Consider the following 144,179-nt stretch of genomic DNA (forward strand, 5'->3'; position numbering starts at 1 on the left):
CACATACCAGGATCCTGTCCCCACCCCTCCTCCCTCAGCTCTAACTCTCTGTAACCACTGCTCTGCTCTCCACTTCTGTGAGATCAACAGCTGCAGACTCTGTCCCCGTCAGACCATGCAGTGCTGACTCATTGAACTTAGTGCTCTCCAGCAATAGGGCTTGCCTTTTCATGGCCGAATACTATTCCACTGTGTATATGTGCCAATTCATTTATTGGCTGATGAGCATTTTGGTTGAGTTTCTCTCTCTCTCTCTCTCTCTCTCTCTCTCTCTCTCTCTCTCTCTCTCTCTCTCTCTCTCTCTCTCTCTCTCCCTTCCTCCAGTATCTTGCTATGTATGTACTCCTGGCCTTAAACTTTGTGGCAATTCTCCTGCCTTTGCCTCCCAAGGTCTGGAATTACAGGCAGGCACTGTCACACCCAGCTTTGTCTTGGCAATTATGAGTAGTATTACAGTGTCATGGAAGGGCAGATGCCTTGTCACCTGAGTCACCGTCACCGTCACCGTTGGAGAAACCTTAGGGAAGCAGCTGCATTCTTTTCATGATGGCCAAACCAGCTCCCGCTCCCCACACAGAGGATGCCTCCACATCCTCACCAGCACATCATACCTTTTCCTTTCTATTCTCCTAAACAGAGCAGGCGGCATCTCCTTGTGTCCTTTTATCTTGTGAGTTTTATTATTTTAATCTTCGTAACTGTGAACAGTCTCAAGTGTGAATGTAGGTGTGCAAGCATGATACGGCATGCACATGGCGGTGAGTGTCCTGGTCAGAGAGCGACTGTCCCCTTTGGTTGAGACAGAACCTCAGTTACTTTCTGTGTGTGCCAGGCTAGCTGGCCTACAAGTGTCTGAGCACTCTCCTGTCTCACCCTGGGTCCGTGTAGGAGTTCTGGGCTCACAGCCCCAGCTGCTGAGCATCCCCCAACACATTTTATTTATTTTTTCTTTTTTTTTCAGAGCTGGGGACTTTATTTATTTTTTAAACAATTTTTTTATATGAGTACACTGTCACTTTCTTCAGACACACCAGATCCCATTACAGATGGTTGTGAGCCACCATGTGGTTGCTGGGAATTGAACTCAGGACCTCTGGAAGAGCAGTCAGTGCTCTTAACCACTGAGCCATCTCTCCAGCCCACATTTTTATTTATTTATTTTTTTTCCGGGGGGACCGAACCCAGGGCCTTGCGCTTCCTAGGCAAGCGCTCTACCACTGAGCCAAATCCCCAGCCCCACATTTTTATTTTTTAAGATAAGGTCTTCCTAGTTTACTGGAACGTTCTCTATATAGCAGGTTGTTTTCCCATTTGGAGTGATCCCCTGCCTCTGTGCTATGTGGTTGGTTGAGCTGTTTTTGTTTTGTTCTTGTTTGTTTTTGTGAGACAAGAGTCTTTCTATGTCTTTCTAGGGTGGTCACAAACACCCAGGAGTCCTCCTGCCTCAGCTCCTGGGTGCTGGGATTACAGGAATGCATCTCTGCAGTTTCTGATGTGGCTTGCACTTCCTTGATTAATGTTGAACTTTTTCATATATGACTTCTTTTGACAAATACACTTGGATACAGACAGTCCACATAGAACAAAAGGATATACTGCCTTTTTCCTCTTGGAACTGGAATCGAACTCCGGGACTTATAAGCACTAACGCTACCACTGAGCTATGACCAGACATATTGATTATTGTTTTTAATGGTTTAATTTTACTTTATTTATTTGTGTGTGTGTGTGTGTGTGTGTGTGTGTGTGTGTGTGTGCGCGCGCGCATATGTAGATGCCTGCAAAGGCAAGAAGGGGACATTACATCCCTGGAGTTACAGACTCGTGGCAGATGCCAGACTCTGGCCCACCCCTTAGGTACTACTCTTTTTTTTTTTTTTTTTCTTTTCTTTTCTTTTTTTCCCCCCGGAGCTGGGGACCGAACCCAGGGCCTTGCGCTTGCTAGGCAAGCGCTCTACCACTGAGTTAAATCCCCAACCCCTTAGGTACTACTCTTTTTTTGTTGTTGTTGTTGTTTAAAATTAATTTTTTTTTTGTTTTGCCTCTAAATATATCTGTGTACTACATACATGTTGGGTACTGAGAAGTCAGGAGAGGGCGTCAGCGTCTCTGGAACTGGAGCTACAGTTGTGAGCCTCGTGGGTGCAGTGTAGACACATGTAGACATGTAGTCTAGAACACGTCCGAGGAGGACCTGGTGAATCTCCACGGCTGCAAAGGGAACCGCTACTGAGCAGGCTCCACCTGATGTGCATACAACAGACACCAGCTTTTCCAGGACGTGCGGAACGTGTAGCCAGTGGCTGTCACTGGGGTGCCTGTGTGTTTTGTGGCACTGCATGATAGGAGGTGGCACATGTGGCCATGTAGGTGCTTGGTTTTATGGTTTATTGCTTGAGATTGAGTCTCTTGCATGCGGAGCACCACCCCCCACCCATGAGCTGCACCCCAGCCCCAAGGTTTTTATTGTTTTTAAAAGTGCAAATAAAAAATTTTTCTTTTAAAGACATGGTCTTTCTGTGTAGCCTTGGCTGTCTAGGAATTTGATCTGTAGACCAGGCTGGTCTTGAACTCAGAGATCAGCCTGGCTCCGCCTGCCAAGTGCTGGGATTAAAGGTATGCGCCACCACTACCCAGCTGCAAATGAAAACATAATTAAACAATCCAGTAAAACAAAACAAAATTAAGTATGGGACACAGGGAGCAGCTCAGTGGTGGACGAGTGTCTAGCACACTCAGAGTCCTGGGTTACATCCCAGAACACCAACTTCCAACTAACACCACTCCCACTGAGGATCATGGTTACTGGAGAAGTGTATGCCGACCCATGGAAAGGACAGAGAAGCTCTTCACTGAATCTAACAATAATTATTAATTATTAATAAACATATAGTCATCATCACTAAACCGGTTTAGACCAGATTAGCCTTAAACTTGTAATTCCTCTGCTTCTGGCCTGTGCTACCTTATGGGGCTGGAACTGTTACTCTTGGGTAATGGAATGACAAATGTCTCTCTCTCTTTTTTTAATCTAAAAATAAAGCAAGAAGCTGGCCCTACCTCTTTGTCTGCTGCCGCCACCACCGCCATCGCGTTCTTCTGAGCTGTCCGTGATGTGATGCCTGCCACCTTGTGCTGGCAGATGCTGCATCTGCCTCTGGTGAGCTGTCATTGCCTCACCATCCTGCTGGAGAGAGCGAAGAATAAGACTTGAGTGTAATGTGTGTAGGTTGGGCAAAAATTAGACCAACAAACCCCACACAAAAAGGCCATTCCAGTCACTACTGCAGAGGGCTCCGGATAGGAACTCTCGATAACTTCTCATTTCAAAGTCAACATCAGCTTCCAAATGTAAAGTATTAGTTTTATTAAAATGCAAATCTATCAACTAATCCATCTTTCTAGAAGCAGCGGAACTGCAGGATCCATGTCAATTAAAATAGTTTCCAATTTATTCCTGGCTGGAGGGAGGGTGGTCTTCTGCATTTTAAAATGCACATCCCCCTTTAGTGAGAATCCTCGTCCCCTCCTTTTCATCTCTCCTGTCTGTAACTCATTTTAGTTGAACTTGCTGGGCTCCAGATACTGAGTTACCTGTCCATGTCTTCCTCCTCGGGTCACCCGTCTTTCTGGGTTCCATTGGCCTCCTCAATGCTCCCCACGCTCATCGCCACACTGTTCTATGAGCGTCAGCTCTGACCCTGGGATGGGACTGTCTGGGATGTTTCATATTTTCAAGTGATCATTTGGGAAGACCCACTGGCTTCTGTTGACTTGTCCTTTGAATGACTAGGGACAGTGTAAATTGAGTCATTTCTGTAACAGGCAGGCCTAGCTTGGGATCGGTGTGTGTGGGCACAATGAGTAAGAAGACTTGGAGAGCGCTGCTTGCTCTCCAGGAAATTCCACTGTGGTACCCACTGCCCCCAACACACACAGGATTCCCAGGCAAGAAACATCATTTCTGAGTTTTAACAGAACACTATCAAGATCTGACTTTAAAAATGTCTGGTTTTGAGTTAAAGCTGCACCTAGCTGTCTGCGGCCTTTATCTCTGCTCTCACTCCATTGCTCTGCATGAAAAACTGGAGCAAAAAACCACCGTGCGCTGCCCCGAGATGCCGACACTTCGTATGTAGGACCATCTGATGCATACTGACCACAGCAAGCTAATGCATCCCCCTTATGGGGATTTAATTTCTAGCGTTTGACCTTTGGATGAAAAACAAGTGTACCACCTCCTCCTGCTGGATTACACCAGCTGAGGAGGGCCTGGACAATCTTTCTTTTGAGACAGGGCCTTTCTAAAAAGCCCTGGCTGTCCTGGAACTCACTTTGTAGATGAGACTATAGATGAAAGTCAAAGATCCACCCGTCTCTGTTGGGAGAAATCAGGGTTAGCTCATCCTAGCCCATCTGTGGGCTCTGGTCTTGCTAAGTTAGTCCTCATCTACCCAAAGCAGTTCAGGCATTTCTTTCATGGATTTAACAGTTAGCCTTTGGCTTTCAGTGCTAGAGATGGAACTGGAGGCCTCTGCATGCTGGGCAAGTGTCTACCAATGACCTACACCTTCTGCTCCAAACCATTAGTTTTTATTGAAAATCCTAACTGTATATATTCATGGTCTAAAGAGCGACATTCTAGATGTGCATGGCATGAAGTGGCTGAACTGAGCCTTTGAACAGGTGCAGTACCACGCAGACCATTTTTTTTTATGGTGAGACATCTGGAATTTATTCCCTATATCATTCTGGTCCTCAAAGCTCCCTCCTCCAGCCAGGACAACTCTCTACACCCCATGGCCAGCAACTCCCCATCCTCATCCATTCCCGCCCAGCCGCTGGCAGCCACATCCTCCTCCTCACTGGGGAGCTGACTGCTTCCCACTTTGTTTACAAATGAGAGTCTTGTCTTTGTGCTCCTGGCTTATTTCACTTAGCAGTGTCCTCTGGGCTTATCCATGCTGTCACAAAGGACAGAATCCTTTCCTGGCTTAAGGCCGAATGGAATTCCTCTGTGCACACATTACCAAACTTCTCCATCCATCCATTTTTAGAACAAACATCCATATTGAAAAGATTTCTCAAAATAAGACATACAAACAGCCAAGAAGTTTACTAGAGAACGGGGACACTACTGATATAGAGAAGTGCAAATTAAAACCACACACCACACACACACACACACACACACACACACACACACACACACACACACACACACACACACACGGGAGGAAGGGACTGGAGATCAGCAGGCGAAGGTCAGCTGACCCCACAGTTAACTCCCTCCCAACTCCAGAGGTGGAAACAACCCGAATGTGCTTTCAGGGATGAATGGACAAGAAACGAAGTCTTACAGTGTACGAGGAGACGATAACTAGAAAACACAAATCCTTTCAGCAGGTTAACTCTAAACACCTCCTCTAGCTCAAGAACTCACAATGACGACAGTGACAACAGATTTTTTTTTTTAAAAAAAGATTTATTGTAGTTTCGACCATTTTAATGGAAGCAGCAGGTGGGTCCTGTGAGAGGTTAGCGTGAGAGGATGCTAATGTCACTGCCCATGGTCTGCGTCCAGACGGTTGAGCTGGCCGAAAAGAGATCGATACAACTCGGTCCTAGGAAATAAAGCAAACTGGTTAACACTGCTTAACTTTTCAAGGTTAAAAATGAACCAAGAAGCTGGGAAATACCTTCATCTGTTTCTTCAATTGAAAACACAGCCATGTAATTAAGAACCACATCTCGGAGCACTTCTTCACAAATACAAGGGAAGGAAGAAACCCAGAAGCAGCCAATCACATAGTGAAATATGTAAATAGTCCAGGGTGGCTGGATACCCTGTCTCCAGGGAATGAGTTTTCTATAAGTTTGCCCTTTACAGACAGGCTCTTCAAGTAAGAAAACAAGATTGAATATTTTAATAGGATATATGAGACTGGCAAGCAACGAGAGGATTCAATCAGACATGGGATGTAGGGGATATAATTTAGTTTTCATACATTTTCTGGGACTTGGCAGTACTTGAAAAACAATGGAAATGACCCAGCAACAAGATCCCAATTACGATCATGTGTGAGGGGCTTCAGAGGAGAACGGGGCTCCTCCCCTCCCCCACACCCTTGCTCTCATCTCAGTCTAAGAAATAGTTTAATTGACTAATTTATTTTTAAAGTTGGATTTTAAAAATTAACATTACTGGGCTGAGGAGATGGTTTTCTGAGTAAAATGCTGTCTATACAAGCCTGCATTCAGACAGCAGTGCCCAGGTGAAAAGCCAAGTATACCCATGCATTCAATGACCTCAGTGTGGGGGGCTAGCATGGAGACGGGAGGGCCACTGGGGCTTGCTGGAAAACCGTGCACTCTTGGTTCAGCAAGAGGAAGAAGCCTGGCATCCTCCTGAGACCCTGTATGTCCTCCTGAGACCTCTGTATGTCCTCCTGAGACCTCTGTATGTCCTCCTGAGACCTCTGTATGTATGAACCTGGATACCTAAGTGTGCATAAGTCATGATTCATACACCACACAGCAATGGAATAAAATGAGTTGAGTGGGGATGGGGTGGGAGCTTTCTTTAGGAGCTGTCCATTTTGTGTCAGGGCTTCTCTCTGGCTATGGCTAGCTGACCAACACTCTAGGGATCCTCCTGGCTCCCCCTCTCCAGTACTGGGTTATAAGTATGTACCCTTACCCAGCTTTTTATGTGGGTGCGAAGGTCAAACACAGGCCCTTCTTTGTACAGCCAGTGCTGTATCAGCTGGGTTCCCCTTCCCCATCTTACTGTGTTTTTAAGGTCTCCCTATTTTTGACATTGGCTTCATATGCTGGGTCCTACTGCCTCTGCCCTTCGAGTGCTGGTATTACAGGTATGCACCACTATGCCCAACTCTACAGCATTGGACTTTAAAAATACAATGATGAACTGGAGAGATGGCTTGGGGGTTAAGAGCACTTGCTACTCTTCAAAAAAACAAACAAAAAAACAAAACAAAACAAAGCAAAAACAAAAAAAGCAGCGTTTGTTCTCCTGCAGCTACGACAGGCAGCTCACAACCACTGTGATTCTAGAGGCAGGGATCTGAGGCCCTCCTCAGGCATAAACTCACACACACATAAGAATTAAATGTCTTAGAAATATAGAAAATCATTACCACAACTTACACTGCTGTCACATCTGTGACCCATTGCTCAGCCTAGGAAATGGCAAAGGGCGTGAGCCAACGGAAGCTGCCCATCAGTCAGGAGGACCAGGCTCTAGAACACTCTTCCCTGGACGGGAAGCAGAGCGGCCCTGCAGTAGGAGGAGGCTCACAGTACCAACAGGCCAGACCCACAAGGTAAGAGTCCCTGAGATCCAGGAGACAGGCCTGAGGCCACACCTGAGGCAAGGGTCCACATGTGCTCTGTCCACATCTCAGAGGAACGCCATAGACTGACACCTTCAGATCTAGCCCTTAGCCTGCTATCGTGTTAAGGAAGTGGGTTTCTGAAGGTGTTCTTGCTGTCTGAGAACTCCTAGCAGCCACCCTGATGTGACAGAAGCCATCTTTGCAACTGTTCTTGACTTGTCTTGCTCTAATAGGTTCTCTTTGGCTTTGACTTACAGCCTCCCTGCCTTTGCCATCAGTGCTGGGCTTACAGGCCTGTGCCATGATGGTGGCTCAGCTTTTCAGCACTCATCCTCATGGGAACCCCAGCTCTTGGTATGTGTCACAGCAACAACAGGCAGGGAGGGGAAGCTAAATGGCAGAAGCTAGCACTGTCACATGGGGACCAATGCACAGGCAGAGAAACTGTGGACAGAAAACAGAGTATTTATTACAGGCATTTTATAGTCACAACAATTTGCTGGAAGTGACCCTAAACTGCCAACCAGCCCTAACCCCACACATTCCCATTGTCCCTAGCTCCAAGCATCTGCCCAGCCCTACAAAGGTGGAAGGCCTCACCCCAGATGCAAATGGACCCCACACACTGCCCTCCCTCAGGATCCCCCAGCAGCCCCGCCCACCCTCACTCCTGAACTGTAACCTATTTCCCGACACAGCCTCTCGGGCCATTTCAACTAACAAAATTAAACAAGGAGAGAGCCGCCATGACAAAAAAGGACAGTGTGAGCTCAAGGAGATGCTGGCCGGGGAGAGATGCAGGGTACGGCACAATTTAATCTTCCTAGCCTCGCCCTGCTGTCCTGTACCAAGAGCCATCATTGCCCCTGTGCCCCACAATGGCAGCACAGTGCATGGGCCAAAGGCAGCAGTTACTGTCCACTGAGGGTTTCCATGTCAGAAGTAGAGTGAAATGCTGAACCTGTATTTTAAAAGAACATCACTTCACACTCAGTGCGCAAAACTGACAAACATATGCAGCTGCTTGTAGCAAAGTAACCTGGGAGATTGAGTCACCTCTGTCCTTAAAATACAATAGAGAGCTGCTGTGGCAGCTGGAATGACCTCTTCCAGGAACATGGGTGACTCCTCCCTCCCTTCCTTCCCATGCCTTCCACTCCAGCTCTAGAGACACCCAGAGAACCCTTCCTGGAGATCCCCCCCAGAGCACCACTCCTTGCCTACAGCAGTTACCTCCCCCTCCCCAATACCCAGAGTCCCAGTCATCTGGACCCTGAACACAGTCAATGACCGAGGCAAAGCCAGAGCCCAACCCTGCAAGAAGAGCAACACAAGCCCGGCGCTCACCACATATTTAAGTGCCATGCAATGTATGCCGGGGTGGCATTTTTTTATTTGTTTTATTATTATGTGTTCATGCCTGGTCACATGTGGAGGACAAAGGACAACTTGTGGGAGTTGTAAAGAAAGGACACCAGAAGTGAGACAGTGGAGTCGGCCACCTTGTCCCCTCTAGTCCTCCAGTGGTGTCCCGGTAAGGCTCTGCACAGTGAACCCAGGGAGATATTGTTTCAAACACAGACTCGTGCTCCTGACCCATCTGAGTGAAGATGAGGGTCTGTGGTCTGAATCACCTCTCTGCCTTATCTCCACACCCTTGCTCTCAATGGCCAGTGGCAATGCCCACTGTATAACACGGATGAATGTTGAAATGACAAAGAATGGGCTGCAGAGTAATTACTGGGACTTGGACCCGGGGTGGAGGGTCGATGGCAGGAGCTCTTCCTTGAATTAAAATTTAACTCACCCTTTATTACAACGTACAAAAGCAAGTAATGAGCATGAACATTTTTATTTCTTTTAAACTGTCATTTAGGCTGCAGAGGGGATAATTACCTATCTCTAGTGTAGTAAGGTTTTATAACCCTTAGTGAGGCATTTTCTAATTTAATATTTTTACTATATTATCATAAACCCTGTTTCTGGAAAAAAATGGTCATGCGGTAGCGGCCATTTTCCATAAAGACAGAGTGCACATGCACATGTGCAAGTGTGAGCAAGGGTGTGTCTCACTGTGTGTGTTCTAAAGGAAGACGACGCTCAGCGTGCTGAGACATTGCAAAAGGCACTGGTGGCTGAGGATTTACATGGCTTTAGTGCATGGTGTGCGCTCCTCACAGGACTGCAGCACACATCATTGTCTTTCATGCTATTTGGGCAAATAGTAGAACGCAGCTTATTAAACCTGCAAATGGCCTGTGCGGGGCTTTCAATTTGCTAGGTCAGTAGCTTGCGGCATCTGGCTCTGAATTCTCCTATCTGCTTTCTGGAAGACCATGCTCCTCCTACTCTGTCCTGGAAACCCCAAGCCAAAGCGCCCCAACCCCCCAACCCCCCTGCCATACCTGGCTGCTCTTGTGGGCAGCACAAAGAAAGCAGCTGACCCACAGTTCCCCAGAAAAACCTGTCCACCATGTGAAACTACATCAAAGTCTCTATAAGTGAGAGCCTCATGTCTTCCGAATGTACCTCCCACAGAATAGTCTGAGCGAGGGCATAATGTGAGCCAGGCACAGTGCACATCCTGTGATCTCAGCACTTGGGAGGCTGGGGCAAGTGGGCTGTAGGCCAGCCTGGGCTATAGAGCAAGAGCCTGTCTAAAATAGAGAGGGAGGGAGGGAGGGAGGTGGGGAGGAAGGAAGGGAGGGAGGGAAAGACAGTTCCAAATCTATGAGCACAATTGCCTTAGATTAATCTGAAAGTGGTTCATTTGTTGCTTCTCCAGGGCCTGACAACCCTAAATACCATGACACATTTAGAGCGCACCCTGACCACCGTTCCTGTCTGCTCTCTGCCTCCTCTGCACAGAGCAGACCTACACTGCACACTACTGTGTGGTGGCCTGTGACCCTCCACACACATTCAAGAAGCAGGGACACTGAGGGCACACAGGCAGAAGACTAGCAATTTTAACCCCACCAGTGTCATGCTGAGCAAAGTCCAGATCAAGTTCAACACCTTGCAAGAAGGCTCCAAGTAGACAAAGTGGGGACTGCTTGTGCAGACAGGCGCACTGGTTGCTTATGTAGACAAGCAAGCGTACTGTGCCTGCTACCCTGACCAAACTCAGCGTCACTGACCACACCTTCATTTTTGTGTTCTGAAGACAGTTTACTTAGTACTTATGTAAGCTTATAAACACACACAGACATGGGTAATCCTGGCCTCGAATACAGCACACAGTATGATAGATTAGTTAAGTTTTGAATGCCAGCCTGAGCTTCACTAGCTACTGTTGAGCATCACAAAGACACAACAGGAGGCTGGAGGCACGGGCTGGCTCTTCAGAGTGCATAGGCTCTCGCAGACAATCCAACCTTAGTTTCTAGCACGCACTCTGGGTGGCTCACAACTGCCTATAAATCCTGCTTCAGCGACCTTCCACTCTTTTCTGGCCTTGGTGGGCACCTGCACTCACACGTGCAGGTTCATGTTTTTATTTCATACACATTTTTAAATCCTAAAAAATAAAAGCAATTAAACAACAACAACAACAACAACACCAGGGAATACCAGAAGTCAGATTAGAAAGGCAACCAAGTTCAGTCACCTGTCCAGACAACTATTCGGCCTAAGAGACTGAGACCCATAGGGATTGAACTCTGCCATTCTATGACTAACCCACTGGCCTCGTCCCCAGAGCCAGGACAGAAGCAAGGTGGACGCCTGTGCCTCATGGCAGGCTGACCAGCTTCAGACCCTCAGCTCTCTCCACTGCCTCTGCAAATCTTCCTGGAAATCTGCGAAGCCCAAGACTTCTAAGGAAGGCCCTCAGACCTTCTGTGCCAATATAGCATTGCTGGTGTAGTCCAGACAGGTCAGTGGGTACGGAGGACTGCATTGCACACTTGGGTGTGTATCCCAGGAGCACATCCAGGTCCTTTTGTATCTCAGGCAAGCGCTGTAACACTGAGCCACATTTGGACTAGCCTCCTACATTCTGAACACAGACATCCCCTACCTTCAGAGTTCCAATCTCTTCTGTTCTATCTATCCACAGGCTCTGATGTTGGAAATACCTACTGGAAGGTGCTTTCCAATTAGCACCTGGCATGTGCCAATAGAACGAAATAAAGGATTCCCTTCCAGTAAATCTGCATTCTATCAGAAAGCAGAGTAAGCCAGGGGCAACAGATATGCACGACGTCTTCTTTCTAGAGATACATAAGATCAAAAGACAACAACGTGCTGTCTTAAATACCCACACAGGAAAAGTAAGCACAGCAGGAGCAGCTGTAATGGTGAATAAAGGGTGCAACCTGGTGTCAGAGCTCGTTCCCATCTTGGCCTGAGAAAATGGCAGCTTCCTCAGCAGTCAGACTACTGCATCCTCCATAAATGCTATCTCTAGAGCACAGAGCAGTGTCTCCTTCACACAGGTATGACGAGCAACTGGCTGTCTTGACACCTCACAGTTGGCTCTCAACAACACAACTAACTCACGGGGCAGAAAGCTCATGTATGACTCCTGTGCACAGCTAAGGAAGTCAATACAGACTTCCCCTTTCTCCTACTAATGAAAGTGGCCCAAACACTTCCTTTCTGATCTCTCCAGGTTTTGTAGCAAGCCAAACCCAAACCAGAAATGAAGGCATACAGACACAGACGCAGAGTACCACATACCATAAAACAAAGGGAATAGCAAAAAGAATGAGGCAGCCTCCCACAGAAGACCAACTTCTGCATGTCTTTTTTTCCCTTAAAAAATTCCTAAGAACTATCTGATGGGACCAGGCTGACAAAGTCCTAAATGATCCAGAGAATCTCTCTAGTATCACTAATCATCAGGGTTTGGATACAAAATGATCCCAGACAGCAAACTGCAAATATGCCAATTCACCACAAGGTGGCAGTATACGACTCATTTCAAAGGAGACCAGGAGCCCATAAATTACCCAGGCTGTCTGCTCTCATCACCATCCTCCCAGAGCTTGAAGGAGACTTGAGGAGGGCTGTTCCAATGTGCTCCTTCAGTCAGGTCAGAACTGGGTCCTTCAAACCCCTGCAAATGCCTTTGTCCCCACAACTCTAAATTACAGCTGGTGACGCGGCCTCTGGCCTGTCACCTAAAGATCAGACAGACTCAGGATTTATAAATGTTTAAAGAAGCAGGTTCAGGCCCCAAACAAAGGACCTGAAAATCTGGGGAAAGGAGAGGAGGGAAGAGGGATGAGGTGGAAATTTGTAAAGGCTTTCTCCTTACATGCCAGTTATAAATTCACTCAACATTAACAAAGACAAAAAAAAAAAAAAAATACCCAGAACTTCTACTATTCCTCCTACTAGACTGGTCTTTCATATCCTTTTAAAGAAAATAATTTACCTTATTAGATTTGCTGGGGTGGGGTATCTTCAGACAAAAGGAGACCTGCTCCTTGCTGCTCCTGTGTGCTCATATTCCACATTCCTGGGATGACTTCTACTTTCACAATTTGACTGTTTTATAACAGATTTGATGTGAGAGAGACAAATGGCCTCACAGAGGACAGACAACAAATCCCCTCACTGTTTTTATCAAGGTTTCCTCTTATTTTTATTTATTTTTATTCTGGAGCCGGGCACAGGGCACTCTGCCTTGCTGGGGATGTTTAATATTAACGTCAGGCCACCATGGCCCTGGCAATAGAGCTGGCCACTGTTCTGTTTATAGTCTCATGACTGCTGGCTTCAGGAAGATGAAGCTCCTGTTCAAACAGCTAGCCCTTCGATGGCTCCTACGGTAAGCCAGGGATGCTTCACCGCTTAGATGCAACTCACTTCCTGGGTGTCAGGGAAGGAGAGGCTGGTGCCCGGGCACACTGGCATTCACACCAGGGTGATCACACCAGCACTGGGGCCCAAGGCACAGGGTACAGGTCTCACTCCACTGAACCTCAACTTCCAAGGGGTGGGACATGCAGAAACTGGCTAACCATGTCTCTTCTGTGTGAAGGATCCTCAGTCTCCAGAGCCACTGACCTGGACAGATCAACTGCATTCCTCCTCCATGCCAAGCCCTTCTGTTAACTGAACCTATGGAAACTTCCACCACGCGCATGCTGTGCTAAACTGTTTAGTGGCTGCAACTGACACCGAACTGCAGATACCAATCACATCTTTCAAAATCATAGTAAAAGGACTAACTTGAGAAAGGATCACCACTGTGTGGTCCAAACTGTCTTGGAACTTCTTATGTAGCTCAGGCTGGCCTTACTATCAAGTCACTGAACTTACAGTGATTCTAGCTGCAGCCTCCAGAGCACTACTGACACTGACACTATGGCATCAACGACCATGCCCCGAGCTACAGCTGTCTGCACGATACAGATACAGCTGGAGACGATACAAATCACTGCCTTCATCTTATTTCCTAACGTATCCCTCAAAGAACTTCTTCTTCATAAACCAGACTCTGAAGAGAGTCTATGCCAGGAACACATCCTATCAGAGCACATCCAAAGAACCCTCTACCCTACAGCATGCTGTCTTCCCACTCCAGCCGGACCAACCTGCAGTCAGCCAAGTGCTGGCCTCAGTCGGTTATATGACTAGCTTTAGGGAGCTTGAGTGCTAAGTGTAGAATGAGGAATTTTCATGTCTTCCCTTGGAAGCTGCTGTGTCCTGCTGGCTTGCATAGCTGTATCTCCTGCTGCCGGATCGAGCTGCGGGAGAAGCAAACGGCTGCCGTGTGTGTATGAGAAAATGTGTATTGATTTCTCCTTTCTTATAAAAGAGCACAAAGCATCGAAGAACAATTGCTCGTCTTTGCAGCACTTCACTCCACACAAAGGCCCAGCCCCCACCGCCCTAAGAAGCAGAAAGGAGAACTGTCCAGGACAACACCATGGCCCCATCTAGCCAGCGTCTGCTCAAGCCATTTCCCTCCCTGGCTGGTGCTCCTCATCTGTATTGGAGAAGAAAGAACCTTCAGCTTTATTTACCTTTTAAGTGGCAGAGCCCAGAGGCTAAAGTGAGTTAATGTTTATTAAGTGCTCTCTTCCCAGAGGGTGCCATGGATAGAACACAAGGTGTGGCTTGGCTCACTCAGGGCCGCATCCCAGGAATGCATACTGACACCTTCCTGGACATGGACGACCCTTTTCTTGTGCTTCCTTTCATGCCAACATAAAAACAACAGGAGCTGACCAGGTTTATTTTGCCTTCAGTGATATAAACAAATGCATTCTACCTGTGTTCTTCTTACATGAGACAATTCTAAAAGCAACCACAGTGTTTACTGGTCATCAGCGCCTGCTTCTACAATAACCAGCAGTCTGTGGAAGGTCACCAGAACCCAACCTGGTATAAAAACCACAGTCAAGATGGCCAAGAGAAAAACCAAAAGAATATAAAATTTAAGAAGTAGGAGAAAAATTAGTGGTTTTGGATCTTTCCCCTAGGTTCATTCAACTAAAAGTGACTCAAACACCCCCTAAACAAAGGCTGGGTATCAGAGACCCCCAGTATCTAACCTCCTCATCTCCAAACATTTTTTTCCACCGTGGCTGTAAGCTATGAATAATGTGGCCAGGAGGTGGCCAGCAGTGCAATGGTCTAGAATGGGGACATGTTTAGAAAGTGACATGGCAGTGAACCAATCTGAGATACAAAGTGTAGGACGCTGTGGGAGAAGACAACAGTGTGCTAAAGGAGTTTCCATGGAGTCCATCTTATAGGGCTGTTCTCAAGAGCAGACATCATAGGCACTATGGAAAGGAGGCTATACTACCTTTAAGTAGGCATGAAGAGCGGACTGGGCAAACCTAGGCAAAGCAACAAGGGCATACACAAATGTGTGACAACACAAACTCCATTTATTTAAATAATATCTAATACAGTCCTCCCTAGAAACAAACATGGAAAGGAGCACTCCATTTCATTCTAAAAACAGAAATAAAGCAGGCTGGAGAGATGGCTCTCCTGAGTTCAATTCCCATTAACCACATGGCTCACAACCATCTGTAATGGGATCCGATGCCCTCTTCTGGTGTGTCTGAAGACAGCTACAGTGTACTCACATACATTAAATCAATCAATCAATCAATCAATCTTAAAAACAATCTAAACAAGGCAAAGGTGAACAAGAAGAACTGACTATTCTCACTTTATAAAGAAACTCTAAGGTACATAGAGAGCACCTCAGATCCACACCACAGGTGAGCAGGAGTCCCGAGCCAAGTCCACTGGCTTTGAAAGTGCTGACAGCGACTTGGAAGGCCTTAAATAAACTATCTTGCAAATGATATCTGTGTTACAAAAGTGCTTTTAAAACAGGCAGACTACAACCAAAACTAAAACCCACTGTTCTGGGGCCAACACCTTGACTACAGCATGAGTACAGCCACTCTGACACTGAGAAGTTAACGTTCTTAGCAAGAAAGAGCCTCTGATTATGGCAATAGATACCATAAGAGAAGAGCCGACATGACAAGAGGGTTCAGAGAGAAAGAGCCACCACTTAGAAGGGGTGAGGAAATTCAAAAAGCTGTATCTCAGGACATGCCCACAGGGAAGAACAGTGCAGAGCGTGGGAGTATGCTCTGGGAGGCAGTCCCACACTGGATGACACCATGCTGCTCCAATAGATGCCAAGGATAGGAATGCAAGCAGGCAGTTTATTCTATAGGGAAAGAAGACAGGTTGCTTTCAGGGAATCAAGGAAGGGAAGTATGGAGCTGTGCAGCCTCTGGGACAGTCATGTGGGAAGGTCACACGAGGGAGAAGGGACAGCACTGAACAACATGCTGTATTAAACAAAGCTCTGAGTACATGAACAGAAGTCTGAGGGAACTGCAGGATGTGGGGACAGCTCCTGTGATGGAGGGAGGGAAGGCTGCCAAACACAAACACAGTATGGATGCGAACAGCTATGCAAAAGCAGTGGAAATGTCCCACAATAAAAAGGCTTTGTAATGAATTTTGTTACTGCATGTTCACCACCACCACCACCACCACCACCACCAACAACAACAACAACAAAATACCAAGGGCACCAAAATGTTTACAATACAAAGTTAGAAAAAGATCCAGATATGTGTGTACTTGTCTGCATAAAATACACAGAAAACAATGCTTTGTAAAAGACAAAAGCAGAGCTGTTAAGATGGCTCAGCTGGTAAAGGCACCTGGCTTCAGACCTGATGAACTGAGTTTGGTCCCACATGCTGCAAGGAGAGAACCAACCATAAATTGTCCTCTGACCTCCATATATACCAGGGTGTGTGTGCATGAATACACACAAAACAAAATGAATGGAGAGAGAGAGACAGAGACAGAGACACACAGAGACAGAGACACACAGAGAGTGAGACAGAGACAGAGAGAGACAGAAAGAGCGAGCACACGTGCAGGGTACTTGATGAACGTTTCTGTCCTCCTTGCAGTTTCCCAATCTTCTTCCAAACACAGGTATTATTTTTACTACAGAGGAAACAGCACTCTAAGGAAGGGGACAAAGTGACAGGTCTGGAATGTGTAAGCAGGACTGTGGGACCAAATGGGCAGAGTGTGAGGGACTGGAAGTTGAAGCTTATTCTGTGGTCTGGACCCTCTGCACCAGCACTAGGCAGAAGAACCACAGGGCAGGTTTGGGAAATCCAGAGATTTGTACCAAAATGTAAACAGGCAGCAAGCAAAGCTTTCCTCTACAGAAAATGTCCCCTTAGAGAAGAGAAAAGATTTACTCTAGGCAAGCTAAAATTTTCTCTTTGGTCGAGATACTGCATTATTCCCGCAAACACTGCAGTAGCAGCAGCAGGGGTTAGCAGCTGCACTCTGGGACACTCTAGTTCACAACTTTTAACTTGAGCAAGCTATTTAATTACTCTACGACGTAGTATTTTAGTCACAAACTGTAGATAATGTCAACCATTCCACTGCCTTCTGATAAGGGAGGGCTGGTGCAGGTCTGATGTGAGTTCAGTGAGCGCAAGGACACTGCCTCTCTGCCATTCACTGTTGATCACACCGGGGTGGAGATGATGTCCCTCACTGCCATCTCCCTGCTAATCAGAACTAGGTGGGAAAAACAGAGAAATAAGGGACGTCGAGGAGAAACACAAGCGATCTATACATCCTAGCAATCTGATGTCAGTGGGGATCAGCATGGGAAACATTAATGATATGTGTGGATGACCAGTCAAGAGAAAGGTGAAAGCTTAGCTACACACTTGCAAGCCACTTTAGCTGTGATTAAAGCAGTGTCGGTAAGATGCTATATTTAGAACCTCCTAATAATTTTAAAACAAATCCTTAAGGAAAAAAAAAAACTAGAACCCCTTTAGCAAACATGTAATACTACTATCCTTTGGAGGAGAGAGAATCTTAAATTATGAGGAGATACTGAGAACCTGGCTGCAGAAATGAAAAACCAGACTCTAAAGGATTTCTCTGCTCCATGTTCTCAGTCCTGTTAAGAAGATGCACCTCTATCACTCTCTCCTGCTTGGAATCAAACTTCAATTTGACAGTTCAAATTCTCCAGTGTGAGAGGCCAACAGCACCAAACAGGAAAAACAAAGGCACAACAGTAATGCTTTATTTTCAACCCAGGTTTGAGTCTGGACTAAGTCTTAGGCTTGAACTTGAGAGTGTTCCTTTGTCCTCTCTGCTGTGGATCTCCTGTCTGTGCTGGGCGCCATCTTTAATGATGATCTATGGGGGCCCTTTCCCCTCAGCACTGCTAAGGGAGGTCAGGCGTGTGGCAACACTCTCCAGAGTATCAACAAGTGAATTATAAACTATGTCAATCCGAGTTAATGCAAAGCTGTAATCCTCTTTAACAGAGATCAAATCACTGCCGTGAGTTATGTTTGCACTGCAATCTGATAAGGAAGAGAAGGAGCGGCTAATAAAAGAGTAATGGGAGCCCTTAATGACGCTGGTAAAAGGTAGCACCAGTTAGAGCAGGGCTCTTGTTCTGTTGATTAGATCAGTGTTGCATATCTGCCCAGACTTGTCTCACCTGTCAGAAGAACCTGTGTCTTCTTAGGAGATAAGAAGCCTCAGAGAAAACATCTGTAGTTTAACCATTCTTGCCTAAAGTTCTTACCCAACAGCAGAAAATGCTGTAAGGACAGTGTTTCCTGGGGTCGAGAGCAGATGAGCTCTCAATGCTGTGCAACCTACAGCACAGCATCCATCAAGACCAGTGCCCGAGTCTATTGAATAAAGCAGCACAATAGACAGGAGAGCTCTAAGAATTGGCGTGGGGTGAGGGTGGGGTGGGGGTTAGCTATGGGCTGGGGACAGGACTGCTATCAGGAGAGTGGGGAACATGCCTGCACATAGAATGTAGACTGCATGCCCATACACAAAAACGGCAAGCCGAAGACAAATTGGCTGTAGAAATCCTATTATACCAAGGCACCTCAGGAGCAACATGGCTGCGATGTTGACAAAGCACTTTACAAGACTTACATTTACAAGGCTTACATTCGTACATTTCTTAAACTCCAGATGTAAGACAATAATACGTTCAGTACACAGAACTCATCACCGAGGGCCCCTCCTTGTTCTGTTTAATGCCAGCTGCTTTACACATGTAGAAAGGTTTTATTCCTGGGGAGAGGATGAGGCCGCTGTTCCTACTAAGAATTTGTTGGGAGTTTTTTTGTTTGTTTTTGCAATGGAACCACATAATTCTAAATGCTAATGTTGCCATCATGTTTGTAAATAAATAAAGGAAGTTACACAGAAAAATGCAATAACCTGCACTTAAAAGGGCCAGTGCCGGAGTTAACCTGGAAGGAGGATCCTCCTAGAAGCAAACATGGCCATGCCACTTTTCTCAGACCTGTTGAGATCCTTTGTCCTTGCCAAGAGCAGAAACCAGAGTTAGTGAAGTTCAGCCATGGGCCCCTTCTCAGCATGTCTCAGAGATTTGCAATGCTCTCCCTGAGGGCACATGACAGACTTCTACCTGCAACACACATACACACACACACACACACACACACACACACACACACACACACACACACGACTTCATACCTTTAAAGTCTGCCTCCAAAGGCCTAGCATAGACAGCAAAAGGCAGCAGATCTCCCCACCTCTCAGTGCCTTGTCGTCTGCCGCAGAGGAAGGTTATGGAGGTTTACTGACCATGTAAACTCTCTGTGGTCAGTACTCACATCACGTGAGGGAAACTCTGGTACTCAAAGTCCATACCAGCTTAGAAAGACCTCTGCCTGTAAGTCAGAGAGCAGCCCATGCCTGCTCTCCTCAGCCCACTCACTCCTGGCTGCTCTGTGCAGTGTGGTGAAATAGGACTAGCTTTCAGGCTCATGGTAAGTCTTGTGCAAAGGCACAAAGATTCTTTTTCTTTTCTTTTTTTTTTTTTTGTTTGTTTTTTCTTTTTTTTCGGAGCTGGGGACCGAACTCAGGGCCTTGCACATGCTAGGCAAGCGCTCTACCACTGAGCTAAATCCCCAACCCCCACAAAGATTCTTTTAATTCAGGAAAATATACACCAGACACGCGTCTCCCTCAGAGTTGGAGTCACACTTACATAGGATATGTCAAGGTCACACAAGACTTTCACTAACAAAAGTGCCCTGAAAGCACTTAAACTAGAATCCAAAGTGAACCTCTCCCAAGGGGAAGGAAGTATGGCTACCTGAGAACTCAGCTGGGCTACTTTGCATTTAAAAAGGTTTTTTAAATAGATCACTTCAAGATAAAAATTCCTAGTGTGAGAAAAGAATTTGTATCAGCAAAATTTAACTAACTAAAGAACACTCCACAGGGGACAAGACAGGGATGCCCCGCTGCCCTTCCACACACCACATTTTGTGTGTTAACACCCGGTGTGAAAGAGCTCTGCTCTTTCTTTTAATGAGAACATTCCCATTTCTGTCCGCTTCAACCAATCCAAATCTACTGACTTCAAACTGGACAGGGACAAGGGAGTGGAGGGTGAGCACTCAGAGGCCCAAACACCTAGGTAGAATCTAATTTAGGCCTCTTTGCAAACAATAAGCTGGAGCCGTTGAGCACCTGCAGAGAGATGGGGCAACCACAGACCTGGGTCAACTCAACTGTGGGCGAGCTGCCTCTGGGGACAGAACTTCAAGAGCACCGGGAGTTAGTTCTGTGTGGCCTACTATGTGGTAACACAGTTAGGGAGGAGAGCTGGGCTAGTGCCACGAAGTCAGTTTAGGGAAGAAACCACTGGGGAGAGACCATCTTTTACTTTACATACGTCAACAGAGGAATATCAGAACTTTCCCTATGCCACCATAGTTCACAAACAATTTCAAAAATGAAAGTAGCTTTTTTGTTGTTGATATAAAGCAATACAAGCGTACTGGAGAAAACCCAAGTACTACAGACACAAATCAGTAAAAGTGTCTTTTACTTCCCTCCACTCCCCGTAATAAATCAAAGGCTTCTTATCTCCTAGTAAGGGACAGATGAGTTCTCTCATAGAATACATTAGCTCAGAGGCAGGCAAGAAAACTACAACACTACCGGCCTCTTCACTCCATGTCGCCCCACCCCTTCTCCACTGGTAATCACTGAGCAGACACTCTCCCACGTGCACACACTGCAGTGTAGATGCACAAGGCCACCGTACGCCTGTTTAATGTTTGTAAATTTTAAATTTTTATTTATTCATTCCATTTTATGGGTGTTTTGCCTACATGTATGTATGTATGTAAACTATATGAATGCTCACACTACATGCCTGGTACCTGTGGAGTTCAGAAGAGGGCACTGGATTTCCTGGAAATAGAGTTACAAATGGCTGCAACCAGAATGGCGCTGGGAGCTGAACCTGGGTCTGTCCTGTACAAGAGCAACGAGTGTTCTTAACTGCTGAGGCTATCTCTCCAGGCCCCGGTTTCATATTTTAAATTACAATGAGGGATACCGGCAAACTTTCTCTCCTCAGTTAACAGACTGTCCTGGAGATCTCTGCATGATAGTACAACTATTTCGGGTTTTCCCTACCTTCTACATATCAGGCAGCATCAATATGGAAATCTGAAATCTGCACTTCGTTCTGTTGTCACAGTGCTGGGAACTGACCTTCAAGGATACAGGGAAAGGCTGTACCATTCCGATGCAACTCAGCCCCTGAAAGCTGAAAATTTTTGAGTCCTAACACACTGCTCAAATAGTTGGCCATGTGGCACCTTTTTGATTTTAGATTTTCTCATTCTGGAGGAAACTAACAAAGTCTATGCAAATATTGCCAAACCTGGAAAACTCCTGAATCTTCTGGTTCTGAACATTTTGAATAATGGAGACTCAACTTGTTTATTTTATCAAGTCAGAAACGGCATTACAGTACTGTGTTTAGTAGGCTCTTTTCCACTGATGTCATATTACACAACTCTGCTTCCTTCCCAACGGTTGCTACTAATCTCATCAACACAGTGTTATCTAACCAGTTCCCTATGGTTGGGGACTAGAGCTATTTGGACTATTCGTTTTTCAAAATTATAAACAATATTGCAATAAAGATCCTAGAACAAAAGCTCCTTACAAACACACACACACACACACACACACACACACACACACACACACACACACACACACACACCAATGACTCTCCAAAAGGATTCACTAGTCACACATTCAAGACAACACATGAGAGTTCACCCCTCACACCGCCATCACTACAGGTTACTAGCAAAAGGGAAAAAAACTCATCTTAATTTGCATTTCTTGAAATTTTTACTCTATAGGATTCAAGTCCTAATGTTGAAACATGTTCCCCATGATTCCTGGGATCTGAGGAAGTTGTAGATACACTATTCACAGCAGAGCACCATCAGACTTGGTCTAGTTTGTCGGTTACAAATGGACCTGGTTTCTGATGTCTTTCTCAGAGGAACATATGTGTTCCTCTGAATATATTATTATATTAATAATTCTCCTTAGGGTTTCTTGTCCCTTTATCATGCTTATAAAGTTCTTCTCTAACTCAAAATCAGAAATGAAACAAAAAAATTGTTTAAATCCCGGTATCCTCACATATGTGGCAAAAATGACTTATCTGTAAGTTAGCAAAACCTGAGCTGTTCACTTGAGGGAGGCAGCGCAGGAGTCAGTGACATTCAAACAACCATGGACATCTCCCATCATGGCATAAAAATGACACAAAGCCGAATGCTACCAAATGAAGGTCACACACACAGTGGCCCCTCAGTACATATGGCAGAATGGCTCCAGGACCCCCGGCCCTTCCTCTAAGATACCAGAATCTACCACCTCAATGACACTGTCTCCCTACTCATCCATGGGGAGTGCAGCAGTGCCAACATCTGCAGAGGCTTCAGTCCTGTTTATAAAACAGTACAGCATTTGCATAAACTTCTGGCAGCCACTAGGTTAGCATCTCTACTCACCATTGATTCAGTGTGAGCTATGTAATTACCACATATTATAATGTTTAGAGCCAATACCTCAGAAAAGCATGTTAAATACATACATAACTGTCCTCCCTTCCATCCCTTTTTAGGGTTCTGGGACCATACCTACAGTCTCAGGCATGCTGGGTAAGTGCTGTACATCTCTAAACTACATCTCCAAACCCCTGCACAATTTTTCTTTCCTTAAATATTTACTTATATGGGTACACATGTGTGTATGTGTGAGCACAAACTCATGTCTGTGAGTGCAGGCACACGTATGCCACAGAACCCATGTGGAGGTGAGAGGCAACCCTCGGTGTCAGCCAGTGCCTTCCACCTTGCTTTATTTTAATTTTTCATACTTATTTATTGTATGTATATGTGGGTATGTTTGGGTGGGGATGGGGGTCAGAGGATGACTTTTGGAACTTAATTCTCTCCTACTATGTGGGCTCCAGGGATCAAACTCAGATCACCAGTCTTGGGAGCAAGAAGCTTTACCCACTGAACCATGTTGCTAGCCCTGTCCACCTTGGATTAGACGGGTTGTCTTGCTCACTGCTGTGTACTTCAGGCTAGCGGGCCCATTGAGCTTGTAGGGACTCTCTGCCTCCACCTTACATCCCATGGTAAGTGAACTGGATTACACATGCACATTACTGCACCAGACTTTTCTTGGGGATTCCAACTGAGGTCCTCATGCCTCTGTACGATCTCCCCAGGACCCTCTTCCTAAACTTTCTAATGGAAGGTTGGCTGAATCTATATACAAAGCCTATGGTTTACAGAAGACTGGCTATCTTGCATTACTTCCACTTGACTTTTCCCACTGAAGAGAAACAAAGTAAGAAGGTACATACACCTGCAACCCAGCACTCAGGAGGCTGATGTAGGAAGATTGTGAGTTCAAGGCCAGCCTGGGAAACAGCAAGACACTGTCTTGAAAGAACAAAACAAAACTCACAAAAAAGGTCATGCTACTCTCTCTCCTCACTTAAGATGAAGTACCAATACTTTACTTCCAGCCCTGGAAGTTTTGATGCTACAAGCAGAAAGAGCTGATACCCAGTTATAGTATTCAAAGTTCATCTGGCCCATTCAGAGGACCAAGCCTGAGCAGAAAGACAGATGAACCCTCACCTTAGAAGACACAAATGTAAAAGAATGTCCTATGAGAAAACACATTCTCAGTTTCAGGCATAGTGGTGTACATCTTTGATAAAAGCAGAAGCAGGCAGATCTGAGTTCAAGACCAGCCTGGTCTACATAGCAAGTTCCAGGACAGCCTTTCCAGGTCAGGTTGGGCTACATTCAGAGTCTGTCTCAAAAATGACAAAACAACAACAAAACACAAACTCTCAGTTCTTGAGCTGTAAGACTACTGTCAAGTTCCTTATCTGAAGCTAATCCACTGGAGAAGGATGTTGGTTACTGTGGGACAGTGAATGGCAACCCTGGTTCTTGGTTAAGGAGGCTTGAACCCTGGAAACCCTGAAGGCACGGTTAAAAAAACTTCTAGAACAAAAAGAAGCAAATACACCCAAGAGGAGTAGATGGCAGAATCAAACTCAGGGCTGAAATCCACCAAGTAGAACGAAAAGGACCACACAAAGAACAACAGAACCAGGAGCTGGTTCTTTGAGAAAATCAACAAGATAGATAAACCCTTAGCCAGACTAACCAGAGGGCACACAGAGAGTATCCAAATTAACAATATCAGAAATGAAAAGGGAGACATAACACAGAAACTGAGGAAATTCAAAAACATCATCATATCGTACTACAAAAGCCTATACTCAATAAAACTGAAAAATCTGGATGAAATGGACAATTTTCTAGACAGATACCAGGTACCAAGTTAAATCAAGACCAGATAAACCATTTAAACAGTCCCATAACTCTTAAAGAAATAGATGCAGTCACTAACAATCTTCCAACCAAAAAATTGCCCAAGATCAGATGGGTTTAGTGCAGAATTCTATCGGACTTTCATAGAAGATCTCATACCAATACTGTCCTAACTATTCCACAAAATTGAAACAGAAGGAACACTGCCCAATTCATTCTATGAAGCCACGAATGTGCTTATACCTAAACCACACAAAGACCTAACAAAGAAAGAAAACTTCAGACCAATTTCCCTTATTAATATCAATGCAAAAATACTTAATAAAGTGCTTGTAAGCACATCAAAATGATGAAACATCATGATCAAGTAGGCTTCATCCCAGGGATGCAGGGATGGTTCAATATACAGAAATTCATCAATATAATCCACTATATAAACAAACTCAAATAAAAAAAAAAACACACGATCATCTCATTAGATGTTGAGAAAGCATTTGACAAAATTCAACACCCCTTCATGTTAAAAGTCTTGGAAGGATCAGGAATTCAAGGCCCATACCTAAACATAGTAAAAGTAATATACAGCAAACCAGTAGCCAACATCAAACTAAATGGAGAAAAACTTGAAGCAATCACACTAAAATCAGGGACTGGACCAGGCTGCCCACTCTTTCCCTACCTATTCAATATAGTACTCAAAGACCTAGCCAAAGCAATCAGACAACAAAAGAAGGTCAAAGGAATACAAATTGGAAAGGAAGAAATCAAATTATCACTATTTGCAGATGATATGATAGTATATTTGAGTGACCCCAAAAATTCCACCAGAGAATTCCTAAACCTGATAAACAACTTCAGCAAAGTGGCTGGGTATAAAATTACCTCAAGCTGGGCTGGGGATTTAGCTCAGTGGTAGAGCGCTTACCTAGGAAGCGCAAAGCCCTGGGTTCGGTCCCCAGCTCAAAAAAAAAAAAAAAATTACCTCAAGCAAATCAGTAGCCTTCCTCTACTCAAAGGATAAACAGGCTGAGAAAGAAATTAGGGAGATGACGGCCTTCACAATACACACAAATAATATAAAATACCTCGATGTGACTCTAACCAAGGAAGTAAAAGATCTGTATGATAAGAACTTCAAGTCTCTGTAGAAAGAAATTGAAGAAGATCTCAGAAGATGGAAAGATCTCCCATGCTCATGGATTGGCAGGATTAATATAGTAAAAATGGCCATTTTGCCAAAAGCAATCTACAGAATCAATGCAATTCCCATCAAAATTCCAACTCAATTCTTCATAGAGTTAGAAAGAGCAATTTGCAAATTCATTTGGAATAATAAAAAATCCAGGATAGCTAAAACTATCCTCAACAATAAAAGAACTTCCGGGGGAATCACTATCCCTGACCTCAAGCAGTATTACAGAGCAATAATAATAAAAACTGTATGGTATTGGTACAGAGACACACAGGTAGATCATTGGAATAGAATTGAAGACCCAGAAATGAACCCAAACACCTATGGTCACTTGATCTTTGACAAAGGAGCTAAAACCATCCAGTAGAAAAAAGATAGCATTTTCAGCAAATGGTGCTGGTTCAACTGGAGGTCAGCATGTAGAAGAAGGCAGATCGATCCATGCTTATCACCCTGTACAAAGCTCAAGTCCAAATGGACCAAGGACCTCCACATCAAACCAGATACACTCAAACTAATAGAAGAAAAAGTGGGGAAGAGCCTTGAACACATGGGCACTGCAGAAAATTTCCTGAACAGAATATCAGTGGATTATGCTCTAAGATCAAGAACTGACAAATGGGACTTCATAAAATTGCAAAGCTTCTGTAAGGCAAAGGACACTGTTATTAGGATAAAACAGCAACCAACAGATTGGGAAAAGATCCTTACCAATCCTACATCCGATAGAGGGCTAATATCCAATATATACACCAGTCAGAATGGCTAAGATAAAAGGCTCAGGTGACAACAGATGAATGCGAGGATGTGGAGAAAGATGAACACTTCTCCACTGCTGGTGGGATTGCAAGCTGGTACAACCACTCTGGAAATCAGTCTGGAGGTTCCTCAGAAAATTGGACTTAGTACACTACCTGTGGACCCAGCTATACCACTCCTGAGCATATACCCAAAAGATGCTCCAACATACAATAAGGACACATGCTCCACTATGTTCATAGCAGCCTTATTTATAATAGCCAGAGGCTGGAAAGAACCCAGATGACCTTCAACAGAGGAATAGCTACAGAAAATGTAGTACGTTTACACAATGGAGTACTGCTCAGCTATTAAAAACAATGTCTTCATGAAATTCATAGGCAAATGGATGGACTGAAGGAGCTGAAGGGGTTTGCAACCCTATAAGAACAATAATACCAACCAACCAGAGCTCCCAGGGACTAAACCACCATCCAAAGAGTACACATGGACAGACCCATGGCTCCAAGTGCATATGTAGCAGAGGATGGCCTTGTTGGGCACCAATGGGAGGAGAAGCCCTTGGTTCTGCCAAGGCTGGACCTCCCCAGTGCAGGGGAATATCAGGGCTGGGAGGCGGGAAGGGTGTGTGAATGGGTGGGGGAACACCCTCATAGAAGAAGGGGGAGGGGGATAAGGTAGGGGGGTTATGGATAGGAAAGCAGAAAGGGGATAACATTTGAAATGTAAATAAATAAAAACGACCCAATAAAAAAATAAAAGAAATTCAGATTCATCCTCCATCATATAGCAAGTTTGAGGCCAGTGTGTGTTGCAGAAAAGGAAGAAAGAAATGGAGGATGAGAAGGGAAGAAGGAAGGGGAGGAGGGATGCAGAAAGGGAGAAAAGAGAGCTTCTTCAACTAAGAAGTGCAAACCTGGATTCTAAGTGGCTCTACAGTAATGTATTCAAAAGATTCCATTACTATTCATTTACTGCCTGAGCTGAAAGTATACCCTCAAGCTGGTACAGTGGCACATCCAGGTAATCCCAGCAGTCAAGAGGCAGAGGCAGGATAACTGTAGTTCAAGGCTAGCCTAAGCTACTCAGGAAACTTTATTTCAAAAATAAATAAATAACACCTAACTTTCTTATTAATACATTTCCCCACATTATTCAGGAAGGACAACAAAGGTGCACTTAATTTGCTTTTTAACTTTGAGGCATGTAACTTTGTCTCATGTAACTCAGGCGGCCTTCACCTCACTTTGCAATTGAGGATTTGTTGTTTTACCTTTTAAGCACCCCCTCCTCTGTGTGCGTATGTGTGTGAGTGGACATATGAACACATGCACCTGGAGGCGTCCAGAAGCTGGAGCTGGAGTTAGAGTTACAGGTGGATGTGAGCCACCTGGTGTGGGTGCTGGTCACTGCACTTGGGTTCTCTGCAAGGGTAGTCAGTGTGTGCTCCTAACTGCTGAGCCACCTCTTCAACTTCTCTCTCCCTCTCTCTCCTTTTTAAATTTACTTCATTTTTATGTGTGCATGTGCACTCACTAACACACACAGGTGTCCATGAAAGCCAAAAGACACTGACTCCCCAAAAGTGGGATTTAGTCAGTTGGTGAGCAACCTTGGTGTAGGAACCAAACTGAGGCTCCTTGCAAGAACAACTACTCTTAACCACTGAGCCATCTCTCTAGTCCCTCAGCATGAATGTTCTTAAAGAATTTTTATTTTATGTGGACAAGTGTTTTGTCTGTGCTTATAGAGGACACAAGAGGGTGTCAGATCCTCTGGAAATGGAGTAATTAATGGACAGTTATAAGCCAGTATGTACCTACTGAGAATCTAACTGCAGTCCTTTAAGCCACTGAGCCATCATCCCTCTACTCCCCAAGTTCTATTTTAAAATACTTTAAAAGTGATATGCATACGTGTGTGCCTTGTGTGCATGAGTGCAAATTCCTGCAGAGGCTGGAAAAGTGGGATTCCCCCTTGAGCTGGAACTGCAGGCATCTGACATGGTTGCTGGGAACTGAGCTCAGACCTTCAGGAGAAGCACATCTCCCAATGACTAAGCCATCTCTGTACTGGTCCCCATGCATTCCTGAATTCTTGATCCTCCCAGCACTACTCTCAAATGCTGGGATTATAGGTGTGCACAATGCTCAGTTACTTTGGAACTTTCAAATGACCAGATCCAAAAGCCAATGAAAAGGCAGCCATACCTAGCAGTCATTAACAAAGCTCTTGAGAAAAATGTGGTTACAAAACAGATCCATATGTATGTAGGAATATCAACAAGCAGTTTGTGTCCACACAAACCAAAGGAAAGACACCCAACAGTGTGTTGCCTTTACCCATAGATCTACTATTTTCAAGCAAGAGACAAAGTGATTGGATGAGGTCTGGAAGCAAGTCAAAAGGCTACATGTGACTTAAGAGACACCTGGCAAAGCCAACACCAGCCTACAGTCAACAAGTGACTTCATTTGGCAAATGATACACTAAGAAGATTACCACAGCATTATTTGTGATAAAATAATGTGTCTACTAGTCAGTGAATAGCTAAATGATATAAAATATTATAGTCATTTCAATTTTAAAATTTGCTTTAATGACAGAAAAATGTTCATAGGATAAAAAATATTTATAGTAGAATGTAACTTTAATTCTAGAAGAAAAGCAAGAACAAGCTGAAACAAACACACAAACAAACCCAAGACCAACAAACCCTGAATGGGAACATTTTGAGTGTATATACGTGTACCCACATGTTCCCTGTGCTACATGTCCCTTGATATAAGAACAGTCAGAAATAACAAACACTATTTTACACCCAAATCTAAACATCACTAATAGGATGGACTCTTCAAGAAGAAACAACTTCAGAGCAAGCACAAGGACAGTAGAGGATAAACTTTGGTCCAACTGACATGGTAGAGACCAGCCTGTTCCAGACCAAGCAGGGATACGTAGTGAGACCCTATTTAAAAATGAACCAGCAAAGTATCATGTGCAAAGAATATGGATATAAGGAATGCTGGGGTCATACCAAAATGATACAACCAGGCTTAAAGGGACTTCCACCAATCTGTACAATTTTAGTATCAAAATAGATGATTCATTGAGTAAGATAGGAAAACAGGAATTCATGTTGCTATAAACAAATCACTCCATGGCAAATGAATACAAGGAAGGGGATCTCTTCATTAGAATAGAGTAAAAATGAATAATAGAGAAGAAATATTCTTCCTCCACCTTCTTCAGCTCACTACACAACCCTAGATGGTCTAGAACTTGCTATGGAGTCCAGGGTAGCCTTGAACTCACAGAGATCCTCTTGCCTCTGCCTTCCAAATGCTGGGAGTGAAAATGTGTATCTCCATACACAGTAAAAGAAATTATTGATGGTGGTGGTGGTGGTGGTGGTGGTGGTGGTGGTGGTGGTGGTGGTGGTGGTGGTGGTTTCGTGAGACATGACTTCTCTGTATATCTTGGATGGCCTGGAACGCAGAGATCCACCTGCCTCCACCTCCAGAATGCTGGGATTAAAGCTATGTGCATGCCTAGCAAATTATTCTTTAAAGAACAAGCTGTGTGTAATGGCAAATACCTCTAACCCCTTCACTTAGGAGAATAAGGCAGGACGACTGTCCTCAGTTTCAAGTCAGTCCAGACTACCCAAGGAGTTTCAGTTCACCCTGAGCTAAGAGTCTCAAGAAACCAAAACAAATTAAAAACTAAAACAATGATAAAATAAAGCCTGGCATTCCGGCACATCTCTTTAATTCCTAGCTCTTGGGAGACAGAGAAAGGCAGAACTCTATGAATTCTATGCTAGCCTGGGCTACACAGTGAGACCCTGCCCTAAAATAAATAAATAAACAGTGAACATCCACACATCCCCTCTACACATTCTATCATTTCAGCTTTATGAACGCCCAACAGCAGCTTCGACAAACACAACCAAAGCGACAGCTGCCCGCACTGAGGGCTGCAGAGAGAGCGAATGCCCACAGCACACACAGCACACACAGCACACACAGCACACACAGCACACTGCCTCTGCCATGGAGAAGAGCTCATGACCTAGGCAGGTGGATTAATGCTGAGAAAAACAAACCACCAGAGACAGTGTTGAGATTTGTGGAAATGTGGATTGGACTTCATGGTAACCATGGCAGTAAACACGTGTGACAGAACCTTGCTGGGATGCCAACGAGTGGCTGTAACTTCGCTATCAGGCTCTCCCAAGGCCACTTGAGACATACAAGTAATGTGCTCACCTGGCCTCATCATTCATTGCAGTGTGGTCAATAGGCGCCATGAAACTCAGGAGCTTGCTAAGCACATGGAACCTAGACAAACAAGAAAACAAACAGCAGTATGAGTAACCATTAACTCAGCAAGAGAGACGTCTGACCAGCTAAATCCCATGGCTGACCACCATGAACTCTGGTTCCAGAGCGGAGTGGAGAAAGGTCACAGGCACTTGCAACTCTATTCTCTTTTCCTGGCATTTTCTGACTAACAAGGACCTACAAGGCCCTACAGCTGGCACTTAGGTTGCAACTATCTGGAAGGCTAAAATAACACCACGCTTGACCACAAAGGGTGTGTAGTCCAAGCTGGCCTCAAGCTTTGATCCTCTGGCTTTAGCTTCCGAAGTACTGAGCTTATGGGTTATAGTATTGCTGGCCTCTCTCAATTCTTTGGAAGAATATACTTATTTCCAAGAGAAATTCCATTAGGTAAGAATAAGAGAATGCTTACTTTTGTACCAGACATCTACACAGCATTTGAACCTGTGTCTCCCAACAGTTCCTTCTGAAGAGACCCTAGTAAGTTATCTAGTCTTATACACGGCCTCAGAGAGCAACCTGAGCCTAACAGTAATGAATGAAGCTGCCATTTACACATACTGTGAGTAACATCCTTTAATCCCTGTGAGAAGAAGGGACGACAGGTTCAGAAAAGGGAATGGAACTGGACAAGGGAAGGAACACTAGGGTGGCCAACTGACCCAGCCTTGGAAACATGACAGGACAGTAACAGCAGTGGCAGCCAACACTGCGGCAGTGCGTGGTGGGGACCAGCACTTCTGAGAGCTCCACATACCATCTTCACTGACTCTTACCACAGACTGGTTCTGAGTCATTATCATCCCCATTTACAAATGAGGAAACCAGCAAAAAGAGTTCAAGTCTGGGGCTGGAGACATGGGGGTTAAGAACACTGACTGTTCATCCAGAGGTTGTGAGTTCAATCCCCAGCAACCACATGGTGGCTCACAACCATCTGTCATGGGATCTGATGCCCTTTTCTGGTGTCTGAGGACAGCTACAGTGTACTCACATACATAAAATAAATAAATGAATCTTTTTAAAAAAAAGTTCAAGGTCTCCCCTAAAGTAAGCATTAGTCCCCATCAGAGCTGGAATCCAAACTCAGGCAGTGTGGCTAGAGTCACCCTCTTAATTTCAACAGTAACAATGTCCAGAGAAGCACCAGAGCTGTACATCTCAACCTTGAAGTGGAAAAAGCCTAACAGTTCAGGCTGAATTGTAAGAGAAGTAACAGCTCCTGTGCACTTGCTTCTGCAAAGCTGAGCCAGCATTTCCTGCTAAGTTTTTTCTTTTTCTTTTTTTCGGAGCTGGGGATCGAACCCAGGGCCTTGAGCTTGCTAGGCAAGCGCTCTACCGCTGAGCTAAATCCCCAACCCCTCCTGCTAAGTTTTAACAAACCCCAAAGAAGGCCAAGCAACTATGAAGTCTGCTTGTGTGAAGTTGGTTCTCTCCCTTGTCTCAACGGGGTTTTGCTAGTTCCCCAGGCTAGCTTCCAAATTACAATACTCCTGACTGTACCTGCTACTGCTAAAGTTACAGGCATGCATCAACTAAAGACATTTAAAAGTGTTCCATATTTGTCTAAAGGAAAACAATAGAAGAGAGGCAATTTAACTTTTTAATGATGCAGGACACACACACACACACACACACACACACAATTTATATACAGTCATATATCTAATACAACAAGGTAAAGATGTTTTTGGCTGAACTATCAACTATGGCAGACCCTTTGACACTGAGGTTTTATCAGATAACACTGCCTTACTCTGGCCCCAGGATGTAAATCTAAAAGTCTAGCAATGTCAGTTGCTATTCTCTTGCTCTGTCTTTTGTCTGTGTGTTTCTTTGTAGAATACTTTTATTATTAATTATGTATACACATGTAGATCTCTGTGTGTGCCTAGCTCCAGGGGATATGAGTTGTGAGCTGCCTGATATGGATGCTGGGAATCAAACTCATGTCCTGTGCAAGAGCAGTCAGTATCTGCTGCTTCTCCAGACTCATTATTAGTTTAGCGGAGCGTTTTCATAGCATCAAAAATGCTTCTATTTGCCCACAAAAGTTATATTCCTCATCATTTAAATACACTATTAATATTTTTAAAGTCCTCCACTTTTGTCTTTTTAAAGCTAAAATAATCATTCTGATTTTGTTTTCTAATTATTTCTTTGAGGGAAATACTAACAGTATTTTATACATCCACTGACAACAATAGAATAAACATTCAATAAACTGCACTTTCCCTTTTAGAGTAAGAAAACAAGGTCATAAAAATATTTGCACATCATTTTGTTACTTTTATCATCTATAAAAACAGAATTATGAGCAGTGGGTGTGGCAGCAGATACCAGAATATTGTCACCCCCTCAGAAGGGTTTTTTTTAGTTCAAGGTCAGCCTGTCTCAAAGACCAAAATCAAAACTAGATTCATCAGGAGAAAAATGGAACAAAGAAAACTAAGCAGAAACAACATGGCCTCTTGTTCATTTGCTTCCCACAAACTTACCGAAGTTTTCTTCCTTTGCTGGCTTTTCTATCTACCTTCTTGCGGATTTTGCTTCGTAGTTTCTGGATTGCAAGCCACTGCCTGGGAAAATCACAAGCCATGTTATGCATCACTACCCACAGAAACAATTATGAATATTGACAAATTGGAATTTTTCTCTCTAACAACCCTGCAGAAAGAAATCATCAACCTACATCAAATTCCTCAAATAGTCTTGGGCCAAAGTGACTGATCAATCGGAGAGGATTTGTGCGATGGTAAAAGACAAACGGCAGCTGGGAAATTCTACAGCAAATCTGGTTTAACATTGTTCCTCGTACAGAGCTGCAGTGACAAGCACTCAGTCTGCCACTGAGAGTAAGCTGCTGGCTCCCTGTTCCAGCTTATACACATGGTCTCTTGCTACTGCAAGTGCTAGTTGGTCTGAAAGCATCAACTGATTCTCATTTATGTCCTCACCACCCCCTCTTGGCTTTTGACACAGAGTCTCTCTATGTAGCCCTGGCTGTCCTTGAACCCGCCTCTACCTCTCAAGTGCTAAGGTTGAAGACATGCACCACTATGCCTGGCTCAGTTTTCTACCCTCGGTGCTTTTGCTTCTCTTAATTAAAAAGTTTACACTTATTTCCTTATCTGTGTGTGCCCTCACTTGTGCATGCCTGACCATATTACAGCACATGTATTAAGGTCAACTCATGAGGGCCTCCTTCCACTATGTGAATTCTGGGAACCAAACACAGGGCGTCTGCAAGTGCAGCAACTCAGATCATCAGCCTTGGTGGCAAGTGCCTTTACCTACAGTCCCTTACCGGTTCTCCTTTCTAACTGCTTCTAAAGATTTATTTTATTTAATGTGTATTAGTTTTTCGCTTGCATGCATTTATGTAAACTAACTGTGTGACCCTTGCCTATGGAGGTTAGAGAGGGCATCAGATCCCCTGGAACTGCAGTTACAGATAGATGTGAGCCACTGTGTGAATGCTGGGAGCCAAAGCTTCAAGTGCCAGTAACCACTAAGCCATCTCACCTGCCCCTCCCCTCTAACTTAATAATTATCCACTAGGCTTACAGTTGTTTAATTTGTATTCTCTACATAGTAATATATACATCCTATCTGTAATATTTCCATATGTGTTAATAAAAGATAAAGACTCTCCTTCCCCTCCGTCAATATTATCTCTTTATTTTTTTAGACAGTTCTCACTATGTAACCTTGGCTATCCTAGAATTCCCTGTGTAGCTAGGCTGGCCTTGAACTCACAAAGATCCATCTGCCTCTTCCTCCCAGGTAATGGGATTAAAGGTGTGTGCCACCACCTGGCCTCAATGTGATTTTAATACCATTATCACACCTTTAAAAAAAGGCAAGAAAACTGACACAATAAATAATATTTATTCTCAATTATTTATCAGTCTCCAAACACCTTAGATTATCTTTTTTTCATAATGGCTTAGTGGGTCAGGGTCCATATAGGATTCATATGTTTGTGGTCATCTTAAGAGTCCTTCAGAAACTTAATTTTTCTTGTAAGAGTTGAAAACAAACTAGAAGAATCCCCTCAAACTGTTCCTGTGAACAAATGGAAAGGGAACTGCAGTAGCAGCTCGTCATCTTACCTGACTTGCACAAGGAAAACCCAGCATGGGGCGGGGGGAGTCTAGGGAAATCCAATTACTGTAATCTTAATATAATCTTAATTACTATAATCTATTTTATTGTAAAGACAGATAAATGTATAATATAATCATCACTTAAATACAATTTGCTCTATCACATTAACTATACAGTGAACATCCCTACAACATTCCAAAGGCATGGGAAATATCAACAGTGCTCTACCCTAAAATTCAACTCAAAATTACTTCATCAAAGCTAATTTTTCATTGCCTACTCAAAATGCTGCTCTGCCCAGAATCTCATTCTGATGTCTACAGCTTTTGTTTGTTTCTTATGCTTTTTCAAATTATGGCTTGTGGTTATTTAAATGCACACCTCTCATTAGGTAGCACTCTAAATGCCCTTCTTATTTTGAAAGCACAGGAGAAGCACACAAACAAGAGCCTTCCTTCACTATTTTGCATTCTACACTGACCTCTGGGTAATCCTCTATTTCCAGTTGAGCTGGAGCTTCTCTGGGGGGGTGGAGGTCTACACTAGGGCAGATTAAGAAAGCAGATTCATCTGAGCCAGGAACCTGTTGTACACAGCACAACAAGGAACCTGCTCTGATAGCTGAGAGCACAGGTTTAGGCAGAAGCCTTTATACACTGGCTAGCAGGTTGCTATGGATATAAACACAACCCAAACAAAGGGTAAAGATCAGAAGACTGATAATTATGGGACCAGCCATTGCCTTGGATGCAAAATTAAAGGATTCAATGGGAGAAACTACACAAGCAGTTTGAATGAACAGAAAACCATATCTAAGTTACCTTCCCATGGCCACCTGATCATTTGGATCCAAAGAGCTGGTCTTCCGCTCTATGAGTTCTCGAAGGAGCTAAGGAAAAAGGAAAGCAACTGAGTTATTATCATTTCCAGTGGCAACTGGCTTAAAAGGGTATAGAAAGAATTCTGAATGGCATAGTGATCACTTGAAAATTACAATCAGTAAGAATATCCATTAGTTCTTTTAGATTTATATAGTTTTCAATTTGGATGACTTATGGTGCTAGAGTTTCTTTCAAATGCATCAGAGTGTGTAACACTCTCTTCACTGTTTTATGACCACTTTTCCTTGTCTGATCAACAATGGATAATCTTTAAAAGGTCAGGTAGGAAGGGCTGTGAGCAAAAGGGGAAATGTATCAGCTTCCAACCAATGAGATAATGGTGCAAAGTTAACTTCAGAACTATAACCCCAGCGATCAGAAGGTCTTCCCTGAGTGAAAGCCCTGACTGCCAACAATGAAGAGTGCAGACTTCATCTCTTACCTTCTTCTACAGCTGTGCTCTGCTGTGCTGGTGCTAACAACTGACTTCACTAGACACGACACAAACACGTGAGCACAGCCAACAACATTCTGAGGAACCAAAAGGAGGTCATTTGTGCTCTTCTTGTCTAATGGAGTGGGTCTCCATCTTCTAGGGTTAATTCCATGGGGCTCACTCTAACATTATTCTCCCATTCTCCTCTTAATCCTGGCACTCCACTGCATCCAGTAAAAACCTCAATCTATACCTTTTATACACTTAGGAATTTGCATAGGACTTTAGAGTCCTCAGTATAAAGGTTTCATGAAATTTAAACAGGAAAGGAGAAGAGAACTTTAACTTGCAATAATAAAATTAGGTGTAACCTCTCCTATATAAGTTCTTCATGCAGAGAAATGACAACAGAAATTAAGTTTCCAGACAGCTGAGAGAAATCTAGAATAAACTAGTCCCTGCTAACCATCCATCAATAATACACGTTTGGCTTTAAAAATTGTTTCTTCACAAAAACAAGCAATTATTTTGTAGGTAAAGCATAGCGGATACATAGTTATTTCACTAAATTAAATAGCTGAAGCCTGTGGGGGGATGGAGAAAAATAAAAGTATGAAAGTAGTTTACTTTCTAATTTTCATTTGTGTGTGTAAGTAGGCACTGAAGAAGTAAAATTTACAAAAACATCCACTTCCATAAGACGCAGCTTTACTGCACACAGGAAAGGATATCTCAATCGCAATTAAAAACCCTACTGTGAAGTTTTCTCATTTGCTTATTTTGGGCATTATTACCACAGCAATTACGGTTAAAAATGCAGGGACCAGAGGCCACTGGTTTATTATCACTAGAAAACAGCAAGCAATTTCTCTACCCCGTTTATCTGATTGATTCCTAACGTCTTTCTGGCAGCCAATCTATCAGTTTATCTCTCCTACTTCATCACAGTCACTTCTGGCAGCTAAATACAAGATCCAAATCCAGTGCTCCACAGACACACGACACGGTAAACCTGTGTCACACAGCTGCTGAGCAAACAGCTGCTCGAGGGCTGAGCTCAAATGGGCTCTGCTTCCCAGTCAGTGTTCTGTGAGAACCAGCGTGAGAGAAAGGGTGAGGGAGAGAAAAGAATGAAATGACTGGGTTTTACTGCTCTACCTTGTTCCAGCCATACGAGAGATTATAGTCACCATTCCTGGTTTTCTTAATCACCCCTGATCCCTTGAGCCTGAACCATTATAGCCACTGGGGAGCAAGTGCTCATGGAAGGTTCCTGCAGCACAACAGGCATGGCTTCATCTGGAAGAGTGCGCCTGCCACAAGCCCTGACAGAGACTGGAAATCAGAGCCGCACAACTGCAGAGGACCTATGACACTGCAGCCACCACCCCTCAAATACCAAGGTGATGATGCTGTGTCTGCTTTCAAGCATCCTGTGTATTTTACACACCCAGATCTGCATCCTTCTCCTAGTCACTCACAGTAAAGAAGATGCTACCAACCTGCTGCCTGTCTAACTTACTGGGATCCAAGATTTCCTAAGAAATACGTCAGCATATTATCCACGGATATTATTTAGTAAAGTAATGCAACACACCTTAAGAAGCCATATCTTACGGTGGTCTGAATCTGCATGTCCCTGATAACAAGCCAGGCAGGGCCTCTTCCTGTATTTACTGGGCATCCATGTTCTTCATGGAGAAAGGTCTATTCAGATCCTTCACCCATTTTAAAGTTGACCCGGGAGTCCTGTAGAGGTGGTTCTGTGATGGAGAGCACTGGATGCTCTTGAAGAGGTCCCAGGTCTTGTCTCCAGCATGAACTGGTGGCTCATAACTGTGTGTAATTCTAGTCTCAGAGGGATCCAATGCCCTTTTTTGGCCTTCAAGGGCATTGTACACAGATAGTGCACAGACATAACTGCAGGTAGAGCGCACGCGCGCACACACGCACACACACACATATTTTAAAATAATATAAAATAAAATAATAAAGTTGGGTTGTGTTGCTATCAAGATGTAGCTGTTTGTGTACTTTGTGCACTGGCCCCTTACAAGGGAGTGCCCTTCCACTCTCGTGATGGTATCATTTGTAGCAGGTAAGTAGTTAATTTTAATATCATTTTTCTCTCTGTTTGTGCTTTTAATGTTGTATATAGGAAAACACTGTGTAGCCCAAGGTCATGGAGATTTACTCCTATAAGTTAATCTTAGAGTTTTCCAATTCATGTGGTGCACTTCAGTTACCTTTGTACATGGTATAAGGTGGAAAGTAGACGTCCAGCTTTATTCTTACACATGATACCCTATTGTTTCATTTGTTGAAAAGTCTATTCTTTTCTCCAGTTAACTGTCTTAGCACTTGGTCAAAAGGCCAAGCCAGTTTAAAAGAACTTGGTTTTTGGTCACATAATCCCTGGCTTTCTAAATTTGTGATCTAGAGTTACTGAATCCTGCTTCTCAGGCTTTTACAGTTCAAAGACACAGAACCTGAGAGGGAAAGTGCTGGGACAACACTGTCCATAACGCAGCTGGCCTACCTGAAGGCAGAGTTTCTAACTCCTCCTTGGTAAACAGAGATGGCCCAGCTCCTGTGTGTGTGTTCAGACTCTCCCACACACGGTATAAAAGCAGAGCCTGTAACCCCAACATTTAGGTGCAAACATGAGAATAAAGAGTTTAGGCTATCCTCCTGTACACAACCTGGGTTATACAGACTCTGTCTCAAAAAAAAAAAAAAAAAGGTTCTTTTACCCTTCTGTTCACTCCCAAAGGAATTTTTCCCTGTTCTGTCTCCTACTTTATCACCCATGGTCTGTTTTTAGTTCCCTAGTCTTTCAAATTAACCATAAAGCTAGTGTGGTAACAGTGTACACCTTTAATTCCAGTACTCAGGAGATAGAGGCAGGTGGATCTATGAGTTTGGGGTCAGCCTGGTCTACAGAGCAGGGCTGCAGGACAACTAAAGCTACAAAGTGAGACCCCGCCTCAACGACAGATGATGGATGGACGGACGGACAGATGGATTGACAGACAGACAGACAGATAGAATAAGCCAAATTAACCCTAAAAGAAGATTTGTGCGATTTTCTCATTTTTTTTTCCAACAGAATATCCTTATTATTTGGGAATTTCATAAAATGTACCCCCCCATAACACTCACTTCCCATTCCTCCCAGATCTACCCTACCACTCTTGTGCCCTCTTCTAAAGAAACAAAAACAAAAAAACCCAACCAAACATACAAACAAAAAGCCCCCCACCACGTCCAATTTGTGCTGCCCATATACTCAGTAGAGCATGGCCAAACTCCCAGTGGTCAGCTCCTTATAGATAACTGACTTCAGCAACCATCACCACCACCTCCTTCACCACCACCTTCACCACCACCACCGCCGCCGCCGCCGCCGCCGCCGCCGCCGCCGCCGCCGCCGCCGCCGCCGCCGCCGCCACCACCACAATCTCTACCACCACCACCGCCGCCGCCGCCACCGCCGCCGCCGCCGCCGCCGCCACCACCACCACCACCACCACCACCACCACCACCACCACCACCACCACCACCACCACCACCACCAGAAGCCATCAACAGTGAAGAGCTATACTTCAGCATCCCTGTCAAAATTTTTAAGGACTCTTCAACGGCTTCCTGTCTAGACTGTTACTTTGGGGTTGGGGGAGGCTGTCACAGAATCTTCCAATGTCTCTCATTCTCAACTACAAGTCTGCAATCATTGACAACCACTGCAAAAGAAGCTTCACTGCCCAACAGCCAGCAGCAAGAAAACAGACACCAACATGGCCTTCAGCTGCAAAGCGAACCATGGAAGTCTTACATGGAGGCTCAATCCAGAAAATGAACCGTTATCCATCTCCTTTGGTACTCATAGCTAGCAGCAGGTTAGGGGGCAGTGCCTGTGGGAGCTCCAGGCTGCCCTGTGGCCCTATTCTGCAATGACATACTCCCACTTCCATGGCAACCTCCACGTGCTCCCACATCTGCTGCCACTGCTCCTGCCTCTCCACTGCTCTAATCCACCATCTTTTTTACCTCTCCACCCTGTATTTATTCATTGAAGTAGCACTGCAAACTACACACACACACACACACACACACACACACACACACACACACACACACACACACACACACAGCTTTTCAAGCAAATACTCATGGCAACAAGTTATTGGTCTGGTTCAAGTTTCTGGTTTCTGAAGCACCATAAATACTAGACTTTCACTCAAACTCACCTGGGATTTCCTGATGTTGCCCAGAGTCAGGGTGATCTTGGAGTGGGCAGGGAACCCAGGAGCAGGATTCCCAAGAACTCCAGGTTATTGCACACCTCTCTGCCCTCAGTGCTGGCTGTCCTGCTGGCTCACCATTATGATCATGGCACTTGTAGCCCATGGGAAGCACCATGGCCACAAGTTCTCCTCCCCACTACAGCCAAGAGCTGCAGCAATGGCAGGACCAGCCGTACTCAACTACAACAGTGTTTGAGTGTCCACAGTGGTCATGATCCCATACCCACCTCCACCACGTGTCTCTGTTCTGTCATCTTTCCTTCCAATATCATGAGACCACTTTTTAAAAGCATCTTCCCTTAAGACCCTCCTTTTTTACAGTTGTTCCAGAGATACTGTGAGCTCTGTAAACTCCTCAGCCACCACATCTTCCCTTAGAGCCTCTCAAATCCTGTCACGTGATTTTTACTTGCTTGAGGCTTATAGAAACAGATTTGCATATATCATAATTTCAAATTATTGGGAAGGAATTGCTGCATGCACCCACAGTTTAACTTCAACATAAGATGACCCCCTTCCCACAGGACTTGTTTCTCTCACTTCTTTCCACAGGGTCCACTTGTTCCTCAACTAATTCTACCGCTTGACAGTCCTTTTGCCACTATCCTACTAAACAAATGCCAGTTTGTTCCTAGAGCCTTCTTCAATCTCCCCAAACCATCAGTAAACCTCTACTCTTCAGTAAGCATTTCCGTAGCTCATCTCATCTTTACCTCGCCATCAGCTTCTTGAGGGCAGGTAATAAGTTACTCAAATTCTTACATAATACCCCTGCAGGAATGATGCCACCCACACAATTATTACTTAATATATTCTTTGAATCAAAGTAAGCAGCCATCTTAGAAACAAGTACAAATAGTATTCAGCTTTTATAGGGGAAAAGTATAGTATTATGAGAAAATTAATGAAGAGTAGTATGGAAAGAAACTAGAATGAGTAGATAGATAAATTCCAAGAAACATCTTACTTCTGAACTTACAAACAATTCGCCTTTGGTTGCTATGGCAGAGAATGTACAACTAGAAGTGGTGGGTAAGCCCACCTAAGCTCCTCCTGGTCTGGGTCTTTAGAAACTCAGTTACTTTTCTAGCTTTCACTCAGCTGTGTTGTGCCTGGACTGTGATTTGGAAGGATGATAAGCTTAAATACCTAAGGAAGTGGCAATGTTTTCAAAAGCCATAATATTTCACTAAGCTTGGTCAGTTAGCATACAACTTATTAGTCAAAAGAGTAAATTTTCTCATCAGAACCCATACATTTCTTTAGACATAATATACAGTATCTCAATGTCTAATTATTTACTAGAAGTGTAAGAAAATCACTATCAGCATCAGGCCCTGATGTATGAGCGCAGAGATCTGAATGCTAGGGAACTTGTTGCCAATTTGCTTTTTCCTTTCTTCTTATGACAAATAAAAACAATTTTTTTCTTTTCTATTTTTCGGAGCTGGGGACCGAACCCAGGGCCTTGCGCTTGCTAGGCAAGCGCTCTACCACTGAGCTAAAACCCCAACCCCATAAAAACAATTTAATAAGAACTAAGTATAGCATTAAGCCACTCTTTCGAATCTTCACTAAGAGTAACAAGAAGACAAGGGTGCTGCTGGTTAGATTTTACAAGTCCCCACTGGCCTTTTGGTCCCTAGACATATGGTCTGGTATGTATTTTTTTTTCTTTCTGTCCTAAATGTGAGGAGGGGGTCCCTATGGGCCAGAGCTCGAGTGCTGACTATTTCTGGGCACTTTGGAAATATTTCTTTTAATAGTATCATATAATCTATCATTTGTGTTGAACAAATAAAGAAGTCCCACCAAGCTGGAGGACTTATAGGTAAGAAACTGGAAGGTGAGAACTAATCTGTATTCTGTAATTATGTTTCATAAGGACTAAGAGCCTGGCAGAAACAAACTCTTCTCACACTCCGTATTCAGATGCCAATAATTCTTCAGCCCCACTAGGATCAATACTCTATTGACTCTGCCACCTTTTCAGCCCCTCTCCTCCAGTGCTTACCCTCTTTATCAGGTAGATAATGATCCCATGGCTCCTCAGGATGATTGCTCCTGGAGTATCTCCTCTACTCTCCTACAGGCTGTGTCTTTGTTATACAGATCCACAACCTCTTACTAGGGATAGGAATCTTGGAGTTCAGTGATTTAAAAATTTTAGCAAGGAAAGAAAACAAAGTGAATATGCCATAAATGCCTCGGCAGTCTGGACAGCACCCCAACATCAAATATGTGTGCATTCCTGGGTCTGTGTGGCCTGACTGCATCTGATCTTTCCTCATCCATTGACCTCAAATCTTCATGATTTCATTTCTCTTTAGAGCTGAATAGTATTCCACAGTGTACATGCAGCACGTCTCCCTTTTCCATTCATCAGTGAAAGGACATTTATATTGTGTCTGTGCCCTGGCTACTGTGAGGAGAGCAGCAATGACCATGGCTGCACAGCTGATTATCTGTGGAGCAGAATGCCAAGGAGTCTGGTATTTAGGGGTCACATGGTAGGTTTATTTTTAATTTTTTGAGGATTCTCCACACTGATTTCCAGGGTGGCTGAACCAATTTACAATCCTACCACTGGTGAATGAGGGAATGGGATAAAGGACTAGAGATTCAGAACCACTCTGATAAGATCCCGCATCATAGCAAGCTTACCACATAAACAAACATGCAACCATTGTGAGCATGTTCATTCCAGGATTACAGAGAAGAAGATCCTATGTCTCTTTCCTTTGGAAGACACTAACCATATTAAATCCTAGTGTCTGAACTCAATCAACTTCACATGGCCATGAGAGAAACTCGAGCCCCTGTGCCCTGGGCTTATTTACCCCTATTCCCTGAGCCCTATCTCTAGGGTCTTCTGAGACTCACGTTAGTTTTCCTAGTCCCTTAGAGATAAGACAGAATACTTAAATGAGAACTTACATGTATTCTGAATTTTTTTAAATCAAGAAAAGATGTTAAATAATGTTTATTGTTTTTAATATTCTCTATTGGCAGAATATATCATATTAATTTACTTAATTTTTTATTAAATGAGGCTTGAATAGATAGGCTAAATACCACATGGTCATAGAATAAAATCTTTCCAACATGTTTATGGATTGAGTTTTTGGACTTTTGATTTTACAGTATAAAGAGTCAAATCCAGGTGCACATGGTAGGCAGGCTCTTTATTGCTGAACCACACAATCATACCAAAGTTTGCTGGCTTTATATAACTATGCATAAGAAATGCTGGTCTGTTTTCTTCCTTTGAAATGCTCTATCTGCTAATGGTGTTAAGATGACACTGGACTTCTCCCTCCTAACGACTAATGACTCTTCTGTAACGTAACCTGCATCAGCATTGGCTCTTTTAACTTGAAAAGAAATTACATTTAATCTATTGTGGGTGGGTCTGCATGTGTGTGTGGGAGGGGAGAGGCCTGCAGGTCAGAGAACAACATGGGAACTGGTTCTCTCCTCCTACCATGTGGTTCCAGGGACTGAATCCAGGTTTTCAGACCTGGCGACAAGCCCCTTCGCTTGCTGAGACATCTTACTGGCCCTAAATGTGTACACATGTCCACTCGTGCACACACGTGCCATGGCACACTAGTGGAGGCAATTCCCTGCTTCCGCCTTTATGTGGTATTCTAGTTTCGTTCTGCTGTTGTGATTAACACTGTGATCAAAATCAAGTTAGAGAAGAAAGGGTTTGTGGGTCTTACACTGCCAGCTGACAGCTCAGTCAGGGCAGGAACTCAGGCAGGAGCCGGATGCAGGAGCCACGGAGGAACACTGCTTGCTGGCTCCCTCTAGCTCCTGCTTAGCTAGCTTTTTAATACAGCCCAGGACCACCTGCCCAGGGAGGGCCCCACCCAAGTGAGGTGGGCATTCTTTATCAGTTAGTGCAAGCTGGAGCTGCAGAGTGAGCTGGAGACTAGCCAGAGCTCCACAGCAAAAGCTTGTCTCAAAAGGCAGAACAAGGAGCTAGAAAGACTGCTTGGTGGTTAGGAGAGCCTACTATTCTTGCAGAGGACTACAGTTTCCATGCTGTGTGACTTACAGCTGCCTGGAACTCTAGCTCCAGGGATCTATAACCTCTTCTGGCCTCCATGGGCAACTGCACTTGTATGTACAGACCTGCATGCAAATGCACACGAATAATTAAAAATAACTAAAATCCCTTAACATACACACAAAACCAAACCAAACAAACAACCAAACAGCCAAACAAAACAACTAAATAAATGTGAGCACAGGAAGAAGAGACAGGAAGGAGTGGACTTCATATAACCAAAATAAGTTCTGGTTTCTTCTCCAAACTAGTACAACTATTTTTTCCCATCTCAACAAATAGCACATCATCCTTTCAATTGTAAAGGCGGAAATCTCAGTCGTCTTTCATCAGTCTTTTCATATTCCACATGAAATCAGTCCATGAGCAAATCCTCAGTTCTTTAACTTATCTCCACAACCCAAACACTTTCCCTCCACAGTCACCCTAGTCAAGGCCCCACCATCTCCTGCATGTACCATCTCAAGTGTCCCGCAGTCTCTACATCTGCTCCCTTGTCACTTAAGTTCTTATATCTGTTTTCAGCACGACCACCAGAGTAACCCTGTATCAATCACGAGACCTGTCTCACATTCCTCTTTTGCCGTGTAAAGTCTAAGGTGGCCTGACGTGATGGTGCCTGAAGAACTAGTTCCAGTGTATCCTGTCTACTATGTCCCTTGATGCTCCTAGGTTGTGGTAGCTCCTTCGTACCTCAGAGCCTCTGCTCTTGCCACCCACTCCTGCAACACTCACCATGTAGACACTTGTATGGCAGTTGGTGACTTTCTCGGTGTCTGCTCAGGTATCATCTTATTGCCGGGAAGACACAACGCCCTTCCCCTCCTTGCTGTGCTTGTCAGTGTTTCCCTGCCTCGTCCTGTCTAACCTACAGTGAGCACTCAAAATAACAGGGGCTTTGTCTTCCTCCAGCCTTTAATAGAGCCCTGAGAAACACAGTGTAGAAATGGTCCATATTTGTAGAGCCTGACACAGGCTCTACTAAACCCTTGAAATGTAGCTGATGTGACTAAGTGGATTTTCAATTTTTATTCTATTTTAATAATCAAAACAAATTTGTTGAGCATGGTGGCATGTGTCTATAATCCTAGCACTGGGAGGTTCAGGCAGAAAGATCATGAATTCAAGAACAGTCCAGGTAACATAGTAAGTTCTAGGGTAGCCTAGGCAACATCGTGAGGCTGCCCCTAAACAGTAACAAAACCCTTGAGTTCAGTTAGATATGACTGCTGCACTGAACTACAGACTAGAAGAGCAAAAAGAACAATTTCTCAAAAACACACAATAGTAAACGCGAATGCTTGCTGATGACTGACTGACTGAATGAATGAATGAATGAGAAAATAAATGGCATTGTTTTTGGTTTGTTTTGTTGTTGTTGTTGTGGTTGTTGTTAAAGACGTGTTTGCTGTGCAGCCCACATTGGCCTCAAACTTACAACCTTCCCACTACAGGCTGTCACTACAAAACTTGAAGGGCTTTCTTCTCCAAAAGGTAAGACGATAGCTAACGACCCGGGTCCTCTTCCATCTGAAGGCTCTTCTTATAATCTGGCTTCTGTTGTGTCAACAATGACCGAATTCTTGGAAATAAAGAATTAAAGACAGATTCTCACTATGTAGCTCTAGAACTTTGTCACATTGACCAGGCCAGCCTTGAACTCAGAGATTTGACTGACTCTGCCTCCTGAGTAGTGGGATTGAAGGTGTGTCTGCTCCTCCAGTCACGCTGTTTTGAGACGGGGTCTTACTGTGCGTCCTACGCAGTCCTCTAACTTCTAGAGACCCACCTGCCTCTCTCTACCCTTCATGTGCAGGGATTGAAGGTATGACCACCTTGCCTGGCACATGCCATATTTTTAAAGAAAAGCTAGCTGTGCAACTACACAAGATTAGAACCTCCTTCTTGTTAGGAAGATTAATTCCTTGGGAAGGGAATTTCAGCAGATTAGCCTCTATAAATCCATCACCTGGCACAATAAATGTTAATGGAATGGTCATAATTGCATAAAAGTCATACATGTGAACTGTCAGAGTGTCCTCAAGTGAATTTTCAAATTTGTCCAATCAAAAGGTAAATGTACTACGAAGAAAATCAAGCAGAATCAAGGGCACTTTCATTTCCATGTTCTGGCCTGTGTGAGGGCTCATCTCCCCTAGTCACTCCTTGAGGTCAAGTAGGTTCAATTTTAGATCCACAATCATACATATTTCGGAGGCTTTTAGTAACTTATCTTCTTTTTTGTTAGAGCATTTCCCTGCAAGTTACTTTTGAAGAAAGAATACACTAAACAGAACTTAGTACCAAGTCAATATGCCTATCTGAGTGAAGAAAGTGTTTTTATTCCTCGAGAAGTACCAAGTTCTTCACTTGCAGCTACAACATTACTGCTGTATCCTATGTTTATACTCAGCCAGTATATATTGTACTTATTATTACAAAAAAAGGCAATTATGACCACATACTTGCCAAGTAAACCTTCATGATACCATTGATGCTTTAAAAGGCCTCTTCAACAGTTTTAACACAACCCTACTTCTTTCCTAACAGGCCCAATAAACTGTACTGCTTAAAGCTTTGTTCTACAGTTTTACCTTCAATGAGTGGAGCCTCCAAGGTATTTAAGTCAGGCTCTGGTATACTTTTAAAAATAGCAAAGCAGAGAAAATGGAGGTGCTAGGTATGTTGACATACTCCTTTAATTCCAAGGCTTGGGAGGCTGAAACAGGAGGATCTCTGTGAGTTCAAGGCCAGTTTGATCTACATAGAGAATTCCAGGCCAGCCAAGGCAACATAGTGAAACTCTGTCAAAGGCCTAGTCATGTTACCTTCCCTTGATGCTGTGGTTTGATGAAACTTCTGGACCTAACATTTTAAAATGTGCCCTTGCTGGGTGTAGTGTTCAGGCCTATAAACCTTGTATATGGAAGGATCCTTGTACAGAACTAGATCAAGGGTTCAAAGCCAGCCTGGGCTACATAAGACTCTTTCTCAATGAAATAAAACTGAAGTCAGGAAAAAGTACCTTTTATCCTTCTGTTCTGCAGCAGCTTCCATGATAATGACTCAAGCTAGTGACCAAATGCTGGTGCTGACACCATTCTCAATGCTAACAATAATGGCAATGTCTACAGAGACAGTATACAAGCAACCATGTATCTCAAATAAAATTCTTACACATGGGACACAAATTAGAATTTACTTGGACATTGTTAATTAGTTTTTAAAATATTATCATGTCCCCTAAACCCAAAATGGTTAGCTCTCTGCTCTGTCTTCAGTCATAATGTCAATTTTCAAATTCATTTACATGTATGTTTTCTCTATAAAATCACCACTACTACCTATGCACAATAAATTTCATTAGACTTTTAAGAAACACTATCCAGATCCCAAATACAAACACTTAAAAAAATAAAATTAAATACATAAGACAGCTCTTATAAAAGGTATCTATTTCCCAGTATTGGTGGGAGCAAGAAGAAATATCAGACTTTCTAACTTGCTAATAACCATTAACTGGGCCACTGGGAAGTTACATGGCAACAGAAAGAACACAGCACTGCCATTAACTTCAGTGATGGCTTCAGACACTGCTTATTCTCACGTCCATTTAAATGCATACAATTAAAGCCACTACATCAACTGTCCATTTTAATCACTCACCGAGTTAATTAAAGAAAACCATCTTGTCAGACAGCCTGCTGCTTCTCTACTTCTTTCTCAACATGATCAACTTTTAATAGTCCACCAAATTAGTAATTACTTGTTTATGGCATTATCAACTATCTTGGATACAGAGGTCTAGCATGTAGCAAGGTCAGTACTAGACATATCCTGAACGGAAATAAAAGGAGAAATTTAACCCATCAACGTGGTCAGAAAAACAGAAGAGTCTGCTATGCCTTTCTCTAGGTACTCCTGGCAAGATTCAAAGTGGCAAGACAAACCGGATCAAAACTAAACAAAACTGGAAGCAAAGTCCTAATGAACCCATATGAACGCAGACATTGACCTGTCAACATCTAAGTTCAATTCAGGCTTGCTTAACAAAATAACTGCTGAGGTGACAAGAAACTAGTCAGAGGTCTGGGCTATGAAAAGCCCAGTCACTTTACACTGCTCACTGTTAAGGGCAATCGTATTACACCAGATCTTAATGAGGATTAAATAGAGGTGTCTGGTATAACCAATACTCAGAAAATATTTGCTCCTAAACCATTAAGAATTCAGGTTTACCAAGAAAAATCTACCTGGGCTTTTTAAAAGGCAAACAAAAGAAAACCCTAAGTAGCAGTAATTCCGGTAACACCCCCCCCCCCTTTTTTTAAATGTCACAAAGTAGTATATAGAATCATGAAAATGAAAAATAGGTACTTAAGACATTTCTGAATGACCATGATTCATGCTCACTTGGTGTTTTGTGAAACTGTCTTTAGGGATGAGCTTTGAAAGTAGACAGACGGAATGCAAACCAATTCCATTCAAAAGTGAGAATTGCACCGCTTTTCTGCAGACCACAGGCCATTCCTAAAGTCCCCACTGTCAGCTACATCACGCCTTCGGTAATCCAGCTTCCCCACAAACCAGCATCAAAACTACGAAGCTAATTTTTTCATTAGAATTGTTAAGTAACAGGAGTTCAATAAATCATTTGCCTTCTAAAGAAAAAAAATTACTTTCTAACAACATAATATTTCTTCCAATCCTAAAAAAAAAAAATGAAGCTTATTTATTTACAAACTGAAAACCATAAAGCTATAATTTCTTTATGGCTAAGAATGAAATAGTTAAGAAATAAGGGTACACAGAAAGAACAAAATTTGGTCTAGGCAGCCTAGAGAGGAGGCTAATGTTGCCATTTGCTGTGTCATTTTTTTTTAGGATGTTACTTAAGTTTTCAAACTTTTTAAGTCTTTCAGCTCTAAAACTGCTAAGCCTGGGAGATGGCAAGATGGATGGTCGAGTGGATGATGGCACTTGCCACCAAGCCTAAAAACCTGAGTTCCCATGCACAAACATGTACTCACCCACCTAAGTATGTGCATACTCACACACACAAATACATAAATGAATAAATGTAATAAATGAATTTTTTTAAATGAAAGGATTAGGCTGGCAAGATGGCCCAGGAAGTAAAGGTGTACCAAGGCAGGCCTAATGACCAAAATTTCATCCCAGGGGGGATGAGGGAAGAGAGAACTGACTCCTGTCCTCTGACCTCCACATGTGCACCATGCATATAAACTCACACCACAGCTGCACACAGATACAAACACATAAACACAATAGAAATTTAAATTATAATCGAAACACTGGAGAGGCTGAGGAAGGAAGCTAAGAGGTCCAGGCCAGCCTGGGCTGTTTGGGAGGGTTAGGCGGTGTCCTTTTGCCTAAGGAAGTATGTCACTGGGGGAGGCCTTTGAAAATACATAGCTTTGCAGTATTTCCAATTTGCTCTGGTCCATGCTTGCAATTGAGGATGCGACCTCTCAGGTTCCTGCTGTCTGCCTGCTGGTATGTATGCCTTTGGTATAATGGACAATTCTTCTAGAAACAGAAACTTAAATAAACTCTTTCTTCTATCAGTTGCTTTCAGTCAGAGTATTCTATCACAGCAAAACCGAAAAATAATTAATACAAATACGATAATTTGAAAAAGTCATTTAGAAAAATAAATAAAAATTAAGCCAGAATGGTGGAACACACCTTTAATCCTACACTCTGGGGCTGGAGAGATGGCTTATCTGTTAAGAACACTGGCTAAGGGGCTGGGGATTTAGCTCAGTGGTAGAGCGCTTGCCTAGGAAGCGCAAGGCCCTGGGTTCAGTCCCCAGCTCCGGAAAAAAAAGAACCAAAAAAAACAAAAAAACAAAAAAAAAAAAACAAAGAACACTGGCTGCTCTTCCAAATGTTCTAAGTTTAATTCCCAGCAACCACATGGTGGCTCACAACCATCTGTAACGGGATCTGATGCCCTCTTCTGGTGTGTCTGAAGAGCTTGACAGTGTACTCACATACATAAATAAATCTTAAAAAAACAAACAAACAAACAAACAAACAAACAAAAACAACCCAGAACTCTGAAGGAAGAGAAAGGAGAATCTTTGTAAGTTCTAGGCCAACCTGGTCTACATAGCGAGTTCAGGACAGGCAGGACAAACTACATAGAGAAACCCTGACTCAAATAAATGGATGAATGCATGGATAGATGGACGGAGGAGATCTATAATTTTACCCCTTAGTTCCATCATTTTTGTATGTATAAATACACATGCTTGTGTGTGTGTGTGTGTGTGTGTGTGTGTGTGTATGTATGTGTGTGTGTGTGTGCACCTGTACTATTACGAAATAAAGTAGGCATGCTTTTAAAGTTCAAGGACCATTAAAAGACAAAGAATGAGAGTAAAACTGAAAGTGTGTGAGCAGGTGGGAGGCCTCTGACCCTATACATCATTCTTAGCAGTTAGGCCATTTACACAGCCTCATAATACCTGAATTAACCACATAAGCCTTTAAACCCTCACAATGGAACATTAAAATTCAATGTGGCTATAATCTCTTCCTTACAAAACATGGACCCAAAGAGTTTAGCCTCAAGTATGTTAAAAAGGTGTGTGTGTGTGTGTGTGTGTGTGTGTGTGTGTGTGTGTGTGTGTGTAATGTATTATATTCACCATCTACCTCATCCACATGACCATATTTTAAAAAGACAAAAGAGAAAAAAAAATAAAAGAAACTCACAGGCCTATTGTAACACATTGTACCCCTTCTGAATGCAATACTTAGCTCAGGCTCACTACCCTGACAAATAAGGAAAGCACTTTATGAAGCCAATTTAATTGGGAGGTGACAGAAAACATACAGCCATTTTCTTTAGCCTTATCATTGAATTGGCTTCAGTTCCAATCTCTGGCAAATCCCACTCAACAGAAGAAATTAACCAGGTCAGCAGAACAGGTGCTACGCTGTGTCTGTCAAGGGCCTGGCATCACCACAATTACTTGCACACAATGAAGCAGTAATCTTTACAGATCATCTCTTCCAAGCAGCATATTGGGGAGGGGGAAGAAAGCTGAAGGGAGGAGATGGGGGAGGAAAGGGGCAGTGAGCAGAAGAGGGCTAAGAAGCAATGGGAAAAGGCAAGAAAAGAAAATGAATGTGCAGCTGCCTTGCAGCTCAGCAGATGTCAGGACGTGATGTACGAGGCTAGGATAAGCTGTCGCAGCCTGCTGCCAAGGAGTGGTAAGTGATTAAAGCTTGCACAGTTCTAAGCACCATATTTAGAATCTGTGGGGTTTCAAGACTTGCACCCGTACCTCGCTGTGCCGCCAGATGTTGGCAACTGGTCCAGTTCCTACTGAGTGTGCAAGGATGGCAGCAGTTGGTACAGAAGCAAAGCAATCTGGAATGCTTCCGGAGACGCTGTACATTAACAAGTGTCACCCATCATTCACCTTTACAGAAGGCTGAAACAACTCCAATTTGCTGCCACTTCCCTCTTGGGAAACAGCCAAGATAAAGTTGTGCCTGGCAGTCCCATTTGTTTCACTCAGGTGTTTCAGCTGCCTTACTGACCTCTATTTAGTTTAAGTTTTAATTTAGATTAACCTCGGCACCCCAATTAACCAGCAAGGGGAAAAGCTAAGATGTGACTAGTCATAACTCTGAAATCAGAATTTATTGAAGTTAAAATTATTAATTGGAATAAAGGACCAATCAAGTAATGATATTTCTTAAACAGGCCTTTAGAATCAAAATAAATAAAAAATAAAAAGAGAAGACAAAGAAATAAGGAAGGAAAAGTGTTCAAGGCTCCAGGTTCTCGCCAGTGAAACCGGCTTCTCTGCAGCAGTTTTAGCTTTACCTTCTTCAGTCTGTTTAACTCACAATGCACTTTTATTCCCGCAGTGAACACTTCAATTAATGAGGACTACAACATTTTTGATTGTCTACCATGATCTCACACAATTAGATAGCATTAATATCCTGTGTCAAGTACATCCTTAGACTCTCCCGAACGTTCCCCATCCTTCAGACAAATGGGTTTAAGAAGAGGCTAAAAGGAAAAGAATCAAGACCCCTGACTGGAGCAGCCGAGGCCAATGCTCTCTCCTCTACCCTTAATATACTTGTCACATTTATTTATGGCAATAATTGTATCAAATATTAAAAAAAGAGGGGTCTGGAGAGATGTCTCAGCAGGGTAAAATCATTTGCTGCTTTTTCAGCTGACTGGGGTTGGATTCCCAGCAACCACATCAGGCAGCTCACAATCACCTGTAACTCCAGTTCCACAGGATTCAGCACCCTCTTCTGAACATGGGTACTGCATACACACTCTGAGTGCACACACATACGCACACAAATAACATTCTAAATAAAAATATTAAAGTGAGTCTCTCTTTTCCACAGCAAATCAGAGGCATTCCCAACACAGATAATTTTCCTAAGAGGCTTCTTCAGTCCATTTAAAACTTTCCTGACTAAATCTTCAACAAGCTGTTGCAAATTCTCTGGCAAAAACTAACTAAAAATTCAAAAGTAATGTCTTATCTTGATAAGCAATGGCTCAACAAAAAACAGTGCAACATCTGTGAGCAGCATCCTCAACTCTCCATTGGGTAAAAAAGCACATTTCATTAATATAACGTATCAAGAGATTCAGGAATAGACAGTTACTGTAGCCCTTTAGAATATCTCAAATGTTTAGTCCATCTAAGCAAGTACTAGGATTGCTGAAAAGAGAGTGACATGCCAGCAAATAAAGTCAGGAAAAGACCTGAGAGAACTCTCCTAAGAGACAGAACTACTAGGCTGAGGACAGGCAGCACACCCCAGGTTCTCAGCACACGGGAAACAGAAGAGAAGAATTGCAAGTTCAAGACTAATCTAGGTAACACAGTGAGATGCTATCCCAGAAACGCCAAAACAAATACACAATTATGACAGTAAGAAAATAAAAACCTGAGGACTGGATCATATGTCAATTTTTACTTATGATCTCTTTAAACTATTAGACAGAAAGATGATAAACCTAACAGTACCTTATATTTTTAACACACAACTAAACTGACTTAAATACACACCAAAATATTACATTAAAGGTGCTAGATGGGCTGGAGAGATGGCTCAGTGGTTAGCACCATTTACTGCTCTTACAAAGAACCAGGGATAAGTTCACAACCATCCATAACTCCAGTTCCAAGGGACCTAATAGTCTCCTCTGGCCTCTTTGGGTACAAAGCACATTCATGGTACACAAACATACAAATCAGAAAATAAAAATAAAGTAACCATTTTTTTTTAAACAAATTACATTAGAAAGACTGAGTAAGGTTATAGAACCAGAAACACAACTCGAGAACACTAGGATCCCAACTGTTGCCCAGCATGTACAAGGCTCTGGCTCTGATGACTAGTGCCTGGACTGGGACAAGATAGGCAAGGCTGAGTAGCCAGTGTGGGAGTGCACACCCGTTGTCCCAGCACTGGAGACTAAAGCAATGCTGCCAGTCTAGAGCTGCCTTGAACTAGTGCACAGTGAAATGCTTTCTCAAAACTGAAAACAAAAATAAGTAACACCCAGCAGCAGCAGAGTACATACCTGACTAAAAGAGCTTAAACTCTTTTACAGGTAATTTAGACCAAAATAGCATTCAGAAAATAGCTGAGCTGTTTTTTACCTCAAATGAAAATACAAAGCCAAAGAAACCCATCAAGAATTGACACCATTTAAGTCTTAACTCGGAGAATGAGATCAGGGGTTTAAAAAACCTGGCTTGTTGTGACAAAAGAAGGATGTGTGAAATTCATACCTGGTGGTAGAAGTCATCATCATCAAATATCTCCTCGTCCAAGTCCTTCAGGTGAGCATTGGCAGGGACCTGAGGAAGGCTCTCCTATGTTGACAGGAAGGAAAGGGGTGAAGGTGTGACTCCAGGAAGACTGTCCAATCAATAGTACTTAGCTACTCTAAGTACTGTGCCTAAAGGTCAAAGCACTTTTTCCTTAAGATATAAAGAACTCTTAAAATTTACTTATTTACTCATTTACTTGTTTCTTTGTTCGTTTGTTTCAAAACAGAGTTTCTCTGTATATCCCTGGCCATCCTGGAATTCCTTCTATAGACCAGGCTGGCCTCGAACTCAGAGAATGCTGTGATTTAAAGGTGTGAGCAAAAAAGCCCAGCTAAGAACTCTTAAAATTAATTAAAATTAATTAATGTAATTAAATAAGTAAAAATTTCAAGAACTTGAATGTTATAGTGAGACCAAGTCTCAAAAAAAAATGGTGAGAAAGGAGAGGAAAATATTAACAGGTGGTTGACAGAATAAAGGGACATAATCCACTTTTACCAAAATCTACACAAAAAATATCTCACCTCTCAGACTGGTAATACCCAGGACTGAGAAAAAAGCAAGAGGAACTGGAAATTAATGTGAGATTTTTGGGAGGTAATTTGGCAATATCAATCAGTATTTAATGTAATTTTTTAACATTTTCAATTTAAAAAATCCATCCATATATTCACACAAACAAATAGAAATATTTAGAAATGTTTCCTATAATTTTTTTATAACTGGAGACAACAGAAACATCAAGTTTGACTAAATTATAGCTTTCAGTCATTCAATGGATTTTTTTTTTTTTTAGTTTGTTGTTTTCCAGACAGGATCTCTCTGTGTAGCCGTGGCTGTCCTATAACTCACTCTATAGATAAGCGAGGCTGGCCTGCAACTCAAGAGATCTGTCTATGACTGCCTCCTACCACAACAGCCCAGCATACCATGGAATTTTTTATAGACAGAAAAATAAGGTAGATTTTCATGGCTAAAGTATGTAGAATATAGGAATTTAAATATTTTAAAACATATTTTAATTTAAATATTTTACATATTTATATAGATGCATATATCTATTTGATTAATTTTACAAAATGACCCCCGTGGTACTATAAGTAGTTACTGGCTGCTGGGGGCACAAAAGCCATGTTCTTCAGTGCTAAATTAGCCTTGCTCAAGCAAATAATCCTCTAAGCATGCTTATGGAGGAAATCGTAATTAATAGTGGGCCACAAACAAACAGAAAAGACATGAAGGCAGAGGAGACTAGGAGGAAAACAGAATTTGGTGGAGTGGTAAGGGGATAAGGGAGGATAATGGGAGAGGGTATTATTGGAGTACAAACCACGTGTGGGGTGAGTGTGTGTGTGTGTGTGTGTGTGTGTGTGTGTGTGTGTGTGTGTGTGATGAAACGGTGAAAACAGTTGTTTAAAGATTTGAAAAGGGGCTGGAGTCTCTCGGGGATTGGTGGTTAAGAGCACGTATTGTTCTTCTAGAGGACTGGTGTTCAATTCCCAGCACACACATCAGGTTGTTCACAACCTACCCAGAACTTCAGCTCCAGAGGACCCAGTATCTCTGACCTACATTCACATGCACATACCCACATGTGCGTGTATATACATACATTATTAAAAATAAATATTTAAAATAATTTTAAAAGGAAAAATCACATTTATCTATGATAGATATATATCATATGCATAAAGCTTGTAGTAATAATATAAGGATTAGAATTTTCAGAGTAGAAAAAATTAATGCTTCATTTTAAAATCTTATAAAATTATTCAATATGAGGTAGACAGCCCTGAAACCACACACACACAAACAACAAAAAAGACTCAGCAGGTTGTATTTAGAGATTTGTGTATATATGCACAGTTATGTAAGTACTTAATAATAATAAACCAAAGAAAAAGAGGCTATCAATTTGAGAGTTGGAGGGCATGGAAGTGCTAGGGGGAAGAAAGGGAAAAAAGGAAGTGATATAATTCTAATTTTTTTAAAAAAAAAAGATCTATAAACATAAAAAAATATAAACTATAAAATCAAAATAGGGGGGGCTACTAAGAGTCGGCTTAGCAGTTAAGAGCACTTGCTGCTCTTACAGAGGACCCAGGTTCAGTTCCCAGCATCCATATGACAGCTAACAGGAATCTGTTAACCCCAGTTCCAGAGGATCCAACAGCATCTTCTGGCATCCACAAGCACTGGATGCTCAATGTGTGCACAACCATACATGGAGATAAAACCCTCATAAATACACATATAATAAGCAAAAAATAGCCAGGGGTTGTGGCACGTGCCTTTAATCCCATTGGATTAAAGCACTTGGAAATCAGGTGCAAATGAGTCTCTGTGAGTCTGAAGCCAGCCTGGCCTTCATAGTGAGTTCCAGGACAACCGGGGCTATACAGAGAAACCTTGTCTCAGAAATATCCTCCTCCCGAAAAACCCAAATTAAAAATATTTTATTTTAAACAAAATAATTTTAATATTCTACTTTAAGATCCTCTCTAGAGTACCCAAAGGTAAACATTAAGTAAATGTCTATGCTACCATTTCTACACAGTAGGTTTGAAACTATATCTTAAGGTCTGGGATGCAGGACAGTAGTTTGCACAGCATGTGAGGCCCTGGGTCAGATCTCCGGATCACAGAAGCGACCCCAAACATCCAAATCCCCTAAATCTTAAAACTGGACTTTCAACATTTCCCCTGTCAAACTGCTATATAAACACAAAATGGAGAGATGTGACATGAGTTTAACAAAGTCTCGTGCTGATAACCAGCAGTGCAGTGCTGCTCTCTTCAGCTCACCCACTTCTCACAGAAGGAGCTCATCCTGTAGGCTGTTCATTTACCAGCCTCCCAGAGCCTGCTCCTATAAGAACGTGTCCCCGATTCTTACCGGTTCTCCTGGCAAAGTCTCTGCAACAGGCTCAGGGACTGGCTCAGGTTTGCCAAGAACTCGGTAGGCAGAGCGCTTGGTCTGCGTCCTTCGAAGTAATCTTTCTTTGTCCATCAGAATATGATCAATCTGAGTCAAGATGGAGCGTTCAAAGGCACCGAAACCCTGCAACAACATTAAACAATGTCAGATAACGCAGGTCAGTGCTGAAGGCAGCTACGCTGCTTCTCTCTGTCAGCAGAGAGAATTGTCTTTTCAGGGGGTTCTGTTAAAAGCTGAGTATAGCTACAACGGCTCTCAGAAAAATGTTAGTCTTAAGCAGTCATCACTTTCTTCTGCTCCTTTAATAATGTTTTCAAATCTGCTTATTTAAAAGTATTTCATACTTTGAGCACAGAACAAGGCATCCTTTCCAGAATAAAACATTATAATAAAGTTAACATCGAATGGTAGAAGCCAGTAGATACACACATGCACATGCACACACCTTGCCCAGTTTTCCAGAAGCAAGCTTGGTTTTATCATGCCATTTTTGTAGTGTGCGGTTCCTGTAGACGGTAAAGTCAGCAGAGCGCTTTGCCATGAAGCTGGGATAGTCCTCCATCTCTAGCTTCCTCTTTGGTGGGGCCTTTCTTTGTTTCTTCTTCTCTCCCACTAGCTCATCATCTTCACTGGAAATCTCCTCACTAGAAAACCAGTAAGAACATTAAGTCCAATATAAGTATTCCTTGAATAACAGATTAGGTTCGCATCAAGTATATTTATCCATTATAACTATATTATATCAGAAATATGAGGATGGCTTTTTGTTTGGCTGAAAAGAGTCTCATGAGCTAGACTGTTCAGTGGTTAAGAGCATTGATTGCCCTTCCATAGGACTTGAGTTGATCCTCAGCACCCACATGATGGCTCACAAATGTCTGTAATTCCAGTTCCAGAGGGAGCTGATGGCAATGCTTATACATGGTGCACAAACATACATGCAGGCAAAACACCTATACACATAAAATAAAAATAAAGATTAAAAAATGTTTTAAAGTTCATAAGGAGAATCAAAGATTCATAGGGATTTTCGAGTAAATATCCAAAGCACCTAGGTTTAACTTTTTTAAATTGTAAGCACACCATAAAAAGAAATGAGATTGTAAAATTATCACTTGAAATGTGTATGAAGCAGGCACATACTATTACAGGAGAAGCTTTAAAACTTTAAAAATTAAACACATACTCACATTTCTGTGACCTTAAGTCCCAAAATCAATAAGAGAAACATATTTCCATAACCAACTGTTAAGTGGTGAATAATATTAATTGAACCAAATGAAAAGAAGCTTAATGTGAAGAAAACTGCATGGGGCTAGAGAGATGGCTCAGCAATTAAGGGCACTGACTGCTCTTCCAGAGGTCCTGAGTTCAAATCCCAGCAACCACATGGTGGCTCACAACCATCTGTAATGGGATCTGATGCCCTCTTCTGGTGTGTCTGAAGGCAGCTACAGTGTACTTATATAGAATAAACAAATAAATCTTAAAAGAAAAAGAAAGAAAGAAAACTGCATGGGATAGACACTCACATTAGCACTAATCCGAAATGCAGTGCAAATTCAAAACAGTTCACCGCCACTCCAAACATGGGCATTTCTCCCTAGCAACTATCTACTTAGCATTGTGTTGGTATTATAAGAAATTCAGGAATGACATAAAGTTCATAGAAGGATGTGTATAGGACTCTGTGGGAATCCATAAAAGGCTCCAGAGCCATTCCCCCTTGGATACAGAGGGAGGACTGTAGACATGATGAAAACCACTATGAGAATGAATATATTACAACCTCCAACTACTTAGGCAAAGGCACTCACTATACTACAGGTCCAAATATGTAGAAAGTGCTCAAGGAGATGGTTGTGACTGAGTCCATGGTATGGGCACAAAGTATTTCAAAAACATTAATATGCAAAACATGATTGTAACCTACTAATTATTATAGAACAAAAGAGAAGGCAAATATTTTGCCTTAGGCTACAAAGATAAGTAGTTTAAAAAAAAGCTAGAACAAGCACTCTAATCCCCACTGTCCTGTTCTGACCACCAGTTAAATATAAAAGCAGCTCCAGGGGCTGGAGAGATGGCTCAGTGGTTAAGAGCACTGACTGCTCTTCCAGAGGTTCTGAGTTCAATTCCCAGCAACCACATGGTGGCTCACAACCATCTGTAATAAGATCTGATGCCTTCTTCTGGTGTGCATGAAGGCAGAGTACTTATACACATTATGTAAATAAATAAATAAATAAATAAATAAATAGGATTTTTTTAAAGTGGCTTCATTTTACCTTTATTAAATCCCGTATCTATCTATCTATCTATCTATCTATCTATCTATCTATCTATCTATCTATCTGAGGACATGCCTTCCTTTTTCATACAGAATAGGAATCTGTCCAAATGAGAAGAAAATAGGCAAGTCTATGGTTTTGCTTCCTCCTTACCTCTCTGCATTGGGTTTCGTCCCTTTTACTAAATATCTTGTATCTGGGTACTGGAAAAGCAACTCTTCCTGAAGATCCACCAATGATCTTAACAATGCTTTAAGTGCTTTGTGACCTGGAATAGAAATTAATCACAAAAAAGGGATAATTAGTCATTTACAACTTTCTACAGTTGCTGTCACTCCCTGTCTCCTGAGCAGTTCTGATTGGGAACACTTCTGGAGGGAGAAAGTCAGTATTCTCTGAGATCAACTCCATGGAAACCATTCCAGTGTTGGTCTCATGTGGTGCTAAGGAATAAGCAAGATAACACATGGAAGGTGTTTAGAAATGTGTCTGCAGAAAGAAAGACTTCCATGGCCAGTTCTTAAAAGTCATTAAGTTTGGCAACTCCTTGCCTGTTATCATAACTAATAAAATCTGCCCCTGATACTAAGTTCCTTGGGTATATCCTACAGCTACTCTCAGACTCCTGGTGATGAGTCTGATAAGGAATTCCTCCTGAAAGGCCCTCCCCTCTTCTGAAGAGTGCAGCTCAGTTCTCTTTCCTGCCAAATCTCATCTGCCTCTGATCTTAGCTGCAAATTAGTCTCACAACCTCTAAACATATCCAACAGAAAGTCTCTGTCCATGTACAAAGCCTAAGTTAGGAGCTGGGGACAAGGCTCAGTGGGGAAAGCATTTGCTATATAAGCAAAGGACCAGAGTTCAGATTCCCAGACTTAGGAAAGCTGAGATGGGATACCCAGAACAAGCTGGCAAACTAGACCAAAACAGCACATTCCAGGCTTAAGTAAGAGACCATGCTTCTTGTAAATAAAGTGAGGAACCACCAAAGAAGATATCCCCATGATGTTGGTCTGTAGTCTCCACAGGCACAAGTGTGTATGTGCACTCATACACACAAGAACATATACACCTCTCTTGCTCTTGTCTTCTTGCTCCCACTCTCCCTATTCCCTTCCCTTCTCTCTCGCCACATCTTCTTTTCTCTTCTCTTCTCCACTCCTCTCCTTCCTCCCTCCATCCCTCCCCACCCCTCTCTCTCTTTGCCTTTCTCTGTCTCTATTACTCTCATAACTCCTCTCCCCATTCCCTGAATAAACTCTATTCTACACTTAAAAAATGTATACACACACAAATGCATACCACACACAGGGGAAAAACCAGAGCCAAACCAGACAAAAAACTTCATAGTTTCCAAGTTATAGTACTGAACTGTATATTAATTTGTACATGGATAGAACTTGAGAGTCTCAGGAACCAGGTCATTTGGGGCTACATAGATCCTACCAGGGGAATGGGTTTACTCATAGGACAGTATTCTCACTTAGTTCTTATAGTCAACAGAGTTCATCTGTAATACGGGTCAAGATTAAGTAGACAATCCATGGCCACAAACTTTCAAAAATGACAAGAAAAATCTGGGGCTGTAACTCAATCAGCAGACTGCTTGCTTAGCATTCATAAAGGCCCTCAGATTGACACTCAACGACCACCATACACTGGGCATGGCAGCACATCTATAATCCTAGAACTTAGTAGGTGGAAGTAGGAAGATCAGAAGTCATCCTCTCTGTACTACAAAAGGGATTTAAAGTGAGCCTAGGCTAGATAGAGACCTTGTCTCAAGAAACCAAAACATTAAAAACTGGACTTTTGCTGGGTGTTGTGTCAGACATCTTTAATCTCAGTATTTGGGAGGCAGAGGCAGGTGAATCTCTGAGTTCAAGGCCAGCCTGGTCTACAAAGTGAGTTTCAGGATAGCCAGTCTCAAACAAAAAACCCCAGACCTCTGAACTCTTGATTTCTGTATTAGAACACCCCTATTAAAGAGTTCACTAAATATTGATAATCAATACCTATTTGTTGAGAACACTCAGATTCTGCTCTAATAATCAAATCCCACATCCTCAGTTACTGCCAAACAATCACTGCCTCAATACCCTGCCATCTCAAAACAGAACTTTCTTCCACCTGATATTTCCCTCTTCACTATATTTTTCTTCTGCACCATTTTCACAAACCACTGACATTTGTACTTGCTAACTCTATACATGTAACTGGCTATGAACTCCCATATTTTCCATTTGTATGATCATTGATAATCTTTAGGAGGAACAGTGGCTGTTACCTCTACATAAACACCTAGAGCCACGGAGCAGCAGAAGCAACTCCTGTAGGAGGACCTAAGTGAGGACTGTCTGAGACCAATAACAATAATAGTTTCTTTTTGGCCATGGTTCAATCAGTTCTTGCCCTTTTTTCAAGCTATAATCTCATCGTCAGCCCTATTTTCAGTCAACAATCTCTACATTCATTCCTTACTGACTTTAGCACATATACACTTTGGCTAAACAATTTTTTTTTTGAATCTTACTCTTACTCTGTTTCTTTCTGCTCTCCTTGCCTAGCACAGGCAGCCTTTTTTTTTTTAAATCATTTTCTACCCTAGCCAATCCATTAATGGGGCACCACCAACACCAGTTACCAATAGCTCCCTCCATGTCATTCTATTTTAGCATAAGGCTAAGAGGCTAAGCTACCTGGAAAGCCTTCCTGACTAGCCTGGAGGAACTTTATACACATTTACATGATCTGTATATAAAGCTATAGAACACAATTTCCTTATTTAAATGAGATCCCTAATCATAACTTTTATAAATTTGATAATCCTTTCATAACCAGTATACATTCATGCAATTTTAAAGGATTTACAATATATTTCCTAAAAATCCCAAATACCTTGTGTGTCAGACCAAGATTATCAACTAATTACTGTCTCTAAAAACAAAATAAAACAAAAATGTAAGTTTTCCACCATAGAGATGAAGAGCAAATATAAATCAGAGCCAGAAATGGTACCTCATATACTCAGATCATGCAGGGTTGAGGCAGGGGGATCGTAAGTCAAGACTGACCTGAATGCACAGCAAAGCATTTCATAAAAAGCCATTTCTCTGTAAATCAGCTTTCAGGAAATGGATAAATATAGATAAAATGAGTAGAATAAAAACAAATTCTACTATCAAATGAACAGTAGAATAAAAAGGGTTAAGGAGTGGGGCATGGTGGTGGATGTCTTTGATCCTAGTGCTTGGGGCGCAGAGGCAGGTAGATCTCTGAGTTTGAGGCCAGCCTGGTCTACAAAGCGAGGCCCAGGACAGCCTGGGCTGTTACACAGAGAAACTCTGTTTTGCCAAAAAAGGTAAGACTAAAGGGCTGAGGATATAATAATTCAAAGGCAAAACTGCCTTCCTAAGAAAGCACTGAGAAAAGGCCCATGACAACAGAGGTGGGAGATGGGCGTCTACACTGTTCTCTGGCAGCCGCAGACTTGGTTTTGCTGTCTCTGTAGGATGACGCACTGTGAGCACTCACAAGTCATGGGAGTGTGCTTAGTTTTGCTTTTCCTGTGCTAAAGATTGAGTCTAGGGCATCACATGCTGCAGGTCGAGTGCAGTAACTTTATGAGAGATAAATACCATTTCCCAAAGTGAAACCACAACTCCATTGTTTCTGAAAAACTGATTCAATCAGAACCACAGAGCTAGAAAAGATCACACATATTCTCTTTCATCAGAGGGTCTTGTCTCCCACTCTTTAGATGGGAGACACATCCTGGAGTGACAGCGAAAGTCAGGAAAATAAAAAGGGGACACTGCCAGGGTAGGGAGCAGAAAAACTAAAGAGGAAACCAGGGTATAACTGATCTGATCAGAGAAAACAGAACAAAGTGGGACCTCTCATTAGAAAGGTGGGAGGGAGATAAACACAGAAGAAAGAAGGAGGCGAGCAAAATAATAGTAAGGGTATCTGATAAAATCATAAGGAATCATACTATTAATTATTTACTTAAAAATTTTAATACATGCTAGTCCAAATATATATATATATATATATATATATATATATATATATATATATATATATATATATATATATTCAGTTTGAATGAAATTTTCTCATCTGGGTTCACAATCTCCCCATCAAGAACCAAAGAAGCTCTGACAAAAACCAGGCATGAGAAGCCTTCCCTTGAGTTATTGGGCAGGACTGTCTAAGAGACACCCAAAACATACAGACTATTGCAATTGCCCTTGTCTGCCCCCAAAGGTGGAATGTTAAGTCCCTATTGCTGAAGACATCATGTACTTCATGCCCAGGGCCCAGAAGCCCTAGAGATGGAACTGACCTGAGTGCTTCTCCCTGGGGACTAGCTTCCACGTACCATGTACCAGGTGCCATGCAAACTTCCAGAGGAGAAAAGCAGCCAACCACCCAGCTGTGATGCCTATGAACCACACCAACCAGCATGTGCACTAACCATAAAGGTACAGTAGGGCACACATGCCTTAGCAGGAACCATAGCTTCTCAATGCACTTACGATTCATTCAACAAAAAGAAAACCTTGCCTGGTATTGCAAACTAGCAAACTACCCAGGCCCAGTGAAGTCATGGACATTGGAGGAGAATTTACAAACCACAAACCCTAACTACACTCTAAATATTTTCCTTACACCCGCAGATAAGTGTCGTCCTCACCCCTCATCAAGTAAACGTCTTTTTACAACAGAAGAAGGTGATTACATAAAATCTCAGCCAATCAAAATACAGAGCTGTGGAAACTAGTCCCAAAGGATGCATCTACAAAACACCTCTGGAACCTAAGACTCAGGGAGCAAACAGTAAGAGAGGAACAAGGAGTTTGCTGTGAGACTGTGTCCTAGTAATATCTGAAGCTACACCCATAAAGTCTCGCCAACATGACTGCCCAACCACGAGATGAACAAGTTCAACAATAGACATGTCAAAGTAGGCAAGGGAAAGCCCATGAGGCCTCATTCCTAGACAAAGAACTACAGGCAGGTTTGGAATGCAGACAGCAGGAGAAATAGTCTTCTCCAGGGAAGAGCACACCTATTAATTACTCAGTACCAAATGGTTAGCCTTGAATACACACACACACACACACACACACACACACACACACACACACGCACACACACGCACGTACTCGTAACATACAGAGAAACAAATATTTAACTACATATATACACACATTCATATATACATGCATACGAGCACGTAATAACAATTAATGAAAATAGAGGCCACAAATTTGAAATAGAGGAAGGGGGCTAGATATGTGAGTGGGTTTGGAGGGAGAAAGGGAAAGGAGAAATGATGTAATTACATTCTCAAAGGGGAAAAAAATCCTTGGACCAAGTCAGCACTGAGAAAATACAAATGAAAAATATGCCAGGTGCCTATAAAAGAAGCACTTGTGAAGTTGAAGCAGGAGGATCACAATTTAAGAACAGCCTGGGCTACATAACAAAACCTGTTCTCATAAAGACAGATGTGCTGATCACCAGACTAAACCTTAGGTTAAGAATATGTCAGCTATCTCTGACTCTCTTCTCTCTGACTCCTTTCTACCTCTCTCTCCTCCCGTCTCCTCCTCCCTCAACATCTTCACAGCCAGCCTCTTCCCTTTTCTTTTCTTTCTCTGCCTCTATCCTATCTCTTTCTCTGCTTCTACTCCATTCTCAACCCCCCCTTCCATGTCCCCAAATAAATTCTATTCTATACTTAAAAAAAAAAGAATATGCCAGTTGCATAAAAATAGCATGACACCACTATCACAATGGAACTAAAATACTGAAATCCACAGATGAGAGGAAATGGAGAATTATTAATAGTACAATTTGGGGTATGTACATGTTCTGGAGACAGACAGTATTAATGATTGGTATGATATAAATTGTACTTAATGACACTAAGTTGTACATTTAAAATGGTTTAATAAAGGCTAGGTTTATGTCGGGGTTGGGGATTTAGCTCAGTGGTAGAGCTCTTGCCTAGCAAGTGCAAGGCCCTGGGTTCGGTCCCCAGCTCTGAAAAAAAAAAAAAAAAAAAAAAGAAAAAGGAAAAAAAAGGTTAGGTATATGTCAAAATAGTTCACCACAATAAAGCAACGACAAAACTAATATAGTTCAGTATTTGAGCAGTTATATTGTTTTATTGTGGTGAACTATTTTGACATAAAAGGGCCTTGGATTCAAACTAGCACCATCCAAAATCAACCAAACAAAAACCTAAAAATCAATGACTTAAAGCCCAAGCCCACAGTACAGTAAATAATTCTAATAAATCTTTATGGGGGAAAATACCTATAATATTTCAAACTGAGTTTATTCAAAAAAATCAGAAAAATGGAATATTATTTAGACTTTAAAAGGAAGCACAATATGGCCTATGACCCCTGACAACCTTAAGTGAATCAACCAATCAGAAACAAACAAAACTATTAATAATTCCAGTTCCAGGAGATTTAATGCCCTCTTCTGACCTCAACAGGCACCAGGCACATATGTGGTGCACATACATATATGCAGGCAAAATACTCATACACATAAAAAAGTTGGTTAAAAATATTTTTAAGGGGCTGGGGATTTAGCTCAGTGGTAGAGCGCTTACCTAGGAAGCGCAAGGCCCTGGGTTCGGTCCCCAGCTCCGAAAAAAAAGAACCAAAAAAAAAATATATTTTTAAAAGAAAGAAGCTACAAAACAATGTGCCATGGCTGCTTGGCAACTGGCAAGTTACAGTCCAACTCCAACATGTAGCATAGCCAAGAATGTAAAGGGATCTAGTGAAACACAACTTTTCCTTCCCTTTTTTTTTTCTTAAGATATGGTTTTTCTGTGTATCCCTGGCTGTCCTGGAACTCTCTGTAGACCAGGCTGGCCTCAAACTCAGTGATCTGCCTCCCTGTGACTTCTTCCTGAGTGCTGGGATTAAAGGGGTGCACCACCACTGCCCAGAGAAAGACTGCAACTTTTTATTTTGCCCCAGTTGTTATTTGTTTTTTAATGTACTGCGGATCCATTCAACATTATCAATCCAACAAGAAAAGTAGAGAGCCAGCATCAGTAAATCAAAGTGCTTTACTGTTGACACTCGTGCTCTCATTCCCTACATCCCTTCCCCACTCAGAAAGTAGCCCTTAAGTGTGAGCTCCATCCACATGCCAGGAGACTGGCCAGAGAAGAACTCTCTAACTATGGCTTTAGCCTCCTTAACCTCAAGCACACAGAGTTAATCAAATCAACTATCACAGTGACCACTATATGGGTAGTTTCCCATAAACAGAGTTAGAAAACAGGACTCAATTTTCACTTCTTAACAAATATGAAGCCCACACTTGTAGCTAGCATGCAAAAGCTGAGTTGGTAAGATGCCTCACCCAGTAAAGGTGCTTACTATTGAGCCTAACGACCCAAGTTTAATCCCTGGAACCCACATGGTGGACAGACAGAATTGACTCCTATAAGAGGTCCCCTGGGGGCTGGGGATTTAGCTCAGTGGTAGAGCGCTTACCTAGGAAGCGCAAGGCCCTGGGTTCGGTCCCCAGCTCCGAAAAAAGAACCAAAAAAAAAAAAAAAAAAAAGAGGTCCCCTGACCTCCACACATGAGCAAGGTATCCACACCAATAAGCCCCCACCTCCCACTTATAAAGAGAGGCTGTGTAAAACCCACAGACACAATGGAGCGATCCTTTGCTGAAGGTAAAGTCCTCCACAGAGCCACAGATGAAGAGTGAAGACTGAACACGCAAATCCAACAGTGAGTTCTTCAAATTCTTCCCAGACAAAATAAATAAATATCCTCCTTATTATTCATACAGGACTGGATTCTATTTGTCCATCACTATGAATAATAAATAAACTGAAATCAACAGTTTCTAATTCACCTCCAATTTTTCTGCTAACAATTACAGAGTTAAAAAGTTAAGAGATGCAATGAAGACTCAATGTCCAAGCCCTCTTGGCATATGGCCACAAAACAAATGGAGACTGTCAAGGATATTTGTGTTTAGTTTGCCCTGCATAGTCCATTTCCAGAAGCCTTTCTCCTAAGAGGCGATTAAGAAAGACATATGCTTTCCCACGCTAGCAAGACTCAATATAAGCAGCTACCAGTGTTAGGAATAATTCTGAGTACAGAATAAGGGAAAGAACACCTTATTCAGAGTCCAGAGCCCAAAGGGATCAATTTAATCTCTTTGAGGTTCAATTTTCTCACCTATATAATGTAGGCAATTCTTTCCCTGTTGATCTTATAAAAAAATGAGGTAAAAAATGATAGCTGTATTATTGTTTGTTGACATATTTTGGATAATTTCCTAAAAGCTTCAGAAAGAGAAGGTCTGTTGCTATAAAACCATCATCTCCTACATGATCAAAATATTTTAATTTTTTTTTTGTTAATTTTTATTTATATGCGTACACTGTAGTTGTACTTCAGACACCAGAAGAGGGCATCAGATCTCATTACAGATGGCTGTGAGCCACCATGTGGTTGCTGGGAATTGAACTCAGGACCTCTGGAAGAGCAGTCAGTGCTCTTAACCACTGAGCCATCTCTCCAACTCAGTCAAAATCTTTTAAGAGCTGCATGATCTGAGCTGCAGCACTAAGGCTAGACTGGACTGGACTGGCATTCACTGATCTCGAAGTTCATTTACATACTACTCGTTTGTAAGCATTTCTATAAATGTCATCAGTCTAAAAATCATCTTCATCTAACGAGTTTATTTTTCCTGATCCAACTAGATTGCCCAATACTAGCAAAAGGGTAGGCACAGAATCACTTTGGATGTGTGCTAACTAGATTATAAACTAGCAAGTAAATTTCTGGTAGTGAAAGGAAGGGAAATGAGAAGTGTATGAATGGGTAAAGTAAAATGAAGCTTGCCTTTCCACTTTTTAAATGTCTATATAGTTGTAAATAAATATGCAAACACACAATTATTTACATCCAAGTACACACAAGCTCTCCCTCATCACCCCAGATGGACATACTGAGCTGGAATTTGCAGATTATAAGAGTGTCTCTTTTTTTCTCGATCAAAAGTAACTCCAAAACTAGAGCTAAAGTACAGGTCAAAATGACACAAGAAAGACTGGCCGAGAACAATACTCTTCATTCAAATCCACACAAGCCTGCCACTTGCACTAGTCATCCCCAGCAATTAATCCCCCAAGAAAGACGTTTGATTAAATCTTTTCAAGCAAATCCTTTGCTTTGCTTTTGTTAGTTCACTTCTTGTCAACATCTATTAAAATATGCCTTTAATTCTCCCACAATCTTAAAAAACACCGATTCCACTGTCTTCAACTTTAATCAACTGTATGGCCGGCATTTTTCATTTCATAATAATGTGCTGCTTGGAATTCAAGAGGCAGGCTCAGCATCAATCATCTGGTAAGAATTTTTCCACTGCAATAAATATGCAAATGAGGAGAGCCAGTCAGTCGTATTTCAGGCCCGACTTGCTAGTGTTTTAAAAAAGACACAAATTTATTAATTGCCGGTGGCCAGAGGAATCCTATTACTTTGGGCATTGATTACAAAGCTGTGTGAGTGATTATTGTGCAACTCGCGGGCTACCCAGGCATGAGGAAAAATTATTAAAGCAAGGCAGAGATTATCAACTCAGAATAACAATAAGCCTTAACATTTAGGCCCTAACTTCTTCAACAAAGAATTACGTGAAGGCTTCACTGTATCATAATTCCGAATTCTGTCAGTATTACTGTTTGGGCTTGTTCTATATTCCCCAAGCAGAATGGCGTTACCAGCAAGAAAGTGGACTGCAGGTTACAATTCCTCAACCACCACCATTTGGATGAATGGCTACCATTTCCAGTGTACAGCCAGCTAGGACTTGTGTATTTCCATGTCAGGATGCAGATATTTAGGTGTGTGCATTCTACATGCACAGATTTAGACAAATGGGCAACTGTGGCAGGGACTGTGACTGACTGGACAGTGGCGGGAGACCAGCAACCCTGTGATAGCTATGTCTGTGGACCAAAAGTACAATTTTCTTAATGGTATAAAAATAACAAGAATGAAACTTTTCAAGCGGAGTGTGGGGACTTATATTCTAAAATCATGAATGCTAAGCCATTCGCAGACTTGGTTCTCAAACCTCAGAGGGCATGGCTTCAGAAGACGTGCAGCCTGTGGAAGAGTCTATGGAGAAAACAGCCTGATGGGCTAATTCAGAATGCAAAGTGTTTTTGGAAGAAACAGTCAACTCAAAATATATTAAATAAAGTAAGAAAGAGGACTCAATGGACAAAGCTTATTTTTTTTTCTTTTAAGAGAATGATGTGGGGAATTGGGGAAGTGAGTAGAAGTTGAAATGAGGGAGAGATGAAGAGACATATGGTAAATTATATGCTGAGTGAGCCACTGTGCAGAAAGAAACAAAAAAGAAAAAATCCTCAACATTTTACATTACTGCCACACTAAGTAACATGATAAATAGAGTACATTTGAGTTCTGTGGAGGGACATCCCACTCAAGCTGTAATTTCTGACCAGGCATGAATTTATAAGAGAAAGGAACTGCAGAATTTCTTAGGTTTCCCTGAATACTCTCTCAAACACCTTGATGAAGTGTCAATAAATCCTTAAAAAGCCCTATAGGACACAACAATCTAACTGATCAATGTACTTCCAGAAATCCTCGACAGTTACCTTCCTGCACAGGTCCTAGACAGCCTCCACTGCTTGCGAATACGTTCCTAAAAAAGGAAAATTCATTTCCCCCCTTTAAATAAAAAGAGTAAATATTCAGAATACAAGGTACTTAAAATCCAAGTTTATTTACAAGTGATTATTTAAACTGCCAAGCAGTAGTTACCGAGGAAGAGTGGGGATACTTTCATTTGTATTTGATATACTTTTGAACTGTTTGAATATTTTATAAGCATACATTACTTTCATAATTTAAAATTTTATTAAAATTTAAAGTAAACTGTGAAGTAAGGAAAGTTATTAAAAATAGAATTAGAACCAAAACCTAAGCAACCCTCTCTTAATTCATGTAAAATAGTCTGAGACGCCCCACCAGCCTAATGGATATTAGGACTTTTATTTCTAAAAAACACATGATTCTTTCCTATTATAAAACCGAGCCTGACCAAATTCTCAAAATCCTATTGGCATATAAATAAATCCAATGAAGCGACATACAAGTAAATCCAATGAAAAAGGGGTTTAGAAAGTGTATTTTTGAAACAGGATTTCATGTAGAATTAGTCACTTTTATCTAAGGGTCACTTGTATCACTTGCAAAATCGCCACATTCTACTATGACTCTGATTATTTTTTCTTTTCTCCTCCCCACTCCCTTTTGTTCTGTTTGTTTGTTTTAAGATTTATTATTTATTTTTTATGTTATGAGTACACTGTCACTCTCTTCACACACAAGAAGGCAGCATCAGATCTCATTACAGATGGTTGTGAGTGACCATTGCTTGCTGGGAATTGAACTCAGGACCTCTGGAAGAGCAGTCAATGCTCTCAACTGCTGAGCCACCTCTCCAACCCCTTCCCCACTCCCCACCCCCACCTCTGCACCTTGGGTTTTTTTTTGTTTTTGTTTTTGTTTTTTGAGACAGGGTCTCTCTGTGTATCTGGCTAACTTGGAACTCACTCTGTAGGTCAGTCTGGCCTTGAACCTTAGAATCTAGCACATCATCTGTGCCAGAATGAATTTCTATGAATGTTTTCATTTCAAAAAGTCAATGCAAAATATTTGACCACACTATTATGTCTAAAATCTAAATGTAAACAAAAGACAAACTCTTGAGGATAACCATGAACTTCTGATCAATCTGTAGAGTGCTAGGATTGATGGCCTGCAGTAGCACATTCAACCCATGTTAGCAAACACTGTAATGACTGGGCTACACCCCAGCTCCAGATTTAGGAACTTAAAATCATAAAATAAGCACATCCTCACGATTAGTGATTATTAGTAATAATAAACTGAGTCATAACATTTCAAACAATGTCTCAGTTGTGTTTGAGTACTAGTGAGACCAAGGGTTATTTATTCAGTGACTCAGAATGATCACTTTGAGAGGTTGTATTCATATAAAACCATATAAATAATGCTTTCTGTATTCAAAGCAGTTTACTAAAACCCACATCTTCCTATGACCACTCTGAAAACAAAGGCTCTCCTCCCTTGCTTTGCTAGGACTGGTAAATGGAGCTTGTGTTGTGAACACGTATAGAGGTGAACCCGTACTATACTGATGAGTCTGTATACCCCAGTCTCAGTCTAATCTATTTTTGTTGTACGTGTTTTGTGTTTTTGTATTTGGCCACAGCTGTCCTCAAATTCTGTATATGGCCAGGGTGATCTTGAACTCTTGATACTTGTGACTACTTTCCAAGTGCTGGGACCATGGGGGCACTACATACCACAACTCCCTAATTTTTTTTTTTTCCCAGAGCTGAGGACTGAACCCAGGTCCTTGCACTTGCTAGGCAAGCATTCTACCACTGAGCTAAATGCCCAACCCCGCCAACTCCTTAATCTTGAAATATAAATTTTGTTAATTTCAAGACTTCAAATAACTGAACATATAATCTAATATTTATTCATATAATCTTTACAAGAAGAAACAAATACTGTGGCCAGAGGCCTATATACCCTAAGAAGAGACTCCATTACCTCATTTAAATCCTTCCAGTAACTGTTTTTCTATCTCCATTTTAATATAAAAAAAAAAATCACTGAGCTTTAAAACACCTAAAGTTTTCATTTCGCTTTATTTACTTTAATCCTATGTATACTGGTGTTTTGCCTGCATGTATTCTGTATGAGGCTGTTAGATTCCCTGGATTTGAAGTTACAGTTTTGAACTGCCATGTGGGTGCTGGGAATTGAACCTAGGTCCTCTGGAAGAACATTGAGCACTCTTTTTTTTTTTTTTTTTTTTTTTTTTGCTTCTTTTTTTTTTTTCCGGAGCTGGAGACCGAACCCAGGGCCTTGCGCTTCCTAGGTAAGCGCTCTACCACTGAGCTAAATCCCCAGCCCCCAACATTGAGCACTCTTAACCACCAAGTCACCTCTCTAGCCCCTGAAGTTTTGTTTTCTATATTAATGCATTCTTCTGGATTATGAAGCAAAACTACACAGGGAACCAAGTGCAATCAAATTTCAGTTACCAAATTGCTGGGAGCATGGCTTAGCCATACAGCACTTGCCTAGAATGCATAAGGTCCTGAGTTTAATCTCTAGCAAATTAAACAATTACCTTAAATATTTTCTTTCCAAGATTATGTAACTTCATTTAATATTATTATACATTCTAAGTACATCCATTGTCCTCCAAATGCTTATTTAAAGCTAACTAGTACTTCATTTTATATAAAATCTGATACAAAGTTCCCCAGCTTTCGTTCTAAATGACCATCCTAACTACACAGAAGTTTCCTGAACTGTTAAGTCTTTGGGTCTGATTAATTTCAGTATGTGACTTCTTTTCTGCAGCATTTTTACCATAAATTTTAAAATAAAATTATTACAGAAATACTCTTCTAAGATAAATTTAATTGTGTATATGTTTATGTATATGTGGAAGAGGTGCACATGCGTGTAAGAGGCCAAAAGAGGGCATAAGAGGTCCTAAAGCTGGAATTGAAGGCAATTTAAGCCAGCAACGATGGCAACTCTGTTCCTCTGGTTCCTCTGTAAGAAGAGGAAGCACCCTTAAACACCAAGCCATCTCCCCAACTCCCAAAACCTTTAATTACTCAAGCATAGCAAAATTTCCCATTTCAATATCACCACATGATAAGAAAACACTAGTGAGACTCTACTAAAATGTTTCATCCTAATTTGGTCCCCACAATTGAAAACACAATGTAGGAAAATAAAAGGAAGCCCAAATATTGAAAACAAAAACCAAGTCTCACTAGGAAGAGATAAAGGAATACATGTATTTTGAAAAGGCTGTGCTAAGGAATGGAATAATAAATCTCAAAATTTCAAATAGCCGCACACAGACAAGATGCTTAAAGTTATACTTAAGGGGCTGGGGATTTAGCTCAGTGGTAGAGCACTTGCCTAGCAAGCGCAAGGCCCTGGGTTCGGTCCTCAGCTCCGGGGGAAAAAAAAAAAAAAGACAAAGTTATACTTAAAAAAAAGTAAAACTACTGAGACATTTAAAAAAATGTGATAAATGACATCTAACATCAAACTCTCCTTAATCAATTTCTTGGCCTAGGGATGAAGCTCATAGGTATAGCACCATCCTAGAACATGTAAAACTCTGGGTTCCATCCCTAATACTACAAAAATATACATACATATTAATAATATAAAATTTTTTTTCTGATAATTCTTGATGCTGTCAAGAATTTAAGAAAAAGTCTGCATTCACAACAGATCAGAGTTTAATAACCTCTGCACATGCAGAAGGCAGTCAGGTAAAATGCATCAGGATTATACACATGCATGTTTCCTTCCACAGCTAGAAATTAATCATAAAGAAAGAAATTTTAAAGCAAAGAGATAGGTACAAAAAGTATTTTCAGCACTGTTTGTAATAAGTTGAAAAAGATACAAAAATCTGTTGCCCACTTGCAAGGAACTGCTTAATTTTATTTTAATCAGAAATGTTCTTATGTAACAGCTGAAAAAGGTACATATAAATGGAGCTTGGTTTAAACAAACCAAACCACGAAGAAGAAAAAGCACATTACATCGCTAGGACTATTAGCTTGCTTAGGCTAAATGATGATGATTGCATTAAAAAATGCCCTCGTTGTTTAAAAAGTCATACTTAAATATTTGCAAGCAACATGGTCTTATGATTGTTATTAACAAACTATTTCAAAAAGAGCAAAGAAAGAGGGCTTGGGTATATACACCAAATACAGGACACCCAAGGATGAGCTCACGTATATCTTACATTTTTTTTTTCTTTTCTTTTTTTCAGAGCTGGGGACCGAACCCAGGACCTTGCTCTTGCCTAGCAAGCGCTCTACCACTGAGCCAAATCCCCAACCCTTATCTTACATTTTTACTGATAGAAATTATTGATTAAAGAGAATTTAATGTTAGATGTCATTATTTCATTCCTTTCAGATGAAAAGATGTACAATGAACAGATTTGTTAAAAATGCCTCTCACTAGGCAGTGGTGGTTCCTGCCTTTAATCCCAGCGCTCAGGAGGCAGGGGCAGAGGCAGGTAGATCTCTGAGTTCGAAGCCAGTCTTGTCTAAAGAGTGAGTTCTAGGACAGTTAGTGCTATACAGAGAAAACCTGTCTCAAAAATAAAATAAAATAAAATAAAAAAAGAACAGTTATCTCTAGAGAAAATAATGAAAACAGAAAGAATTGTCATATTCCACAGTATATATTTCAGTGTTATTTGAAGAAGGAGAAGCATATTCAGTTTTGTTAGGAAAAATGTTTTTGTAACAAACAAGTTTTATGACTTAAAAATTTTTTTTAGAAACTTTATAGTATGCCACATGCACAGGTGTACAGAAGCCAGAAGAGGGCACTGGATACCCTGGAGCTGGAGAGACAGGCAGTCATAAGCTGCCCAGCATGTGTGTTGGGAATCAAACTTCAGTCTTGTAAAGAGCCTCAAGTTCTTTTAATTGCTGAGCCATTTCTCTAGCCCTTCTGACTTATTAAAAAGGCAATGAAGATCAAATAAAGCAAAGTCTGGCAGGGCCTATAATCTGAGAACTCAGGAAGCTGAGGCGGTCACAAGTTTGAGGCCAGCCTGAGCTGTATAGCAAGTTAGCAAGAATCTAAAACAAACAAATAAAAATATCTTCAAAAATATAAAGAGATGGGGTCAGAGATATGGTTCAATGACCAAGAGCCCTGGCTGTTCGTCCAAAAGATCCAGATTTGAGTCCCAACATCTATACAGTGATTCACAATTGTCTGTGACTTCAGTTCTAGGATATCCAACACCCTCTATGGACACTAGGCACACATGCAATGCAGACATACATGCAGGCAAACATCTAGACACATAAAATAAAATTTAATTAGAAAAGAAGAAAGATGAGGAGGAGGAAAAGGAGGAAGAGGAGGGGTGAAGGAAGAAGAGGAGGTGGAAGAAGAAGAATAGCCAGATGTGGTGGTGCATACCTTTAATCCCAGCACTTCAAAGGCAAGTGCTCTCTGTGAGTTTGAAGTCAGCCTGGTCTATATAATGAGTAGACAGTCAAGTTACACAGAGACCCTGTCTCAAAAAACAAAACAAAGCAAAAAAACCAAAACCTATCTACCTACCTACCTACCCTCCTAAGGAAGGTGTCTTCTTCTATTCTCTGTAGCAATAAAAAAAAAAAAAATCTAGCAAAAAGGAGATGCAGATTAAAGTCAAACCGGGAACCTGTGTGATGACATACATATTAGTCGTAGTACTTGGGAGGGCTAAAGTGGGAGAATCCTGAGTTCAAAGTCAACCTGGCCTCAGAATGAAAGCCCGTCTCCGTAGGAGAAAAAGAAAGAGAAAGAAGGAAAGAAAGGAGGAAGGAGAGAGGAAGAGGGGAGAAAGTGGAAGGGGAAGGAGGAAGAAGAGGAGGGGAAGGAAGAGAGTAACTAGGAGGAGTAAGAGGTAGTTTTGAGATTGACTGACAAGAAAAGCACCCATCTCTAGAACCAGTTTAAATTTCTTCTTATTTGATTCACAAAGGAAATAACAAGGACCAATAACTAGAGGTAGAAAATGCTTGCCCTCATTAAATACTGTGAAATGTAAATTAAAAGAAATGTAAATTAAAATATGCACACCATTTTCCACTTATCAAAGCAGCAAAGATGAAACAAAATTATAATACCCAGTGCTGACAGGATAGAAAACTGATGCTAATATAAATAAGGCAAGAGTGTAAACTAATAAAACTTTTCTGGAGGGCAGTTTGGTTGATAGGGATAAAAAGGCTTTAAGCTTCATCTATCCTGAAGAATGCATGGATTCTACGTCTAGATTTATTTTCTGTAACAAGGTGATCCTGAATGCGAGATTCAGTAACAGAGATTTCTGTTCACCACTTAGGAAAATGAAAACCTGAAAACAATCCAAATGTCCAACTATAAAGAAGTGGTTAAACTACCGTATGATGAAAGTCTACACCGTAGTTAGAAATAATGCTGTGGAACATGAAACACACAGAAAAAGTCATGTTACATGGAAAAAAGTCAGAGTTCAGAACTATTTAGAATAAGTTCCTATTTTCTAACGATATATATATAGAAGAAACATCTAGGATAAAGATAAAACCACATAGCAAAATACTGAAGGTCCTTAACTCTAACCCCAGCACACACACTTGTGGTACTCCTGCCTTTAATTCTTGAGTATGTGAACTGCATGCTTACAGCATAATGCCTAGCTTAAAAGTACCTAGCTAACTGCTAGAATTAGGGGAGACTTGACTAATTTTGTTAAGCTTTTTCCAAAGTTCATATAATAGATATATATTGCATTTATAAGGAAAAAACAGGGGGTTGGACGGATGGGCTCAGCAGGCTCTGAGTTTAATCCTCAGAACTTACATGTTGGCTCACAACTATCAGTAATTCCAGTTTCAGGAGATCCAACTCCCTCTTCTGGCTTCCACAGGTTACCAGACACACGTGATGTAAACACATACATACATACCCACAAACACCCACAAGTACAGGCACACACTTATACATATAAAATAAATCTCAAGAGAAAAAAAAACCATACCTATTTACTTGCCTATGGACAGAGGGTATTCCTAGCTCTAGTTGTAAGAATGGTAAGATCTCCAAACCTATCTTTTTCTTCTTTCTTTCTTTTTTTAAATTAAACCGAGTGAGATTGAGTGGTTTCTACATGTACGGTGATGCTTTGGAGGTAGAACTTTGGAGGTAGTAACCTGTAGCTGCTACCATTCTACATTGCAGCGGGAGGCTGTGTATGACCTCCAAAATTGGGTCAGGACCAGTGCTGACTGGGAACCTAGCAGGCACAGTTTTTGTACAGTATATTCTTGAACCCACTTGCCTTTGACTGTCTTCAATTGGACAGTATGAACCCCTGGTATTGTTGCACGGTAGCATCCCTTCCTATTTTGATGGTCAGTTGAAGGGCAGCATACAAAAGATTAAGAAATTCTGCTATCTTGAAAACTCTCTGCGGCAACCCCCTACCCTACCCAATGCCCACCAGCAGCTGGCCCTCCAGCAATATACTGTCCAAAGCAAGCCCACTTCAAAACCAGTTTGAGCATGGAAAGATCAAAGAGTGCAGGCCAGGGGAAATCTCTGAACCGTTGGATAGTGCAGGGTTGTGACGATCCATCCTGTTAGCATCCGATATTCTGTCTGCTGGCATAACAGTCCAAAGCAGAGAGACAAGAGAGTGAAGGCTTCACCAATCTAATCAAACATTCTTTCACAGTAAGCTCCAAATCACTGTCTTTGTTGCCAGTGAGCTGTTAAGTAGTCCCAGCTGTGGAGTGATTTGCTCCTGAGTGATGTCCAGGGTGTCAACCATAGTCTCCAGAGTTGAGGTCAATAGTATCTTATAAATGGTGGCATTTGTGACATTCCCTCCACTTGTTACGATGGCAACAGCAAAGAGCAGGAAGTTGGTTAGAGTAGAGTCAATCTGGTTTCCTGAGAACACCACCAAAAGTAGTGTAATCATGGCACGGTTTTGCTCATTCAGTGCAGACACCTTCAGGTTGGCTATTTGGATGTCAAGAGTGATGTACTACTCACCTATGGCCCAGGGATAAAGCTCCCCAGCAGCTGGCTGAGGCTACACCCTGGCAAGCACATTTGCAGGTCCTCGCCCTGCCACAGCAGTGTTATCAATGTAATTTTCTAGCTGTACTGAGAATATCCCAGGCCATGCTGCACCAAGCCCAGCAACATCTACCTCTACCACACCCCCGACGCCACTAAGGTCAATACAGTCATCTCCAATACTACTCTTCTAGAGCACCATCACTTGTCTGTCTGTCATGATGTTCCAGGCCAGGGTTCTAGGCAAGGAGCAATAATGCTCAGTGTAGCAATATCCTCCTGCATGTCATGGTCCTTCACGATATCCTCCTCAGCAGTGTGGTGATTACCTCCCTTGCTGCTAGCCCTCTCAGGGTGGTATAGTGTTGACGATGACGAAGACTTGGGGCAGAATCAGCTTGGTCCACTGACTTGCTGCTCTTCTTTTCAAGTCTTCAATGCCAGGCAGGAAGAAGGGATTGCTTGCGGCCATTGCTATCAATCAAGACAAGAACAACACACTCAAGGCCTCCTTTTAAATCAGTGAGACCTTTTATTATTGGTCTCTACCCAAACCTATCTTGATAACACCTTCATCTCCATGTTTCTCCTTTCTGTTGTCAATTCTTTAAGCTTTGGCACTTATTTATATGTATTCTCTCATCTTTTCTTTGAATAGCTCGTAAGATTAACTATCCCCACAGTGACTGGATAGTGTAATCAAGAATAAGGACTGAGGTGAATGAAGAAAATCAGCTCCTGGTTTTACCTCTAACCAGTCAAGTGACTTTATTCCCCACCACTTGATGTCCTCATCTGTACAGCAGTCCTCAGCACCTACTTTACAGGCTGCTATACGAACGTAAATGAGGCTTTTGTACATACTCCCCTATCTGGAAGAATGGTACAGTAGAATGAACCAAAGAGACTGTTCTCATGACATTTGAATGTAGTGCTATATAGCATTGCACTATACAATAAAATACTAAGATGAAAATAAATGGAATGATCTCCATTCTCAAAGCATCCTACTTGATTTCTTCTTGCTCATATTGCTGTATTTTATAAGTCTTAATGAGAACAACAGAAAGGATTTGAGTTGGAACATTTGTCTCAACCCACTGGCTAACACCTCGCAAAGACTGAATGACTGATGTGTATACATTGTGATGTGACATTTTTCATATACAAAATTCAATGCTATCTACCTATAAAGCTTTTGCTTATATAGAACAGGATAAGGGGTTAGAAAGGACTCTTCTCAAACTAGAATCAGTTTGCATTTTTCCAGATTCAAATTTAGTCAATTGTTGGGGGTTGGGGAGACAGAAAGAGGTAGATTTGAGAATACCAAGCCATGTGACATAAGAGACATTTTGAATAGGGTCTTTTTGTATAATCCTGGCTGTCCTAGAACTTGCTCTTTAGTCTTGGCTGGCCTCAAACTCAAGAGATTTGCCTGTCTCTGTCTCCAGAGTAGAGAGATTAAAGGCATGCACCACTATACCCAACTACATGAAAGACATTTAAAAATCAACAAGGGACCATGCATGGTGACAAACACCAACAACCCCAGCACTCGGATGGCGGAGGAGGAGAAAAGTTCTAGAGTAGCCTAGCCTACATAGCTAGAACTTGTCTCGAAATGGAAGGAGGGAAACAAACAAGCAAAGACAAGCGATTCCAACTATAAATTTCAAATGTGCCATTAACAGTTTACAGAGTGCTTGCCTAATGTGCACAAACACCTGGGTTTGACCCTCAGCACTGCCTAAGTTCAATTTGGTGGAGGCAGCAGCATCGGATTTCCAGTCTTTCATGGCTACAAAGCAAGTTTGAGGCCAGCCTGGGATGCACTGGGGCTGTTTTAAAATAATAGAAAAAGAAAAGAAAAACTTTCAAAAGTACACACTTGTCTTCAGACAGGTATAAATTTGATAATTATAATGATCAAGAGAAAATTATGTCGAAAAGTTACCCAGGTAATCTGTAAATAGTACTGTAGCCTGGTTTGGTTATTAATGCTATTAAAACTTAAAAGTAAGGAGCTGGAGAAATGACCCAGGGGCTAAGGGTACCTACTGGCAGCTCTTTCAGAGAACCCAGGCCAAGTTCTCAGCACTAACATGGTAGCTCACACAACTATCTCTAACTCCAGGGTAGAGACTCTGATGTCCATTTCTGTCTCTGCTGACATATGTGGTACACGGAACACATACAGGCAAAAAACCCATCCACATAAAATAAAGTTAAATGGAAGTTAACTGTGACTCCAGGGTAGCACAATGAACAAAGCAATGGGCTCCAACCCTAGCACTAAAGAAACAAAACAAAACAAAACAGCAAAACAATGACTTAATGGCAAATTTCTTAAGTGGGGAGGACTGGTAAGACACTGATTAAGTAGAAGTACTTGTTCATAGCCTAGTTACTTGTGTTTAGTGCCTAGATCTTAAGAGCTGAAAGTTCCCAAAGTTCTCTAACGTTTGTCTTCTTTTACACTCTTCTGCACTATTTCTTTCATACTGAATTCCAGGTTAAATACCTTCCTCAAGACTAGAGGAGGCATAAGTACAAAATAAACTAAGAATTAAGTCCCCTAAATCCCAAGAAACCCCAGGCATGGTGGCACACTCTTGAGATCCGAACCTGTAAGAGGCTGGGCATGCACGCAAGGCTGGCCTGGGCCACACAAAAGCTCATCTCACATACATAAATACCTGCATTCTTTGAGCAGACACCTCAGAGTTTCCTATGATATTGAAAAAGATGGCAGCAGTGTCAGCAAACTGTGTTATAATTATGTAAGATTAGCCACATAAGACAGAGAGGAGGAACTGGCTGAAATGGTCCTATTTCATGCTGCCAATCAACAGACCTTTCAAACATCACGATGAAGACAACCACTCGCTTAGAACAAGACTTCCACAGAAATGGCAACAAAACCCACCCATTTTTATTTTATTTTTTAAAGATTTATTTATTTAACGTATATGACACTGTCACTATCTTCAGACACACCAGAAGAGGGCATCAGATCCCATTACAGATGGCTATGAGCCACCATGTGGTTGCTGGGAATTGAACTCAGGACCTCTGGAAGAACAGTCAGTGCTCTTAACCTCTGAGCCATCTCTCCAGCCCCCTCATTTTTATTTTTGGGTGGAGTGGGCTGGTTCAAGATGTAGCCCTGGCTATCTTGGAATTCACTCTGTAGATCAGGCTGGCCTTGAACTCAAAAATTCACCTGCCTCTGCCTCAAAGAGCTTGGATTAAAGGTGCAAGCTACTACCACCCTTAAAAGTGATGAAGAAGTTCACTTTACACAGCATATGGCTGGCTGGGTTTTACATTTCTAGGCTTATTTGGGTTATAAAAAGCAACTTCATTTGCAAATACAACTACTATTAGAAGAAAGGGGTAATCTGAGAGAAAACAGAATTACCATTCAACTCTATCACATTTCCTACTTTCATGTCAAGTAAGAGAACATAAAACCCCAACCACATAAATTCTACATACTTTTTCAGGATTTGTTTTTTCCTTTAAACAAAGGATTTCCCCTTCCTACTTTTCCTCCACAGCCCTCTCATTTGGATCATTTGTTCCTATGTTGGTACAATGTATCCCTAAGGAGTTTCAATGAGTTGTGAAACAACTGTTATTCATAAGCAAAAAGAAAAGAAAGAAGAGAGTGTGAAGGCAAGACTGGCTGCAAGTGCAGCACAGCTGAGAAGTCACTCCTCACACTTTCACCATGTAAATAATGCACAGATCCTGCGGGAACATGCCAAACACCAGGATTCTTAATTAATGGAGCTCTTTAATGTGCAAATCAGGAACAAATTGCAAGTTCTGACTTGCATTGATTATGAAAACATTAATTGAATGAGCAAGACCCTATGAAAGACAGAGTCCCAAGTCTTCCAAGGACCGAGAGAATATGAAGCTCTGGAAACCAGACAAGTCTGACTGTCATCTGAAGTGCAAACCTGCACCTGAGTGCTCTCCAGTACACACGAATTAAAAACCAAGTTCAATCAGAAAGCAATCACTACAAAAGCTTATATCCCACTACCATATCACATTAAACTGAAAGATGAATGTGTGCTCCTCAAGCTTACTGATACAGCTTTAAGGAAAAACAGAAATAAAACCGAAAAACACTACCACCACCAAAACATTTTATATATACCTATATAAAATGTGTGTGTGTGTGTGTGTGTGTGTGTGTGTGTGTGTGTGTAGGTATAACAAAACAATGCTGTCTCTTTAAAAAGAAATTCATTCTATATAAATTATAGCCATAAACTTTTCCTGCAGTGCAGCCTAATTAATTCTTGTTCTATACACAAAGGGAAATGCTGGGTGACAAATGGGTGTGAAGCCAGAAAGCTGCCAGGTCTGCAAAACATTTTCTACTTCAATTTATAAGCAATTTTGCAGTAAATCATCAACCAGAACCTGGAATCTCAGGAATCTCTGAGTGTCCAAACCACATTATATCACTTATCAAAGGGAGAAGAAAAAATAGTTTAAAGACATCTCATTTTTCAGTTTTAACCCACATCAAAATCCAGAAGCTTTATATAATCTATTATTCTCTTCTGGGTAAGGTTTTAGTGCCAAAGATATATATATTTCAAGCAAAAGTAGGTTGATGTAGATCATCCCTCTATCCCTAGAAACACTGTATCGTGTATCCATTACCATAAGAAATATTCCTGAGTTATCTGGGAATATGCACACAACTATTTACACCCCCTCCTTCAATCTAAGCAAAATGTTCACAATCAAGGCAAGCTGAAGGGTTCACCAGCAAGCGGGTGGAAAACAGGTGGGAAACACTCTCAAGGAAATGAGGCTACTGGTGAGGAAAATGGAAACTCATACAAGACAAAGAAAAAAGCTGGACTGCCTCTTTGTAGTCAAACCCTTCCCCCATCCTTAGCCCACAGGCTGCCGCTGAGCTGTTCTCTTCCCCATAGTTCCACACTCCCCAGAATGTCATATAAATGGAGTTTTAAAGTGAATAACCTTTTGAGGTTTTCAGTTAGCATAATACCACTGAGATTGATTCTTTTTTATTGCTGAGTAATGTACCACAATTTGTTTATACATTTGTCCAATTTGTTTGAAGGACATTTGGGCTGTTTCCAGTTATGCTGATTATGAATAATGCTGCTGTAAACGTCTGTGTGCAAGTCTTTGTGTGAATGTTTTCATTTCTCTAGTAAGATCTAGCAGTAGGACTGCTGTGTTTGGATCCTAAATACATGCTTACATTTATTTTTAGAAATAAAACTTTTTCCCAAGCTGTTTTTCCAAAATGGCTGTACTGTTTTGCATTCCTACCAACAACCACCTAAGAAAATCCCAAGTTGGTGTCAGATGTTTGTTTCTGCACACTCCAATGAAATCCAGAGGAATCTCCTGTGCCCATTACATAACGTGACTGGGTGAGATGTCGTTCCATCTACTTATTTGCCATAATACATTTTCTCTGGTAAGGGTTCTGTCCAATCCTTTTCTGTGTCTTTATTTTTATTTATTTTTTTACATTATTGCTTTGTGTATACATGTGCATGTGTGAAGGTCAGGGAAAACTTTCAGGAGTAAGTTATCTCCTTCCAGCACTGGATCCCAGGGAACTGAATGCATGCCTTCAGCGTTGGTGACAGACATCTTTACCCTCTGAGCCAAATTGCTGGCACCTGTGCATGTTTTAAATGAGTAATTTCATCTTGTGTTTTGAGAATCCTTACATATTCTAAAGGCATGTTTTTGACTGGAACATGATTTGCAAGCCTTTCCTCCTATCTGTACCTTGCTTTTTCACTGTTAACACAGAACACAAGGTTCTGATGCAGACAGCACAATCACTAATTTCTTCTTTGGGCTTTACCTTTTTGTCTTAATTATTTGTTTTTATTTAGACTTTGCTTTGGTGTTTTACCTGCATGTATGTCTGTGTACCACAAGCTTGCAACTCCAGCAAAGGCCAGAAAGGGGCACCAGATCCACCCTGGGACTGGAGTTACAAAGGTTTACTATATACAGACTCTGGGAACTGAACCTTAATCCTCTAAAAGAGCATTCAGTGCTCTTAACCACTGAGCCGTCTCTCTAGCCCCATAGACTGATTTTGTGTTATGGTGTCTAAGAAATCACTGGCTAACCCAAGGTCATGAAGATTGTGGTCTTGAAAACACTTTATAGTTTTATGTTTTATACGTAAGTTATTATAAACTAGCTTGAACTGATTTTAATATAAGATCTGAGACATATGTTCATTTGTTATTTGTAAAAAATATTCTCTTGTCTTTTATGAATTTTAAGTGATTGTCAAAGTTACTGTCAGCTATAAACAGAGTTTGAGGATAGCCTGGCTATGCAAGACCCTGTAGACAGTAGGGGAAGGGAAAAGAAAGAAGATTTTGAATGCTAAAACCCCCAGCCTACTCATTACAAATTTAAAATCTCTTATTGTGGGCCAAGGCATGGTGGCACAGGCCCTTAACCCCAGCAGTGGCAGGTAGACCTCTGAGTTATAAAGCCAACCTGGTCCACAGAGCAAGGTCCAGTCAAGGCTACAGAGAAACTCTGTCCCATTAAGATGGGATCTGGTATACAGGGCAAGTTCTAGAAAAACTGGGGATATATAGAGAAACCCAATCTCAAAAAACCAAAAGGGAAAAAAGAAGAACAAAAGAAAGAAAGAGAGGTGAAAGGAGATGATGGTGCCTGCCTTTTATCTAAGGCAGAGGCAGGCAGATCTTTGAGTTTCAGGCCAGCCTGTTCTATCTAGTGAGTTCTAGGACAGCCAGACTACACAGAGAATCCCTGAAGAGAGAGGGGGGAGGGAGGGAGGAAAGGAAAGACGGAGGGAGGAAAGAAAAAACGGAGGGAGGAAAGGAAAGACGGAGGGAGGAGGGAGGGGGGAGGGAGGGAAGAAGAGAGTGGGAGAGAGAGAGAGGATAGAAAAATGGCCCAGAGGTTAAGAGCTATTCCTCCAGAGGTCGTGAGTTCAATTCCCAGTACCCATATGGTGGCTCACTATAGTCGCTTGGGATCTGATGCTCTGTGTGCTGACAGACATAAATGGAGGCAAAACGTACATAAACTACATAAAAAAAAAGAGAAAGAAGTAGAGGAAGAGGAGAGCTAGAAATGTAGTCAGCGATAGAGGGCTTGCTATATATACACAATGTGATGGGTATAATACCTATACCAAATGGTTAAGAGAAAAGTATCTGCTATCGTAAATGTCCTAGTCTCTCATCCTTGGTCTGGTTCTTTATAAACTTTACTCAATGGTAGAGCCAAAGCTGGACATGGTGGTACAGACTGGTTATGCTAGCACTTTGGAGGCAGAAGCTAGAGGATCACTAATAGTTCAAAACCAGCCTAGTCTATACAGTAATTCCAGACCAGCCAGGGCTACATAGCAACTCTGTCTAAAGAAAAACAAAACAGGGGCTGGGGATTTAGCTCAGTGGTAGAGCGCTTGCCTAGGAAGCGCAAGGCCCTGGGTTCGGTCCCCAGCTCCGAAAAAAAAAAAAAAAAAAAGAACCAAAAAAAAAAAAAAAAAAAGAACCAAAAAAAAAAAAAAAAAAAGAAAAACAAAACAAAGAAGACTTAAGTGCATATAGTACAAGCATGAGGATTGGAGTGTGTATTCCTAACACCTATGTAAAAACCAGGATCAGACACACACACACACACACACACACACACACACACACACAGAATGGAGAGCAGAAAGGAAAGGGGGTAAAAATACACTTAATGGAGCCAACTGGGCTTTAGTGGCACACACCTGTAATCTCAGAATTTGGGAAGCAGAAAGAGGATCAGGAATTCAAGGCCAGCCTTGGCTACATAGAGATAATGAGTTTGACAAAGATATGAGAGTCTGTTTCATAAAATAATAACAATAATACTCATAGGGAAGCCTTTGCACTCATTGTTGTTTATATAATAGACAAATATTTCCATTAAACTATCAGTTTTATATTAGTCACTTCAAGGTTTTGTCTGAAATATAAGATTTCAATAAAATTTTACCATTAAAAATAAGAAAAGAGGGAGGAAGGAGAGAAGGGTCTGTGTTATTGACAATAGTACAGAGTTTCAGAGTATAGTCCTTATCATTTTGGTTTGGGTGTTGTTTTTAAGGACAACCCTGGCTGTCCTGTAACTTCATCTATAGATCAGGCTAGCCTAAAATTCATGAATCTGCAAGAAATACATACATCTTGAGTATTGGATTAAAAGCAGGCACCACCATGCCAGTTTTCCTTACCATCTTTTAAACTATTTGAATGCATTGTCTACTTAAAAATAAACAGAACTCACTAGGTGGTGATGGCACATGTCTTTAACGTCATATTCAGGTGGCAGACTTAGGCAGTTCTTTGAGTTCCAGGCTAGTGTGGACTATAAGACAGCCTGGTCTTTCAGAACAGTCAGGACTACCCAAAGAAACTCTGTCCTAAAAAACTAAAGCTAAAATATAGTAAACAAAACTCTTAAAAATACTGCTTAATACAAGCCCATTACTTCCCATGATTTATTTAAATTTGAAAACTTCATTTTTTAATTAAAAGTTGTTAACATTTATTATTGTTGAGGTGGTACATGTATGCTACAGCATGCAGATAAAAGTCAAGAGGACAACTTGAAAAGTACTCAGATTCTAATCTCAGAGAACCTAATTCTAAAACCAATGGCCTTTCCTAAAAGACTTAACATGAACCGTTGACTGGCGGATGTGCTGTGGTGACTCAACTTAGACCTTACGTTGGATCAGGGTATTTGACCTGCCTAGTCTGTCAGTCTGCCTAGTTGCCCTGATTGGTAGTTTGTTACCTGTTTTATACACTTCTGTTACAAGTGAAGATTTTCTACAACTAAGGCAAATGGCCAGTGGAAAGCAAACACATGTCAAGACTCTGGAACCTCCTTGAGAAAGTGTTTATGTATAGTGTGAAGTTGAAAAGGGATAATAAGCTATTTATTGATACCGTTGTTTATGTTGTTATCTCTCCAAGATGCATGTTGTGCTATAACATGGTACAAGGAATAAAAATTTATCTGAAGCAAAAAAAAAAAAAAAAAAAAAAAAGGACAACTTGAGGGAATCAGTTCTCTCCACCCTATCTGCTCCAGGGACTGACTTCAGGTTGGAAAGTGAGGTGGCAAGCAAGCACCTGTACCTGCAGCCCCAAGAAAATGCCGTTCTCTAAGTGCCGAGGTCATATTAGTAGTAAGTGTGTTAGTCTATGAGGCCGAGGCTGTTCCTCCATAAGAACACTTGTTTTTCTTTCAGAGGACCAGGGTTCAGTTTCTAGCACTCATATCCTGGCTCACAACCATCTGTAACTCTAGTTCTAGAAGATTCAACATCCTCTTCTGATCCCTGTAGGCACTACACACAAGGGCCTGCATACTCATAGACATAAAATAAAAATAAAATTTAAAAAAGATATTTAAATTAAAAACAAACACGAACTGCCATGCTATTCAGTAGGATGTGGTGATTCACGCCTTTAATCCCAGCACCCAGGAGGCAGAGGCAGGGATATGGTTTTAGCTCAGGGCCAGACTGATATACATAGCAAAACAGCTAGGGCTACAGAGTGAGGCCTAAAACAACAATAAATCGAATCAAGTTGAAATCATTGCAGGTCTTGAGAAAAGGGCCACAGAACAATGAGGTGAACATAAATCAGAAACGGGAAAATGAAGGGAGCAAAGAAAACACGTTACTAACAGTAGAATTTGTTTTAAACTCTTAGGCAAGTGAAAAAATTCGAACTTCCCCTACATTTATGTACATTATACTGTGTTCCTGGGTGTTTTGCTTATGGGAAATATCAAAATGTCAACCATTGTTTCTATTAAAGGTCTTTAATGATATTGCATTTTAGACCTGTAATGAAACATGGTACTCACTGCAGTTTGTAATGCATCTCATTAAACACATTAATAACATGCATTTAACTGAAAGGTCAACTTACTATGGTTAAAGTTTAGCTTTCCTATTATCACTTCATTTAAAGCTGTACAGCAAACTCTGGGAAGACAACAGACTGCCTGTTACAGAAAAGCTCTCAATTCTCCCATCTGTCCACACCAGCAATTCTTATGAAAAATTAACTGCCCAGCTAAAGCAGAGAACTTGTTAGCATGCACAAGGCCCTGGGTTCATTTCCTAGCACTATTAACTAACTTGCTAATATTTTTATGTGGAACAATGATTATAAGATTTTTTTCTTTTCTGAGACAGAGTCTCAGTAATTAGGCCTGACTATCCTGGAACTTACTATATAGACCAGGCTAACCTAGAACTCAGAGATCCACTATGTTTAAAAGGAGGGGCCACATCCAGCTAGTAAAATGTTTAGAGCTGGAGAAGCATCAGTTCAGCAGTTAAGACACATGTTGCTCTTGCAGAGGACCTAGGTTTGACTCCCAGCACCCCCAAAGTAGTTCACAACCACGCATAAATCCAATTCCAGGAAATTCAATGTCCTTTTCTTGCTTCCAAAGGCACCAAGAATGTATGAGGTGCACATAAATACATGCAGGCAAAACACACATAAAATGAATAAATCTTTAAAAAGAATTAATACCTTATTTTTTAGCAATGCATGCTGAAAAACTTAATAAAAAAGATCAAAGTGCATATATTATTTACTTCATAATGGTGCAGAAGAGAGAAGTTGCCAGCATAAAGAAAGATGCAGTGGGGGCTGGAGAGATGGCTCAGAGGTTAAGAGCACTGACTGCTCTTCCCGAGGTACTGAGTTCAAATCCCAGCAACCACATGGTGGCTCACAACCATCTGTAATGAGATCTGGTGCCCTCTTCTGCTGTGTCTGAAGACAGTGATAGTGTACTTACACATAAAATAAATAAATATTTTAAAAAAGATGCAGTAAGATTAACATGAGTTAAGCATTTAAATTAGTGATATTAAGTGGGGGTTCATTGTGTTCACCTTCCTACTTTAATATAGGCTATGTATATAATGTAGTATATATAACTTATCTGGCATGTTCTTAAATAACCTGCCTTTTTCTTACACAACACTGTCACCAACAGGAAAGCCCTAATTCCTGATGTTTTAAGACTGGTTAAATGAAAGTCAAAGGGGGAAAGCTAATATCTTTGGAGAAGTAGCTTGTGTGAAGAGTGTCCCTGAATTTTGTTACAGTTACTCTACAGCTTAATCTTACACAGCTACTAGGAAATCACTTCACAGTTCAAGAGATATAACTGCCAATATACAACAGCAAGGGGCCTGGAGACTAAGAGCGAGGAAATATTCCTCACATTTCTGAAAAGTCAATTTTGAAGTGCTGAAAGTACAGACTTGGTTCTAGGGATCTACAGTGCTAAAATATGGCTATTACGTCTATTTAAAAGTTATCAGGAAGACCCTGAGAGTAAATGATAGTGCAAGGAAAATATACTGAAAATACACAACCTAAGAACAGAATCCTGTATTCACTGCAGTTTACACTGCCAGAGAGAAGAGCTTGAAGGGCTGGAGAGGTAAATAAACAGTGCTTACCACTCCTATAGGATTGGAGTTCAGTTCCCAGCACCCAAGCCAGATGGCTCACAACTGCCTATCAGTCCAGCCAGGGGATCTGATGCCCTCTTCTGGCCCCCAGAGGTACCTGCATTCATGTGCACAAGTGCACATATATACTCATAATTTTAAAAATTAAAAATCAAGGGGTTGGGGATTTAGCTCAGTGGTAGAGCGCTTGCCTAGCAAGCGCAAGGCCCTGGGTTCAGTCCCCAGCTCCGAAAAAAAAGAAAAAAGAAAAAAAAATCAAAAATCAAGGCTTGAGAGATGGCTCAGAGGTTAAGAGCACTGGCTGCTCTTCCAGAGGTCCTGAGCTCAATTCCCAGCAACCACATGGTGGCTCACAACCATCTATATGGGGGGGGGGGGGGGGGGGTCTGTTGCCCTCTTCTGGCCTGTAGGCATACATGCAGACAGAACACTGTATACATAGTAAATAAATCTCTTTAAAAAATTAAAAATCATATATATATTTAAAGAACTTATGAAGAGATCAGACAGGTAGGAGAACTCAAACAGTGTACTTGGGGTCACCAAAACCCCAAAAACATATTCAAGGTTGGACCAGTGAGATGGAACAGCAGGTAAAAGTACTTTCATTTCAAGTCTAATGAGCTAAAATCTATTCTTAGAACCCACATTAAGGTAAGAGACAAGGAACCCCACAAAATTCTCTGACTTCCATCTTGGGATGTCTAATGTACACACTTGTGCTTGTTTGCTCCAGCTTGCATGTTTTTACACACACACACACACACACACACACACACACACACACACACACTAATAACCAATATTAAAAAGGAAAATACTTTGCTAAATGCTTCTGCAATAAGGAAATCACTATCAACCTACCTTTCTATAGCATCATAAGAGGTAGGTTTTACAAGTATTAGTAGACTATAACACTAGACGATAATTAGATTAAACTACACAGGGATTCTAAATACTAGTAAGAAGATGGTAGGGGCTGGAGAGATGGCTCAGCGGTTAAGAGCACTGACTGCTCTTCCAGAGGTCCTGAGATCAATTCCCAGCAACCACATGGTGGCTCACAACCATCTGTAATAGGATCCAATGCCCTCTTCTGGTGTGTCTGAAGACAGCTACAGTGTATTCATATAAAATAGAAAAATAATAAATCTTAAAAAAAAAAGAAGATGGTAAAAATACATGTTCACATAGTTGAACATTGCCAAATGTCTATCAACAGAAAAAGATAACTCTGGTACCTAGTTCTTACGGAAGAATGTATGCCAGACACTGTGTAACTACAATGTTTTACATTGATTGTGGCCTTTAATTCTCACAACCATATTAGTCCTATCTTACTGTGAAGTAACCTGCCTAAGACCATAGAGTTAATCAACTGCTGAGATAGTGTCTAACCAGGCAGGGTGTTAGGGTACTTGTACTCTAGACATGGCAGCACACATGACTCTACCCCTAGCACTAGAGAAGGAGGCAGGAAGATCAGAAGTCCAAGGCCATCCTTAACTACACAGCAAAGTAGAGGACAACATGAATACATGAGACACTGTCTCTAAATAAATAAATAAATAAAAAGGTAAATAATCCAGCATTATTTAACGCTGGTGGAAGCAAGAGAATTAGGAGTTCAGGGTTATCTTCTACTACACAGCTAGTCCAAAGCCAGGTTAAGGTACATGAGAACTGTCTAAAACTGAACAACAAACCCTGGAAATCTAACTATAACTGTTCTGACTAAGCATACCTTTAATCCCAAGTCTGGATGCAAGGGCAGGTAGGTCTAAGTTTGAACCAGACTGATTTACACAGCACCTGAGCCAGACAGAAGACTTTGTCTCAGAAAAACAAACAAAAACCTACTGAATCAAAAGCAAAGTGAATTGGTATAGATTTGGCCTGTTTCATACTAACTATTTACACTAGTTACCAAGAATATGCCCCGATAGTGTTGAAAAACATCCAGACAGGCGTGTATGTAACATATTAAGTCTCACGTCATAAGATGGAGGCAAACAAGAAGCAGCCGCCTTCAGTTGCATGGAAAGTGTGGTTATTAGATCCCCCCACCCTTCAGTTGCATGGAAAGTCTGGTTATTAGATCCCCCCACCCTTCAGTTGCATGGAAAGTCTGGTTATTAGATCCCCCCACCCTTCAGTTGCATGGAAAGTCTGGTTATTAGATCCCCCCCACCCTTCAGTTGCATGGAAAGTGTGGTTATTAGATCCCCCCCACCCTTCAGTTGCATGGAAAGTGTGGTTATTAGATCCCCCCACCCTTCAGTTGCATGGAAAGTCTGGTTATTAGATCCCCCCCACCCTTCAGTTGCATGGAAAGTCTGGTTATTAGATCCCCCCCACCCTTCAGTTGCATGGAAAGTCTGGTTATTAGATCCCCCCACCCTTCAGTTGCATGGAAAGTGTGGTTATTAGATCCCCCCCACCCTTCAGTTGCATGGAAAGTGTGGTTATTAGATCCCCCCACCCTTCAGTTGCATGGAAAGTGTGGTTATTAGATCCCCCCACCCTTCAGTTGCATGGAAAGTCTGGTTATTAGATCCCCCCCACCCTTCAGTTGCATGGAAAGTCTGGTTATTAGATCCCCCCACCCTTCAGTTGCATGGAAAGTCTGGTTATTAGATCCCCCCCACCCTTCAGTTGCATGGAAAGTGTGGTTATTAGATCCCCCCCACCCTTCAGTTGCATGGAAAGTGTGGTTATTAGATCCCCCCACCCTTCAGTTGCATGGAAAGTGTGGTTATTAGATCCCCCCCACCCTTCAGTTGCATGGAAAGTCTGGTTATTAGATCCCCCCCACCCTTCAGTTGCATGGAAAGTGTGGTTATTAGATCCCCCCCACCCTTCAGTTGCATGGAAAGTCTGGTTATTAGATCCCCCCTACCCTTCAGTTGCATGGAAAGTCTGGTTATTAGAGCCCCCCACCCCATCCTCTCGGAATGTAGTAGCAAACAACACTCTGTCCGTCCTTCTCTCTTCTACTACAACCTACATGTGCCAGACTAACAGACTTAAGAGTGATAGATGCTCACCAGGACAAGGCAACTGGGTAAGTGCAAAGAATTAGAAAGGCCAGAAGTGTCACAAAGCAGAATTAAAGTAACATGCAAGCTACTCGAAGATAAAGATAAAGAAATCGAGTATGCAATGCTAATCCAGAAATACCTGTATTTTAGTGAATATTCATAAAGATTCAGGAAAGAAGACTAATAAGTAACAAAATGTTAAAGCTCTTACTATAAAATGTTTAAAACATTTGCTCTAGAGCAGCTTAGAGTTCATCCAAAGGCATCTCAGAAATGAGGATACTAGGACACTAAAAATAGCCAAGAAGTACTCCAGAAACCTAAAAAAAAAAATTATATCATGTATTTAGGGAGGAAAAAAAGAAGTCAGGAGAGATCAGTCTCACAATACACACTCTGATCCTGAAAAGGCTGCCCAGATTTCACAGAAAACAAATTTCAAGTATGAATATGACAGACCACAAAACTAAAAACTGTCCACAGAAAGTCATTTCTAACTGCTTAGTCTACAAAAGAAATGCTGTGCCAGGTGTGGTAGCCTGTGCCTTTTAATCTTAGCAGTGGGGAGATAGAAAGTAGATCTCTGTGAGGCCAGGCAGGTCTACATAGTAAGACCCTGTCTGAAAGAAAGAAAGGAAGGAAGGAAGGAAGGAAGGAAGGAAGGAAGGAAGGAAGGAAGGAAGGAAGGAAGGAAGGAAGAGAAATGAAATTTCTATCCTCAAAGTTGCACATGCATCCTGAATTGTGCTCAAATGATTCTATTTAAAAGCGATACCAGACCAGATGTCCTCAATGCTGTTCCAAATTGAACTCCCTACTATAAAAGGTTACATTTTGGGTTTCATGGGGGCTTTTTGTTTTGTTTTTGTTTGGGTTGCTCAGCATGCCCTTAAATCCTAGGCTAAAAGGATACTCCTGCCTTAGTCTCCAAAATAACCAGGACAGCAACTTCTCAGCATACAAGTTAGGGTAGCCATGCTGCCCAAGACTCACATTTCCCTGTGCCCCAGTACTCTGGTGCCACTGGATACACAGGAGACAGCATAGTGTGAGGGGGACTCCTGGTTTAAGGGGAAAAAAGCTGGAGTTTTACACCTTTTGTTAATGAACAAACTCTTTGAGTGAGCCACTATCTCTGGTTTTCTCATCTGTAAAGTGAAGGAATTAGGAACCAAGTAACCTCTAGATTCTTTTTCTCTAGAATTCTTTGAGTTTATAGCGCAATAATTCTCTTCCAAAATAATTCTTCCCCTGCAGTCAGTCTCTTTTCTCTTTGTTATCCAAAGGAAAGATAGGAATAACATCATTTAACTTGTTCCAAAGCCCTCCTGACAGAGGAATGCATCCTTTAAGAATCTGTTACAACCAGCATAAGGACTGAGTTTAACTACTCAATCTCTCACTCCCTTTTGTTCTACATCTGTAGGTTTCCCAATACTTTAAGAAGTAACTCATCCAGAGTGGTGGCATACTCCTTTAATCCTAGCACTCCAGTCAAGGAGCAGGAAGATATGAGTTCAAGGCATGCCTGGTCCACAGATCAAATTCCAGGCCTGCCATGGCTACACAGAGAAACCCTGTCTCAAAAAAATCAAAAAGAACAATAAAACTTTAAGAATTAACTCAAAAAGCCAGAGAAGGCTGGCAAGTGATATCATAAAACAGACATGGCTCATATGCCCAATACACTTTACAGTTGTCTTCATCTGATAATAAGTTATATTGCTATTTTTAGAAGAAGGGTTGATAATTCAGCTTTTTAGATAAGCTCAAATGTAACCGAAGAACTAAAACCGATATTCTATAGTATACTATACCTAAAATTAAAAAAAAAAAAGTTTTTATTTTTTACATCCAATCCAGTATACCCCAAAATGATATGAGTATTCTTACTATTTTTCAGAGCACTGGCAAATTCTGGGCCACCTTTGTCCTTGAAGACAGGGAAAACATCTGGTTGAGGCAATTGATTGGTAGTCAAGAGAGCTTTTTGTAGTTTGATCCTTCCTTCCAAGAGCTGGTCCCACAACGCTGAAGAAAAAAGTAAAAAGAAAACCCCGTGTCAGGGTCAGAAGGTCTCTCTGGGCTGGGCTCTGAAGGACAAGAACACCAATTTCTAAGCAGCATACTCGATGAGTTTCGTGCTATACAAACATTCCTCGCTCTAGAAAATAAACTCTCTCTCTTGCTATGAGAGAGGAAACGTTGACAAGAGGAGACAACACTCTCCTCTTCAACCTCCCACAAGGATTAGTGCAGAACCTGCTAAGCAGCTATACAGGAACTGGGATGCAGGCCTCTGGTCACAGACTAACTGGACGGACACTGGAGAGACAGAACAACCACAACTAAAGAGCAGACGGATGCAGAAACTCTGAAAAGCAAGCAAGCAGCAAAAGCACACACGCACCTATCTGGTTCTTCACAGCTCTTCCTTTTTCCACTTCCTCAGAAACTTTAACACCGGAGAAGGCCATCACCACGCCGTCATCTTCACTGTTCCTGTCCTCTTCTCTGTCTTCCTCATCCTCACCTTCTAAGTCTTCCTCAACATCTTCTGAGATCTCCTCCTCCAGGCCCTCTGAATCCCCATCTTCAGAGCCTCCTTCATCAGGTATTTCATTGTCTAAATCATAAGGGATTTAAAAGGGTAAGGGAGTTACCTAAAGAAACATACCAGGCCACGTCTTTCATTTCAATTAGTCTGTGGGATCTTATATGGAAGAGCAAACATGTTATTGTGCTCTATTCAGCTGAACACACTTACTACATATCTACCACGTCATCTGCCATCTCTAAAATGCTAACGGAAACAAAGACAGACAGAGCATGAGTCCTGGTAGCCTGAAACACACTCTGAAGACAAAGCCTTAGAACTACATCAGGGACTGAATCGCACTTATCATAACCTGAAAGAAGTTCCTCAGACATTATCACTGGACCCTCAACAAAGCTCCGCTGACCTCCCTAAAATAATGGCGTCCTCTCAGTATCCATATCCAGAGACTTCTTCCACCTTGAGAAATGCACTACTGCTTAAAACCATAAGCTGATTCTTTCTCAGGAAAGATGGAAGCATTATGTTTTCATTTACAATGACAAGAGGTCAGTTTCATGAGTAACTAACACACAGGAAACCAATACAAGACCTGAAAAACAAAAAGTCAAAATATAAAAAGCACCACGCACATGTCAACTTTTTTTACCACAGAGCCCTGCCAATACCCGTTATGCATTGCACATTCTCCCCCTCATTTTAGGGTGAGACATTAACCTGAAGTTGGTAACTTTGAGTTCTAGGTTTCTTTTTATTTGTTTGTTCCTTTGAGACAGGATGTCAGGTGTAGCTCAGGCTGGCCTTGAACTCCTGATCCCCCTGCTTCAGTCTCCCCTAATTCTGAGATAAAAACTATCCTCATTCTCACCTTCCAAGTCTTCCTCAACATCTTCTGAGAGCTCCTCCAGGCCCTCTGAATCCCCAGCTTCAGAGCCTCCTTCATCAGGTATTTCATTGTCTAAATCATAAGGAAAAAAAGGAGAAGGGATTACCTAGAGAAACATACCAGGCCACATCTTTCATTTCAATTAGTCTATGGGATCTTCTTTTTTTTTTTTTTTTTTTTTTCTTTTTTTCAGAGCTGGGAACCGAACCCAGGGCCTTGCGCTTCCTAGGCAAGTGCTCTACCACTGAGCTAAATCCCCAACCCCTAGTCTATGGGATCTTATATGAAAAAGCAAACATGTTATTGTGCTCTATTCAGCTGAACCATCTACCATCTCTAAAATGCTAACGGGAAACAAAGTCAAATGAAATGAGATAAAAAGCTTAACTGGGCTTTAGGATTCTTTTTAAAGTGAAACGCTGACCCCTAAGGCCCTTCCTAGTGCCAACTCAATGGTCTTTCCTAAAATAAGTAGAGACACAGAGACTTCCAGAAACAAAACAGTTTAACCACACACAACTAAGCCCAGAGTTTGGGGTGAATATGTCTACTCACCCGATGAACTTGGCAGAGTCTGGTCCCAATGGTCTTCTTTCCAAGCTTTCCGAGAAGTGGTCTTGCCAGAATACCTTTTGTCGGTGTCCAAGAGGGAGACCGGTGCCAACTTTCTAATACTACTCACTGGCAGATCATCTTCTTCCTCTTCCCCTTCATCAAACCTGTCAATCACTCTGGCTCTAGTGGCTGTTGAGGAGGGAGGAGAATAGAATCTTAGGTTAGAAAAAACTTTACTAGGAACCCAATTAAGCCATTTCAACCCCCATCCCATCTTCTTGTGCTAGGTGAGTACTCTTACTACTGGGCTACATCCCCAGCCCTTGATTCATGTCCCCTATACACATCTCCGCTAACTTACTGGAATTGGGAGTTTACTTCTGGTTCCTAGGGAGACTGCTGTCATGCTGCTTTCCGTTTCTAAACAGAAAGCTAACTCCCTGCTTAGTAGACATCTTTTTACGCCTTGGATGCTATAAATCTAGTCTGATTCTTCCTTCCTTTTTCATGGTGTTTTATTTTTTTATTTTATTTTTTTTTATTTTTCAGAGGTTCTGAAGGTTAAATCCAGTGCATCAAGTATATCGGCTACATGCCCAAGGTCCTAAATTCTTCCTCAATATATGACAGTTATCGAGTGCTAGAGATAATCATGACACACATCCAGTTGTCTTCCTCACCTCCCTGACCCACGTCTAAAGCACAATTACTCCCAGCCAGTCTCAGAATAGGTTTATGGAGAATCAGTCTGTCATCAGAATGTGGACAAATGTCTTAAGTCCTAAATAAACACGGTTCAACAGCATCAGATAATCTTTTTCATTCTCGAAGCAAGTTTTTAGAAGCAGTCAGTTTCAAACACACGAAAAACCTGAAACTCATCAGGCTTCTTTCTCCTTTCGAAGGTAATACCAGAAAGGGCTTCCTAAATAAGTGCCAGTCGGCTCCCTACAGCAACTCCCTGCCAGAGTCCTTGTGCCCCGCCCACCCCAAAGTCTAGAATGCACGTTTACAGATGTCACCCTCCACCCCTCTAGAGGCCAACCTTCCCCTCCCAAGAGACAGTTTTCTTCAGCGCTAAAGGAAGGAGAGATGGTCCAAGCACCAGCAGGCCGCTAGGGCCCACTTTAAGTCGGGCCAAAGCTCTGCACGTGGCCAGCCCGAGTCAGGCCTCACCCTCCTCCGGGTCCGCCTCAGGATCCGCCTCACGCGGTCTTGGATTCAACAACTGTTCCAGCTGCAGAGCCAGGGGCTGCAGCTCCGCCATGGTCACCAGGTCACTGTCGGCACTGCGCTCGTGAACCTGGAGGCCGAGCCCGGGCACGACACTCCCGTCAGCGGTGCTACAGCCCGACTCTACTCCGCAAGTACAAGCGGGGACCTCGCGGAGGCAGCGTTCAGAATCCCAGTAGGCAACTTCCGGGAGGCGCGCGCCGGAGGGGCGTGGCCTCACGTCACCACTGGGCTGCTAGGCTGGAGACGCAGGCGCCCGAAACCCTGGGTCGCTAGCAGCCTAACGCGCGTGCGCCAGAGTTCAGGGGCGCGCAGCGCGGGAGCGCGCAAGGGCACGTGACCGCTTCTAGCGAGAAATGTTGATTGTGTTATGAGCTGCCAGGGTCCCCTAAGCACGAAATAACGCCTCAAGCTTTGTGCGAGGTTGGTTTAGGAATTAAGCGTAAAGTAGCTGTGGCTCGTGGTGGCTGGCTGATTTGTGAAAGGAGTAAAGGATAAGCCTCTCGAACCTCAGGTACACACTCGAGCAAGCACAGACCCGAGACTCAAAACAGGGCTTTTTTTAGTGTTGTGGAGCTTGGGGCCAAGCACAGTTTCCATCTCAGCGGCCTACGTGTGTAAGGGTGCGGCGAAGTGCGATCTTTATTGACAGAAATAATTAGGAATCGCGATGGTTGGACCACAAATCAAGATTGTTTTCTGTAGCTTCTTGTACCCGCTTGCCTGGGCAAGCACAAGTGGGGGTGGGGGGTAGGGTGCGGGGGGGGGGGGGTTAGAATTACTCTACTACACACTCCTTGATATTAACAGCTTTTCTGTTCAAAGATGGAACGACTCAGACAGACTCCACAGAAACGAGTGAACAATGGAGAAGAGAAATCCTTCCCTCAGTTCTAGTATTAGATGGTTAGACTCAAAATACAAAGACCTTAATGAGATAAATTTGATCGCATCCAGGTACATGAAGATAATGCAATCACTTTGCATTCGTTTGCCTTCATGGAGCATCCCTTGACTGCTCACTGTGCTAGGCACTGCTAGATGAAATAAAGGATGTGTAAGTTAGATTCTCTCTCTGCAGTGACCAGCCTAGAAGGGCAGGAAACATGAACTGCAAGGAGGAATGACAAATTTGAGTGTAAAGTGGTCTATACTGATCTGTTGGAGGTCTTCCCTCCGTGGAGACCTAGAATCTACTGTAAACAGGAATGCTGCCTCGAAAGAATTCAGTCAAAAAACTACTTAACTAATGGACACTGTGTCCATGTCTGTTTGTATATTGAGACAGTCTCTAGCCTCCAGCACACTAAAGTAGTTGAAGATGACCCTGAATTCCTTGATCCTCCTGCCTCTACTGGGATTAGAGGGCAGGTGCCTGCCACTACACCCTGTTTATTCAGAGCTAAGGTGGAGAGTGTTGTGTATGCTAAGCAGGAACTCTTCCAGTTCTAAATCTCCAGGCCAGTACCATTTCTTAGGTATACTCCAGGCCAGTTGGATCCCAAAGCCAGCAGTGTAGGCAACTGGTAGCTTCCCAGTGAAACCCACTGGAAGACAATTCAGAGAGCCTCAGATTCGGGTAATAAGAGGTTTCTACTTTAGTGTGGCGTGTCCCATGTTCCTGTCCTAACTGACCCTTGAGTGAAGATGACCAAGGCTATGAGAGAGAGAGAGAGAGAGAGAGAGAGAGAGAGAGAGAGAGAGAGACTGTTTTAGAATAAAGCCTTTCAGACATAGAAAGCAAAGAATGTCAGACTAGGCAGAGACTCAGGTGAAGAAATTCGATGTATGGCTGAGAGTAGTTTAGAGAGTTTTGTTTTTTTTTTTAAGGTATTCTGGGTGATTGTGGTGCCTGTATTAGAGCCTCCATAGCAAAAAAATGTGCTCCTCAGTTCTCTATGAGGTGCAGTTTTGCCTTGGGCATAGATAGAGAACAAAAATGTTCTTCCACCCCACATTTAGTAAATTATATTCACCCAGGTCCTCCTTCCTTGCTATTTCAGGTGCTAAGAGTGCTTAGAAACCTGCCCTTAAAGGTAAGGGGAAAGGGGGAAGCAGGGCAGAGACCACCTTGAAGCTGTTATGCGTACAGGACATTGGCCTATTTGAGGCAGAGCTGAGCGGTATAAGATGCCAAGAACCTGCTTACCAACACTCCCTCTCCTCTCTTGCCTGCTCCTGACTTAGGGCCCATTTTGTTTTTTAGGAAGTAGTCAGTAGCATTTTAGTCTTGACATATATACCCCAGCCCCCCCCCAATTGCTTTGCAGGCTTTCCTACCCCAGGAATCTTCTTCCTGGAGGGGAGTGAAGAAGAAAGACTGGTAAAGTTTAAGATGCAATAAAGGGAAGGCAGGGTTGGGGATTTGGCTCAGTGGTAGAGCACTTGCCTAGCAAGCACAAGGCCCTGGGTTTGGTCCTCAACTCGGGGTGGGGGTGGGGGGACAAAAACAAAACAAACAAACAAACAAACAAACAAATAAATAAATAAATAAATAAATAAATAAATAAATAAATAAAGGGAAGGTAACGCATAGGGCAAGGGAGAGACCACTAATGCTCTGGAGCCCCTTCTCCAGTTGCATTCTTGTTTCTTGAAAGGCAGATGGAGGACCCCAGACTAGGGTGGAGTGGGGTTGGATTTGGAGGGTGGGCTGTGGGGAGGGGACGGTAAAGGACAATCTAGCTTCCTGAAGAAGTGTCAACCTTTAAGTGTCCTAGGATAAGCAAGTGGACAGAGCAGAGAGGAGACTACAGGTGAGCAGTCTGCCCTGCGGAGAAGACGGAAGTTTAAGTTTCACCTCCTTCCACCTGCTGCCTGAACTGCCAAGTGGCAGGAGTAGCCATAGACCTCCCTCAGACGGTCAGAAACAGCTAGTTTCCAGAGTTTAGAGAAACCTGGTTCTGACCTGTCTGTCTTCCTAAACAGCCCCTGACAGGACTTGTCCTGGGTCTGCACTAATTTATCTGCCTTCTTGTGAGGCCTTGCACCAAAACAAGCTGCTGGGGGGGGGGGGTGTAGAGGCTGGGGGCGGTAAGTTGAGTTGGTGAGCTTTTCGACCCTCAGCTTGGATGCAGCTTCCTGTGGCTGGAACCCTGACTACAAGTGCCTGGAGGCACAGAAGTGGAGGCTTTATAATAGCTTGGGCAAAGAAAAGTGCTTGCCAAATCCTGCTATGGGGAGGCTGCCCTCTCTGATAGGAGGGAGCGACAGGGGACCAAAAGACGCTTCCCTTATTCCAGTCATTCTCTCCCCGGAGCTCCAGGAGGGAAAGGAGGGAAAGGTTCCCTGGGCCAGAGGTCGCAGGAGAGGTGAATACGACCCAGCCCCTGCTGATCCGTTACCACCTGTCTCTGTATTCGCTGGATTTCACAAGGACTCAGCAGAGGGAAAAGACCACGCCGCCACCACCACGGAGTTAGAATTGAATCCATGCCGCCTGCCCAACCCTTAAAGCGTTTCTTATCAAATACTCCGATAGTACAATAAAGCTGCTAAATAATTCAGCACCCTTGATAGGAAAATGCCACTTCCCGATGAGCACAGGTTCAGCCAAATGAATGCCTTTAAGGGGGGGGGGGGTTCCAGAGTGGTGGCCATAATGGATGTTAGCTATGTATATAAATGCTAAAAGAAAAAACACACAGCCCATTATTGCATATTAAGAAAAGGCGCTTTATGCCATGGCTAGGAGTTTCCAAATTCTCCCTTGTATTTCATAAATTTTTGTTTCTGAAAGAGCACTGTCAGATTTCTCCCTGGCTGTCGTTAGTTAGATAAGCCATTGTAGGAGGGCAGTGAAATATAGCTTACTCTAAAGCCTTCCCTACAAGAAAGATAAACTTGGCTGTGTCTTAACAAAGTAAGTAAACAGTGCTAGAAATTGCATACAACTTAATGTAAAATGTTTGATTTTTTTTAAAAAAAATAAGGAATAATCCAGACTGAAATCCAGCCAATATTGTTTTTTTTTAAAAAGCAAAACAAAACAAAACAAAAAACCCTGGGACCCTGGTATTAAAACACTCAAACACCCATACATTATTTTCACCGAAGAAAATATTCACATGTCTTCCACTTCTAATGAAACTTTGGATGAGAGAACTATTCTCAGGCCCTACCTATTGGCAACTCCCAGTTGCATTTTGATTTCTCTATTAGTCATCTTCCACAGAAACTTAATGTGTACCTTATGCCAGACAAAATAGTTTTCCTTCTGGGGAACTTCAAATGTAGCAAATAGTATAAAATAACATTTCATATCAGCTCTGTGGAAAGGATTAAAGGATCTCATTCCTAGTTATAGTTTATATTCATTTTAGGTTATCTTTCAACCCACCAAATTAGAAAGCAGGATTAGCTGTGGAAAATGAATTGAAGCTGTAAAAGACTAGGTCTAACTGTGTTTACAAGTATCTGACACTCACAAGCCTGGCTTTGCAAGTGTAGGGAGGAGATGGGGTGGGGGTGTTCAGGTTCTCTCCCCTAATCAGAGACCCGCGCCAGTTGTTTTGTTGGGTGTTTTTTTTTTTTAAGCCGTGGATTTGATTCCTATTTCCAATTCTGTATTAACTTATCAGCAAATATCTCTGCAACTATATCAGCTAAACCCAGAGAATGCAAATCTGTATTTAATAGCAGCAGGAAGCCAGAGAATGCTTGGCTGGCTTTGGGAAAGAACTTCAACTAGAGTCAAGGTGAAAATGGATCACTCTCTCTAGCCTCCCTCCCTACTGGCTTCTGAGGGTCCATTCAACACCCTATTGGGACTTCCTTCCACTCACTGAAAACATGGAATACCACACCAATCGTCTAAACATCAGGTTTTCTATTTTTATTAAAAACTCACAAATTTATTCAACATGTTTTCTTTCATACAGTGAATGGTCTAATATGCACTGGAGGTCACACAAGCTTAGGTTTATTAGAACAATAAAAGACATATGAGAAATTTAATATATAAAGGAAAAAGTAGCAGCTGTTGACTGCATATTTGACCATAAAATTTAAATATTTTGGACTTTTATTTTAAAGACACAAAAATAAAACCTGTGTGGGTCTATATAAGTCATATTAACAATTTCATGAATGTTTAACAGGACTAAAAGTTAGCAAAGATGTTTTTTTTTTAAACCTTGTAACACTTTTTTTTTAAAACACTTTCTCAGGTTGCTGGTGCCAGGCAACCATTACAGTAATTGTGCTATAGTTTATTCTATTTGGCAACTGTCTGAATATCATGTTTTCCCTTTGCCTCGTGTAAACAACACCTTTTTACATACTAGCACAGTGAGCCGCAAGCCCTGCAAACCTGTCAGAACATCTACAGGAAAAGAAAAGGAACAATTTTGGTTGATTGCTCAAAACATTTTGTTTTTGAACAAGAGGTTTCAAAACAGGATATATTATTAAAACACTGAACTCCTGAATTTAACATTATACGTAAACAGTTGACTGTTTTTAGTTCAATAGTCTTTTTTTTTTTTAACTTTCATGTAAAGGTAGAATACTTTTTTGTAGAGGTGATGTTCAAGTCATTTTACTAAGAGGTCTGGCTGGAGACCCTACTGTGGAAAGAAGTTGAGTGTGAGTGAGCATGTGTGTGTGTGTGTGTGTGTGTGTGTGTGTGTGTGTGTGTGTGTGTGTAGGGGAGAGGGAGAGAGAGAGAGAGAGAGAGAGAGAGAAAGAGAGAGAGAGAGAGAGAGGTGTGAAGGTAGAATAGTTGATACTGAGGGCTTTACATTTAGAATTTTGCAATTTTGGCGAAAACAAAAATCAAAAACCCAGATAGACAAAAAATATATATATATATAGTCCCACCTGATGCACAGCAGGTCGGTGTTTCTGAAGCTATTAAGAGTTTGTTGTCATCGCTGAACTCTGAGACAACACTAAGAAGGGATCTCCCAGAACTAGAACTAGAGCCCTCTGGACTGGAGCGCCCCTGACATCTTTTCCTTCCTCATCTGGCAGAGCGCTTCTAGGTAGGTCTCCCTCCCCAGGCTCCTGGCATTGCCCAGGACTGAGCGAGGCTGTCTAAGACGTCTTCCGTTAGCCAGAGGAGCCGCTGGTGGAGTCTGTCCATGGATCCAGATCCAGGTCGCGAAGGTGGGGATGCCTCGGAATTCCCCTTCCGGAGCCCCAGTTCTGCGCTTTGTCAGCCGCTGTGTGGATATACCAGCTCTACTGCGAGGCGGATTTGGATCCTGTTTTGGACCCCTTTGCCATCCAGTCTCCCCAAAAAGAATGGTCCCCGAGGCTGAAGGAAGTGGAGCAGGAGGCTTGCTTTTTTTTTTTTTTAATGTTTTTTTTTTTAAATCTCCTATTTTCTGAAATAAAAGCTCGTCTCTGTACAACCACGAGCTCCCGTGGCCCATGCGAGACCCCGCTACCACACGGCTGCCTCATTCATTTCAGGAGGGTGAGACAAGTGATTCCCGTAGCTGGCTCCACCATTGACCGACAGAGATGAGAAAGGTGGACTGGGCCCAAAGACCTCCGCAGACATGGAGTGGAGAGGCCCGGGCAAGCTGGGCTCAGGACTAGGCGAGTCCCCTGGGGGATGTGCCAGGATGTCAGTGAATCGCTGCGCCTCGCTGGAAGGATGGTGGCCAGGCAGCGGGTGGTCCAGACCTCCAAGGGGCGTCCCCGAAGGCCCAGATGATGGCACAAAGGGTAGGTCCACTGGTGTCTGGGCCTGCGAGGACGGTGGTCCTTGCGGGAAGAAGTCGTAGTTGCCTCCAGGACCGTAGTACTCACTCTGGTAATCTACGGAATGAAGGGAAAGCTATCAGGCGCATACCCGGCTCTAGTGGCACCCACAAGTTAGAAAAGCAGGTTGGCCAGCGAGCATCGCTTGGTGGCTCGGGAAACTAGCTCTTTGTGGGGCACCAGAGCAGTATGGAGACTTGGCACAAAACTCCTATCCGGGAGCTTCTCCCTATCCGGGACCCTCTTCTCAAAGGGATTGGGACATGGGTCACATTCCTTGACTTACTCTCTAGACTTCACCCTTACACCTCAACAGAAAGCAAGAGGTACCTCCTGCACTGCCACCCGGATCCAGCGAAGCCCGCATGGCTCAGGCACCGCCTTGGCACTAAGCCACACTCACCTCCATAAAAGGAGAAGGGGCCGTTAGGGATGAGTTCGCCCGGCTCCAAGCGGTCCACCAGAGGCCGCATCCGGCGAGGACTGCGGAAAAAGGCGTGGCGCCGCGCACCCAGCGCGCTTAGCTGCTTCATCCTCCGCTCCTTGGAGCGTCGATTCTGGAACCAGACCTGAAGCACACAGGCGCAAAGTCAGACCACGCAAACTCCACTGGGCATCCGGTGTACTACGGGGCCCAGCTGGCTGGATGAGAGGGTGCACGCGCGAGCGTGTGTGTGTGTGTGTGTGTGTGTGTGTGTGTGTGTGTGTGTGTGTGTGAGCGCGCGGGTGTGTGTTGATCTCTGAGTAGGGTCAGGCTAAGGATGTGCAGGATTCCTAAGAAGGGGGTCTGTGCACACTACAGTCTTGTCTGACTTTGCAGATCTACAATTTTCAACAGTCACATTTTTTTCCAATTACATTATCTTAGGAATCCTAGATATTGAAACGCTCCAAGATGGTGTCACATACACGGCTCCCATTTCAGGGTCTCTTGTAGCCCCTACCCCGTATCATGATAGTGACAGAGAAACATAAAGCCTCCTGCTTGTTCCCCAAGGGTAGTGACACCAAAACCCACAATCCGATTTTCATACCCACACACAATCTGCAAGGGCCAAACGTGTTTAGCCACAGCCTCTCACCAATAGTTACAGACACACAACCCCATATTCATGAGCACAGGTTCACACAGCCTCCCAGAGACTGCCCTTCTGCCAGCACTTGGACAGGCACAATCGGCCTCCCAGGCATATTCACCCACACCCTCACCTGGCCTCCGGGCACTCTGATTAGACACACAGTCTAGGCAAGGCCAGGCTCCTGGTGCCTGGGCCACACTTTATCTGGCCTCTTCCCAATGCAGAGGGGCCCAGCTATCTGCAGATGGCTTAGCCTTCCCATCCTACTCCAGACTTCGTCTACAGAGAGCTGAAAAAACCATCTCTCCTTCAGTCCATGGTGCCCTATTTGCAGGAGGAGAGCAAGTTTCTGCCCTGGGGCTTTTCTAACTGGGGCACAAAACTAACAAATTTGAGGTTGAGGAATTAGAAGAGACCTCGTTATGCAGAAACCAGACCCAAATGATTCTGGAGCCCCCAGCCGGCTCCTTAAAGGGTGGGAGAGGGACAAGATATGTACAGAAGGATGGATGCTCTCAGTGTGGTGTCAGACCTTGTGCTTTCCTCCAGTTTTATCCTGACCTCCCAAGCCACTCCCTCTCCTTTAGCTCCCTTTAGTGGTAACCTCTGTGGGCTTTCCCCCCCCCACATTCCAATTTTCCTTGCCCTTTCCAGCCTTCTCCTAGTCTCAGTCACTTCTCCCACAACCTTAAGAACTCTGGGTTCTCCCAGGCTCAGCCTAGGTTCCCTTGGTGGCCTTTGGCTTTTGAGAGGCAGAGTGACAAACCAGGGTTCTGACCTGGATAACACGCATGTTGAGGCCAGTCTCCTGGGCCAATTGCTCGCGGATATGGCGTGTGGGCTTAGGCGTAGCTGCAAAGGCTGCCTTCAACGTCTCCAGTTGCTTGGCTTTGATCGTGGTCCGCGGTCCCCTGCGCTTGGCACCTAGGTTCTGGTCATCGTTCTCATTGCTACCACCTTCCTTATCCGATACGTTGGCACTTTCAGAGTCCTTGGCATCATCCTGCGATGGATCTTGGGAATCCGGAGATAAACTAGGGTCACTGCCTGTGGTGGCTGGGGAGAGGGAAAGAATTGGTGAGCAGGGGTCTTGGCAGGCTTTCCTCCCCATACCCGCCCTCTAGCCAGCTGGGAATTCTGGCCTCACCCGAGTGGAGGCTGTTCTCTTTGGCGACACTGCTGTTACTCAGGTAATCCTCTTTACAAACGAACTTGTTCTCATCGATGATGTAGAGCTCCTCGCCCGTGGAGAGCTGCTTGTTACACATCATGCAGGTGAAGCAGTTGAGGTGAAACACTTTGCTTCGCGCTCTCCGAACCAGATCGCTTGGAGAGATGCCCTGCGCACAACCCGCGCATTTGGTACCGAAACATCTGCGTAGGGTGAGTGGTGGTTAGGAAGAAGTAGAAGCCCGGATGAAATAAAGATAGCCAGGGAAGAAGTTGAAGTGGGGGAGGGAATGAACACAAGAATTTAATAAACAAGTGAGGAAGCAAGAGAGAATGCGGGACATCAGGGAGAAAGGAGGAAATACACTTGGTTAGAGTTAAGGCCCAAGCTACCCCCTACCTCTAACCTCATGCCTTAGACATTGCCCCCAGGAAAAAAAGTGTCGCAAGAAAAGGCTTCAAAGTGGCTACGAGGGCAGAAGGGAAACAGAGCAAACATTCCCGGGTTATCTTCAAAGAAGTCAAATCCAAGTTAAGAGATCCTTAGAAATAAACGCCCCGGCTCTATCCCGCTAGCTTTGCCTTTCTTTCACCACAAAAGGACCTGCGCTCAGGCGGGCAGTTGGCAAAGTCCGACCAGGCAGTGAGTAAACAAACACCGACTCCGAGAGCCTTGGTGGCTGTAGCTGGGCTGTTGCCACGTTCTTGCGCAAAAGCCTGGCAGATTGGCGCAAGCGGTAGCTGACGCCGGGTTGAGCCGGCTTTAGGTGCCCTGCTGAGCGTTGCCGCTAGCGAGGCCTCGAGGGCCCCACAGGCCCCCCGCAAGCCGGTGCGGCTAAGGCTCTCAGGCTCTGATTTAGCCTCGCAGATTAAAATCCCGGGTAGTCTGCGGAAGCTCCGAAACTCAGCCTTCCCTCAGTAGCAGATTGCACCCATCTTTGCTTCCAGGCTCCTTCGCAAACACAAGCCGTGCGCATCCTGAATCGCCACTGAGGACTGGGCTTCCAGGGCCTTTGGGCAAAAGGAAGCCGGGTACCTTCGAACTCTCTCCCAGATTTGAGCTAGCCTCAGAAACCAAGACCAAAATAGTGGAGTAAAGTGTGGGGTTTCAAATCAGTGGGAAATACAGTTTACATTTTGAAGGCATTCTCTGTTGAGTTTTGATCGGGACAAACAATGAGTTTAGGAAAATGCATGTAAAATGGTAAACAGAAGAGAATTTTCCCGGTTCTAACGAGCCGCGTGTCTGCCAGGAGGTGGTCTTCCTGGTGGGACATTGGCTGGAAAGACACGAAGAGGAGCCTGGGCATTGGACCGAGGCCAAAGTCGAACCGTACGGTTCGCCCAGGTCTATGCTGAGAGACAATCCACGTTTAGAGAGACCTCTAGGCATACAGGATTGGCCTCAAGGTCGGGCTCTTTACTGTGGCTTTTTGGGCCACAGAGACTTTGTAGTTCCGACAAGACCTCTCTCTCTCAGAGAAGTAAAAGGCGCTAATCGGAATAAAGCAACCTAGGCGGGTCGGAAAATACGTTTGGTTGCTAGAGAGCTTGGCTTCGGGAAAGACAAACGGAAGCTGCAACTCTGAGGCTGCATTACCTCTCCCCGGGCTTGGAAGGGTTTCTGAACTGAAGTCGGCTCAGACCCTTTCTTCCCAGGCGCGGGCAGTCAAACCCGGACCACACTTTCCAGAACAAAGTACTACAGCTATCTCCGTCCACCAGCTTCCTAAGAGGTAGAGACGGGAAGGACTTGGCTGCCCCAGTGAAAGGCAGCTGTTAACGCGGCTGCTGTGGCCACACAGACCTCTGATCCGAAGCTGGCCAGCAAGGGCCCATGGGGAGGGAGCAGCAGAGGCGCGGGAGGGAAGTACTCACCGGAAGAAGTCGTTTTTACAGTAGAGCTTGCCTTCCCGGGAGAAGCACTTCTCGGTCAGGTTGCATTTACATTCACAGCACTGGACGCACTTGACATGCCAGGCCCTGTCCAGCACGTTCAAGAGGAAACGGTCCAGAATGGGCCTTTTGCAGCCCGCACAGTGCACCATGGTCTTTGGTTTGGTCCGGTGAGGCCCGGAGCGACAGGGCAATTAGAGTCCAGGGAATGACTTCTGAAGACAACCAGCTCCTCCAAAAAGAAGAAACCCGCTGTACTCGGGAAAGCAAAAACCCGTACTGTCAAATCAAAAGAGGGAGAGACCAGGCTGGTAGAGGGCAGCCCCGGAGTCCCGGGGCAGCGGGGTGGAGCAGCGCCACCTCCGCTCACCAGGCGAGGAAAATCAGTCTCAATCGGGCAAGAAAGCGGCTCTTCTGCCCAAAGCCCGCGAAGGAGTGAAGGTCACCCAGAGAGGCGGCGGGACGTAAATAAATAAAATGGAAACAGACGAAAAGGAAGACGCAAAGAGCTCAGGATTCGGGAAAGCTGGGTTCTCTCCAGCTTGAGGTAGAGCTGTCAGAAGTCAAAGTGCATCTGCTTTTGTCAGAGTATGAAGGCAGGTTGTGTGCGTGTCAGACTGCCCACCACCCGGTTTCCCCCTTAAAAAAAACACGGAAAGAAAACACGGGAGTAGAAAAGCTTTGGATCCTACATTGCCGGCTTCTTGAAGCGAGTCGGGACGCTCTGGGCACCCGCGCTGGGCCTGGGAGGGGGCCTGGGGCAGGCCGAGGGGTGGGAGAGATGGCGGGTTGGGCAGGATATTTTGTTGATTGTAGTTGTTGCTTGGGGATCCCCCCACCCCCTTCGGAGAGTTTTTTTTCTTTTCTTTTGTGCCAGTCAAAAATGGAAAGGGACAACTTCGGGCGGACGCTGCCGGGCGCGCTCTCTCGCTCCCCACCGCCCCAGCCCTGTCACCTCGGCCGGTTGGCCGGCCAGGAAGCCTGCCGCGTCCTCGGAGCGGCCCTCCCCGCGCTTGGACTCCTTCAGAGGAGGCAACACGGTCTGGCTCTTCACTGCGCCTGGCCGAGCATCCTGGCTTCAGTCACAACTCGCGGCCGCTTGGGCGCGCAGCCTCGCATCGCTCGGCCCACGCTCCCGCTGCCTGTGTTCTGGCCTCACAGACGCTTGACTTTTTTTTTCCTTGTCTCTCCTCTTTTTTTATGCGGTGGCAAATCTGGGTTTTCTTTCTAGTCTCCTTCCTTTCTTTTTCCCTCCCTTTTTCTTTTCCTTGGTTAACGCGAGAAGCCAGTGGGAGGGGGCGTCTTGGAGAGCTTTAGAATGTCCTGGTGCTGCGGCTATAGAAGGCCAGCGGCTGGAACAGTTCGGCGCGGATTGCCGGTGTCGCTGTCCCGCCCGCTGGTTCCTTGTTGGCTCTCCCCGGCGCGCGTCCCTCGGTCCCTGGTCTCCTGGCCCAGTCTTCGGCGCGTCTCTCCCCAGCTTCAGCGGCTCGGTCACTGCTCCTGGCTGTTGGCTGAGCCCTGGAAGCCCCCTCGCCTTAATGCAGCGCCCGCCGACGTCATGGCAGCATGCGACCAATCAGCGCCTCGCGGTCCCTCTGTAAACCATTCTGCGTACCCCCCGGCCGGGGAGAATGCGGGGAGACCGCGTTTAGAGGATCAGTGGCGGCAGGCCCGCGCGGTGCCGGCGACTAGCAGCGAGAAGTCCCGGCTTCTTCCAGGTTTGGTAAGACGTCGGTTTCGGCATCAGGGATTGATAGTAGCCGGGTCGAAGCGCGGAAAGGAAGCGCAGAGGAAATCAGAGTTCTGGGTGGGGGTTGGGGGGTAAAGGCAAACCTATATCTGTAAAAAGTCTGGTTGGGATAAGAGTGCAACTCGGTCTGGAAGCTTGGGAGGTCCTAGTACTCCGGCTTTGCTATTCACTAGGTGTTGATAGCCCGCCCCTTGCTCTTTTGGCCTGGAAATTGCCCCCGGCATAGCTCGAGTCTATGGAGAGGTAGGGGGCGCTTGGCAGCTTAATCTTGCCTTCTGTCTCCGTTTCTGTGCCCCCTCCCCTAGTCCATCCAAAGTCCACCCGGCAGGGAGTCTGGGAGACACGAGTGTCGATCTCCCGCTGCGCTAGCTCGGAAAGTTGATTCGGGCGATTTCCTGATGGGGGCAGGGGAAACCGGAGGCCCGGCGCCAGGGTGGGAGAAGGAGTGGGTGGGGAAGCGCTTCGGGTGAGGACCGGCATGCAACTCTGGCGAGAAGTTGTGAGAAAATTGTGATCCGGAGACACCTTTTACAAACAAAAACAAATGACTAGGTGGGAAACCGCGGGGCTCCCGCAGCTGGGGGGAGGTGGTAGCAGCGGGGGACTGCACCGTGGCTGCAGGGGAGGGAGGCGTGGTGGCGCACGGACCAAAATGCCTGACTTCCAAGACCGGTCGTCCCTTTTCTAAGCTTCGAGCAAGTTCGTTTCTTTAGACATCAACGGACCTACCACAGTTTATTCTTTAGGGACATTATACTTTCCTAATCCTGTCCACGTTATAAACTCCAGGGCACCGTCTTTGGGGGACGGCGGCGAAATCTGCCTAGGTGTGGGAATCGATGCTGGTCCGAGGGCTTAAGCCCCAGGAGCACTTAAGTTAACCGTAGCCACTTTTCCTCTGAAGCTTAACCCAAATTTATCTCAAAGTGGTCACTTTTGCTTATTTGAGGGAGGTGCTAGGAAGGTCCATTTGATCAAATTTGGAAAGAAATAAGGGTGACCCTGCAAACCAAATCTAGATGGCATTTCAGAATCTACCTTTCGAGTTATTTCATCGATGAGCCTAGCAGATCTTCCACAGGGCTAAATTAGGAGAAAGGCGTGCAGAAACGCAATTGGACTGGCAGTGAATCCGGATCCACAAACACAATACCCTCTTCCAGCGAAGAAAGAACACGAATCTAGATTTTGTTTGATGGAATTGTTGGTTCTTTTTAAGGCTGTACCAAACTCCCCCTTTTCTGCCCTCTCTTGCTCTTGCACCTCCTCGCAACCCCGAAGCTCTTCAGAAGCTCTGGCCTTCCCACCCGCATGATCTTTGCTTTGTAAACCCAACTCGCCACGGCCTGCTTCACATGCCTCCTTAGAGATCTGCTCCCATACCCACTCCCCGACCTCTGAGTGCGGGACCTCTAAAGCATTCTCCGTACCCTTGTCCACATACGCACTCACGTGGAGCAGTTGTGGACCAAAGTAGTGCAGCCAATAGTTCCCAAGCAAAAATCCCTCTCCTCGTCTTAGACTCAGGGCTCAGCAGGGTAAGAAGGCGGCTTCCCCGGCCCTCCCTCCTAACCGGCGGGCTCTGCAGGTTTGGACAGAGCACCGCGATCTTCCGGTAGACCCTAACACTTCCTAGGACAAGTCGATTAATACCCAGCATTCTGATACCCCAGGAAAAGCCAAGTGAGGAGCGCGAGATCCTGTTATCCCGACGACTCCCAAGCAGCTGCCAAAAAGAAGGGGCCGTTGGTCTCCACGTTCTCCACTTCCAACTGTTCCAGAACTAGCTGCTATCTCCCTGGACTCAACAGCCCCTCTCGGGAATCTGTGAGTCGCCTAGGTCACCAGCGGCTCACACCCGGCGCTGCTGGGCTACTTCACATGCAAAGCAGAGGGGCCGGGAGAGAGGGACTAGGAAATTTCTGTCGCAGGAGCCTTTAGGGCGACACTGTACTCCATTGCCTGCCTTTTCAGACTTGCATCTTCCTTTGGTAGTCAAGGGGAGATTGACGACGACTTTGAGACCCAGATATAGGAGACAGGGCCTCTTTTAGAGGACGGGAGTTGGGGTGAAGACGAGACACTTGGTTATAGGTCATAGTGTTCTGCTTGTCTCGATGTCCTGATGGTGAAGAAACGGGCCGGGCATGTGTGTGTGTGTGTGTGTGTGTGTGTGTGTGTGTGTGTGTGTGTGTGTCGCATGCAATGCAAGATGTGTCTCTGGGTTCCTTAATTCTATGTTTAAAATCCAGATTTAATGCTTTCACAGTGACAGTTCACACAATTAGCATCCCCCCCACCGCTTCCGTTGAGCTCTTATTTTGAAATGTAATCAGTAGTAGAGACAAGGAGAGAAAACTGACCCAGCTTTCTAATCCGCCCTCTTCGAATCCACCGAGTTCTGCTGTGCGTACACGTGAAGAGATTCCCAGCCTTCCCTCCTCACCTACACCACTGAGCAGTCCATGATCTCCAGCTTCCTACCCTCCATCCTTCAAAGTCACATAGACCCTCCACCACTTGTCCAGCGGGTGTCCAGAGATCCATTCTGGATGCCTGGCAATCATTCATCCACCATAGAACCATCGCAGAATCCCCTCCATCCAACTCTATAGGAAAAGGTCCCAGAGGCTCAGACAGTGGCTTCCACAGCCGAGGTTTGTCTTCTGAGAAGATTCTCAAAAATCAGCTTGTAAGGATGGAGAGCCGGTGTCTCAAAAATGGGACTGGCCAGAGTCCTCCCTGCTCTAACCTGATGATCTTCCTTGCCTCCTGGGTCAAGAGCCCTTGAACCCTGCTCCTCCACCCTACCCACAATCGTGAATGATTTCCGTCAAACAGGAACTGTTATTTCTTAGTCACTGTCGACTGCTATTTAATTCCCAAGCGAAGCTGCTCTCTTCTTCCAGTCCAGACCCTGGTCCCCGGAAAGGGCGAGGAGGCTCCAGAGGTTGCCAGCCACAAAACTCCGTGTTTTCAGCACCCCAGGTCTGGGGGGGGAAGGAAGTGGCTAGCCAGATGCACCCAGGACCCCTGCCACCTGCAAGCTACACAAACTCTGCACAGACCTGTGAAGCCTCAGCTTATGCAACACAGGGAGCTGCTCAGCTGCAGTCTTCTCAGATCCACTGTCCTCCGCCTCTTTTTCTCACTCTCCCTCTCTCGAGGTTCTTTCTCTTAATAAGCAGTTTATATCATCGTGTCTCCCCTGAACACAGGTAGTTATAGAAGGGGGCGGATTGTTATTCCCTACACTTTCCCAGAGAGAAATCCCAATCCAAGCAAGGGCGCCTGCTCCCCATCATTGCTTTACCAAAGAGGAGAAGTTGGGGAAGGTCGGCCTTGCAACTGCGCTCTGGGCTCTGGAGCGCGCGCTTTGCTCTTGGGCGTCTTTTCCCAGGCTGAGCTTGGACAGTGATAGGGGAGGGACCACGAAGCCAAGAAAGGGCAGTATCTGGCGGTCCAGCCGGGTGTCACGGTGTGCACTTGACCTGGGTAAACAATTCAGGCTTCCCTTGAGGGTTTTGGAGACTCTGAGCATGGGGTGGGGGATGGTTAGAGCTGCGAGGTTGAGCGCGCTGATCGCTGATTTCAGTCGCTGCTGAGCAATGGTAGTCGCAGAAGGGAGAGAGGGTGCTAGGAGCCAGAAGTGAATGGAAAGGGTAGGAAGAAGAGAAGGCAGAAAAAGTAAGAGGATGTGTGTGTGTGTGTGGGGGGTGTCGAGAGAAACACATGGAAGAGTGAAGCAAAGAAATGGAAAATACGCCCTTTGTAGTGGTACACTACTATAATCCCAGTGCTTCAATTCAAGGGTACTACCCAGCGATGTCCAGGCTGGTCTGAGCAAAAAAAAAAAAAAAAAAAAAAAAAGGATGGTAGAGAGAAGCTAAAAGCAGAGAATCCTGAAGCTCCCAGCCAGGGTTTTCCCCCTGGGACCTGGGTGTGTTGTGCGTATGACAGGTACATATTCCTGGACAGAGTAAAGGAGATTGGAGTTTGTTTGGTGGGAGACTTAGCGCCTGTGGAAAGTGCATGAGCAGTGCTGGGCAGGAATCCAACAAATAAATAAAACGTCTAAGACAGCATGACAACAATGTGTATTTGGGTTCGTGCCCATGTTCCTCTGTTTGAGCGCACACTTGCACCGGGAAGGAAGACAAACGGGGCTCCTGCCTCAGAGTAATTAATCCTGTCACTAATTGACTCTCTCCCCTTACCTAATGGTGGTGGTCACTGCTGATATCTGGAGAGATATCAAGTGGGAAGGGAGGGAGGGAGAGAGACCCCCAAAGCTAACAGTCTCTGGGACTGAGAATGGGTTTGTCCTGAAGTTGGCAGCTCTGAGCTGGTATCCTCAGGACCTCCCTCCTTTTTGGATAGAGTTCAAGGGCTGTTACTGTCTTGCCTGTCTAGGTTTGGGGCAATGTTAACAAAGGTTTTCTTGGCTTAGCTTAGCCAGATCCCACACACTGAGGGCCTTCCAGATCTCCGCACCTAGGACTTAAAATCTCAGCTTGAAGCCACCCACTACCCCTCTGCTAGACATAGGCCACATGGCTGTCTGCAGCTTTGCCTCTCCTGTTCTTCCTCCAGGGGAGGTCATGAGTCACTGTTTATTCTTCCAGGATGGGGAATGGATGTATCCTCAGTCCCTGACAGGCTAGAGAGGTTTAGAATGGGTGCCAAACAGCTTGGGAAGGATGAAAAGACAATAGTAGAAGGTGAGACCAGAGGTGAGGAAAATCTTGTAGAGTTATATAAACCCACTCAGACATGGAAGTCCGCAGAGCAGTTGTCATCTAGCAAGGGTAAGGTCTCTGGGGACCAAGGGAAACTAAAATGGTTGCTGCTGGATAGGAAAGAATGTGTAGGGAGTAGGGAGACAGGTAGCTTCTGGGCTTCTGTGACAATATTAGACTATGTGGCATGGAAATGGTTCAGTGTGCACCTGCTCACTGCACCTTCAGGTCTCCAGACTTAGGAGCAGAAGCAGAGAATTTAACTGTCATTTGGTGGCTAAGTTGACTGAAGGGACCCAAGGTCCACTGTGTGCCTGCTGAAGAAACTTCTAGGCTTTGGAATGTCAAAAGTCAGCTGTCATCTCTGAGAGGTCAAAGCATTGCTCCATCGGCCTCCTCAGAGGCTAAGGAAATGGATTCAGAGACTCGGGTGGAGGGGACACAGCTTCCTAGGGAAAAACAGAGACAAACAAACACAAACCAGCCAGCAGCCCCACTAAACACATTTCTTAATTGACCCTTGGGGGGATTTGTACACTTGACCAAAGCAAGTCCCCCAAGCAATAGCAGCAGAATTACTTATACAGGTTCAGAGAGAGAGTTGAAGGTGATAGGAAGACCAAGAGAGGTGGCGGGCATGGTAGAGAAGGTGAAGAGGAGAGAGAGAGAGAGAGAGAGAGAGAGAGAGAGAGAGAGAGAGAGAGAATATGAATATAAAATTTCAGGACAGAGAAAGAGAAGGGCATATAAAAGGCAAATAGAAACCAGAAAGGAAAGAAAGTGAAGAAGAAAGAAAAAAGGCAGGGAGGTGGAGAGAGACTGTAATAAAAGAGGGTGAAGGTGGCCCCAGGAGGCTGGGCCTCGTCCCAAACCATCCGTCTTCATTGTCTCTGTGTGTGCAAAGGCAACTCCAGCATAAGGAAAAGCCACTATTGGAGCCGCGGCTTTATTTTATATCCTATACATCAGGAGGGAGGCAAAGCTTTATTTTCGCCAAGAGACAGATATTTTATTTCTCTCTTACGGTTTTATGTGTGAGAGATGTCAGGTTGCCACAATGGATGGCTAATGCATAGGCAAGAGGAAGCCGTGTTGGCATGCTGTGTGTCATGGGGTCTTGGGGGGGGGTGAGCGGGCCTGGGATTTAGGGCTGATGGGACACTCTAGGGGATTTCTGCTAAAACATCTCTCTTCATAAATCCACAAGCATGGTCAGCTCAACAGGGAGAAGAAGGAGTTTTAGAGGGAAAAAGAGTTGGGCTTAGTAATAAACGAACACACAAAGGAACCGCTTACCTTCCAAGCGGCTCGGGCAATGGGGCAGGCAGGGGTTCCACTAACAGTCAAAGGGGGACTTGATTTAGGAGGCAGAGGAAGCTGTGAGAAGTGATGAATTAGAAACCTAGAACCTAAAAATGGGGTCTTGTACATTTATAAATACATCTGTAAATAGACCAGGCATCCAAGGACCCACCCGGTCTTACCTTTATAAACGAAGAGGCAGGAGAAGCAGAGGAAGGCTGAATACACGGGCCCCTCACTGGGAAATGTGTTCCTGGCAGAACTGTGTCTGCGTGGCTTCTTTTCCTCTATTTATATTTCTGCTTCCCATCTTTTATCCACATGTCCCCTTCTTCAGAAAGATTATTTTTTTATAAACCTTTTCAGAGCCTCGGAGGGAAGGAGCTATTAATTTGCAAATTATCTGATATGTACAAGGATCGAGGCGCGTGTTTTCCAACGCCACATCTCATGCCTTGTAGACATGCACGTGCACACACAAACTCATTATGCTGTGGACCCTCCATTGTAGGTGCCAGATTAGAACCCTGGGAAAGCTCCTTTCTGCCTACCTGCCCCATGTTAATCCCCAAACCTTAAAATGTATAATGTTCACATCTTTAAACCCCAGGAGAGGGGGGCGCTGCATAGAAAGATAGTGATGTGGTGTGGGGGAGAGTCTTTGAATTGACATGTCCATTCTCGACTAGGGCTCAGCTAGCTTCTCTCCTTGTGAGCCTCCCCCTTTACCCTTTCAGAGGCCATTGCTTGTAATAGGAGTGCCTTGAGTTCATTTTCATGGCTTGCTAATTGTTTGATAGTCTGGTTTATATCTGTTACGAAGCAAAAAGGCAGTTATGTTCTTTGCCCCGATTCAAAGGGTCTCAGGCAGCCCAAGAGTTCTAGAAAATGAACACTGCTACCCGCCCCCACTATCCTCCATTCTTTGAAGAAGCTAGTTAACCTTTCTGGGCCTCAGTTTCTCCGCCTGTATGCAGGGGTTTGGGACTGATGGCTGAGGTCCCTTCCAGCTCCGACTTCCTTTGACCGAATGAGATAATGTGTGAAAATACTTTGTAACCGCTAAAGCCGGACGAATGCCAGGGATTATTATTACGATTCTAATCAATCCTCCTTTCTGCACACGGATCTTGGCTGTTTAGCATCAGCAAGCAGGCTAAAGAGGGCCCAAGCGAGAGAAAGCTTAGCCAAGATGGAAAAGCTCTGCTGGGGATAGAAAAACCTTGTATCTCTAGAAACATTCTGTCTCTGCTCTCGGAAGCCCGGTGGGCAGTGGTGGGTCAAGAGAAGCAGCAAGAGGCACCAGGACCCATTTCAGTCTGTGCAGTGAGCAGAAGAAGGTGTGTTTCTTCAAAAGGCATTATTTTGTTTCTGACTGACTGACTGACTGACACAGGAAGGCGATTTGCATTTTCTGTTTTTCCGGGGAGAATGGAAAGAGCAAGGTGTAGCTGATTAGCAAGTTAATTATTTCAGTACCCCAAGGGTTCATGCATGGTGGTAAGTTGTCCAGCCCTGGTGTAATTTCACAGTCTGTGCATTTCTTGGTGAGCACCTGGGGTGCCTGAGTCTGTCTCTCTCTCCATCCACCTGCCTTGTATATCCCTGACACACCTGGGGAAAGGGGCAGGGCCTGGGGTGGCAGTTGGTACTTCATAGGTTGAGGGTGGAGAGAACTGAGATGCCCTCCACCTCCATGGAATGCGTCCGTTCCCCATCTCTTTCCTCTTCACTAAAATATTTTGTTTAATCAGTGTTAACGAGGTGGTTATCAGTAAGTGTGGTGGCTGTGAGGTGACATCCCCAGATTCAGTCTGGAGATAAACTGGTTGGTGGAGGAGTCCATGCTCCTCACCTCCTCCTGCTGGGTCAGTTCTCCGGGAGCTCCGAGCTCCGTTTGATTTCTCACTTCTGGCCACCACTTGTTCAGCATCAGCTTCCTCCAGTCTGACCTCCCCTTAGGGAGGGGAGGTAGGATTGTGTGGTCAAAGAGATGGATCCCTTCCCCCAGAGAGATAAGTTGGAGATGTGAGCACAAGGGGCAGAATTAACAGCTTCAGGCCTCTGCCTGCTAGGCTAGCTTCCTGCTCCCAGGATGGGAGGGCCAGCCCCCTGCCTCTCCTTTTGAGCCAGGCAAAGGCAGGGCTCTCCAGTTTACTTAAGAGTGGTCCCATCTGCTCAAACTGGCCTTTCATAAGGGGAGGGATTTATGCAGTGTCCTTGTGCTTAGACCTGGGATTTGGCTGAAAACCTTGGGCCTCTGAGAATATTACCTAATGCTGGGATGCTCAGTCATAGAGATGATTCATCATTTTGTCTTTGTGGAGTGTGTGTGTGTGTGTCTGTCTGTCTGTCTGTCTGTCTGTCTGTCTGTGTCTTTGTATGTGTGCATCTGTCTGTGTCTTTGTGTGTGTCTGTGTCTTAGTGTGTCTGTCTGTCTGTGTCTTTGTGTGTGTGTCTGTGTCTTAGTGTGTGTGTTTGTCTGTCTGTATCTTTGTGTATCTGTGTGTGTGTGTGTGTGTGTGTGTGTGTGTGTGTGTGTGTGTGTGCTTTGTACTGTTCACACTTTCAATCCAAACATTAGGGAGACTTATTTACTTTTTTTTTCTTCTTTTCTATATTGGCTCAGGAGATGGCATTGGGGGACCAACCTCCCGAGGTTGTGAGGATGACAACAGTACTCTGTGATGCTGTCCCTCCTCAGGTTGGCTGCCATCCCTGCTGATGGAGAGAGACTGGAGACTGTCAGAGAAGATTGTGCCGGTGACTACTTAGCTGGTATTAATTGTATTTGCAGAGTAGGGGTGAGTCCAATTACTACTCAGATTAGGTTTAGCCTCCCTGGCCTCGTAGTGCTGGGATGTTTGCATAGGACAGAAGGTAGCAGAGAAACTTCAAGGGTAGGAAAATGGGCAGAGGGAGGGGTTCCATGGATCAGTCTTGCCCAAATGGAGCACAGGAATGGTAGCAACAGGACATGAAAGAGAACACTGAGCTTCCATGTGGAGTCCTGGGCAAATTTGGAGCAACCTACAAGTGTCATTTAGTTATCTTCTCTAGGATAAAATGTGATTTCCCTTCAGTGTCAGTGGCTGGTAAGCTCTTCTTCCAGAACCTTCTTACTCACACCTGAGTTTAACCTTTCAAATGGGGATCCTGCTTTCCCTGCCACCTAGCTTTGCTTTGCCTTGGGCAAACAGAGCATGCATCCAAGTCCCCTCACCAGCCTTCATTCTTTGTTTGGTTTGGTTTGGTTTTTCAAGACAGAATTTCTCTATGTAGCCCTGGCTGTCTTGGAACTCACTCTGCAGACCAGGCTGGCCTTGAACTCAGAGATCTACCTGCCTTTGCCTCTGGAGTGCTGGGATTAAATGTGTTTGCCAGCATTTTGGGCCATCAGCCTTCATTCTTAAAGGTGAGCTGGCAGGTCTGTACCTGGGTGGAAACTTGTTCTCATTTGGGCCAGGATATAGCATCTTCTTAAATAAAAGAAGCAGGGACCTGATTTGATGTATCTTCCTAGGAAAGATTTGCCACTAATTTGATAAATGTGACTTGTATTCCCTCTTCTGAGTGAGTAGCTTTGTCAGTCAAGCCAAGGGCCTGCAGAAGCTGTAAGGTTGCTTAGCTTGGTCTTGGGTTACTCGCACAGGGGTTTGGACCTGCTTCTGACAGACTAGGAGGAGCAGACACATTCCAGACCCAGAGCCTGGAGTGTTATCTCTCCCCAGCCCTAAATCCTCACGGTCCTTTTGTTTCCACTTATTACAGATGCAGAGGCCTCCCAGTGAAGTGTGAAGGGATGGGCCTTAACCAGGGTTGAAGAAAAAAAGTGAAGAAGGGAGAACCCAAGAAAAGGTGGGGACAGTTGGGACTTCTGATTACATTCGTCTGGTACACTTCTTTTGCACTGTATGTTATCATCTCCAAATTTCACATTTATTGTAGAAATCTGCAGTGTGTATGCCCCGGCCAAATGCTGCTTGGCTAAAAAAGTGTTAAATAAAACTGTAAGAAATGCTACCAGGGCTTTGCATGGGTTATTTAATTCTATCAGTGACAAACAACACTAATATGTAGCCTCTCGCCCAGCACAATATCATGTTTCATTTATATGTGCCGAGACATATTTAAGCATGAACGATACTGTTTCCCAACACATGCATTTCCCAGTGATTACTTGGAAGTGAGATAGAAACAGCAGAAACCTCTCTCGCACATAAACCTGCACCATCATACACACTGCCTGACATATACACACCTTCTTCTGTGTGCTTTCACAGAAGAACGTGAATGTGAATCTAACATTAGGCACTTGTATACCATTCAGGTCCATGTACCATTTCGGAGTCTCCAATGCATTCACACACACTTTTTGAGCACATACTTGGCCTGTCACATAAACATCAATGGGTCTAAAACCACACGTGGATTTTTTTTCCCCCCGGAGCTGGGGACCGAACCCAGGGCCTTGCGCTTGCTGGGCAAGTGCTCTACCACTGAGCTAAATCCCCAACCCGCGGATTTTTTTTTTACGCTTACATAAGTAAATATTCTCAGTGTCATGTTCTGATAGGCAGGCTATGTGCCCCTTACCGGATGAGCTCTGTGCAGGCACATAAGCATCCTTATGTGTCTGTATACATGTACACACCATCACCATTGCTGCCCCTATGCTCACATTCACTCCCCTGGTTTATCTAGCCGAGGAGCAAGCATTGTCCTGGGACCCTTGGTGGCCGATAGATTTAGAACTGGGAGTTTGACGTGTTTTCTCCTCTAGGAATCCAGATTGCTTTACGATGGAAAACTTAGAGGAACAGGTTAGAAATGCCAGCCTTGGGGTTGGGGATTTAGCTCAGTGGTAGAGCGCTTGCCTAGCAAGTGCAAGGCCCTGCCCAGCTCCGGAAAAAAAGAAAAAAAAAAAAAAAAAAAAAAAGAAATGCCAGCCTTCCTGGGCTCCAACAAAACCACAAAAGCACAAGGACAGGAGATGGAGTTGGGAGACTGGTGTGTGTAGGCTGATTGCCCCCCACCCCCCGCCCCCCGCCAAGAAGTCTCAGTCTCCCCTTCTCCCCTTTTCCTCTCTCAGGAGGGTCTTACTAAGTAGACCAGGCTGACCTAGAATTTGTGCTGAAATCTTCCCCAGTGCAGAGATTACAGGCCTGTACTGTTCCACCGTGCTCACTTTAATAATACATTTCTCAAACATCCTTGAGACGTATAAGGATTGGAACAGCAGGTCAGTCCCCCGTCCTTCTGCTACAGCGTGTATGTCTATCTGTTAAGTGAACTATTGACTTACATGGGTGGTTCTCTCTCCAGGCTGCAACAGGAAAGTTGCATCAGGAAAGTTGCTTGTTGTTTGTTTGTTTGTTTGTTTGTTTAAAAGAAAAACAAACCAGGTATCCAGACTCCAAAACAAACCAATCAAAAAACAAAAAATGGGGGCTGGAGAAATGGCTCAGCAGTTAAGAGCACTGACTGCTCTTCCAGAGGTCCTGAGTTCAATTCCCAGCAACCACATGGTGGCTCACAACCATCTGTAATGGGATCTGATGCCCTCTTCTAGTGTGTCTGAAGACAGCTACAGTGTACTCATATATACTAAATAAATCTTAAAAAAAAAAAAAACAAAAGGAAAAAAAAAACCCTAAAGAACACTCCCAGCAGATTCCATATTCAGCCAAGGTTGAGAACATTGGTCCAGATGTTCTCTGAGGTCCTTCTACCCCTAAAACTTTACGTCTGAGAGGACTTTTTATATAGAGAATATGATACCCAACTCCAGAGTCCTCTGCTGGCTCTTCTAAATTCACTTGGGCATCATAGAAAGTCATTAAAAGCATTCTCTCCATTTAGAAAGAGAATCGTTTTGGAAAAAAGTATAATTGCCTGGGAAAAACAAAAACAAAACCCCACATACCTTCATTTCCATCTCTTGCAGACCATTTGGCTCTCTGACTCATGCATCCAACTTTAATAATATGACACCTATGTAAATGATGTGAACTGCAACCGATCCAGGGGATGGGATAGGTACCTTTGGCTAGGCACATCCTGTCTGATCCCCCACCTAACCTGTTTTGATAACATGCTATTTTTGGCAGAGAAAATGAGAAGACTCGGATCCTGGGTGGAGTGCTTTTTCCCTCCTCCAGCTGGGATTCAGAGAACAACAGCCCCCAGGCCCGTGGCCCAGTTCTGTTGCTGGAGGAAGAAGCATTGAGCTGTGTGTCCTGGAAAGCTGCTCTCAGACCCAGGCCTTTGGGAATCCCACATTAATAGTTTCTAACAACAGTTCCTGTCCCCCTTGAAAACAAACCTACTGAGGGAGGCTGAGCCAGGCTGAGGCTTGGTGATAACACACGCACGCACGCACGCACGCACGCACGCACGCACGCACGCACGCACGCACGCACGCACGCACACGCTAATGTCCAGGCAGCCATCTATCCCCACCGGAGGATGCTTAGAGGATGATTATCCTGGTGGGGAGTGCTCACTGAGCCCTCAGTGTTAGCACTAACTTGGGTTGATTTTCAGAACCTCTAAGACAAGTTCTCTTTCCCACTGTCTTCTTCCATTGGCCATTCTTTCCACACAATACAAAAACAGTGATTAAATTTCTTTTCTTTTTCCTCCTTTCTTCTTCCTTCCCTTCTTTTCCCCTTTTTCATAATTGGAGATGGAAGCCAGGACCTTGCATATTCTAGGCAAACGTTCTACCACTGAGTTACATACCCAGCCCGGACCACTTTTCTTTAGGAACATACACCAACATGGCTCCTTTGTGCCGATGACAAGCACCGGGTTAATGGTCCAGCCTGAGGAAGGCCCTGGGAGGTCTGGGCTGTGATGCTTTACTGTGTGCTCCTTTGCATCTGTCCACTCCACTTGCCTTTTATTTTTCTTCCTTTCATCTTATCTCCTCCCCTGAAGATATTCTGAGTCAGGCTTTGGACACAGGAACATCTCCTCCCCAGGAGTGCACAGTCCCTCTTTTCCCTTCCTGCCCTGTCCTCTGCAGGGCCTGGTACTGAAGAGGGAGCCCAGATATGGTACAGAAGCCTTGGAGAGCCTCTCCTCAGCCTGCTTTCTCTGGGCCTGGGGAGCATCACACCCCGGGATGCCCCAGAACATGATGGATTCCCCAGGTACCTTCAAAGGGCTCAGCATTTGTTTGCAGTGTGGACCTTGAATCTTGCTCTGGTCATAAATGTTGTTTATTTTGACGAGGACCTACTGAAAGGGGGCTGTGGGGCAGGGAGGGCAAAGAGAAATCAATGGGGGAAGATCATAAAGCCATTAGCAGGGTAGGGCTTGTAGAGGTCATAGGATCATAGAAATTTTCTGGCTAGAGGGAACACAGGCCACCAGAAAGGTCAGAGATGGTCATTATGTCATCAAGAGGCCTCTAGGGGCCACACGGGGCTAGGGTGGGGCTTGAGGCCTCTTATGTGGAGAATCTTTCTAGAAAATTGATGCAGGGTATGGGGCATGACCCCCCAATAACCTTCTACCAGGTGGGGGAGGCCAGGGGTTGCTAAACATGATGGATTTGCCCTCCTAGGGTGAAGAACCAACTGTCAGGTTACATAGCAGATCCTCCTTCTCTGGGGAATGGGCACAGCTCCTGGGTAAAGAATTTTGCCTCTACTGTTTTTTTTTTTTTTTTTTTTAACTAAACAACTAATATATATCAGGTGCTTTACTTGGTACTCGTCCAGTACCTTGTCTTGCTCACTCTTCAAAATAATTTGGGAAAGATATTTTTTTAATCTCCATTTCACAGTTAAGAGGGGAGAGATGGTTGTTCAAGGTCACACAAGTCACACAAGAAAGGGTGAGATTGGGGTTGGGGATTTAGCTCAGTGGTAGAGCACTTGCCTGGCAAGCGCAAGGCCCTGGGTTCGGACCCCGGCTCCGAAAAAAAAGAATTAAAAAAAAAAAAGAAAGGGTGAGATTAGACCTTACACTTAGATTTCTGTTTTCCTCTGTGTCTCTTTCTCTTTCTGTTTTTCTGTCTCTGTCTCTCTGTCTCTGTCTCTCTGTGTGTCTCTCTTTCTCTCTCACTGTTGGAGACTGAGCCCCATCCAGTACACTATCCACATGCTTAGCCCCCAAACTTAGGATTCTTTAGGGCCCTCACCTGCCCAACCTTCACCCACCCTCTTCTCCCATCCACTATGGCTCCTTGTAGCTTCAGAGACCAAATGGAGGAAGGGTTCTCTTCACTGTAAAGCACGTGGTGGCTAACAGGAAGCTTAGGGCCAAATGTGTAAGGCAAGACAACAACAGAGCCTCCAGCTCTTTCCTGACTCTGGAATAGATGTGGCTCATTCTTCCGGAGACCTTGCTCCCACAAGCCCACAGTCAGGAAAACACCCTGGTCATCTCGCCCTACTGTGTGACTCAGATCAAGTTACTTAACGTCTCCGAGCCATGGTTTCTGGACCCACCTCCAGAGCTTTGTGGAAGGTGAGGGTTGGTAGCTGGTTTCCTTGGTCCCCACACCCATTTTGTGTCAGAGCTGTAGGGCCAGGCCAGGAGATGAGACTTAGTTTGCCTCTAAACCTGATTTGGATCACAGAAAGATACCTCAAAAGCAGGCAAGGCAAGCCTTGTTAAGATTCCCGCTGAGAAATGAGAGGTTGAGAGACACAGCAGAGGCTGGGCCATGAGGCAGCAGCTTAAGCAGCTAGTGCCTCCCTGATCCTCTGACTGTGTAATCCAGTTGCTCAGAGAATGGAAAATCCCCTTCTCCTCCCCCACAGAGGCCTCCTAAGAGGTCTGCTGGCTCTGGGGCTCTAATCTGCCCAGACATCACTCTGTGAGCAGGTTGCCAGGGTCCTCATCCCAGCTGCCCCTCCGTGGGAGGTAAGGAGGGCTGAACCTGTGGTCCAGGAACTGGTTTGCCCAGATCAGAGAAACAAATGGCCCTTGCTGGTGAAGACAGCTCCTGGGATAGCACTGGAACTCAGGATGGAGGCAGGAGAACTGGGTACCCTGCCTGGCTGAGGTACCTGGGTGGGGCTTGTCATTAAACAGTCTGTCATTCTCCCTCCATCTTCCTTTCCTTTTTACTTAAAAGATGGTCCCTCCCACACCTTCACCTCCCCCACCCCCTCACTTTTACTCATCCATTCACCCAGCACTGACAGCTGCCCTGTGGGTGAACTCCTGATTCTCCTGCACTAAAGACAGGGCAGGGGCTCTGGCCAAGCTACCCCCTACCCCCAGTCTTCGTACATGTGTGCTGGGCCTCCCTGAATTAGATGGAAGAGAAGAAAATGCAGGCTGTGAAGGGGAACACAAGGGAGAAATGGACCAGAAGGTTGGTTTAGTGAAGGAGATTGTTTACCATGTGGAGAGCCTGGGTTCAGTTCCCAGCAGAGGGAGGGAGAAGCTGTAAGAGGAAAAGGGGAGATGTGGATAATTACTGGAAAACCATCTTAAGATGAAATGTCGGAGGATATATGATGAAAGTGAGGGGGAAGAACAGGCAGGGACCAGGAAGTAAAGAAAGTGAGGAGGTATCCTCAGTGGCTGAAGATGCTGTGGGGGAAATCGAAAGGCTGCTAAGGGGATGCAGGAGGCACCCCAAGGTGTCTCTCAGGGTGCAAGGACCAACACCCTGCTCCTTCCTACCTCTGGTACCCAGGCATCTCTGACCAGTCCCATGCCACAGACCCTGGGAATGGTTGTCAGGCTGCAATCAGAGGATTTTTGCTTTGGACTGACCTTCCTTATCTGTTAACACAAGCTAGATGGAGTCCTCCCACCTCTGTGAGGGGTGGTACCAATCAGAGCTTTTATACCTCTCTCTCATCCACTCACCTTGATTTCCATGGGGCTCTGACTAATTGTGGGGTGTTCTGTGACAATGGGTTCGGCTTGCAGAAGGAAAGATATTGCTCACAGCCACTTTGTGAACTAGAGAGGAGCCCTGCTTTTCTCCCCTCACAGGCAGAGGCGAAGAGAATGAGGGGACAGGGTGATGTCATTTCTCCAGAGTCAAGCACTCAGGAGTCCCTCTCCTGGGAACAATGCCATAGGGTTTTGCATCCTAGATGAGGGAAAACATTTGTGCCTTGTGATGGCTGCCATATCCTGAGGATTACACTCAGGAAATCTCCACACACACCCTCTGAGATATAACTTCTTTGCCCTGCTTTTAAAATAAAGTAAGGTCTAGAGAAGCAAAGTAACTTGAAGTCCCGCATCTAGGATTTGAGCTAGAATTACCTCAAAGGACTGGTTGAGTTCCTCTCCCTGCCCCCTCCCCTCCAGGCATGGTAGGCAAGGGCTCTACCACTGAGGTACACCCTCACTCTACTAGGTTCTGTCTTATGGTCTGATGGTGAGTGAATGCTCCTTCCTCCCACTCCTGCCAAATCTGAGAGTCCTCCGTGTCCACTGTCATGGAGAGAATCAGGGAGCCTGTCAGGGAGAATCTAGCTAGGTGGATCCCTCTAACTATGCCCCCCAGTTCCCCCCACAAAGACCTTGCAAGGGCAAGGGTAAGGTCCCCTGAGATGTCATCTGATTTATGTGACGATATTGTTATTTTATGGGATGGGCCAAAGAGGTGTCAGGAAGCAAGTTAGCAGTAAATCTCCCTCCTCTGCTCCCCTTCCCTCTGCATGTCCTTCCGGCAATTTATGGGGAAATCTGTTCAGAACTAGGGACTTGGGGCTTGAGTTCAGGCGTGGGGTACGGAGGTAAGGAGGGATGGATCTGTTAAACACCCACATGAACAATGCCTGCTCATACCTCATCACAAGCCCCACGTTCACAGTCCTCAAAACCCTTCTGTGGATCCCCACAGACAGTGGCAGCCCTTGGTCACAGGTGAACTCGTCCCTTGCATACCTCCACCAAAGATGTGTCACTGGAGGGTGTCACACAGTGGTTGTCCACATGCGTTCCTTCACTGGTGGACTGGAGCTTCCGAGTCAAAGTCTGAGAGCAGAGGTGAGACTTTTCATTCGATTACTCTGAAGAAGGTGAAACTTCTTGGGGGTAGGAGTGGGGAACAAGGTGAAACTTCTCAAGGGACAGGAGCTGGAAAGAAAGCCATTCCCTAGTCCTTTTGAGACCGCAGAGGCAAGCAGGTGGGTGACAGCTCAGAACTTCAAGCCTGGAACCCTCTCCCATGCTTCCCTCTCCTCTAGTCCTTGTTGTCACCAGCATTGTAAGTGTTGGGAGCTGCCAGTGTTCTTCCTGAGATGAACTCCGCAGCTCAGAGGTCAGGAGGGAAGAGAGATAAAGGAGAACCAAGCAGGGGAGGGGGAAAGACAGGGGTGGGAGAGGGAGGAGGAGGAAAAGACCTTCTCACGTCTACCTCCCACCCCCAAACCTCTTCTCCTGCTAAGCTACTCAGCCACTCCATCCCAAGAGCCCAGGTGACCTGGCAACTTACACGGCTGTTGCAAGACATCCCTCCATATTGCCCATGGCACTTGGAGGACGCACCTTGGCACCTACACATCCCTAGTCCCAAGTTCAGTATCTTCTTCAGAAGAGCTCAGGAAATCTCGGCTGATGAACGCAGGGGAAGAGAAGGAGGCATTACCCCTCGAGTGGTTACCACGGGACTCCCCACTCCATCATCTCCTTGCTGGCCTCCTGACTGTGAAGTCAGGGTTGTGCTCTGCCTCGTGCTGAATATATGGAATTATCTATTACAATACTTCAATATTTATTACATTGATTTCGCTTTAAATGCTTTGTAAATCATAGCAAAAAATAATGGCCTTCCAACAGAGAGTCATATACCGTAATCAACTGGAAGAAAGTCGGCATTGTAATTTAAAAAAAAAAGTCCTTATGTGAGTCTCTTGCTTAAATTAAGAGACAGGACGTGATTCAAATAATAAAACCCAAGTGAGGCCGGTTTTTCTTGGCAAATTAGCAGAGGTTTTAACTGGAACTGAAAAGGTGTTAAGGTGGAACACTGACCTCATTAGACCTTAATTATTTTCTGTTGCTACATTCCTGGAGTCAAGGGCTTTCCTGCCCCCACCAAAGTGTCCACATAATGCCTCATCTCAGGAACTTGGGCTTTAGAGAGAAATCACTTCTCAAGAGGCATTAGTGGGATAAAAACAGACACTTCTCTAGTGACCCGTTTCTCCATCATAGACTTTCTAGGGTGCCCAGAATCGCTCGCTGGTTTAGAGGCTGCATAATCTCGTCTTTAAAAGCCGAGGATCTAGTTGGGCCTGGTGACACAGGTTTGTAATCACCTCCGCTACTCAGGAGATTGAGACAGGAGGATCACAAGTTCGAGGCCAACCTGGGCAACTACTTTGTGAGACCTTATTATAAAATAGAAAGTTAAAATATACATCAGGATGACTGTACTTCATCTGCTGTCTCTAGCCTCTTTAGAGTATGCCCAAGATTTTGAAGCCAGCATTTTTCCTTTTACCGAAAGGATTCCGCTTCACTTCCCATGGCCCACGTAGGCTGGTTAACAGTCCCAAAGCTAGCTGGGCTCAGTCCAAGAGATCCACACATATGCAGAAGAACACGAACCCCATGTCAGCCCCTCTCAATAAAATAACACGAGAGTGTGACTGAGTGCTGTGTCCAGCACACGGTGGGCATTGCAGTGGGTGCTGTGGTGGGCATCCTGCAGGACAGTTTTGCTTCTGCTGGAAGAAAAGGCATGTAAAAGGTTGCTTTCTCCAACCCTTGTCACTGGCTCGGGGGAGGGTAGAGGAGAAATATTGCTTCCCAAAGGGCTCCAGTGTGGATGTCTATCCCACAGCCCCATGTGCCACCTTCCCCCAGGACAGCCCCACTGAGCTGTGTGCATTTGGGGCCATCAGCTCTACTCCTCTCACCAACCTCCAAGTGTGGTGTGTTCAAAGTGAGGGAGACATTTTAAGACTTGGTTCTTTGAAGACTATGTCTTCTGGTCCCAGTTAGTGACTATCGTTGTAGAAAGGAAGGTCAGATTGAGTCAAGCATTGGAAGGAGAAGACCGCAGGCAGGTAGGAACAGTAAGCCATCATGGCCTAGGGCAGCAGTTCTCCACCTGTGGGTTGTGACCCCCTTTGGGGGTTGAACAACCTTTTAACAGGGCTTGCCTTAGACCATTGGAAGACACAAGAATTTACATTGCAATTCATAAAAGTAGCAAAATTACAGCTATGAAGTAGCAATGGAAATAATTTTATGGTTGGAGTTGCCATAACACGAAGAACTGTATTAAAGGGTCCCAGCATTAGGAGAGTTGAGAAACAATGGTTTAGGAGATCCCCGGGAATAGAGAGAAACCATGGTTTCTTATATTTACTATAGAAGGCTGAGAATGTCAGGATGTATACCATAAAACCAGGCCAATATTCTACAGAGGACATCCCCAAATTTCAGGATACCATCTCAACAGATTCTCTTGCTTTTTGGAAGAATGCTGACGCTATGTGAAATGGCCAAACAACTACTTGAGGGCACATTGCAAGGGGATGAAATTGGGGATGGCTTTGGGCAAAAAGTTGTCCCTGCTGTCCTTTCTGACCTGGAGTGGCCTGGATGAGTCTAAAAGAGCCCTGAAGACTGCACAAAGGTCCATCTTGGGTCTTTGCAAGAGAAAGCCCATGGCCAACTGAAAAGAACCTTTCTGGATTCCATTGGGTCTCTTGTGGCTTAGAAAGGCTATTCTAGCCAGGTGGCAATGGCGCACATCTTTAATCCCAGCATTCAGGAGGCAGAGGCAGATAGATTTCTGAGTTCAAGGCCAGCCTGGTCTACAAAGCTAGTTTTAGAATAGCCATGCTACACCAGTCTTTCAAAAACAAACAAACAAAAAGAAGAGGTGGGGGGCTATTTGAATGAAGAAGGATGGGCCACAAAGTTATCATGACTTATGGGCTGCAAATGCAGTTCAATTGGTAAGGTGTACACAAGCACAAGGACCTGAGTTCAGGTCCCCAGTGCCCACTTAAGGGCAGGGTATGGGATGACACTGGATGGCAGAGACAGGCTGGTCCCAGGAGCTCATTGACTAACCAGCCTAGCCAACTGATGAGTTCTGGGTTAAGTGAGAAACTTTGCCCTAAAGATAATGTGCGGGGACTGGAGAGATGGCTCAACAATTAAGATCATAGCTTGCTCATGTAGAGGACCTAAATTTGGTTCTCAGCATCCAGTCTGTTAACTCCACCTCTGGGGGAATCCAATGCCTGCACTCAGTTCCTCTGACTGAAGTTCCACAGTTGGAGCAGTCTCACAAGTATCTCATTGGGCACACACACACACACACACACACACACACACACACACACGCAAAATACGGTAGCCAACACCTTTACTTATATGCATGCATATATATCTATATGTATATATCTATATGAATACACACACACACACACACACATACACACGTATTTTGCCTGCATGTATGTCTGTGCACCATGGTTCATTCTGGTGCTCATGGCCAGAAGAAGCCTTCAGTTGCTCTGAAGTAGGAGTTCCAGACTGTTGTTAGTTACTGGGAGTTGAATCCTGGTCCTCTGGGGATCAGTCTTCACCCACTGAGCCATCTCACCAGCCCCAGATCTTCTGTCACAGTTTCACAGGTTTTGTGCCTTGTGTATCTCAGGGAGCACTTTGTGATCCATGCCCACCCCATCTGGCTGTTTCTTTTTCTTTTCTTCTTTTATTGACACAGGGTTTCATTATGCAGCCCAGGCTGCCTGGGACTCACTATGCAGTCTCTGCCTCAGCCTTTGGAGCTCTGGGATTTCAGGCATGCACTGCCATGCCTGGCTCTGGCTGGCTTCCCTTTCCAGGTAGCACCACGGCAGAGGTTTAAAAAGTCCAGGAGGAGAGCAGAGGGATAAGAACGGGAAATAGCAGTACTATCGATGAAGCATCGTCAGTATATACAGAATACAGTCAAATGGTTTTTTAAGGGGCCATTGAGATGGCTAACTGGGTAAAGGTGCTTGCTGCCAAGTCTGATGACCTCAGTTTGATCCCCAGTATCCATACAATAGAAGGAGAGAACTGACTCTGTACATTGTTCTCTGACCTCTAGTCTCAACACAGGAGGAACATAGTCACCGTTAAACAAGAAGGAAAGAAATGTGGTAAGAGTCAAGTATATTTTTTTTTTTAAAAAAAGTGATAGGCATAAGTGTTATCTTGTTCCTTGGATCACCTCTTGGAATGACCATGACTCCCTCTGGCATTTCTTGTGGTGCTAGAAACAGAACTTCAGATATATAAAGTGGTTGCTCTGTCCATGATTTATAGCCCGAGCTTCAGGAATCAGCCTTTAGCCCAGGTTTACTGAACATCTACTGTGGACTATACACTGCATTGAAGCCCAGCAGGCCCAGAGATTCCCATGGGATGGTTCCCAGATCTCAAGAGCATGCCCAAGCCGGGGCGGAGGGCGGGGGGCTTTTTTTTTGAGACCTTCCTCTAGGCAACCAGAGGCCACCAGGGATGACAAGGGGCTGCATGGCCATCTTTTGCTCTTTGCTCCTGCGTCTGGAGGACCCCAGCCTTGCCTCAGAAGGTCGGCCCTCTCTGCTCCCTCTCAGTCATCCCTGCCCTTCCACACCGCAGCTCCCCTGGCAGAGAGAAAAGGTGCGAGAGGGAATCCAGAGATTCTGTACTGTTTGTTTTGGGTTCAATGGAATCTCATTTACACGTGTTAATTGCAACTAATTGGCACTAATTGGATGAACAGGAAACCCTCTGGGAGCACTCATACCTTTAATTTGTAGTAAATATCATTAATTAACATATGCTAATTAGAGCCAATTAACATTGATTAAGGGTTGCCAGCTACTTGGAAAGTACAACTCTGTGTCCTCCTCCCTGGGTTGTCTGAAGTCAGCACAAAACATGATACATAGAGTCTGGGGGAGGAAAGGACATTGTGTGGCATGGGGCACCAGCTACACAAGCATAGAGTCCCAGCAGCCCTCATCCAAACTGGCTGTGTAGAGGTGGCCTCCTGCCCTGCCTGACCTCCCCTGCCCAGTGCAAAGGGCTCTGCAGAGGCAGGGAGCACCCCTCCAGCCACCACCCCACCCCTGCCCGCAAGATCAGCATTGTTCAGGGAGCTGGGAGAGAAGGTTGGGAGGTTTCTGGATTGAGCTGTTCTGCCCTTCAACAGTTCCTGGACAGCAGATGTCATCCTGGGATAGCCTGAAACTCCACTATCAGGAAGAGGGTGGGCAGGGGAGGGTCGTCCCTTCCAGATACAGTGGATGGTAGGTTTCCCACTCATCCAGTCCCAACAGGGAACATGCCAAGCCTCCTCCATCAGACAGGTGATACGACCGCCCCCATCAGACAGCTCCCTTGCTCACTGAGGGATATATTGCTATTTGAGATTGAGATGCTCTCCAGATTTCCCAGGAAATTGGTGTTGGACTGAAAAACTAACTAGGTGTGGTAGTGGTGCACACATTTAATCCCAGCATTTGGGCAGATCTGAGTTTGAGGTCAATCTGGTCTACATAGCAAGTTCCAGGTCGCCTAAATAGTGAGTTTATGTTTTTAAAGCAAAATTGGAGCTGAGGGGGTACGTAGAAATACAGCATACTTCTAGCACGTGGGAGGCCCTATATTTATCCCCAGTATTAAAAATTTAAAAAGGAAAATCATTTGCCTAGAAGCCAGGCTTTTAGGGTTACTTTTGCTTCTGTTACTAAGTGGCCACGGGACTCTTGAGATTCATTTAAAGAGGTATAAATTGTTTTGTTTTGGTCTAATTATAAAGAAATGAATGTTCATTGCCTTCCTCCCTGATTACCTCCCAGGCACCCAATCCAGGGGTCCTGCCTCTAGAGCAGTCGTTGGATTGTCTCACTTCCGGCACTCGCTTTGTACCTTTACAGAGCAGCAAGTTCCCTGAGACAGGGGTCCACCTGTTTATTCATTTCAGCTTTCCAGGGGCACAAAAAGCACTTGTTTCCTAAATGTAGGCATACAAGAGGTTTAAAACATCTTAATCTCAGGGCTGGAGAGATGGCTCAGCTTTTAAGAGCACCGGTTGCTCTTCCAAGAGGACCCAGGTTCAATTCCCAGCACCAACATGGCAGCTCACGACAGTCTGTAACTTCAGTTCAAGAGGTTCTGACGCCCTCGTACACACAAAACACTGATGTATGTCTCTTCCACTATGGAGACGTACATGTCTGTGCAAGTAATACCCACTTACACACGTTTGAAACATAAACACACAGAGCAGACCTCTGAAGGTCTCTCAAGAACCTTAATGTTTTTCCTTTAACAACTTGAAGATCCTAAGGGCTTAAAAAGCAAGGAAATTATTTTAAAACCTTATTTAAATTTATTCTACATACAGTTTTGTGAATTTTAAATGTTAAACCTTTGATCATTGTTCCTGTGACAGTCTCTCTAGCAATGACAGCAAACAGATTCAAGAATTAAAACTCAAAGAGCTGGAGAAATGGCTTCAAGGTTAAAAGTGCACACACCGCCCTTACAGAGGACCTGAGTTTGGTTCCTAGTATCCATACTAGGTAGCTCACACCTGGCTGGGATTGCAATGCTAGGTGATCCAACTCTGTGTTCTAGCCTCAGAGGGCACCTGCGTTCACACACTCATATACACACGCACATAATCAAAAATAAAAAATTTAAAAAAACCTGAAGCTTGCACTGGGTTTCTAGGTTTGAGGCAGAACCAGTTGTCCAGCAGCGGGTGTGAGGTTCTGATCTGGGTTCTTGCCACTGGGAAAAAAGAGAACAGAATAAAATTTTAGTTTTTTTGTTTGTTTTGACAGTGTAGGACATTGAATCCAGTGCTTTGTACACCTTAGGCAAGCACTCTACCATTGAGCTACACCCCCAATTCCTAAATTTTTTTTTGAGACAGGGTTTCTCTGTGTAGCCCTAGCTGTCCTGGAACTCCCTCTGTAGACCAGGCTGGCTTCAAAATCACAGCAATCCACCTGCCTCTGCCTCCCGAGTGCTGGGATTAACGTTGTGTGCTACCACCACCCTTCCTTCCTAAGCCTTAACATTTTATCATTAAAAGTTCACAAGCTATGGGGCTGGAGAGATGGATTGGGGTTAAAATCACTGGCTGATCCTCCAGAGGACCCAGGTTTGATCCCACCAACTCATGGCATCATACAATTACCTATATCTTCAGTTCTAGAGGATTCTATGCCTTCTCCTGGACCCCACAGGTAACAGACACGCTCATAGTATATAGACGCACATGCAGGTAAAACACCCATACATACTCATAAAAATGATAAAAAATAAAAAAAACTGACATGATAAAATATGTAAGAGAAAGATAACTATGTGTGAAAGGTTTTAAATTTTATGTGTATAGGTGCTTTGCCTGCATGTATATGCATGCACTATGTGTATGCACATGGAAATCAGAAGATGGTGTCAGATCCCCTAGAACGGGAGTTAAAGACGTTATGAGCTACCATGTGGGTGCTGGGAATAGAACCTGGGTCCTCTTGCTAGAACAACAAATGCTCTTAACCACTGAGCCATTTCTCCAGCCCTACAAATGTGGTTAGATTTTGTTGTTGTTGCTTGGTTGGTTTGGTTTTGGTTTGGTTTTGAGACACAGTCACCCTATTTAGCCTTGGCAAGCTGGGAACTCTGTGTAGAAGTCTGGCCTGGGGGGTTGTTGTCCTTCTCCACCTCCTGAATGCAGGGATTGGAAACACCATAGGTACCTCCAAATGGTGGCTGCCGATTCTTCCTTCCCTCCTTCTCCTCTCCCTTTTTAAAAATAGGTGTAGCTTTGGCTGGTTTAGGACTTAATATATAGACCAGACAGGTCTTGAACTCACAGAAATCTGTCTGCCTCTGCCTGGATTGCAGGCCTCCACCGCCATACCCAGCACCAGAGGACATTCTGAAATGCTTGTAGCCTGTGTGCTGTGCCCCTGGGAGCATCCAGTAAACACACTGGCCGTCCCACTTGCAAACATGCTGAGTGCCTACTTTCCCAGGTTCCAGAGTGTTCCCAAACACAGATGCGCTTAACCTGGCTGTTTAACCTCTAGCTCGTTTCCAGTGTGCAGCTATAATCAATAACGCTGGGATGCACATTCTTGAGTTTACAACCTTGCATACATCTTGGATCAATCCCTTGGGAGTCGTTCCCAGAGGGAGAATTGTCAGAGCAAAGGGAATAGGTCATTGAAAAGCTTTGCTATGGCACGTGGCCAGCCTACCCTTCAGAAACGGTTCTGTCAGCAGTGACCGCGAACAAGACCTCTGTCCCACTGCCAGCGTCCTTTCAGCCACCAGCTAAATCCTGATGTGGGTTTCCTCCTCTGTGGACTAAAACCAGCATAGAGGGGCACGACTTACCTTTCCAGGTGTGAGCAAGGATGTGGATCCCAGTGAATCCAGGGATTTGTTCTCCAAGTGGCATGGGATGAGGAAGGTTTAACACTACTTAGGTTTTGGTGGAGAGAGATGAGAACCTGGAGAAACCTTGCTTCCATGTGATGTCTGTGGGGAATCCTCATTCAACTAACTCAGAGGGACAACCCTGCCCAAGAAGGGCTTAGGGTTCATTCAGGACACTGAAAACTGCAATACTGAGGATGCTGGGAAGTTCCCTAGGTACAAACCCCCTGCAGTGGGACTGGCATCCTTCTGAACATGCCCTATTCATTCGTGCACATGGGCAGCATTATCCCCATTTCACAGATGGTCTCTGAGGCTCAGGCAGGCTAATAAGTGTGCCTTCACTAACACAACTGCCAAGTGCCAGGGCTGCTCTTTGGATTTGAGTTCTGAGCCCGCTCTGCAGACTACATACTGCAACCCCCCTCCTGTGTGTACCCCTTTGGCTCCCAGAAACCCTGGCTTCTAGGTAGCTTCTCCTTGGCTTCTAAGATACAATCCTGAGAGATACCTCCCTGCCCTGCATTGGGCCCTCCACCCCACCCCACCCCCCTTCCCCATGGAAACTTGAGGTCTAAGGGAGAGCTGCTGGCGAGGTTCACAGCAGTTTAATTACCAAAGTGATTTTAATTTGTTTTTGTTAATTGAAATCTCATTAAGCCGTAATTTACTCCACACAGCTCGAGAGTCCACAATTCTATGGGTGAGGAGGCGAAGTGGGCTTGTAGAACTTGTTTCAGTCTGGGGATTGTATTTCTTACCTGATCCTGTAGATGGTTTGCAAGGGAGAGAGAGGGAGAGAGAGAGAGAGAGAGAGAGAGAGAGAGAGAGAGAGAGAGAGGGAGGGAGGGAGGGAGGGAGGGAGGGAGGGAGGGAGGAAGAAGAAGAAGAAGAAGAAGAAGAAGAAGAAGAAGAAGAAGAAGAAGAAGAAGAGGAGGAGGAGGAGGAGGAGGAGGAGGAGGAGGAGGAAGAGGAAGAGGAAGAGGAAGAGGAAGAGGAGGAAGAAGAGGAGGAGGAGGAGGAGGAAGAGGAAGAGGAGGAAGAAGAGGAGGAGGAGGTGGAGGAGGAGGAGGAGGAAGAAGAAGAAAGAGAGAGAGACAGAGACAGACAGAGAGACAGAGACAGACAGAGAGACAGAGACAGACAGAGACAGACAGAAAGAGAGACACAGAGAGAGAATAGCATGTGTATGGGTGTCCCATGGTTGGCAGGGATCTCTACACAGCCAGGCCCCCTGCTTCCTTAATATAAACACTCTCATCCTGCTGCCATGAGGGTCTGGTCCTGCTTGTCTTGTTCTGTTCTATGAATGATGAACTTTTTGTCTCCATGAACTCATTCATCCAGACGTCACAGAATATTCATCCTTTTGTGTCTGATTTCCGAAGTGGCATTTTTTATTCTAAGACAGAATCTTTCTGCGTAGCTCAGCAGCATGGTCTTGAACTTCTAATCCTCCTGTCTCAGCTCTCTGAGTGCTGGGATTACAGGCATGTGTCACTGTGCTCAATGATACTTTTTTTTGAGACAGGGGTTCATGTAGCTCAGGCTAGCCTTTCATTTATTCAAGGATGAACTTAAGTTTCTGATTCTCTTGAGTTCCGGGATAACAGGTGTGCACCACTAAACCTAGTTTACAAAGTGCTGGGGATTGAACCCAGGTGGATTAGTTACTTTTCTCTTGTAAAACACCATGACAAGGCATCTTAGGAAAGGAAGCATTTAATGGGCTTATGATTCCAGAGGCTTAGAGTCCATTATGGCATGATGGAAGGAATGATTGAGAGCTCACTTCTCAAACCACAACGAGAGGCACAGCATAATGGGAATGGCACGAACCTTTTGAAACCTCAAGGCTTGTCCCCAGTAACACACCTCCTGCCACAAAGCCACCCCTCCTAATCCTTCCCAAACATTTCCACCAACTGAGAACCAAAGACTTCATATGTATGAGTCAATGGGGGGCATTCACATTCAAACCACCACACCAGGGCTTTGTGCATGCTAAGCAAGCATCCTACCATCTGAACTGTGTTCCTAACTCCTCGGTGGTACGTTAGGACTGAAGTGGACTTGGTTGTCAGTTGCACACCACTTAACATTCAGGCTTTTCTTATTCATGCCCCTTAACAACTGTAGCTAAGACACTCTAAATATGTTCAGACAGGTGGGGCCTGCAAGTAACACAAGTGCATGCACATTGCCTGGTGCATAGTGGAGACTTGATGACGTAGGAGTGACAAAGAATATATTGGAGCCATGCCTTTAAGATGTGCATGGGTGCTGGAGAAATTCATGGACCGCTCCTCTGGCCTGTATCTTTGGATGTGCCGTGCTCACAGAGGACTCTGAGCCTCCAGAACTTGGTCTGCTTGAGGCATTCTCCTCTCCCCACATGGCCCCCGACTGCGGCCACTTGGTAGGTTTCCAGGCCTGACATTTCCAACATGCAATGCCATATGTATCACCCCTCTCAGGTAATTATCACGTAAAATTAAGCTAGTCTTGTACATGAAACCAGCAATTAGCCAGGGATTGAAGGTCAGGGAGAGCTCGTTTACAGAGTCGCTAACAAAATGTTAAGTGGAAGTGTGTGTCAGATGGGCCAGGAGGCTGGATTAGCTGGGGTCACAGCCATGGACAAGAGAGCACAGGAGACTCCCAGCTCAGCAGCCTGCACAGCGCACAGCGGGAAGAGCTGGCAGTCGAAGGCTCACACTTCTCTCCTCCGGCTCTCAATCTGGGGCCCTGCTTTGAAGGGAAGGTCGCCAAGCCTGCTAAGTCCCAGTGCACACCGAGGCTGGTTCCCACTCCATCTGGAAACCTGCTAGGGCCTGCCCCAAAGCCTGTTTGTCCCTCCTCCTCCAGCCTGATGCCTCTCCCCCAACACTTCACACGGGAGTTTTCACATCTGCTGTGAGTATCTAAAGACAGGGCAGCCATGCCCAGCTCAGAAACTTTGCACACAATATTCTCTTAGCTTGGAACACTTTCCCCTTTCCCCAACTGCTTTATAGTCAACATGGAAGTCTTTTGTTTCTCTTCTGAAATTCCCAGGCTAAGCCAGGCATAGTGGCATGTACCTGTAATTTCAGTACGGAGGAGGCTGCTAGGAAGACATATTCAAGACCAGTCTAAGCTACACAGCAAGTTCATGGCAGGCCTGGGCGATGTACTAAGAAACCTGTCTCGGGACTGGGGATAGAGCTCAGTTGGTAGATTTCTGGGTTCAATCCTCATAATTTTTGCCACATAAATGGGGCATAGTGACACACACCTGTTATTCCAGTACTGGGGAAGTAGAGGGATGGGGGTACAAGGTTATCCTTGGATACAAAGTGAGTTTGAGACCAGCCAGACTACATGACACACTGTCTCAAGGGGGAAAAAATCAGGCTGTAGAGAAGGCTTACCTTGTTAAGACACGTGCAGTCAGATGTGCTAACATCAGGTTTGTTCTCAGAACTCAAATGGTGGAAGGAAAGAACTGGCTCCTGAAGATGGTCCGCTGACCCCCACACATTCACTGTGGCATGCTTGCCCACACACATACTGAAAAAAATAACTAGATAAATAAATGTCAGAAATATCTACCAGCTGGGTATGTGGCACTCGCCTTTAATCCCAGCACTTAGGTGAGAAAGGCAGGAGGGTTTCTACGAGTTGGAGGCCAGCCTGATCTACATTGAGAATTCCACACCAGACGAAATAAATAAAATAAAATAAAAATCTACCGATATAAGAACTTATTCTCGCTGTGTGGTGATGGTGAACGTGCCTTTAATCCCAGCACCTGGGAAATCTTGGTGAGTTTAAGGCCAGCCTGGTCTATAGAATGAGTTCCAGGGCTATACAGAGAAACCCTGACTCAAAGAAAAAAGTCTCTAAAATCCAAACATCAAGGAGTAAAGCAGTCAAGATTAGAACTCCAGGCTGTATTTCTCTGGGAGCTTTTTCAGACACCCATCTTGTTCCTATAGGAGAGCGTGCTGCTTCTGTCTGTGGGCTATGGTGGCTCTCAAACTCTGTGACAACCTATGAGGACTCTTCTGTCTCCTTTGGTGGGCTGTGATGAGCTTGTCTCTTTCAGGTGACCCTAACTGCTCAAAACATACTCAGAGGCCAAGGACGGCTGTCACCCTCTTCTGCTTCCGGGTTTCTCGCTTGTTTTTCTTTGTTTTATTTTACATCCACTTTGAGACCTTGCATACATGCTACATCCTCTGAGATTTTTTTTTCCAGATTCCCCTGTCTAGCAGAATCCATTGTGCCACCTGTGTTCCCATAGTGCCTTACATACTGCTTTATAATAGCCTGCTATGTTATTGACCTACAACTGCAGGAAAACTGCTCAGAGTCAGACAACAATCAATTTAACCAATCAACAGAGGCGGGAGGTTCAGCAGAAAGGAATTTGAGATTTAGAGTCTGCTGTGTAGCCTCAGGTGAATAGTCAACCACTCTGGTCTCCCTCTTTTTAACTAGGTCCTCTGTGTTGAAGACTCAGAGACCCTGCAGGTCTCAGTGAATAGTTTCCCATCACCTGTTCTTCATCTGCAAAATGATTCATTTTAAAGGTTCTCTGTAGCCTTGTAACACAGCAGGCTCTCGCAGATAGAAGGCGTCTTGAGCAGTATCTGGTTGCACAACTGGCTTCTCTGGTAGGTGACCACCTAGTTGTGGTTTGTACCAATCTGATGATAAGAGGCTCACTTCTTACCAAGCAAGCCACTCTGCCTTCAGACAGCTCTGCTTTGAAGAGTCACATTCCCTAACACACCACATCTCAGGCACAGGGTCTGTGTCATGAGAGCCACCCTCTGACTAAGATGATGTTCACACACAGAGATCTGATGCAAGTTCAATGGTCCTCGCCCACTGGCATTACTTGTGGAACATGACTTAAAGCTCACTTGCCATGTGGCTACCCTCTGTGCTTGCTGCTTTTTGTCCAAAGATCAGCTTGGAGGGGACACAGAAAGGGGCAGGGCCATCGTTTTCCTTCGCACAGAGCTTATACTTCTATTAATGCAACCTAAGATCACGTGATCTCAACTTATGTTTTTTTTAAGTTCAGCATCATATAGAAGCCAAACCGAGAAAGACCAGAATTCCTTTAACTTTTTATTTGCCATTTTAGAAACCCACCTTCAAAAACTCATAAGCAAGAATCAAAAACTGGCCACAAACTAAGAAAAAAGGATTTGCCGTCATACCACAAGCAAAGGGTTATTTTCCTTAATAGATAAAGAGCATCTACAAATCAACATGGAAAAGTCTTACAATTGAGCAGAATTATGTAGACTTGCCAGCAAGTTAGCAAAAGAGGTTCTGACAATGGCTTTGAAAACTGAGAAGATACTTAACCCTTACTCATGATAAAAGAAATGTAAACTGAAGGGACAAGGGGGTTCAGTAAGGTGTTTCTGTGAAACAAGAGGCCTTGAGTTTGGATCCCAGGCACTCAGTGTAGCCTCATCACTGGGGAGACAGAGATAGGAAGGCATTAGGTTACACTGGCAAGACAGCCTAGCCAACCAGTGAGTCCCAATTTCAGTGAGAAACCCTGACTCAAAACCAACAGTAGAAGTGACAAAACAACAACAAAAACAAAGGTGGAGGGGTTGGGGATTTAGCTCAGTGGTAGAGTGTTTGCCTAGCAAGCGCAAGGCCCTGGGTTCGGTCCTGAGCTCAAAAAAAAAAAAAAAAAAAAAAAAGGTGGAAAGCAAGAGACCTACACGTATAAAACCCTCACCAAATGCGCCTTCACCCAAACTAAAGTGAGAGTGCACACAAGTGCAGCTGGAGCCAGGCACGGCGGCGTGGTAGCCAGACAAATGCTAGAATCCCAGCGTTTGGGAGGTAGAGTCTAGAAAAACAGAAGTTCAAGATCATCCGCAGCTACACAGTGAGTTCGATTCCAGCCTTGACTACAGGAGACTCTGCTTCAGAACTACAGCAGCAGCAACGACAAAAGCACAACTGGCCAGATGTGGCGGTGCACAACGGTAATCCCAGCACTTGGGAGGCAGAGGCAGGCAGATCTCTGGGTTCAAGTCCAGCTCTGGGCTGCAGAGTTAGTTCCAGGACAGTCACAGTTACTCAGGGAAACCCTGTCTTGAAAAAACAAACAAACAAACAAACAACAAAAACAAAAAGAAGAGGGGGAGGAGGAGGAAGAAGAAGAAAAGGAAGGAAGGGAACAATTTTTCATGTAACTTAAAGATAAAGACGTTTAGTATCAGCTCTGGGGAAGTGTGTGGTGCAGGCATGGAGTGTGTAGGTTTATTTCCCCAACTTTAAGAATGCACACATTTTGACTCTGCACTTCAGGAGTGTACCTAAAGCTTTACTCCAAAGGAAGGACCTTTCACCTATTGCATCCTCTCCATTCCAGCTCAGACATCTTTAGTGCTGCACATCAGATACAAGAGCCATTGTGTTGAGCAGAAGGTCCTATGCTTGTAACTCCGACAGTCAGGGGGCTAAGGTGGGAGGGTTGTAAATTCCAGTGTAGTCTGGGCTGGATAGCAAGGTTCTGTCTTTAGAAACAAAAACAAAAAAGACATATTGAATTCATAAACAGATGAAGGGGTCAATATGCAAATGACATGGACTAGGTCATTCGCTACAACGTTTTTTGCTTTTTCTGAGCCACAGTTTCACTGTGAGTTCTGGCTGACCTAAGACTCGCAGAGATCTGCCTGCCTTTGCCTCCCAAGAGGGCGGGGTTAATAGTGGGGGCTGCTACACATGGCACTGACTGCAGCTTTAAGATTTTTTTTTTATTTAATTTTATGGGTCTGTGTACCATGTGCGTGCCTGGTGCCCGTGGAGGTCAGAAGAGGGCAATGGATCCCCTGGGAGGGAAGTTAGGATGCTTGTGAGGCACCAGGTGAGTGCTGAGAATCAAACCCAGGTCATGTGCGAGAGCAACAAGTGATCAACAAGCAACAAATCTCTCCAGGTCTGACATTTTTAATGAGAAGGAAAAGAACAGAAGTAATGTAAGTGTTGAGCTGTAATGAAACAATACACTGCTGTTGAGAACTGGGCAACTCTATTTACGGGTATGGAAGGATCTCCAAGGTGGTTGTTGTTGTCATCGTCGTCGTCATCGTCGTCGTCGTCGTCGTCGTTGTCTCGTCAACAGTGCTGAAGATCAAACCCAGAATCTCCCTCATGTTAGGTAAGTGCTCCATTCCTGAGCTTCATCTCCACCCTTCCAAGGCCTGTTTGTGTGTGTGTGTGTGTGTATGTGTGTGTGTATGTGTGTGTGTGTGTGTGGTGTGTGTGTGTATGTGTGTGTGTGGTGTGTGTGTGTATGTGTGTGTGTGGTGTGTGTGTATGTGTGTGTGTGGTGTGTGTGTGTATGTGTGTGTGTGTGGTGTGTGTGTGTGTATGTGTGTGTATATATGTGTGTGTGTATGTGTGTGTGTGGTGTGTGTGTGTATGTGTGTGTGTGTATGTGTGTGTGTGTGGTGTGTGTGTATGTGTGTGTGTGGTGTGTGTATGTGTGTGTATATATGTGTGTGTGTGGTGTGTGTGTGTATGTGTGTGTATGTGTGTGTGTGTGGTGTGTGTGTGTGGTGTGTGTGTGTATGTGTGTGTGTGTATGTGTGTGTATGTGTATGTGTCTGGTATGTGTGTGTGTCTGGTGTGTGTGTGTGTACGTACTCAGACCTAAGTGTTCGTCTGAAGGCATCATGTAT

At 44.0% G+C, this 144,179-nt stretch overlaps 2 protein-coding genes and 1 long non-coding RNA gene across 4 annotated transcripts; 1 reads left to right on the forward strand and 2 right to left on the reverse strand.

Annotated features, from left to right (window-relative positions):
- Positions 1–5,464: 5,464 nt before the first annotated feature.
- Positions 5,465–98,634, reverse strand: Aatf (apoptosis antagonizing transcription factor). 2 transcript variants are annotated; one of them, NM_053720.1, is made up of 13 exons: positions 98,375–98,597; positions 97,199–97,387; positions 96,626–96,715; positions 95,611–95,826; positions 95,094–95,231; positions 59,959–60,073; positions 57,960–58,158; positions 57,473–57,637; positions 54,535–54,618; positions 35,839–35,906; positions 33,406–33,486; positions 30,833–30,904; positions 5,465–5,624 (listed from the first exon to the last, which is right to left on the reverse strand). In NM_053720.1, exons 1-13 carry the CDS (start codon positions 98,463–98,465, stop codon positions 5,561–5,563), a joined length of 1,572 nt encoding a protein of 523 aa, NP_446172.1. In that variant the 5' UTR covers positions 98,466–98,597; the 3' UTR covers positions 5,465–5,560. The 2 variants fall into 2 exon arrangements, with proteins under 2 accessions (NP_446172.1, XP_038940965.1); XM_039085037.2 differs by lacking the exons at positions 5,465–5,624; positions 30,833–30,904; positions 33,406–33,486; ... (3 more) ...; positions 57,960–58,158; positions 59,959–60,073 and adding an exon at positions 70,623–79,061 and having other exon boundaries at positions 98,375–98,634.
- Positions 98,635–103,250: 4,616 nt separating this feature from the next.
- Positions 103,251–110,039, reverse strand: Lhx1 (LIM homeobox 1). Its single transcript, NM_145880.4, has 5 exons — positions 109,270–110,039; positions 107,369–107,595; positions 107,000–107,277; positions 105,546–105,711; positions 103,251–105,199 (listed from the first exon to the last, which is right to left on the reverse strand). The coding sequence occupies exons 1-5, from the start codon at positions 109,437–109,439 to the stop codon at positions 104,820–104,822; spliced, it is 1,221 nt and encodes a 406-aa protein (NP_665887.3). The 5' UTR covers positions 109,440–110,039; the 3' UTR covers positions 103,251–104,819.
- An 892-nt stretch (positions 110,040–110,931) lies between these two features.
- On the forward strand, positions 110,932–121,101 carry LOC102553190 (uncharacterized). The gene is made up of 3 exons (NR_132638.1): positions 110,932–111,010; positions 119,708–119,841; positions 120,850–121,101. It is a non-coding gene; the product is annotated as an uncharacterized LOC102553190 (long non-coding RNA).
- The last annotated feature ends 23,078 nt before the right edge of the window (positions 121,102–144,179 follow it).

Source organism: Rattus norvegicus, chromosome 10, assembly GCF_036323735.1.
Source record: "Rattus norvegicus strain BN/NHsdMcwi chromosome 10, GRCr8, whole genome shotgun sequence".
In the NCBI taxonomy this organism is placed as follows: Eukaryota; Metazoa; Chordata; class Mammalia; order Rodentia; family Muridae; genus Rattus; species Rattus norvegicus.

What these genes read in the sequence shown, in the direction of transcription:
- Aatf (NM_053720.1), bottom strand. Translation starts at nt 98,465, where the DNA reads ATGGCGGAGCTGCAGCCCCTGGCTCTGCAGCTGGAACAGTTGTTGAAT. An exon ending in CTTCTGGAAAACTGGGCAAG is followed by an intron (nt 57,638 to 57,959) that starts GTGTGTGCATGT and finishes ATGTTGTTGCAG; the next exon opens with GGTTTCGGTGCCTTTGAACG. An exon ending in AGCAAAGGAAGAAAACTTCG is followed by an intron (nt 30,905 to 33,405) that starts GTAAGTTTGTGG and finishes TTGTTTGTCTAG; the next exon opens with GTTCCATGTGCTTAGCAAGC.
- Lhx1 (NM_145880.4), bottom strand. Translation starts at nt 109,439, where the DNA reads ATGGTGCACTGTGCGGGCTGCAAAAGGCCCATTCTGGACCGTTTCCTC. An exon ending in TCAACATGCGTGTTATCCAG is followed by an intron (nt 105,712 to 106,999) that starts GTCAGAACCCTG and finishes TGTGTGCTTCAG; the next exon opens with GTCTGGTTCCAGAATCGACG. An exon ending in CCCCTTCTCCTTTTATGGAG is followed by an intron (nt 105,200 to 105,545) that starts GTGAGTGTGGCT and finishes TTCATTCCGTAG; the next exon opens with ATTACCAGAGTGAGTACTAC.